The 144,179-nt window shown below is 46.8% G+C and overlaps 1 long non-coding RNA gene across 2 annotated transcripts; it reads right to left on the bottom strand.

Moving 5' to 3' along the window:
* Nucleotides 1–39,356: 39,356 nt before the first annotated feature.
* LOC147121486 (uncharacterized) lies at nucleotides 39,357–138,585 on the bottom strand. Of its 2 annotated transcripts, none has more exons than XR_015077559.1 (2): nucleotides 138,346–138,585; nucleotides 39,357–39,715 (listed from the first exon to the last, which is right to left on the bottom strand). It is a non-coding gene; the product is annotated as an uncharacterized LOC147121486 (long non-coding RNA). The 2 variants fall into 2 exon arrangements; XR_015077558.1 differs by having other exon boundaries at nucleotides 39,357–39,710.
* Between the last annotated feature and the right edge of the window lie 5,594 nt (nucleotides 138,586–144,179).

The raw sequence follows: 144,179 nt of genomic DNA, 5'->3' as shown, positions 1-144,179 counted from the left end.
TAAAGGGGGTGGTGACCTGGTGTAATCTCCACCCCTTTTCTCTTCCATAAGCACCTGGTGTTATGGAAAGGATCATCAGGGCTGGAATCTGTTCGGCTGTTTACATAGCCAGAGAGTACTGGTTCCTCATTGGACTGAGAGTTGCTCTGTAGTAGAAGCAGGCAGATACTGAAACATGGCTGTTTAGCAAACACTACAGCAAAGGGTTCCAGTGATGTTTTTAGTTCCTAAAGCAATACAGACATTGCCCATGAAACCACACACCAGCAAGTGAGGGGAGAAATTGAGAAAGAATCTGAAACTCAAACCACAACAAATATGAGGCATGATTCTCTCTCTCCTCCTTTAAGATGCTCCTTAAAACCTACCTCTTTGACCAAACTTTTGGTCTCCTGTCCTAATATCCCCTTATGTAGTTCAAATTCTGTTTGACAACACTCCTGTGAAGCACCTTGGGATGTTTTAGTACATTAAAGACGCATTATAATTGCAAGTTGTTGTTGTTGTCACCTGGCGCTCCCAGCAGAGAGCGGCACTTACAGAATGTGCATCTTGGGAAATCACTGGCATACATAAGAACATAAGAAATAGGAGCAGGAGTAGGCCATTCGGCCCCTCGAGCCTGCTCCGCTATTTAATAAGATCATGACTGATCTTTTACCTTAACTCCACTTTCCTGCACTATCCCCATATCCCTTGATTCCCTTAATATCCAAAAATCTATCGATCTCTGTCTTGAATATATTCAACGACTGAGCCTCCACAGCCCTCTGGGGTAGAGAATTCCAAAGATTCACCACCCTCAGAGTGAAGAAATTTCTCCTCATCTAAATGACCAATCCCTTATTCTAAGACTGTGACCCCTGGTTCTAGACTCCCCAGCCAGGGGAAACATCCTCCCTGCATTTACCCTGTCAAGCCCTGTAACAATTTTGTATGTTTCAATGAGATCACCTCTCATTCTTCTAAACTCTAGAGAATATAGGCCTAGTCTACTCAATCTCTCCTCAGAGGACAATCCCCCCCCACCCCCCCCAACCCAGGAACCAGTCTGGTGAACTTTTGATGCACTCCATCGATGGCAACTATATCCTTCCTTAGGTAAGGAGACCAAAACTGTACATAATGCTCCAAGTGTGGCCTCACCAGGGCCCTATATAATTGCAGTAAGATGTCTTTACTCTTATACTCAAATCCTCTTGTAATAAAGGCCAACATACCATTTGCTTTCCTAATTGCTTGCTGTACCTTCATGTTAACTTTCAGTGATTTGTGTACAAGGACACCCAGGTCCCTCTGAACACCAACATTTCCCAATCTCTCACCATTTAAAAAATACTCTGCTTTTCTATTTTTCCGACCAAAGTGGATAACTTCACATTTCTCCACATTATATTCTATTTGCCAAGTTCTTGCCCACTCACTTAGCCTGTCTATCTCCCCTTGAAGCCTCTTTGCATCCTCCTCACAACTTACATTTCCACCTAGCTTTTTATCATCAACAAACTTGGATATATTACATTTGGTCCCCTGATCCAAATCATTGATATTGATTGTGAATAGCTGAGGCCCAAGCACTGATCCTTGCGGTACCTCACTAATTACAGCCTGCCAACCCGAAAATGACCCGTTTATTCCTACTCTCTGTTTTCTTTCCATTAACCAATCCTTAATCCATGCTAACATATTACCACCAATCCCATGAGCCCTAATTTTGTTTAATAACCTCTTGTGTGGCACCTTATCGAATGCCTTCTGAAAATCCAAATACACCACATCCATTGGTTCCCCCTTATCCATTCTGCTAGTAACAACCTCAAAAAACTCTTAACAGATTCATCAAACATGATTTCCCTTTCATAAATCCATGTCGACTCTGCCCAATCCTATTATTATTTTCTAAGTGCCCTGTTACCACGTCCTTAATAATAGATTCTAGCCTGCAATTTTCTGGGATACACTTCCTCTGAGCACCGCTCCTCACTGGGAATAATCCCTATTGTGTCAGTAACTAATTGGTTTTGATGATGTCACCCAAACTACAGTCCAGTGGTACTGTACAAAAATTGGTGGAATTGCTGAGGTAAGAGAAAGAAAGAAGAGCTTTCAATCATACAGCACCTTTCATGTCCTCAAGACATCCCAAAGCACGTCATAGCCAATTCGTTACTTTTTGAAGTGTAGTCACTGTTGTTTTATAGGCAAATGCAAGGACCAATTGGGGGTGATTTTCGTGCGCATGTTGTAAATGGGCGGGCGGGGTGCACATGGCGGCCACTCAGAGGAGTCAGCGTGGGACCTGATCGATTTTCATGGTTGGCCCCCATTACAATACACAAAACATGCTCCCCATAGGTAGATCGTCAATATGGAGGTGAGAAATCGGTCAGTGCTTCCGCTTGTCAAGAGTCTGCAGCTTAAAGGGGAGGTATATTTAGCATTGGGAAAGAAGCAACACTGTGGAGCAGCAGGCAACACGAGTGCCGAATCTACAGCAGCAACTGCGCAATCTTTCAGATCGGTTAAGGTGGAAAATCCACAAGCGACTGCCAGATAAAGGTCTCCAAAACCTCCATGCAGCTTTACCCGTCAGCAGCTGATGATCCCTTCAGCTATCGTTCCAAGTGGAGCAGTCCCCTGACCTGTACTGCCCTTAGTGGGCAGGAAAAGGAACTGGCATTGGTTAGGCGGGCAGGGACGAAAGTGGTCACTTGACCTCTATTTGCATTTATGCAGAAGGCTCCCACTCGGTTCAGGCGGGAGCTCTGGCCACCAGGGTGCTGGTCCACCTGAAAACCGTAACGAATGTCAATGCAACGGTCAGTCGGCGCAACTAGCCGCTTGATTTTGGTTCCACTACTGCCCAAGATGGTAGTGAGACAAAAATTGCTCCCAGTGTGTGCACAGCGAGGTCCCACAAACAAATAATGAAATTAATGATCAATTAATCTGGTTTGATGTTGTTAGTTGGGGGACGACTGTTGGCATTGAATTTCCTTTGGATTTCTTCCGCTGTACCTTTGGCAGAAGTTACGGCAGCAGAGTGGGAGAAGTCCGGAGGTAATTCATCCCCTATGTGCTCAAGTCTCTGGAGTTGGTGCTTGAACCCACAACCTTCTGACTCAGAGGTGGGAGTGCTACCAACTGAGCTGTCCCAAGCTGGCACTTTGGCTCATGGAATGTAACAAATAAATCATGTTTATATTTTCTTTTAATATACACTGGTTACCGGCATAATGTGACAACTATTATGTTTGAAATTCACTTTTACATCATTTTCTCCCAGAAGAATGTTCCTTTAATATGTGTCTAAAATTCATAGTTACTATTTCCAGGAAAAAATAATAGAAAAAGAAGTTCGATTGACACATTTTTTGAACCATTTGATTTGGAATTACTAATACTTGCAAGCACCATCTTGCTGTCCAGATAGTAGCAATGAAAGGAATATCTGCAAAGCAAATATAAAATCAGAATACATTTACATTTTACTGTTCTTTTTGCCCTTTCAATTTTCTTTTCCCCCCCCCCTGAAAGCGCTGACTAATGATGAAGGTGCAGTTCAGTGTGCACAGTGACGCTCCAGTGTCCCACGTGAGCCTAGGCAATGAGAATAGTCAGGCAAGTTGACTGCGGGAGCATCACGGTAATCCTCACCTGTACTTTCCAGTGAGTCACTGGATAGTGATCGGGTTTGGGAACGCTAATTGATCTAATGGGCATTAAGGCCAATTGTAGTGCCCTTTGTGATGCCTTGGTTGAGATCACCTAACTCAGTCCACACCGGGGACCTTCCTGGTGTGTATGACTCAGTTCCACACTAGGCAGGAAATGCAGCAGCTGAGCCATCGGAGAGGCCATATTTGTGTCTAATAGGCCTCCATAGTCTTCATTTGGAAATTCTTCATCATGAGTTAATCATTTCTGCCCAATCAAAATGTACTTAAAAATGTTTGGTTTATAAATGTAGGAAGCTAACCCCTTACAAAGTACAAACTAATATATACTTAATTAGAACATATAGTTTGTTTCTTCCAAGAGCTCTATTCATTAACTTACATTAAAATTCTGAATAACAGCTATGCCAGTTATAAAGAAAAGAAAACTGACTGTATCCTTTGGAAAGGAGATTTAACATGTCAATATAGCTAACATTGTAAGTAAGGTCATGAGACTTTTTTTTAATGAGAAATATTCACGCTGACATTTTCTGTGCTGGCCTTTTATATTTCTGTCTTATTGTATTATAATGGAAGGTAGAAAGCGCAGTTTTGTTACTTTGACGAGATTTATCAGTGCTATGGGATTTGGCCTGTGTTACTTACCCTTGGATTCCAAGGCCTATGGTGGCCTGATTGGGCCTGTGAAAGCATAACAGAATGCCTCAGCACAGTAAGGGGGACTTTGTGATGCAGAGCCCCTGGGATCAGGAACGTACCTTCACAGACTCCTGCGGACGTGATTGCTTCTATTCAACGCAAAAGTTTTCCTAATTAAGGTAGTCGATCTAATTATGCACAGTTTTATCAAATATTTCTCCAACTGCTTGCGGTGCGGCCTGGTGCAGTTGATCAAAGCCACTGTGCACTGTGATTAGGGATGCTGGGCTTGATAGGCCTGACAGCCATTTCATCTCGCCTGGGTGCATCTGTCTCAGAGTGCTGCACAGCGTTCCCGCTCTCATTTACTCTGCTGCTCGTATCAAACACAGAACATAATTACTAAAGTTAAGAAAACATCTCAATAATTAGCAAGGCAACTGTGAGCACAAGAAATGGAAATTAGTCACAGTATAATAAATTAGCTTGTGCATACATTAAATGCAACGAACACCCTGGAGGACTTATATTAGTAGCCTTAGCTTTGCACTCCCATGTATCTCAATAAACCATTCATCCCATGGTGATTATGTTCTACTGAAAGGAATTTCACTGAATTACAAATCCTGTAATTCACTTGTACACATAATTTGGTTAAAGGCTGAGGCTTATTGAATGCATCAGTTCTGATATTGTGTAACAGCAGTCTCTTCTTCCCTCCAAATACTGTTTTCCTGCAGGCAATTAAAATATTGTTAATCCAGGGTTCTAGGTGCGGGAATTATTTTTTTTATAAACAAAACTGTTTAATTAATTATAATCAGTAGTTTTCATTTGGACCTGTGATTTGTAGCAATTAGTTTCAGAGGGATAAAAGATAATTTAGGCGCCTCTCTTTTATTGCGCGGTAAAGGATAGGATGTGGGAGGAAAACAAACACAGTGTAACAACATTTGCATTGAAATAATACCACAGGCAGGGGAGATCAACGCCAGAGTACTGGGAAGAAAGCTGTGGAATACAAATGAAAAGGAGTAATGTAAATTGTCTTTTGTCATTAAGCTTCAATGACCATTTAAACCAAGCACAATGCATCACGGTACTGTGGTTTTTGATGAGCATCATCCAGTTTGATTATTCGCACTTCTGTGTACGCTTGAATTAAAGCAGAAGTACTAGAGCCTGTTAGAGTAAAATACTTAAATTGCCAGTGAACTCTCACCTTTTACTCGCATCCATTTACTTTTCAAATGAATAGAAAATACAGTCAGTACATCTCATAATGGCCCTTTTTGTAGAGAGCGCGGTCATTACACACTAATTTTACACTGAACCTCTGCCGCAGAAATGCTGAATGCTGAACAGTAACCAACTTAGCCAGATCACAGAGAACCCAGTAAAGTGTGCTCCCGGATAAGATGCATTCAAGGGCAAGAGTTTACTCTTTTGGCAACACTTGAGGCAAATCAGTGTGTTGAATAGCAGTGCCAAAAGCCTAGTTAAGTTCAGAGAAAAGGTACGTGTTTTTGATTTTCGTAAAGAATGTTTCTGAATAATGTCGTGGGTATTGTAGTTTATTGTTGGAAGGTATACAAATGATGCTGCCCTGGATAGAACTCATTGGTTTACTTCTGTCCCGTGGAGTGGTAGCATGGGAGGTTATTCTTGGGATTCTCCATCTGGCGAGTCCTTGATCTCCATGTACCACTGGGAGAAGCACTGAGTGGAGGCCAAGGATTTCTCCACAGGGTGGAAGGGGAAAATCAGTGGGAGTCATCCAGGACTGCCATCATGCACCTCCTGGAAATTAGTTATTGGAAGTGGCATCAGACCAACTTGCCTGCTTTCACTCTTTGCTGGGTGTGTGTTACAATGGTCTTTGTTGAGTCAGCCAGTGCTATCTCTCTTGCCTCTGAGTCCAAAGGTTGTGGATTCAAACCCTGCTCCAGAGACTTGAGCACAAAATCTAGGCTGACACTCCCGTGCAACACTGATGGCGTGCTACGCTGCTGGAGGTGTCATCTTTCAGATGAGACATTAAACCGAGGCCCCGTCTATCCTCTCAGGGTTATTTTGAAGAAGAGAAGGGGAGTTCTCCCCAGTGGCTTGACCAATATTTATCCCTCAACCAACATCACTAAACAGATTATCTGGTCATTTTCTCAGTGCTGTTTGTGGGACCTTGCTGTGCGCAAATTGGCTGCCGTGTTTCCTACATTACAACAGTGACTGCACTTCAAAATTATTTAATTGGCTGTAAAGCACATTGGACATCATGAGGTTGTGAAATGCGCCATATAAATGCAAATCTTTCTTTTTTTAATTCCATAAAAGAATAATGGAGGGAACTTAAAATAACTGAAACAGCTTTATGCTACATCGAAAAATTGGCTCCATAGTGCCTGGTTTTTCGGCGCTACAGGTGCGGTTTTGTGCCCAAGATGGCACCCGTGCGCACACGCGCACACTTCTGGTGCAGGCCATGCCAGACGCCATTATGATGAGGTCCCTAGCACGGACGCTGGGAGCGTGCATCTGAAGTATGCAGAGTAAGCAGGTCGTATCGCCAATCAGCGTGCAATGCTGATTTGATGCCACTGCTGCCATTTTCGATGAATACGCAGAGCTGAACTTGCGTTCAGCAGCAGGAAGGACCCCCATCAGTGCTATCTAAAGGGATCATCAACTACTTACAGGTAGTTGCTGATTGATTCCTACTGGCTCTTGGTGAATTTGTAGAAGTGTTTGGTGGTTTGTTATCTTATTTGAAGTTGCTGAAGTGCCCAGGGAGGATGTGGCAGGTCACTTCAAGGCTTCTGCTCAGACCAGTTGCTCCCAGACATGGGTGCAGTAGTTTGTAATCCTCTTGGCCTGCAGCATGACAGGGAGATGGAGCAGAGGTGACACAGAGGAGGACAAGCTGCTCGAAGAGAGAGGAGGAGGAGGGGGAGAAGGGCTCTCAGCAGGAGGCCATATCCACCCAGGGTCTTCAGGGAGCAATTCTCCAACCTCAGCCTCAGCGAGGAACAGTGTATGCGTCGACTATGTTTTAATAAGGAGTTGCTCACTGAAATCTGTCACCTGTTGCAGGCAGAATTGCAGCTTTAGAGCAAGGCGAGGACAGCATTGCCAGTGGTGTGAAGGTAAGTGTGTCCTTGAATTTTTATGTGTCAGGCTCCTTCCAGGCTGGAGCAGGAGACATTTGCAATATCTCACAGTTCGCAGTTCGCCGTTCATCATTGCATAAGGGAAGTCACTGAGGCTCTGTATGCAAAGTGAGGTGAATATGTTTCATTCTCTCTTGCCAGAGAGAAGCAGGCAGAGCGAGCATGTGGCTTCGCCAGGAATGCAGGCTTGGCCATGGTGCAGGGTGCCATTGACTGTACACACGTTGCTTTGCAGGTGCTGCATGTGACCTCGGAGGTGTACCGCAACCAGAAGGGATTCCACTCCCTCAATGTTCAGCTGGCGTGCGACCATACTCAGTGCATCATGCAAGCCAATGCTCATTATCCTGGCAGCAGCTATGATGCTTTCATTCTGTAGCATTCCACTGTATCATCCGCTTTTCAGCCACCACGACAAACCAGAGCGTGGCTACTGGGCAACATATGCTATCCGCTGACCACCAGGCTCATGACGCTGGTGCGCAACCCAACCACGTGTGGGCAGCTTAATGACAACCATGGTGCCACATGGAATTTGATCGAGCAGACCATTGGGGTCCTTAAACAACACTTCCACTGCCTGGACCGCACCCGAGGAGCTCTGCAGTACTCACCAGCGCGCGTCTCAAGATTCGTCGTGGTCTGCTGCATGCTGCACAACCTGGCCATCATGAGGGCACAGCCCTTGACACCAGGTATATGGCGAAGAGCGGAGGAGGAGGAGGAGGAGGAGGAGAAGGAAGAGGAGGAGGAGAAAAAGGAGGAGGAGGAGGAGGAAGGGAGAAGGCAACCAACACAGTTCCTTGCTGCCCGTGATCAACTGCTCCAATTGTGGTACCAGTGAACGCAACCCCAATTCCCCGCTCACCCACAGTCTCACATTTACCTTCCCTCTGTTACTGACCATCACAGCGTCCTCTTGGCCACAATGCTACAATAAAAGCCACGACAAAACAAACATTCCAAACCAACTTTGTACATCAATCCGTCCAATATTACATAACAAAATCAACTAATCACCCTTGTGCATTCCCTTAGTGCCTATCTTCCGTGTCCCTTTGCCTGTCCTAGTGCTCCTACGCAGTGCTCCCCCAGTGGCTGCAGCATGGCTGGTGGAAGGCTGCTGACTTTCAATGGGGGAGACTGCAATTGGCCTTGCAGGATGACCTTGAGCAGCTCTGGGCCTAGAAGGCCCGGCTTTAAACTGCACCCACCTCGGCATGGGCGGCAGCAGTATGGACTGGCTGGCAGGCTGACAGGCAACAGCAAGGGCACTGGCAGAGTGGCAGTGGTGGGAGGACGAAAGCTTCCTACTGAGAGATGACAGCAGGTTCATGCTTCATGGAGCCACTGTCGGTCCCCCGGGGCGGCACCTCAGCAATCCTAGTAATCTGTTGGAGATTGCTGGACTGCTGTGACACCCTTTCAACACTAGCAACCACAGCCATGATGGTAGCAAGCTGTACTTGCATGGCAACAAGCTGAGCTTGCATGACTTCAGTCTGAGCTTCCACTGCAGCACTCAGTCATTGGGTGGCTTCTGTTTGTACTGCAATGGAAGCTGAGACATCGGTCATCAGGTGTTGCGTCATGGTTGGGTTCACAAGTGTGCTAACGTAGTTGCCCATCACTCCCATGCTGGAAAGGTTGGGCTCCAAGCTCTGTACAAAGACCTGTGCAAGTTTGGTGCCGGACTCCTCCATGCTGCTTGACATTGCACTCAGGCTGTCTGGCAGGCCTCCCAATGCACCAAGCATTTCATTTTGCATACCCATCAGCCTTCTTCTGTAGGTCACCTCATTGAAGTCCTCATCTGAGCCCTGTGCAGCAGAACTTGTGTGGACCTCGTCCTCCGGCGAGCTGGCACCTACATTACCCTTTCCCCCTGCCCTGGCTGCAGGCCATGCATGCCTGGTGTCTCACAATGTGCAGATCCCGCATCTAAACTATCCTCTAAAATATACGGAGTGTCAGTATCTGAGCTGGTGGTTGTGAGTGTCAGATAGAGTGACGGTTTATTTTCTGCATCACTTCCTTCTTCTTCTTGCACTTCCTGCTCCTCCACCACTGCCTGGTTAGGTAGCAGTTCTTGGATATCTGAAAGGAGAAAGGCACAAGGATAGGATTGTGGTGAGGGGAGGGGGGAAAAGCAAGAGGTGCATGCTTACACCATTTGCAACTTGTAAATCAGAAGAGATTGCGGGATGAGAGGGACTGGGATGTGAGAAGGAGGATTACGTATGAGGATACCATCATCTTGGATTGTTTCAACCCCATAGCCAGCCACGGGCTCAGCGATGGCCGCTCCAATTATCTCTAGCACCGTCTCCTCCATGGGGTTAGGTTATGCGGGTGCGCCTGTCTACCTGTGGGTACACCCTGCTGCCTCCGGCTATGAGCCACCTTGTCCGGCAAGAGAAAGGGAAATGCGTCAGTGAGTGTGGTGTAATGTGTTTGGGTGATGTGGCTGTCATGATTGAATAGCTGGCAGTGTGTGCAAGCTGAGATGTGGGTGTGAGGCTTGCAGCAGTGGTAAGTGTGCGAGGGTGAGGTGAAGCTATGAATGTGATGTATGAATTTTGTTTGGATTGAAGGCCGATAAATCCCCAGGGCCTGATAATCTACATCCTAGGGTACTTAAGGAAGTGGCCCTAGAAATAGTAGATGCATTGCTGGTCATCTTCCAAAATTCTATAGACTCTGGAATAGTTCCCATGGATTGGAGGGTAGCTAATGTAATCCCACTATTCAAAAAAGGTGGTAGAGAAAAAATGGGGAATTACAGACCGGTAAGCCTGACATTGGTAGTGGGGAAAATGCTAGAGTCCATTGTAAAAGATGTAATAGCAGAGCACTTGGTAAACAGTGACAGGATCGGACAAAGCCAACATGGATTTACAAAAGGTAAATCATGCTTGACTAATCTACTGGAATTTTTTGAGGATGTAACTGGTAGAATAGATAAGGGAGAACCAGTGGATGTGGTGTATTTGGACTTTCAGAAGGCTTTCGATAAGGTCCCGCATAAGAGATTAGTGTGTAAAGTTAAGGCACATGGGATTGGGGGTAAGGTACTGACTTGGATAGAGAACTGGTTGGCAGACAGGAAGCAAAGAGTTGGAATAAACGGGTCTCTTTCCGAGTGGCAGGCAGTGACTAGTGGGGTACTGCAGGGATCGGTGCTAGGACCCCAGCTATTCACAATATATATTAATGATCTAGACGAGGGAACTAGATGTAATATTTCCAAGTTTGCAGACGACACAAAGCTGGGTGGGCATGTGTGCTGTGAGGAGGATGCCGAGAAACTCCATTATGATTTGGACAGGTTGAGTGATTGGGCAGATGCATGGCAGATGCAGTATAATGTGGATAAATGCGAGGTTATCCACTTTGGTGGCAAAAACAGGAAGGCAGATTATTATCTGAACGGCAATAGGTTGGGAGAAGGGGAAGTGCAACGAGACCTGGGTGTCCTTGTGCACCAGTCGCTGAAGGTAAGCATGCAGGTACAGCAGGTGGTTAAGAAGGCAAATGGTATGTTGGCCTTCATAGCGAGAGGATTCGAGTACAGGAGCAAGGATGTCTTGCTGCAGTTGTACAGGGCCTTGGTGAGACCACACCTTGAGTATTGTGTGCAGTTTTGGTCGCCTTATCTGAGGAAGGATGTTCTTGCCATGGAGGGAGTGCAGCGAAGATTCACCAGACTGATACCTGGGATGGCAGGAATGACGTATGAGGAGAGATTGGGTCGATTGGGCTTATATTCGCTGGAGTTTAGAAGAATGAGAGGGGATCTCATTGAAACTTATAAAATTCTAACAGGACTAGACAGACTAGATGCAGGAAGGATGTTCCCAATGGCGGGGAGTCCAGAACCAGGGGTCACAGTCTAAAGATAAGGGGTAAGCCATTTAGGACAGAGATGAGGAGGAATTTCTTCACCCAGAGAGTGGTGAACCTGTGGAATTCTCTACCACAGAAGGCAGTTGAGGCCAATTCATTAAATATATTCAAGAAGGAGTTAGATATATTTCTTAAGGCAAAAGCAGGGACAGGGTACTGAATTTGGATGATCAGCCATGATCTCATTAAATGGCGGAGCAGGCTCGAGGGGCCGAATGGCCTACTCCTGCTCCTAACTTCTATGTTTCTATGTTTCTATGAATGCTTAAGGTGGTGGATGGGGTGCCAATCAAGCGGGCTGCTTTGTCCTGGATGGTGTCGAGCTTCTTGAGTGTTGTTGGAGCTGCACTCATCCAGGCAAGTGGAGAGTATTCTATCACACTCCTGACTTGTGCCTTGTGAATGGTGGAAAGGCTTTGGGGAGTCAGGAGGTGAGTCACTCGCCACAGAATACCCAGCCTCTGACCTGCTCTTGTAGCCACAGTATTTATGTGGCTGGTCCAGTTAAGTTTCTGGTCAATGGTGACCCCCCTGGAGGTTGATGGTAGGGGATTTGCCGATGGTAATGCCGTTGAATGTCAAGGTGTGGTGGTTAGATTCTCTCTTGTTGGAGATAGCCATTACCTGGCACTTGTGTGGCACAAATGTTACTTGCCACTTATCAGCCCAAGCCTGAATGTCGTCCAGGTCTTTCTGCATGTGGGCATGGACTGCTTCATTATCTGGGGAGTTGCGAATGGAACTGAACACTGTGCGATCATCAGTGAACATCCCCACTTCTGAACTTATTATGGAGGGAAGGTCATTGATGAAGCAGCTGAAGATAGTTGGGCCTAGGACACTGCCCTGAGGAACTCCTGCTGTGATGTCCTGGGACTGAAATGATTGACCTCCAACAGCCACAACCATCTTCCTTTGTGATGGTATGACTCCAGCCAGTGGCGAGTTTTCCCCCCTGCTTCCTATTGACTTCAATTTTACGAGGGCTCCTTGATGCCACACTCAGTCAAATGCTGCCTTGATATCAAGGGCAGTCACTCTCACCTCACCTCTGGAATTCAGCTCTTTTGTCCATGTTTGGACCAAGGCTGTACTGAGGTCTGGAGCTGCGTGGTCCTGGTGGAACCCAAACTGAGCATAGGTAAACAGGTTGTTGATGAATAAGTGCTGCTTGATAGCACTGTCGATGACATCTTCCATCACTTTGCTGATGATTGAGAGTAGACTGATGGGACTTTTTTTTTTAATTCATTGATGGGATGTGGGCGCCGCTGGCTAGGCCTGCATTTAGTGCCCATCCCTAATTGCCCTTGAGAAGATGGTGGTGAGCTGCCTTCTTGAACCGCTGCAGTCCATATGGTGTAGGTACACCCACAATGCTGTTAGGAAGGGAGTTCCAGGATTTTGGCCCAGCGACAGTGAAGGAACGGCAATACAGGTCCAAGTCAGGATGATGTGTGGCTTGGAGGGGACCTTGTAAGTGGTGATGTTCCCATGCGTCTGCTGCCCTTGTCCTTCTAAATGGTAGAGGTCGCGGGTTTGGAAGGTGCTGTTGAAGGAGCTTTGGCGAGTTGCTGCAGTGCATCTTGTAGATGGCACACACTGCAGCCACAGTGCGCCGGTGGTGGAGGGAGTGAATGTTGAAGGTGGTGGATGGAGTGCCAATCAAGCGGGCTGCTTTATCCTGAATGGTGTCGAGCTTCTTGAGTGTTGTTGGAGCTGCACTCATCCAGGCAAGTGGAGAGTATTCCATCACACTCCTGACTTGTGCCTTGTAGATGGTGGAAAGGCTTTGGGGAGTCAGGAGGTGAGACACTCGCCGCAGAATTCCCAACCTCTGGCCTGCTCTTGTAGCCACAGTATTTATATGGCTGGTCCAGTTCAGTTTCTGATCAATGGTAACCCCCAGGATGTTGATAGTGGGGGATTCAGCGATGGTAATGCCATTAAATGTCAAGGGGAGATGGTTAGAGTCCTGCGTGGATTTGCCCTGCTTTTTTTTAAACAGGACATACCTGGGCAGGTAGATGCCAGTGTTGTAGCTGTACTGGAACAGCTTGGCTAGAGGCACAGCTAGTTCTGGAGCCCAAGTCTTCAGTACGACAGCTGGGATGTTGTCGGGGCCAATAGCCTTTGCTGTATCCAGTGCACTCAGCCTTTTCCTGATACCACTTGGAGTTAATTGAATTGACTGAAGACTGGCTTCTGTGATGTTGGGGACCTCAGGGGTAGGCCGATATGGATCATCCACTCAGCACTTCTGGCTGAAGATGAAACACTTCAGCCTTGTCTTTTGCACTCACATGCTGGGCTCCGCCATCATTGAGGATGGGGATATTCATGGAGCCTCCTCCTCCCATTAGTTGTTTAATTGTTCACCACCATTCACATCTAGATGTGGCAGGACTGCAATGTTTTGAACGGCAATAGATTGGGAGAAGGGGAAGTGCAACGAGACCTGGGTGTCCTTGTGCAACAGTTGCTGAAGGTAAGCATGCAGGTGCAGCAGGTGGTTAAGAAGGCTGCAGTTGTACAGGGCCTTGGTGAGACCACACCTTGAGTATTGTGTGCAGTTTTGGTTGCCTTACCTGAGGAAGGATGTTCTTGCCATGGGGGGAGTGCAGCGAAGATTCACCAGACTGATACCTGGGATGGCAGGAATGATGTATGAGGAAAGATTGGGTCGATTGGGCTTATATTCACTGGAGTTTAGAAGAATGAGAGGGGATCTCATTGAAACTTATAAAATCCTAACAGGACTAGACAGACTAGATGCAGGAAGGATGTTCCCGATGGTCGGGGAAGTCCAGAACCAGGGGTCACAGTCTAAAGATAAGGGGTAAGCCATTTAGGACAGAGATGAGGAGGAATTTCTTCACCCAGAGAGTGGTGAACCTGTGGAATTCTCTACCACAAAAGGCAGTTGAGGCCAATTCATTATAGTATTCAAGAAGGAGTTAGATATATTTCTTAAGGCTAAAGGGATCAAGGGATATGTGGAGAAAGCAGGGACAGGGTACTGAATTAGTATGATCAGCCATGATCTCATTAAATGGCAGAGCAGGCTCGAGGGGCCGAATGGCCTACTCCTGCTCCTATCTTCTATGTTTCTATGATCCGTTGATTGTGAGATTGCTTAGCTACGTTCATAGCAAGCTGCTTTCGCTGTTTAGCATGCATGTAGTCCTTTGCTGTAGCTTCCACAGTTTGGCACCTCATTTTTAGGTATACGTGGTGCTGCTCCTGGCATGCTCTTATGCACTCCTCATTGAACCAGGGTTGGTTCCCAGGTTTGATGGTAATGGTAGAGTGAGTGATATGCCGGCCATGAGGTTACAGGTTGTGGTGGAGTACAATTCTGCTGCTGCTGACGACCCACAGCGCCTCATGGATGCCTAGTTTTGAGCTGCTAGATCTGTTCTGAATCTATCCTATTTAGCACGGTGGTAGTGCCACAGAACACAATGGAGGTTGTGAGGATGGGTCTTCGTCTCTACAAGGACTGTATGGTGGTCACTGCTACCAAGTCTGTCATGGATAGATGCATCTGTGACAGGTAGATTGGTGAGGACGAGGTCAAGTAGGTTTTTCCCTCATTTTGGTTCTCTCACCACCTGCCGCAGGCCCAATCTGGCAGCTATGTCCTTCAGGACTCTGCGAGCTTGGTCAGTAGTGGTGCTACTGAGCCACTCTTAGTGATGGATGATGTAAGAAAAAGGAGGCTTACCATCAAGTAACTTTAAAGTAAGCTTTAAGTAACTTATAAACACACTATATACAAGAGAGGTCTTTACCATGCCTCTGGTAGAAGCCTCTTACAATACTGAACAGACCAGTATTTATACCAGTCCAACAGGAAGTGACACATGACAGGAAGTGAGGTATGTACACAGTTCATAGTTCATAGTTCACAGTTCACAGGAAGTGATGACATAACTTCCCGGAAGTTATTATTTTTATCACATTCTTCCCTCCTGCAGGTTTAGGAGGCTGTGGTCTACCTTTTGGTCCGCAGCCGCCGAACAAGGAAGAGTCGCACCCGTTTGGATTCCCGTCGTAGAGGGTCGCTGGTCCGCTTACATGCGGTTGGCCATTGGCCAGAGTCCGTGTGGCCTGGATTGCCCTGTGAAGGGTCGGGGAGATCATGGCTTCGAGTACGAGCCCCAATAGGTTCAAAGTCAGACTGCCTCTGTTCAGAGGGAGGTGCAGAGCTGGTCTGTGGCAGACCAGTACTTTCATGCGTGGTACTGGGAGGGTCGCAACCTTGAGCACGGGGTTCTACCGGCACCAAGCTAGTTGGTGTCCGATCAGGATCCTGGAGAGGGGTACCCGATAGGTCCCAAGAGTTTCCTGGTGAAATGCCATCACCCGATGTCCCACTAGGTCCTGGTGGGCAGGGAGCCAGATCCCGTAATGATACGGTAGATTCTCGGCCGTCGGAATATCGTATGTTTGCATAGGTGGGGTTGGCATCGGTTAGTTCGACCTCGTCTACAAGAGGGTCATTTTTAGACGTCCGAACATATCTTCGGAGTAATACAGGTCCAGGAGTAGTTAGCCATGACGGGAGTGATGTCCCATGAGATGAGCGACACTGGAATCCAAAGAACCGCTCATGAGGTGTAGTATTTGTGGCTGTAGAAAGCAGGGACCGTATAGAGTGCAATGCATCCGGAAGCACTGTTTCCCATTGCTGGTCTGGTAGGCCCCGAGATCTTAAAGCGAGACGTACGGAATTCCAGATGATACCGTTATACCTCTCTACCTGCCCATTTCCGATGGGATGGTATGGTGTTGTTTTGCTTGTAGCAATTCCCCGTTCTGAGAGGTAGTCCTTGAGTTCCCTCGACATAAAGGATGGACCCCGATCTGAGTGAATATAAGCCGGCATGCCACAGAGAGAAAATACCTGCTCAAGGCAGCAGATTACTGTGGACGCCAGCATATTGGAGCAGGGGAAGGCAAATGGAAAACGTGAATATTCGTCGATCATGGCGAGCAAATATGTGTTCCGAGTTGAAGAGGGCACTGGGCCCTTAAAATCGATGCTAAGTCGTTGCATCGGTTGGGTTGCATGTATGAGTATACCATCTGAGGGGCGGAAGAACTGAGGTTTTAATTCCGCACAAAGCCGGCATTCTGAGCATATTTTCTTTACATCTCCAGTGGAAAAAGGGAGATTCCGTGATCGTACGAAATGTAGCATGTGCGTAACGCCAGGATGGCACAAACCATTGTGGACATCCATGAGGGTGGAGGATGACATAGTGGAGCAGAATGCCCGTGTGAGGGTGTCCGGGGCCACATTCTCCTTGCCAGGCCGATAGAAAATGGTATAACCAAAAGAGGCCAGTTCCATCCTCCAAAGTTGTATTTTATTATTCTTAATTTTGGTTCGTTTTCGATTATCGAGCATGAAGGCGACTGATCGTTGGTCCGTGATCAATGTAAAGTGCTGGCGAGCTAGAAAATGGTTCCACTTCCGTACTGCCTCTATGATGGCTGTGGCTTCTTTCTCAACCGGAGGATAATGTAGCTCGGCACCTTGTAAGGTCCTGGACATAAATGCTACAGGACGACCTTCCTGATTCAGAGTAGCCGAGATCGCCACCTCCGAGGCATCACATTCAACCACGAAAGGGAGATTCTCATCAATGGAGTGAAGAGCCGCTTTCTCCAACTGTTTTTTGAGAAGGTTAAAGGCTGCAACAGCCGCTGTTCCCAGTGGAAATGATCTAGCATGCAGCAAGGGTTGGATTTTGTCCGAAAAATGAGGAATCCATTTAGCGTAGTATGCAAACAGACCGAGAGCCCGATGTAAAGAAGCCGGATTCTTAGGTGACGGGAGCTCTTGGAGCGGGTGAAGTCTTTCTGGGTCTGGCTTAATGATACCATTGCCTACGCAGTAGCCAAGGATGTTGATGGTCGGTTGCGACTCAACAGATTTGGATTCATTCAGGGTCAAATTACGGCGATGGAGGGCATCCCGAAATTTTTGGAGGTTGGAGTCGTGTTCCTGTTGATCGTGACCTGCAATGGTAATGTTATCAAGATAGGGAAAAGTGTCCCTTAGGTTTTCCTGCTTAACCAGGCCATCCATTGCCCGTTGAAAGACAGCCACTCCATTAGTAACCCCGAATGGGAGGCGACGAAATTGGTACAGCCGTCCATTAGCCTCAAAGGCTGTGTACTGCTTATCTGAGACCTTCAAGGGTAACTGATGATAGGCACTTTTTAAATCGTAAGTTGAGAACACTTTGTATTCGGCCAGTTTATTAACCATATCATCAATGCGTGGCAATGGGTAGGCGTCCAAGTCGGTATATTGATTGATGGTTTGCGAATAATCGATGCATAGTCGCTGTTTGTGAGGTTTTAGAGGGTTCTTGACAATGACGACTTGAGCCCGCCAGGGCGACGAACATGGTTCAATGATATCCTCTGCTAGAAGTCGAGAGATTTCAGCCGCAATAAAAGATTGGTCTTCCTGATTAAAGCGCCGCGATTTCGTTATTATCGGTTGGCATTGAGGCGGAATACTGGCAAATAATGAGGGTTCATCAAGTGAAGCTGCTGATAATGCACAAAATGGTAATTTAGACGGTATATTAGAAATAGTAAGTCCGGGTTTGGATCCACCAAACTCAATGGTGAGTTTCTTATGCTGTTTTTGGAAGTCCAGTCCTAAGAGGAGATCACTACATAAGTCCTTGAGCACCGAAAGTCGGGTGGAGGGATACATACGACCATGAAGTGTCATATCAACAACACAAAAGCCGGAGATTCTGGTATTAAGCGATGACTGGGCCATCGCAATTGCCTGGTCCGATGGGAAGACATGTAGTTTCAATTTCGCAACAATCTGTTCCTTAATGAAACTATCAGTACTTCCTGAGTCAATTAAGGCATCTAAGGTATGCCCTTTAATTGAAATTTTTGTGGCAGCATGAGACAGGTTCTGTGGGCAAGCAGCTGTAATTGGTGTCGTTGCACAGAGAGTGGCTAAAACTCTTGGTGTGCTTCTTCGGGAGAGAGCTCGAGAGGAAGCTTGATAGGTCCTAGCTGGAGCATCTTGATAGGCCCTAATTGGGGCAGTTCGGTAGGCCTTAGCTGGATTGGCCCTCGTAGAGGCCCTTGATAGGCAAACTTTAGCAAAGTGTCCTTTTTTCCCGCAATAACTGCAGATTGCATTGCGAGCAGGGCAGGTTTTCCTAGGGTGAAAAGCATCTCCACAAAAGAAGCATTCCTTCCTAGATTGCCAAGAGGCTGCTAAAGTGGGGTCGTCCTCCTCTTCTTCATCAGAATTATCAGAATTAGATTCCCCCATGATAGGGTTCACCTGAGACCGCTTGAATTGTCTGGTTGCAGCTACAGCAGCAGATCGAGATCTGGGCAGCTGATAGAGGTCTGCATTTCTCTTTGCCAAATCCAGTGAACAAGCTAGGTCAAAAGCTTTTTGTAGCTCAAGTGTTTTACTTTCTAGTAGACGCTGGCGTATAAATGGAGAGGCAATCCCGCAGATGAAAGCATCACGAATCATTTCTTGGCGGTACAGCTCAGCTGAGGCTGCCTGAAAGTTACAATCTACGCTGAGCCTGCGAAGTTCTTGCAGGAATTCGTCAATTGATTCCCCTGGCCCTTGTCGGGCTGTGGCCAGTAGATGTCTAGCATAGACCTCATTTGGGGTCTTGGCATACAGTTTCTTAAGTGCCCGAATCACCTCATCGTAATTATCCCATTCATCAACATATTCGAACACTTTTGGGGTCACATAATTGATAAGTATCTTCAATCTAGCAGGAGCATCCGCTTCACATTCATCCAGAAAATTCTCAAAAGTACGGTACCAATGCTTCCATACCCTGCCAGCTGCTGGTGCATTCGGGTCCAAGTCCAGACGAATAGGTCTAAGGATTTTCTCCATGATGGGTGGTTCCCTGGATCCTTAATTCCGAGTTTGTCCGAAGGTCTAGTATTCGTGAGTGTAAATACTAAGTTACTTAAATTGATGTAAGAAAAAGGAGGCTTACCATCAAGTAACTTTAAAGTAAGCTTTAAGTAACTTATAAACACACTATATACAAGAGAGGTCTTTACCATGCCTCTGGTAGAAGCCTCTTACAATACTGAACAGACCAGTATTTATACCAGTCCAACAGGAAGTGACACATGACAGGAAGTGAGGTTTGTACACAGTTCATAGTTCATAGTTCACAGTTCACAGTTCACAGGAAGTGATGACATAACTTCCCGGAAGTTATTATTTTTATCACAATGGACATGGAAGTTCCTGACCCAGGGTACATTCTGTGCCCTTGATACCCTCAGTGATTCTTCCAAGTGGTGTTCAACATGGAGGATTACTGATTCATCAGCTGAGGGAGGGCGGTAGGTGGTAATCAGCCGAAGGTTTCTTTGCCCATGCTTGACCGGAAGCCATGAGACTTCATGGGGCCTGGAGTCAATGTTGAGGACTCCCAGGGCCGCTCCCTCCCAACTGTACCACCACTGGTGGGACAGGACAGACCCAGGGATGGTGATGGAGGAGTCTGGGACATTGGCTGAAAGGTATGATTCTGTTGGTATGATTATGTCAGGCTGTTGCTTGACTAGTCTGTATGACAGCTCTCCCAATTTTGACACAAGTCCCCAGATGCTAGTGAGGAGGACTTTGCAGTGTTGACTGGGCTGGGTGTGCCGTTGCCATGTTCAAAGCCGATGCCGGGTGGTCCATCCAGTTTTATTCTTATTATTGTTTTCTTTAGCGGTTTGTTACAACTGAGTGGCTTGCTAGGCTATTTCGCTTTTCCTGTAGGTCACACACTCCTCTAGAATTACTTCCAGTACCTGGTGCAGCCAGAATGCACCTCCTCTTTAAGAGGTGCAGGCTGGCTTTAAGAAGTGCAGGGTAGCTTTAATTGATGCGAACCTCGCACAAACTTGGGCCCCCCTGCTAAGGCATGCAGCCACTCAGCAGCACGTTTAGCGCTGGGCTAATATCGTTTAAATTAGCAGGCAGCATGAAGTCTGCATGCTGACTGCATCAGAAGGAACGGGCGTGGGGTAGTCGCGCATCGCAATACCCGGGCTTGTTTTTGGGCCTTATTCAATTTCTAGGCCCTTGATTTCCCCCCCCCCCACTTTATTCTCACCACTGGTATAGTATTAACCTATATTTCGTATAGACCGAAAATGCTGCCATTCATCATATATAAACATATTCTTATGCCTGTCAAATGCTGTCAAAATATAATAAAGTCCAACCACCTGAGTGGAAACCACTGGATAGTCTCTGTGAGACTCATCAAGTAAAATGTTGAGTCATGTAGTAAGTGGGATCATTTTTTTGAGGGGGGGGGGGGGGTTTCAAACACAATACATTTCAAAAAATTACCCACCAGTAAAATCCCCTGCAAAGTGTTTGGAATCGCATTTTATGGTCTTGAGGAGAAACCTATTACATTTTTTCTGCAACAGAGAGATGTCAATGCTTTTCCTTCCTGCAGTATGGACATATTGCGCTGGCCATCTCATGGGTTGCTACCTGTTGTGTATTGTGAATGTGTATTAGAATTGTCCCACATGGGATACCGTAGTGGTGATTTGCAATGCACTATGGGAAATGTAGTGCATTGAGTGAAGAAGCACATTGTAAATAAAATGGCCATTAACTAAACTCTCCACCCCGGAGTCCTTCTTAATTGTTATATAGGTAAGGGTATAAAACCCCTTGAGACACAACAAAACTGGCGACGAGGACGATGGACTTGCGCATCACTTTGCACTGGAATCGGCGATGTTTAAAGTAAGAAGTTCCTGTCTTTTCTTAATGGCGCGCCCGCAGTTTAGTGCTGATGCAATCGCCTCGTAAAGGTGGTGGTTCGTGTGTTACACAAATAAGAAGGGGGAGAGTAACGATATAGTGAAACGAAGTGGAGGAAAAGGACTGTAAAAATAAAATAAAAAGTGGAGGAAAAGGACTGTAAAGATTTTTTAAAAAAGGAAAACAAAATGGCTATGCTAACCGGAGCATTTGGACCATTTGATGAAACGGCGGAGCAATGGAGTGCTTATACAGAGCGTTTCGGATTTTTCATGACTGCAAATGGCATTAAAGATGACGTGAAAGTGGTGACGTTCCTCAGTGTGATCGGAGCAAAAACATTTGACTTGTTACGGAGTTTGATGCACCCGGATAAGCCCGGCGCTAAGACATATGATCAGATTGTGGAAGTTTTGGAAACACATTTCGCACCCAAGCCGCTGCTGATTGCCGAGAAGTTCAGGTTTCACAAACAAAACCAAGGGGAGGGTGAGTCCATAGCCGAATATGTTGCAGTGCTAAAGAAGCTAACTGAGCATTGTGAGTTTGGTGAAACTCTAAATGGCACTGTCCGTGATAGGTTTGTGTGTGGATTAAGATGTGAAGCAACACAGAAGCGCTTGCTCACGACTGACAAACTGATGCTTAAATCAGCAGTGGAGCTCGCTGTGTCTATGGAGTTAGCAGCTAAAGATGCACAGCTGTTGGGGGCTGCAACAAGAGTGCACAGGGTAGCAGCTACACCGGATAAGCATGTAAGGGGCGCCAGAGAGTGTTATAGATGTGGAAGGTCAGGTCATCAGCCATCTGACTGCTGGTGTAAAGACCTGACCTGTCGGAAATGTGAAAAGAAAGGACACATTGAACGTGTGTGTAAAGGGCAAAGCAAACAATCCTACACAGAGACACACAAAAACAAACAAGGAAACACATCCAACTGGCGTTCTAAAAAGAAAAACCTACACATGGTGAAACAAGAACAGGAAGACAGTGACACAGACTCTGATGGGGAGCTGAATCTCCATGTGTTACTGGTGAATGGAGGCTCATCAGGCTATGGAGTCACTCCACTACTAGAGGGAATACCGGTCAAAATGGAGCTGGATACGGGAGCCGCGGTCTCCTTGATTTCAGAGAAGCTATTCAAAGAAAAACTGAACCATCTATCACTGACGCTGGCCAAGCTCATCTTAAAGACCTACACTGGGGAAACAGTCCCAATGCTGGGTAAGACGGAGGTCAAGGTGGAGCTTAATGGACAAACCGTGATGCTGCCAGTTTACGTGTCATAGAGTCATAGAGTCATAGAGTTTTACAGCACAGAAAGAGGCCCTTTGGCCCATCGTGTCTGCGCCGCCCATCCATCCCTGTCCAGTCTAATCCCATTTTCCAGCATTTGGTCCATAGCCTTGTATGCAATGGCATTTCAAGTGCTCATCCAAATGCTTCTTGAATGTTGTGAGGGTTCCTGCCTCTACCACCCTTTCAGGCATTGAATTCCACATTCCAACCACCCTCTGGGTGAAAAAGTTCCTCCTCAAATCCCCTCTAAATCTCCTGCCCCTTACCCTGAATCTATGCCCCCTTGTTATTGACCCCCCCACTAAGGGGAAAAGTTCCTCTTTATCTACCCTATCTATGCCCCTCATCATTTTGTACACCTCAATCAGGTCCCCCCTCAGCCTTCTCTGCTCCAAGGAAAACAACCCCAGCCTGTCCAGCCTCTCTTCATAGCTGAGGCGCTCCATCCCAGGTAACATCCTGGTGAATCTTCTCTGCACCCTCTCCAAAGCAATCACATCCTTCCTATAGTGAGGCGACCAGAACTGCACACAGTACTCCAGCTGTGGCCTCACCAGCGTTTTGTACAGCTCCATCATAACCTCCCTGCTCTTATATTCTATGCCTCGGCTAATGAAGGCAAGTATCCCATATGCCTTTTTAACCACCTTATCTACCTGCTCCGCTGCCTTCAGGGATCTATGTACATGTACACCAAGGTCCCTCTGACCCTCTGTACTTCCTAGGGTCCTACCACTCATTGTGTATTCCCTTGCCTTATTTGTCCGTCCAAAATGCATCACCTCGCACTTTTCAGGGTTAAATTCCATTTGCCACTTTTCCGCCCATCTGACCAACCCGTTTATATCGTCCTGTAGCCTGAGGCTTTCCTCCTCGCAATTTACCACCCCACCAATTTTCGTGTCATCTGCGAACTTACTGATCATACCTTTTACATTCTCATCCAAATCATTTATGTAGATCACAAACAACAAGGGACCCAGCACCGATCCCTGAGGTACCCCACTGGACACAGGCTTCCAGTCACAAAAGCAACCTTCGACCATCACCCTCTGCCTCCTGCCACTCAGCCAGTTTAGGATCCAACGCGCCAAGGCACCCTGGATCCCATGGGCTCTTACCTTCTTGACCAGTCTCCTATGCGGGACTTTGTCAAAAGCTTTACTGAAGTCCATGTAAACCACATCCACAGCATTTCCCTCATCCACCCCCGTAGTCACCCCCTCGAAAAATTCAATCAGATTTGTCAGACATGATTTACCCTTGACAAAGCCATGCTGACTATCCCCGATTAATCCTTGCCTCTCCAAGTGGAGATTAATTTTGTCCCTCAGAATTTTTTCCAATAATTTCCCCACCACAGATGTTAGACTCACTGGCCTGTAATTCCCTGGTTTATCCCTGCTACCCTTCTTGAATAATGGTACTACGTTAGCTGTTCTCCAGTCCTCTGGTACATCCCCTGTGGCCAGAGAGGTTCTGAAAATTTGTGTCAGAGCCCCTGCAATCTCCTCCTTTGCCTCCCACAGCAGCCTGGGATACATCTCGTCCGGGCCTGGGGATTTATCCACTTTTTGGCCTGCTAAAACCGCTAGCACCTCCTCCCTCTCGATGCTAATATGTTCAAGTATGTCACAGTCCCCTTGCCCGATTTCTATGTCTGCATCGTCTTTCTCCATAGTGAACACAGATGCAAAAAATTCATTTAAAACCCCGCCTACATCCTCTGGCTCTACACACAGATTGCCACTTTGGTCCCTAATGGGCCCTACCCTTTCCCTGGCTATCCTCTTGCCCTTAATATACTTATAAAACATCTTAGGATTTTCCTTTATTTTGCTCGCCAGTGTTATTTCATGGCCCCTCCTCACCCTCCTAATTTCTTTTTTAAGTATGCCCCTGCACTTTTTATACTCCTCTAGGGCTTCTTCCGTCTTTAGTCTTTTGTAACTGCCAAAAGCCCCCCTTTTATTTCTAATGCATTTTTGTATATCCCTTGTCATCCAAGGTTCCCTTTGCTTGTTGGTCCCACCCTTGACCTTTACAGGAACATGTTGGCGTTGTACTCTCTCTATTTCCCTTCTGAAAGTCTCCCACTGTTTTGATGTGGATTTTCCTATAAGCAGCTGCTCCCAGTCCACTTTGGCCAGATCCTGCCTTATCATATTAAAATCGGCCTTCCCCCAATTTAGAACCCTTATTTCCGGGCCGTCTTTGTCTTTTTCCATGACCACCTTAAATCTCACCGAATTATGGTCACTGTCGCCAAAATGCTCTCCTACTGACACTTCCACCACTTGCCCGGCTACATTCCCCAGAATTAGGTCCAGTACCGCCCCCTCTCTTGTAGGACTTTCTACATGTTGGCTCAAAAAGCTCTCCTGGATGCACTTTAAGAATTCTGCACCCTCTAAGCCTTTCACACTCTGACTGTCCCAATTTATATTGGGGAAGTTGAAATCCCCCACTATTATTACCCTATTATTTTTGCACTTTTCTGAGATTTGCCTACATATCTGTTCCTCTATCTCCCCCTGACTATTTGGGGGCCTATAGTACACTCCCAGCAAAGTGCTTGCCCCCTTTTTGTTTTTAAGTTCTACCCATATGGCCTCATTAGAGGAACCCGCTAATATATCATCCCTCCTTACAGCAGTAATTGACTCCTTAATTAATATTGCAACACCCCCTCCCCTTTTACACCCCCCTCTGTCTCGCCTGAAGATTCTATACCCCGGAATATTGAGCTGCCAGTCCTGACCCTCCCTCAACCATGTCTCCGTGATAGCAACAATATCGTACTCCCATGTGTTCAACAACAACTTCAGTTCATCCACCTTATTTGCAAGACTCCTTGCATTAAAATAAATGCCTTCCAGCCCTGCCATATTCTCTTTTGCCTTCACATATTTGCTCTGCCTTCCCAGCTGACTTGTTTTTCCCTCTGTATTTGGCTGTAAATCACCCCCTACTATAGCTCCACTCTGTACCCCAACCCCCTGCCAAGTTAGTTTAAACCCTCCCCAGCAGTGCTAGCAAACCTCCCCGCAAGGATATTGGTTCCCCTCTGGTTCAGGTGTAAACCGTCTGACTTGTACAAGTCCCACCTTTCCCAGAAGCAGACCCAGTGATCCAGGAAACTAAAGCCCTCCCCCCTGCACCATCCCTTTAGCCACGCATTCATCTGTTCTATCTTCCTATTCCTATACTTACTAGCACGTGGCACCGGGAGTAATCCAGAGATTACAACCTTTGAGGTCCTGCTCTTTAATCCTTCACCTAGCTCCCTAAATTCTTGCTGCAGGACCTCATCCCTCTTTTTAAGAGGTCAAGGGTGACTATCCATCCCTGATGGGCAGGCCATGGTTGGAGAAAATTCATCTGGATTGGAAAAAAGTGAATGCGGTGTCAGTCGAAGAGGCGGGGCTAGCGGCAGTGTTGACAAAGCATGCAGCTGTCTTTGACGGAGAATTGGGGAGTATGAAGGGGATTACGGTCAAACTCAAGGTGAAACCTGACAGCCAGCCACGATTCCTGAAGGCCAGGAATGTTCCCTACGCCCTCAGACCAAAGGTGGAGGCTGACCTGGAGCGTCTGGTCAAGATAGGGGTCCTGGTGCTGATTTCGCACAGTGAGTGGGCCACGCTCGTGGTACCAGTGATGAAGAGTGACGGTGCGGTTCGCTTATGTGGAGATTTCAAAGTAACAGTGAATCCTGTGCTCTCAGCTGAACAGTACCCCCTCCCCATCATTGAAGATCTTTTCGCGGGTCTAACAGGCGGTCAGTAGTTTAGCAAGATTGATCTATGCCAAGCCTACTTGCAGATGCATGTAGAAGAGGACTCACAGAAGTACCTCACCATCACCACCCACAAGGGCCTCTACAGGTACTGCCACCTACCCTTTGGTATAATGTCAGCACCAGCATTGTTTCAGCGAGCTATGGACCAGATCTTAAGCGGCATTCCAGGGGTACAATGTTATCTTGACGATATCCTTGTCGCAGGAAAGGACGACAACGAGCATCTGCAGAACCTGACGAAGACACTGGGAAGACTTGAAGAATATGGCTTACGCGTTCGCAAGGACAAATGCGAATTTTTCAAGCCATCAGTGGAGTACCTAGGCCATGTCGTCGACGCGGACGGCCTACACACAGCACCGTTGAAAGTGAAAGCCATTGCCAACGCTCCTGCACCTACAAATGTCGGCCAGCTGCGGTCATTCTTAGGTCTCCTGAACTATTACGGAAAGTTTATTCCACAGCTGGCATCATTGTTGAAGCCATCACATGAGTTGCTGTGTCAGGGCAAGGCCTGGGCGTGGATGAAGGAGCGCGAAGCTGCATTCAAGAAAGCCAAAGCAGCTTTGACTGACCCCAGAGTGTTGACGCACTTTGACCCGTCATTGCAGATTCAGCTGGCCTGTGACGCGTCGCCTTATGGTGTCAGCGCGGTCGTGTCCCACATCTTTCCCTCAGGCGAAGAGAAGCCGATTGCATTCGCGTCAAGGTCCCTGAGCAAGGCGGAGGTGAAATACCCGCAGATCGAGAAAGAGGCTTTGGGCATCATCTTTGGAATCAAAAGGTTCCATCACTACTTGTTCGGAAGGAAATTCACCTTGCTGACGGATCATCGTCCTCTGACATCGATCTTTGATCCACACACAGGAATACCCTCCCTGGCAGCGTGCAGGATGCAGCGCTGGGCGCTGATGTTAAGCGCTCACAATTACAACATCAAATACCGGAGGTCAGCAGCACATGGCAATGCGGACGGATTGTCAAGACTTCCGCTGCCTGTGCCCTCTGAAGGCTGTGAGCAGAAGATTTTCTACTTTGACATGGTGAGCAATGCCCCTGTCACGGCCCGGCAGGTCAAGAAAGAGACCAGAGTGGACCCTACGCTATCCAAGGTGCTGGATCGGGTGATGCGAGGAGACGGATCACGGGTGTCAGACGCACCACCTGAGCTCCTACCTTACCTGTCAAGAGGGAAGGAGTTGTCTGTCACGTCAGGATGCCTCCTTTGGGACATGCGAGTGATCATACCACCAAAGCTGCGGAAACATGTCCTCAACGAGCTGCACTCAGGACATTGTGGTATTGTCCAGATGAAGGAGCTGGCATGAAGCTACTTCTGGTGGCCCGGTCTGGATCATGAAATTGAAGTTGAAGCGAAATCATGCCCATCATGCGAGACAACCAGAGATACGCCAAGAGCAGCGCCACTGCATCCATGGGAATGGCCGGCGACACCGTGGCAACGGATCCATCTGGACTTCGTGGGACCAGTGGAAGGAGCGATGTTCCTGGTCGTGGTGGACTCCCATTCCAAATGGCCGGAGGTTGCAGTAATGTCCACTACCACTACGGAGAAAACCATCGAGACTCTGAGAGAGATGTTCGGGCGATTTGGTCTGCCGGAGCAGATCGTAACCAACAATGGAACACAGTTCACATCCCAGGAGATGGAGGAGTTCCTCAAGAGCAATGGAATCCAGCACATGTTCTCCGCGCCTTATCATCCATCCACGAATGGATTGGCGGAGAGATTTGTCAGAACGCTGAAACGCGCTTTGAAGGCGGCAAGAAGTGATGCTCCTCTAAAGCAGCGCCTGAATGCTTTCTTGCTGAAATACCGAAACACGCCTCATGCTACGACTGGAGCATCTCCTGCTTACCTACTCATGGGAAGGCAGCTACGGACACGCCTTGACCTGCTGAGGCCAACGTCCACAAAAGCAGTGGTGCATGCCAATCAGCAGGATCAAGTCAGCAGACGAGCTCAGAAGTCCAAAGAACGACACTTTGTGGTGGGGGGCAAAGTCCTCGCGCGTAACTGCACCACCCCGGAGTGGTGGGTCCCGGCTACGGTCATTCAAAAGATGGGCCCCATTTCATACCGAGTCCGCACCGGAGACGACTGAACATGGAGACGGCATGTAGACCAGTTACTGCCAAGACAGTCGCCACAGGTAACCCAAGAAACAGAGGATCAAGGACCTGCTGGGGGCTCCAGCAGGGACTGGTCGTCCGACCCTGAGACGGTGGCACCATCCACTCTTGTGCCATCGAGGGAGGAAGCCACGCCTGCAGGGTCAGGGGAGAGCCAGCCAGAGCCTGCTCCTGAGACTAGGCGTTACCCCCAAAGAGAAAGGCAGCCTCCAGAGCGCCTTAGTTACAGTTAGTGCTAACCGGTGTGCATGGGGCAGAATAATCCCCAGGGTTAGCAGAATGTAGAGGCAGTCTACCCTCTCTTCCAAATTTATAGTCATTTTCAGTTATTCTGTTTTGTGGACATTCTATTTTAAGGGGTAGGAAATATGTTGTGTATTGTGAATGTGTATTAGAATTGTCCCACATGGGATACCGTAGTGGTGATTTGCATTATGGGAAATGTAGTGCATTGAGTGAAGAAGCACATTGTAAATAAAATGGCCGTTAACTAAACTCTCCACCCCGGAGTCCTTCTTAATTGTTATATAGGTAAGGGTATAAAACCCCTTGAGACACAACACTACCTGTTCTGTTTTACAATACACTGAAGTTTTTGCTGATACAGGAAGATTGAATCATTGGTTGCAACAATGTTGAAACATGATATATCACCGCTACAAAGCACAATTCACAGTGTCAAGATCCATAATTCAATCCAGGAAGTAGTAGGGTAGGTGACTAACTCCCTAGCTGTGAAAAAATGCTATGTTGCATGTTGGGTTTCCTGACAACAGGGTAATATGGTCCAGAGCACTTGGCAGAAGATTGACCTGATGACTTATTGAGATGTTAGTGCTCTAAAACAGGGCATAGTTTTGCATTAATTGCCTTTGGGTTGAGCACAGTATTACATTCAAAGAACCTTTTATACAAAAAAAACACTCACTGAACTACAAGATTTACAATTTAGCCAGTAATGGGGAGAAAGGCCTGATAGAGAAAAGTCAATCAGCATTAAATCGATCTCTCGTCCTTTTCATTATGCCGAGAAAATTTTTAATGTCCTCCAAGTTTGTGTCATCGGTGTTGGAGAGTTGAAGGAGCAGAAATGCTGCCAACTTCATCAAAACGCTGGCAGGCTGCCAAATGCTGTCTACACTAGCCTAGATTTCAAATAAAATGATCGGAAAATCAAGGCTACTGTGTTTGTGGCACCACACTAACGTCTGCGAATCAGGTCCTTTTGTTCTGCTCTGCGGATCCCTGGATTTTGAATAATTCTTCCTTTATTCTGTAACGTTTGTTTCTGAGGTCAAAGCAGAATTGCTTTGGCTGCAGAATAAAAATTGTTTGACCTCTGGTCTTGTGCTGAGTTAACTGGGGATAGTGATGGAAACACTACGGTTTACTGAGTATGCCTGTACTAGAGAGAGGAGAAAACAGGGTAGAAATTGGGCCTCATTGCCCCCCAAGGATGCCTGAAAGATGTTTGACTAGAAATTGGATCAGACAATTTTTCGGGCACCCCCGGCGGCCAACTAAAACAAGCGTTAGGCCGATTATGTACATAAATAAGGGGCCTAATGCCTGTTGAACACCTCTCAGGAAATTGGTGTACTGAGGAGCAGCGCAGGCACCGGGGCCTGCTCTGCTCAGCTTCATTTGCCGTGGATGCAGCCTAGGAAATGGCTGCCACCGGAAAGGTGAGTTGATTTTAAATTTGTGTGGAGTTAGGAGGAGCAGGAACTCTCCACCTGACTCCACAGCGCCCCTGATGGCCACTGCCAGCTGTGTTTGGCCCCCTCACCTGCTGTCCTCCCACCCCGGCACTCACCTGAGGCTGCTGCTACTGAAGCAGACAGCTCAAAATTCACATAGAAGACCAAACTCCCTGTCGATGAAAGACAGCCAAATTATTTTGACAGGGTCCAAGGCCTAATTTTGGGCCGACCTCAGGCCTTTCAATTCGGGCGTAGGTCATACTCTGGTGAATTTCTATCCCAATGTTTCTGACTTTCTGCTCCTGATCACTGTCTAGTGGCCTTTGCTAGAAAATCCATGCAAGTAACGTCAGCTGAGGGTAGGATTTGGTTTGCTGGTGATAAGCTCATGGTTGTAGAGCCTGCTGGTATTGTCTAGGCTCATACATGAAGAATGACTTCTTAAGCGAGATACTAGACAGCTTCTGCTACTTGTGGAATAACTCCTCACTATGAGAAGAAGCAAGAAATGGGGAAGACATCAAAAAAATAATTCTATTATATCTTAGAGGAGTTTTTCCTGGTCTTCCACCTGTGCACATTGAATCTCCTGAGCGTAGCAGAAAAAGGAAAACTGGGCTAGTTGAAATGCAAGAGACCCTGCCTAATTTTCCATCCAATAATTGAAATGGATGGAATATCAGGTTGGCTCCTTCATGGGCCATCACTCCAACCTGCCTGTTTTTCCGATATTCACTGCTCCCATTCCATTCATTATACACAGGTGCATGGCTAAGAAAATCTTCTCTCTTGTGTTCACACATACTAACAAACAATAAGGTGTGGCAAAGCCACCAAGGGACTCCTGTATATGACTATATAACTGCCTTTAACAGAGTGCTACAGCACCTATGTTTGTTTACTGTTTGTAAATAACCCGTTCTCGGTAAGTTCCAGAACCAGCGCGATGACGTCATCACGTTGGTCACGTGACGTCCTGAACGGCGGGAAACGTGATGACGTGATGACGTCAGGCTGGGAGGTTCCCAGGTTAGACCTTGTGAAGCCAGCCTTAAGAAAAGACCTGTTGATTGTTTCTCCTGCATTCCATTGTTTGTTCTTTAGTTTACATTAAACTTCGTTTAATTATCGGACTGACTCGACCTCAGTATTTCAGCTAGGGATCTGACGATTCCTACAGTGGTGACCCCGAAGCTTCGCGGACGATTTTCGTGGAGGAAGCGCGACGCAGCACGATGGATGTTAATGCAGTGACCTTGAAGCTCCCTCAATTTTGGGAACAACAGGCGGCCTCCTGGTTCGTCCAAGCGGAGGCTCAGTTCCAACTTCAGAACATCGTGCTGGATCAGACCCGTTATCTTTATGTGGTCTCCGCACTGGACAGCTCGACGGCTTCGAGGATCATCAGCCTGCTAGAAAACCCGCCCATGGATAACAAGTATGATACGCTTAAGGCACGACTAACGCAGGTTTTTGGCCTCACAAAAGCGGAGCGCGCGCGACGTTTACTCACACTGCCCGGGTTAGGCGACGCCAAGCCGTCTGAGTTGATGAGCCAGATGCTCACGCTCCTTGGTTCTGAGCCGCAGTGTTTTCTGTTCCGGGAACTGTTCCTGAGCCAGCTCCCCGAGCAGGTGCAAGCAGCCCTCGCCAGGTCGAAGGCTATGGACGGTGTAGCGCTCGCAGCCGAAGCCGACACTATTTATGCGGTGATGCAGCAGTACTGCGCCACCTCGAAGCGTCCCGCCCCGAAGAACCTCACCTTGGCGCCTCCACCATCCGGTCTCTGTTACTATCGCGCCTGTTCCGGCCCAAAAGCCAGATGCTGCCGTCCTCCCTGTAGTTTCGTGCCTAATGCAACGAGAAAGCAACAGCACCGACTGCGTGAACAAAGAATGACCCCGAGGTCGGTTTCGCATCTACGATGGCGGTTGTAGATTCTGGGAAGGTACTTTATATCACCGACTCCATTTCGGGCCGGCGGTTTTTGTGACATGGGCACCCAGTGCAGCATCCTCCCCGCTTCGCTCCTCGACGTCAGGGCCGGGAGGCGCGGTTCTCCACTCCAGGCCGCCAACGGCAGTGCTATTTGTACATTCGGGAAGCAGCGGATCCAGGTGTGTTTCGGCGGGCAACGTTTCCTATGGGAGTTTATCACCGTCCAAATCGCACAGGCAATCCTCGGCGCTGACTTCTTCTGTGCCAATGACCTATTGGTTGATTTACGAAATCGCCGTCTGATTCACGCCGCCACGTTTGCCTCCATCCCGTGCTTTCGGGGCTTAGGCGCGACTCACACGGTTTCCTGCACCATGCCAGCACCTGACGACTTCGCCCGCCTTCTCAGGGAATTTCCGGATCTAACTCGGCCCACCTTCTCGGCAACGACCGCTAAACATGGTGTGGAACACCACATCGCGATGGCCGGCCCTCCGGTCTATGCCCGGGCTCGGCGGCTGGAACCCAGTAAACTCGAGGCTGCAAAGGCGGAGTTCTCCACCATGGAGCGGCTGGGGATTGTTCGGCGGTCGGATAGTCCCTGGTCTTCGCCACTTCATATCGTCCCTAAGCCCGGCGGTGGTTGGCGGCCCTGCGGCGATTATCGGCGCCTCAATGAGGTCACGACGCCCGACCGGTACCCAATACCATGCATCCAAGATTTCTCCGCACATTTGGCGGGCAATTCGTTTTTTTCCAAAATCGACCTTGTCCGGGGGTTACCATCAGGTGCCCGTCCACCCCCAGGGCATCCAGAAGATGGCGGTCATTACCCCGTCCGGGGGTTACCATCAGGTGCCCGTCCACCCCCAGGGCATCCAGAAGATGGCGGTCATTACCCCGTCCGGGGGTTACCATCAGGTGCCCGTCCACCCCCAGGACATCCAGAAGATGGCGGTCATTACCCCGTCCGGGGGTTACCATCAGGTGCCCGTCCACCCCCAGGACATCCAGAAGATGGCGGTCATTACCCCGTTCGGACTTTTTGAATTCCTCCGAATGCCGTTCGGGCCAAGAATGCGGCGCAGGCGTTCCAGCGCCTTATGGATTCAGTGCTGCGGGATCTTAAGTTCCTGTTTGTGTATCTCGATGACATCCTGGTCGCCAGTACTTCGAAAGAGGAACATCTCAGCCACCTGCGCCTCCTTTTTCGCCGCCTCCATCAGCATGGCCTTATAATTAACCCGGCCAAATGCCAATTCGGGCTGCGACAGATCGACTTTTAGGGCCACCGCATCACTGCGGAAGGAGCAGTGCCACTTCGGTCGAAGGTGGAGGCGATTGCTGCTTTTCCACGCCCGCAATCCGTTAAAGCGCTCCAGGAGTTCCTTGGTATGGTAAATTTTTACCATCAGTTTGTTCCCCGGGCCGCGCAGCTTATGCGGCCACTCTACAAGGCACTCAGAGGGAAGCCGGGGAAGGAACCTGTGGTCTGGACACCAGAGATGGATTGCGCTTTTGTGGACACGAAAGATGCTCTCGCAAACGCAACGATGTTGGTGTACCTGCTGCCTGGCACCGCCATCGCGCTTACAACTGACGCTTTGGGCTACGCCATAGGCACTGTGCAGGAGCAATGGGTCGACGGGACGTGGCAACCGCTGGCGTTTTTTAGTCACCAATTACGTCGTAACGAACGCAGCTACAGCACGTTCGACAAGGAGTTGCTGGCGTTGTTTCTGGCCATCCGCCATTTTCGTTTTCTGTTGGAGGGATGCCAATTCACCGCGTTTGTGGATCACAAGCCGCTGACGTTTGCCATGGCCAAGACGGCTGAGCCGTGGTCGGCTCGACAGGAGCAAGAGCTCACCTTTATTTCTGAGTTCACCACCGACATCCGGCACGTGGCCAGCAAGGACAACGTGGTCGCTGATTGCCTCTCACGTGCGACGGTCCAGGCCGTCCAGCTGGGACTCGATTATTCACTCATGGCTGCTGACCAAGCGGCTGATCTGGAAACGCAAGCTTTCCGTACCGACTCCTCCTGCCTTCAGCCAGTGGATGTGCTTTTCCACTCGGCCGGCACCTCCTTGCTCTGCGACATCTTCTTGGGGGACCCCCGCCCGATCGTTCTGCTATCCTGGCGTAGGAACATTTTCGATGCCATCCACGGGCTTGCGCACCCTGGCGTGAGGGCTTCACAAAAACTACTGGCGTCCAAGTTCGTCTGGAGAGGGATGCGCAAGGATGTCCGCGACTGGGCCAACACCTGCGTCGTGTGCCAGCGGGCTAAAGTGCAGCAGCACGTCAAAGCTCCCGTAGCTGTTTTCGAAGTACCGGAGCGGCGTTTCGATCACCTCCATGTCGACCTCGTTGGCCCACTACCGCCATCACAGGGTTTCACACATCTCTTGACTATTGTCGACCGTACCACCAGGTGGCCGGAGGCCATTCCTTTGACGTCCACCACCTCCGCGGATGTCGCCCGGGCTTTTCTTTCCTCCTGGGTTGCACGTTTCGGCGTTCCGTCTGATATTTCGTCGGACCGTGGGCCGCAATTCTCGTCTGCACTGTGGAACGCCGTAGCCTTGGGTTTGGGCACCAAGCTCCATCGGACCACGGCTTACCATCTGCAGGCAAATGGACTGTGTGAGCGCTTTCATCGGTCCTTGAAGGCGTCGCTGCGGGCCAGCCTCCAGGGGGCCGCATGGATAGACAGGCTGCCTTGGGTGATGCTCGGGTTACGCACAGTGCCCAAAGAGGACCTGCAGGCATCGGCCGCCGAGCTGGTTTATGGACAGCCACTCCGGGTGCCAGGCGAGTTTCTTCAGTCACCAACGCGACTTTGGTCGGCAGCCGAACAACTGGAGGCCCACCGGGATGCAGCTCAATCTTTTAGGTCAATTCCGACGTCACATCACGGTTTGCCCGCGTCACACGTTCCGCCGGAGCTTATGCAGGCTAAATTCGTTTTTGTCAGGCATGACGCCCACCATAGTCCTCTCACATCTCCATATACAGGCCCTTTCCAGGTACTGCAGGCGGGTGCCAAGAGTTTTTTAGTGGACGTCGGGGGCAAGCCTGACCACATTTCCGTGGACCGCCTCAAGGCCGCACACCTGGACCTTGAGCGACTGGTCGAGGCAGCGCAGCCACCGCGTCGTGGGTGGCCGCCCGCTGCCGCCACACCTGACCGGACTGTTCCGCAGGCCAGCTCATCGTCCGCCCAGCCCATTCCTCTCCAGGAATATCGGAGTCGTTCGAACAGGCTTGTCCGACCTCCTCTGCGATTGACTTTTGTGGTTAAAGACACTTCTGCGGGGGGCACATGTGGCAAAGCCACCAAGGGAGTCCTGTATGACTATATAACTGCCTTTAACAGAGTGCTACAGCACCTATGTTTGTTTACTGTTTGTAAATAACCCGTTCTCGGTAAGTTCCAGAACCAGCGCGATGACGTCATCACGTTGGTCATGTGACGTCCCGAACGGCGGGAAACGTGATGACGTCATGACGTCAGGCTGGGAGGTTCCCAGGTTAGACCTCTTGAAGCCAACCTTAAGAAAAGACCTGTTGATTGTTTCTCCTGCATTCCATTGTTTGTTCTTTAGTTTACATTAAACTTCATTTAATTATCGGACTGACTCGACCTCAGTATTTCAGCTAGGGATCTGACGATTCCTACAAAGGATTTGAGAAGGAGGGAGAACTGCATTTTGCCTCCGATAGGTGGAGTTTAGTTTGTGTGCCTTAAGCTCCATTGTCGGCAGAGGGAGCAGGAAGTACAAATGTGAGGGCCAACGTCAGTGCTTCATCTAATAGTTAGAGTTGGTTGATTTATTTTCATTGTTTGCACTCCCCTGTCCTTCCCTCTGTTCTCTAAAGACTATACAAAGTAAAATGTTTCATGGAAACAGTGTCTGAAAATGTTCTCTTGTTACACAAGCACAAAATAACCTTGCTGTCCCAGAGAGAGGTTTCACAACCATCAGACTCTTGAACTGGGGGAGTGTATATTGTTTCCCAAAGAGGCTCCAGTACAGCCTAGGTTGCTGAGCAACACTGATGCCCACCAGGTACAGCATATGTTTCTGACATTACCTTGTTTACATCAGCATATTTAACTATTAAAATTGCCATGTATAGGCAGTCATCAATCATCGGAGCTGTCCTGCTGCGAGAATGGAAACTAAATGGGGCAGCTCTAATCTTTCTCAGCCCTCGAACCTTGTGTGAGCTGTGGCATATTCACTCCAGGTGCTGTGCAAATTGGGCTTTGGACACCATATATTACATCATAGGTTGGGACCTACTGACCTTATGGTACGACCGAATTTCATTGACTGCATATTTCATCAATCAATTGTAATTGTGCAGCATACACACAATGTGCGGTATGCTCCCCACCCCTCCCCGCCATTGACTGCATATTTCATCAATCAATTGTAATTGTGCAGCATACACACAATGTGCGGTATGCTCCCCACCCCTCCCCACCATTGACTGCATATTTCATCAATCAATTGTAATTGTGCAGCATACACACAATGTGCTGTATGCCCCCCCGCCCCACACTAGTGATGGATGTGATGTTTCCAGCTCTGTGCAAAGAAGAGGGGACAGTGTTAATGTGGTGCACGGAATGTGTCAGCATTTAAAAAATGTTCTTCCTTTTGCTCCTGCTGGTGATATACTGTCACTGACACTGACTTCTTCATGGGTTAAGTCCAGATAGTGAGTGTTCAAAGGCTATTTAGCTGAAAGAGTGATAGGGCTCAAAGCTGCGCCTAATACTGTCTTCATGGGACAGGTCACTCACCCGCTCACATACACTTTAGGAGTCACTGGATAGTTGTAGTGATCAATAACATGTCATTCTGTGGTGGACACTAGGTGGAGCAGTAGAGCTGTATATAGCTGCATGTATAAAACTACACTACCCAGCTATACATACATTAAGACTACATTACCCATGAGGCTAGGCTACCCACAAGGCAACAGTCAAGATGGCAGCCTGCACACAGGAGCACACATGCAGCATCTCCACAGATACTGTACCTAGAGAATGTGTACTGAATAAATGACTAGCTAGAAGCTAGCTGTGTTCATAATAAGAATGTCTAGTTATTAATGAACATAACATGGTACCAGGAGTGGGGTTTCAGTGTTTCCTTCACTCTTCATGCCATAACTTTCAATGTAGTCAATGCACTCTCGAAAAACTGCTGGCAGCTGGATCCCATCATACAGCATAGTCCTCTCAGTAGCCTCGGCTAATGGAACACCAAAGATTGGCCTGAGGAAAGAAGGAGTATCCACCGGAACTGCTTCCTGCTCTGGTGCAGGCTTCTTCTTTTTCTTTTTCCCTTTCCACTGCTTAACAACATCTGCTGTGGTTATATCTTTGGACTTTTTCTCCTTGTGTTTTTCCTCTTTGTGCTTTCTTCCTTTGGCTTCTCTTTGACCTTAAAGTCTTTTTCTTTCTTCTTGGAGAAACTAGGCTTTTTGAAGACATGGATACCCTTTGGCCTTTTCATCCTTGATGGGCTCTCTGCTTCATCACCTGAGTCATCTGGTCTGCTTATGGCACAGTTTATACGGTAAACTCTTTTGACCAGTTCTAAGTCCTCACAAGCTTTGTCACCCAGTAGTGAATCAAGCCTTTCAGCCACAACAGAAAACATGAGATGATGCACTTTGTCTTTGACTGTCACTTTAAGTCTGCATACACCTAAGCTATCTATTTTCTGTCCATTATAGTTCTTCAGTAGTACTGACTTTTTCTGTATTTTGGGCTTTTCTTTCATATTGTTAATGTCACTCATACTGATTAAGTTTGCTTTTGCCCCAGTGTCCAGTTTCAATGTAACTAATGCTCCATTTATCTGCAGTGGGATCATCCATTTGTCCTCTTTTACTGCATTAACTTTATGTTCAGCATTGTCTATTTCTGAGGGCTGCACATTTTCTGTATCTTTTTTGATATCGTCACATGGCACCATTCCTACAAAAAATGTCTCACTTAAATCAGTGTCCTCAATCACATTAACTCGTTGCCCTTTCATCGTTTTTACTTTTGAAAAGCGTTGTTTGGCAAAGTGATTCTTTCCATTACACTTTGTGCACATTTTTCCAAACGCTGGGCATTGTCTTAACTGGTGTTTGTAACCACAGCATTTACAATTAAAAATTTCATCCTCCGATTGCTTTTCATTTCTGTTCTGCCCACGTTTCTTCCCCTTGTAGGACACAGCACCGACAGCAGCATTATCACTCATTACATTCGCATCATTATTGATTTCACTGAAAGTCTTCGCGTGATTTCGAGCTAGCTCGCTGGCTTTGCATATTGTCACAGCATTTTCCAATGTTAGTTCGGTTTCTCTCAACAGACGTTCCCTGACTTTTTTATCATGAATACCAAACACAATCTGGTCACGAATCATGGATGCTTTGAGCTCAGAGAAATTACATGTCTGTGACAATATGCAAAGCCAGCGAGCTAGCTCGAAATCACACTCAAAGCTGCGCCTAATACTGTCTTCATGGGACAGGTCACTCACCCGCTCACACACACTTTAGGAGTCACTGGATAGTGATCAGGAGCAGGAAAGTTGGTCTATTCTCTCACGAGCCCAGAGATGCTGAGACCGTTTGGCTATCTTGTGCCCAATCTGAGATGCAATTAGGGTGGGTGAAGCTAAAAGCCAGCCAGAAATCCATGTAAATTGGAATACACTTGTTAACATGGAGGTGGGAAGTGTTGTTTCATGTAGATTCCTTGGCATGATACATTGGCACTGGTACTAATGTACAAGAGGATGGTAAAATTCAGCTAAGGTCACTTCCTCACTTTCCAAAGTCCTGCAGATCAATCCACCGCCTTTCTGAAGCGCTTCGGTGTTGTTGCACTGAATTAAAGGCGCAAGAGGGTTATTATTGTTAATGCTGACTCTGGTGCTGGGAATTTCCGCAGGCTCCTCCTGCTCCAGCAGCGTAACTTCGGCGTAAGTTCAGTGGAAAGCCCTTTTATGTGTAGAAACAAGGTTGCTGCCAAAGTTACAGCACGCAGGGTGGGAGAAGGCCTGGGGAAATGCCTGGCTTGGGTGTCCAAAGCGGGGAAGTATTCCGTTTCTCAGAGCAGAGTTTCTTCACTTTGATGAGAACAAAAGTTCACCAAAATAAAAAATGCTGAGTAGCCTTGTGAACTTTAAATTAGACAAAGAAGTAAATGAATTGTAGTTCAATTAAAGAGATACATTTAATCAAGCAAAACGCTCTTTAGGCATTTAAAATCTTTACATTCAAAGGACTTAAATGACATCACATTACATTAATGTATCTTGTACTGATTGTTTGTCAAGGTATTTCCAAGGCCTGAAGGGGACAGTTCACTCAATCACCAAAATGTACTGGGAATCATTGACACGAGCGGCATTTTGATCATATTTGGAGGACGTTGAGTCTGATGGGTCTCTTATGTACTGTCATTGTTGTTGACGTTTTCACTGGTGTTGATTGGAGAATTCTTCCACAGTCTTCATCACGCTCCGTTATCACAGCCACGATATTTAAACATCAACAAATTAGATAAACCTAAACTTAAGCAAATCTCAACAAAATTAGAATGCTTTACACCAGATAACATCAAAGCATCAACCAACACCACCAAAAGCAGACTCATTCAAAAACAGGTCATTCATTTGCTGCTTATGAAATTTTGCAGTTTATAATATATTTTGATGCATTTTGGAGGAAAGAATGAGGAGACACAATATAAGCTAAAGGGTACAATTTTAAAAGGGGTACAGGAACAGGGAAACATGGGGGTTCTCATACACAGATCTTTGAAGGTGGCAGGACAAGCTGAGAGGGCTGTTAAAAAAGCATATGGGTTCCTGGGCTTCATAAATAGAGGCATGGGGGGAATTTTAACATTTTGACGTGCTGGGAGCAGTGGCGAGGGGGTGGGCAGGGTGTGGGTGGGGGCGGTAGCTCGCGGGAAACCCTGAAATCTGGGTTTCCCCACATGCTGTGGAGATTTAACTTCACAGCGAGTGTCTTTCATTACTGACAGTTTCCCTGTTAGGGGGATTAAATACGTGGGGTTACGGGGATCGGGTGGGATATGTGTCGGTGCAGGCTCGATGGGCTGAAATGGCCTCTATCTGCACTGTGGGGTTTCTGTGATTCTGTGAAGTCAGCCTGATTGACAGGCTTGGCTTCCAGTCGGGTGGGGAACACTGGCGAAGAGGCTGGGGGGGGGGGGTCCAATTCCTGGCCCAAAAAGGGGAAGATGGGATCTAATCCCGGGCAGTCTGATCCCGGGGGAAGGGTTGTATGGGGGGGTCCTGATGGTGGGGGAGCTTGGGGGGCTGGGAGGAAGCACTCCTGCTCCTCCTGGCCCACAAGGAGTGCTCTCCGAGTCTGTCCTTGCTTTGCTGCAGCTGCCAGGTTTCCTGAGGCCCGGAAAACCCGGCCCACCATAGGTAAACTTTCAAAGCAGGTTAAATCCGAGGCTTTCATCCTCATTAACATATTTTAAATGCCAATCTGCCTTCTGGGAGCAGTTTGGCTGTCCGTCCCTTGACCTGCCTGAGTAAAAGTCTATAGGTTTGTGACTAAAGCACCAATAATTTCCCAATTAATGTACTTTTTAAATTATGTTCTTAATCGTATTTGTAGATGGCTTCATATTACTTAATGATAATATTATTTAAATATTCCTTTGCCACTCATATATAACTTATTTATTGTTGTACAGTAAAGATTCAACACCCATTATGTTAGATTAAACTTAAAATTTAATGTGGCCATGGCCCCTTTAAGGATCCCGGCTGAAAACGCGTCATGAATGATGTCACCAGACACACTCCATCACATTGGGCCGGGTAACGCGCTGGGCGGGCTTAATAGGCCCCATTAAGGTAAGTTCATTTTCTACAGCGGGATGGAGCCAGCAGTGGGGTCTCGACCCGCCACGGACACGGCCGCACCAGACCCGCCAAGGTAAAGAACACTCCGGCCTTATACTCCCACTGGTGTCACGCTGACTAGAGAAAGTAATCAGTACCCTCCAGGATCAATTACTTTATGCTAGTGAGGGTTTGAGGCCTTTAGAAGGTTTCAAAGTGACTCATGCCAGGTCTCAACTGGCATGGGTTCCACTGTGACCTTTCAATGGCATAAAGGTAAGAATTTCCCAGGATAGCCCAGGAACTCCCCTGACACGGCCCCTTGACACTGGGGTGGGTGGGTAGAAGATCCATCCATGGTCTTCCCACCCTGGTATAAACAACAACAACAACTTGTATATATATAGTAGTAAAACGTCCCAAGGCGCTTCACAGGAGCTCTATCAGACAAAATTTGACACCGAGCCACATAAGGAGATATTAGGGCAGATGACCAAAAGCTTGGTCAAAAAGGCAGGTTTTAAGGAGCATCTTAAAGGAGGAAAGCGAGGTAGAGAGGCTGAGAGGTTTAGGAAGGGAATTCCAGAGCTTAGGGCCTTGGCAGCTGAAGGCACGGCCGGCAATGGTGGAGCAATTAAAATCGGGGATGCACAAGAGGCCAAAATTGGAGGAGCGCAGAGATCTCGGAGGTTTGTGGGCTTGGAGAAGGTTATAGAAATAGGGAGGGGCGAGGCCATGGAGGGATTTGAAAACAAGGATTAGAACTTTAAAATCAATTGTTGCTTAACCGGGAGCCAATGTAGGTCAGTCAGGATAGGGGTGATGGGTGAATGGGACTTGGTACGCGTTAGGACACAGGCAGCAGAGTTTTGGATGACCTCAAGTTCAAGGACGATAGAAGATGGGAGGCCGGCCAGGAGTGCGTTGGAATAGTCAAATCTAGAGGTAACAAAGGCATAGATGAGGGTTTCAGCAGCAGATAAGCTGTGGGTTATGAATGTTTCAGCCACAGAAATTTTGGGCCATTAATTTTAAGGAACGTAGGTGAAGAATCAGGTCCCATAGTACAGGACACCACCAAGATTGTAAAGGAGCAAAAGACAAGGTAAATCCTTCATAGAAGAGATTAAAGAATGCCCCAGTTATATTTTAGTAAACAAAACTGTTCTGAATTTAACTGAAATCTGATTCCAAAAATGCAGTATCATGATTTTGGTTTGTTTCCTGATCTGTCCAGTTTGGCTAGGATTTGGCTACAGTATAACTTCAATCCATGTTAGCTCCTGAATTTGCATAGTGCTTTCTGGGAAATACTGCAAAAGAAAAGCTTTTTATTGGCTTTACAAACTCATCTGTTTCTGGGAAGTTATTCTTGTTTGTGGATATTACAATGATAGAAATCATTTTATTTACTCTCAGATTTCCCCTTCTTAACGTTTAGTCCACTGGGCCAAACAGACCAACAAGGGTCCTCGGTTCAACCCTGGATTTGTGCTGAGTTTGCTGGACTCCACTGGGAGCACTGCAATTAGCCTTGGCATCCCTGTGCTAGGAAGGAGAAAGCAAAAATAAATATCACTGAAGGCACCTACTCCAGATTGCCATTCAGTGACCATGTATGTGTGGTCAATGAGCAAGGATGGGATTGAGCCCACCTATGTTACTCTCCATGCTGTATCAGTCTGCCAATAGTCATTATGCCTTTTTATATTGGTGTTCATGGGGTTTTTGTGTCACTGTTACCTGACGTGTGGGATACACATAGTCGGATACAATCCCAATTGTAAACCTGCTGGATTTGCTAAATTTAACTAATAGAAAGGTCTACTTTTTACCTGGGCCTTCCCAGCTGGCTAATCAACCTAAATGAATTTTTTTTGTTTTCCCCTCCATAGCCCATGGATGCGAAGACCTATGCTGGGGGACCAGATACACATGCACCCCATTAACACCAATCTATAAAGAGCACTGAAATAACAACAGAAAATGCTGGAAACACTCAGCAGGTCAGGCAACATCGTGGAGAGAAAAACAGAGTTAAAGTTTCAGGTCAATTACCTTTTGTCAGAACTGGAAAAGGTTAGAGAAGTAACAAATTTTTAAGCAAGTGTGGGGCAGGGGCAGGGAGGAGGGGAGGAAAGAACAAAAGGGAAGGTCTGTGATAGGATGGAAGGCAGGAGAGATTAAGAGACAAAAGGGATGATGGTGCAAGGCAAAAGGAGATGGTAATGGGACAAGTTAAGAAAGAAAAGATGACTCTAGATGAAGTGTAAATGGCAATGGCAGAATCATCAACAGCTGCCATGTGAGAGAAAAAAGGGAAAAAAATATAGGGGCCGAGGTTATAGTCTGAAATTGTTGAATTCGATGTTGAGTCCAGAAGGCTGTAAGGTGCCTAATTGTAAGATGAGGTGCTGTTCCTCGAGCTTATGTTGAGCTTCGTTGGTATTGTATAAAGAGCACTGTTTGACTTGCACATGAAGTAGGACCACTTGGCAAAGCACAGGAGAGCTGCGGATCCATATCCCAAGCATCAGTGCATTGGCACCCTCCTCAAACAGAAACCAGGCATACAAGCAGCCCAGTCCAGTGACTAGGTGACCACAATTAATTACATAGTGAGGGCACAGACAAAGGGAAGTACTGATTGGAGGTGCGATGCTGACACGTGGAGAGATAGCGAGAGGTGATTAGAAAATAAAAGACATGTATTTCTACAATGTCTTTCACAACCACCAGACACCCCAAAGCGCTTGACAGCCAATGAAGTACTTTTTGAATTGTAGTCACTGTTGTCATGTAGGAAACGTGGCAGCCAATTTGCACACAGCAAGCTCCCACAGGCAGCAATGTGATAATGACCAGATAATCTGTTTTTTTAGTGATGTTGATTGAGGGATAAATATTGGCCAGGACACCGGGGATAACTCCCCTGCTCTTCTTCGAAATAGTGCCACAGGAACTTTTACGTCCACCTGAGAGGGCCTTGGTTTAACGTCTCATCTGAAAGACGGATTATATGATACACTTTTATAGTTTCAGAGCAGCACTGACAGAAGCCTGGGCCAAAAACCTCTCAAACAAAGAATAGTGCAGTCAGGGTAACCTAAAAGATGGGCGAAAAGGTATTGTAAAAAGAAAAACAAAAATCCCAATAATTTATTATTACAGCTTATTTTAAAAACATCTACTACTCAAAACTCAGATACATAGAAACATAGAAGATAGGAGCAGGAGTAGGCCATCGGTCCCTCGAGCCTGCTCCGCCATTCAATGTGATCATGGCTGATCATCCAAATTCAGTACCCTGTCCCTGCTTTCTCCCCATCCCCCTTGATCCCTTTAGCCTTAAGAAATATATCCAACTCCTTCTTGAATATATTCAATGAATTGGCCTCTATTGCCTTCTGTGGTAGAGAATTCCACAGGTTCACCACTCTATGGGTGAAGAAATTCCTCCTCATCTCTGTCCTAAATGGCTTACCCCTTATCCTTAGACTGTGACCCCTGGTTCTGGACTACCCCGACCATCGGGAACATCCTTCCTGCATCTAGTCTGTCCAGTCCTGTCAGAATTTTATAAGTTTCAATGAGATCCCCTCTCATTCTTCTAAACTCCAGCGAGTATAAACCCAATCGACCCATTCCTGCCATCCCAGGTATCAGCCTGGTGAATCTTCGCTGAACTCCTTCCACGGCAAGAACATCCTTCCTCAGATAAGGCGACCAAAACTGCACACAATACTCAAGATGTGGTCTCACCAAGGCCCTGTACAACTGCAGCAAGACATCCTTGTTCCTGTACTCAAACCCTCTCGCTACGAAGGCCAACATACCATTTGCCTTCTTAACTGCCTGCTGCACCTGTATGCTTACCTTCAGCGACTGGTGCACAAGGACACCCAGGTCTCGTTGCACTTCCCCTTCTCCCAATCTATTGCCATTCAGATAATAATCTGCCTTCCCGTTTTTGACACCAAAGTGGATAACCTCGCATTTATCCACATAGAGTGGCAGGGCTATAGTAATAGGGGATTCGATTGTAAGGGGAATAGATAGGGGTTTCTGTGGTCGCGACCGAGACTCCAGGATGGTATGTTGCCTCCCTGGTGCAAGGGTCAAGGATGTCTCGGCGCGGGTGCAGAACATTCTGGAGGGGGAGGGGGAACAGCCAGTTGTCGTGATACATGTTGGTACCAACGACGTAGCTAAAAAAAGGGAAGAGGTCCTACAAGTAGAATTTCGGGAGTTAGGAGCCAAGCTAAAAAGTAGGACCTCGAAGGTAGTAATCTCTGGATTACTACCAGTGCCACGTGCTAGTAAGAGTACAGAGAACAGGATAGTTAGGCTAAATACGTGGCTTGAGCAGTGGTGTAAGAGGGAGGGTTTTAAATTTTTGAGGCATTGGAACCAGTTTTGTGGTAGGTGTGACCTATACAAAAGGGACGGTCTACACCTGTGCAGAGATGGAACTGATGTTCTCGGGGTAATTTTTGATAAAGCAGTTCGGGAGCATTTAAACTAGTATGGCAGGGGGCTAGAAACCTATGTAGTGAAATAGAGGAAAGTGAAAGGCAGACAGAAATAAATGATAAAAGGGTGAGGAACAAAAAACAAAGGGCCAAACTAATTCATAAAAAATGTGAGCATAAAAAAAGCCTGAGGGTTTTATACCTTAATGCGAGAAGCATCAGGAACAAGGTAGATGAATTAGCTGTGGAAATAGAGGTTAATAATTATGACCTAATTGGGATTACGGAAACATGGTTGCAGGGTGAGCAGGGCTGGGAGCTTAACATACAGGGGTATTCAGTATTTAGGAAGGATCGACAAAAAAGAAAGGGAGGAGGGGTAGCATTGCTAGTAAAAGAGGGGATAAATGCAATTGAAAGGAAGGATATTAACTCAGTTAATACAGAATCTATATGGGTGGAGCTAAGAAATAGCGAGGGGCGAAAAACATTAATAGGAGTGGTATATAGGCCTCCAAATAGTAAAATAGAGGTTAGGGAGGGCATCACGAGGGAAATTAGAGAAGCGTGCAATAAGAGCACAGCTGTCATCATAGGTGACTTTAACTTACATATAGATTGGACTAGCCTAATCAGTAAAAATAATGAGGAGGAGGAATTCCTTGAGTGTTTGAGGGATGGTTATCTGGATCAATATGTCGAGGAACCAACTCGGGAACAGGCTATATTGGACTGGGTACTGTGCAATGAGAAGGGACTAATCAGTAATCTTGTTGTACGGGGACCCTTGGGTCAGAGCGATCATAACATGATCGATTTCTCACTCGAAATGGAGAGCGAAGAAATTGACTCAGAGACTAAGGTCCTGAATTTAAACAAGGGGAATTATGATGCCATGAGACGGGAACTGAGTAGGTCTGATTGGACAACGTTCCTGGGAGGACTGGAGGTAGATAAACAATGGCAAACATTTAAAGATAGAATGACAAAATTGCAAAAATTGTTTATACCAATCTGGCATAAAAGGAAATCTAAAAAGGTGACTCAACCGTGGATAACAGGGGAAATTAGAGACAGCATAAAATCCAAAGATAGGGCGTATAAAATAGCCAAAAAAAGCGCCAGAGCGGAAGATTGGGAACAGTTTAAGATAGAGCAAAGGAGGGCAAAGGGCATAATCAAGAGGGGCAAAATAGCTTACGAAAACAAGCTGGCGGAAAATATAAAATCTAACTCCAAAAGCTTTTATAAGTATATCAAAAGGAAAAGACTGGTGAAAACCAAAGTTGGTCCATTGCAGTCAGATACGGGGGAATATATAATGGGAAATAAGGAAATGGCAGATCAACTAAATGCATACTTTGGGTCAGTCTTTACGAAGGAAGACACAAAAAACCTCCCTGGGATATCGGGAAAAATAGGGACATTGGCAAAGGAGGAACTGACGCAAATCAATATCTCTAAGGATATGGTGTTAAGGAAGCTAAAGGGATTGAAGGTGGACAAATCCCCAGGGCCTGATAACATGCATCCTAGGGTACTGAAGGAGGTGGCCCTAGAGATAGCGGATGCACTAAGGATGATTTTTCAGAATTCATTAGACTCGGGAACAGTGCCGATGGATTGGAGGGTAGCTAACGTTACCCCACTATTCAAAAAGGGGGGTAGGGAAAAAGCAGGTAATTACAGACCTGTAAGCCTTACATCAGTTGTGGGCAAAATGCTGGAGTCCATCATTAAGGATGAAATAGCGGAGCACTTAGCAAATGGGGACAGGATAGGACAGAGTCAACATGGATTTACAAAGGGTAAATCGTGCTTGACTAATCTATTGGAATTTTTTGAGGGAGTAACTGGTAGAATAGATGGGGGAGAGCCAGTAGATGTGGTGTACCTGGACTTCCAAAAGGCCTTCGATAAGGTCCCACATAAAAGATTAGCATGGAAAATTGAGGCTCATGGGATAAAGGGGAAAGTTTTGGCGTGGATAGGGAACTGGCTGTCAGATAGAAAACAGAGAGTTGGAATAAACGGCTCATTTTCTGAATGGCAGGCAGTAACAAGTGGGGTACCACAGGGATCTGTCCTGGGCCCCCAGCTGTTCACAATTTACATTAATGACCTGGATCAGGGAGTCGGATGCAGCATTTCCAAATTTGCAGACGACACTAAACTAGGAGGGGGGGTGGGCTCAGAGGAAGAGACCAGGAAGCTCCAGAGCGATTTGGACAGACTGGGCGATTGGGCGGATAAATGGCAGATGCACTATAATGTGGACAAGTGCGAAGTTATCCACCTTGGGTGCAGGAACGGGAGGGCAAATTATTATTTAAATGGCAATAGATTGGGAGAGGGGGAAGTACAGAGAGACCTGGGTGTTCTTGTACACCAGTCACTGAAGGCGAGCATGCAGGTGCAACAGGCGGTCAAGAAGGCAAACGGTATGCTGGCCTTCATAGCAAAAGGGTTAGAATACAGGAACAGGGATACCTTGCTGCAGCTGTACAGGGCACTGGTGAGACCACACCTCGAGTACTGTGTACAGTTTTGGTCGCCTCATCTGAGGAAGGATGTTCTTGCCATGGAGGGGGTGCAGCGGCGATTCACCAGGCTGATACCAGGAATGGCGGGAATGACCTATGAGGAGAGACTATGTAGTTTAGGGATGTACACACTGGAGTTTAGAAGATTGAGAGGGGACCTCATAGAAGTGTATAAAATTCTGACAGGTCTAGACAGACTGGATGCAGAAGGAATGTTTCCCTTGGCGGGTGAGAACAGAACTAGAGGACATAATTTAAGGATAAGGGCTAAACCATTTAGGACAGAGATGAGGGGGAATTTCTTCACTCAGAGAGTGGTGAACCTGTGGAACTCATTGCCACAGAGGGCAGTGTACGCCAGCTCATTAAATATATTTAAGAGGGAATTAGATATATTTCTACGGGCAAAAGGGGTTAAGGGTTACGGAGAGAAGGCGGGGACGGGATACTGAATTAAAGGATCAGCCATGATCTCATCGAATGGCGGAGCAGGCACGAAGGGCCGAATGGCCTACTCCTGCTCCTATCTTCTATGTATCTATGTATCTTGCATTTGCCATGCTTCTGCCCAATCACCCAACCTGTCCAAATCATCCTGAAGTTTCGCGGCATCCTACTCACAGCACACATGCCCACCCAGCTTTGTGTTGTCTGCAAACTTGGAGATATTACATCTCGTTCCCTTGTCTAGATCATTTATATTGTGAATAGCTGGGGTCCAAGGACCGATCCCTGCGGTACCCCACTAGTCACTGCCTGCCACTCAGAAAAAGAGCCGTTTATTCCAACTCTTTGCTTTCTGTCTGCCAACCAGTTCTCTATCCAAGTCAATACCTTGCCCCCAATCCCATGTGCCTTAACTTTACACGCTAATCTCTTATGCGGGACCTTATCGAAAGCCTTTTGAAAACTTCAGCTTTAATGGTATTAGACTGATGATTAGTTTGAATGTGGTATCTTCCTACGCAGTTGCTAAACTGTTTTCTTATTCCTCTCCTGTTTTCTCCTCTCACTTCCTGAAGGCTGGTCTCGCGATATGGCTTTATGGCTGCCAGGCACCCTGTGATACCCCACTCAAGTGGCCATTCCTCATGTGTAGGCCTCGGTAGTGAATGTTGGCTGGCTAATTCACCATGGGGTGAAGGGCAGATCTTATCCTCATCCGGTGTCCATGCACACACACCTTTCTGTACAGCAGTCTGTGGGCTTCAATCACAAGCAAGAACCCTGCCGAACACAGGGACTTTGAGACCAGTTGTAGGTCCCAGGTGAGAAGCTAACTCATCACAAAGCAGGGATCAAACCTGGCTTTGTATAGCTCAATTCCACACTCGGCAGCGCACTTACTAACTGAGCCCTTAGAGAGCTTGCTTAAAATACTTGCTAACTTCCTTTTCCACTTCCACGGATAACTTTTTTGTGTCGTTAAGAGGCATGTCGACACAATGTTGTGGCTGCTCAGTCAGTTTGTAACGGCATTAGCAGTTGTTGAGAGTGAGCTGGAGCGCTGGAGATGCTGTGAAGTTAGCTGCTTAATCTCCCACTTGCAGGCCATGGATTTAATTTCTCTCCACAGCAAAGTAAAGCAATCTGTGGCCGTGCAAACAGCCCGGCATTGCTTAATCTATGTTCCAACTTCAGAGTGCACTGCAATGAACTAGGCTGCCTAATGCTATTCATGAGTCCCTTCTATTCCACACGGCTCACAGGATATTCATTCCATCATCAGCGGCAGATATTCCAGCAGTCTTTTTCTATTTGTTCCATGCAGTACTTTCAGATGTGTATCCAGCACCATCCCTTTTATAGCTATCTGCAGCATTCCATTGCCACAAATCCACAAGCCATGCCTTATGTGCTGGTTCATACAGGACTGCGTTTGCATCTGTTATATTGCAAGTCATTAATTCATATTATTATGGTGACAATGTTTTGTTTAGTTCCTGAAATTACTGAAAAACACTGAGATTTGGCAAACATTAATTTCCCTCTATTCCAATGTGCCAATAGTATAAAGTTTTACCTGAGCAAAGTAACTAATTATGGACCTTGTTTTAAACCACCCTTTGTCGTAAGCTGCATGTTGTAGTGAAGCCACCCATTGATGTTCATCATCTTACAGGTGAAATACACAGACAGAGCTGCTTCTCATTTGCTTTCTCGATACCCCCTGTCCTAGATCTGTAGACTGACTGGTGCCTTCATTAAATGTGTTAAAGTGACTGACATGAATCTCCTTCCAAGTGATTGAGTGACTTGACAAGTGATTGCTAATGAAGGATGGGGAGGCAGCTTCACAGCCATGGGGGCTCTGGAAATACAAAAACCTCAATCCTTGATGAGGAGACTGAATTCCCCTGAAGGATCTAGATACAGAACAATAGAATGACATAGCTTTTAGAAAACAAGGAGTTTACAGAAAGGACCTGAGACAAAACATGAACACATTACAAAATGTCATTGTGGGCATTCAGCTATCACACCAAATGATAACCAGTTTGAAAAGGGCTCTGAAAACTTTGAAGATGGTAGGTGCAATTTTAAATTGACAAAATTAATTAGTTCTTTTGCAGGGGTGTTAGCTAGAACTGAATAATGAGGGTCATCGCAGGCTTTCATTCTTCTGAAGGGGAGACCTTGGCTGCCGAGAGCCCATGTCGGAACTTCCAGTATGCTGCAAATGATCTTCTGACTATGATGGAAAACATTGCCGAGCATGCACCAAAATTTCCGATATGCGTCCACAGCAGGTGAAGCTCCCGACTAGGAGTGGTAAATTGGAAACTTACCCCTGAGAGAAAAAAGAAAGAGCTTGCATTTATATAGCGTCTTTGACAACCTCACAACGACCCAAAGTGCTTTACAGACAATTAAGTATTATCACTGTTATAGTCAACTTATTGTTTGAAAATGTAATATCTGGGGACATCAGGCTTCTTCCCAAACCCGAACCCCAGCCCCACCCCCACCTACTCCTATGTTCCTCTCCTTTGCTAAAGGTGACAACTCATGGTGGACACCAATTTCACAGGTGCCAGCGGTCCTCTGGTAGCTTGCCCAAGTGGTCATTCTTTACTGAGACAGTGAATATCAACAAGATTGTTGACTGGCAGGGCCTCAGAACTGAACCTGATCCAGTCCTCACTCAACCTCCAGCAAGCGGGAATCGCGGGCTGAGCGGCTGTATAAAGGCTCCAGAGCCCAGGTAAGGCCTCAGTGCGAGAATCGGCAGGAATCGCGGGCTGAGCGGCTGTATAAAGGCTCCAGAGCCCAGGTAAGGCCTCAGTGCGAGAATCGGTGGGAATCGCGGGCTGAGCGGCTGTATAAAGGCTCCAGAGCCCAGGTAAGGCCTCAGTGCGAGAATCGGCAGGAATCGCGGGCTGAGCGGCTGTATAAAGGCTCCAGAGCCCAGGTAAGGCCTCAGTGTGAGAATCGGCAGGAATCGCGGGCTGAGCGGCTGTACAAAGCTTCAGAGACCCAGGTAAGGCCTCAGTGTGAGAATCGGCAGGAATCGCGGGCTGAGCGGCTGTATAAAGGCTCCAGAGCCCAGGTAAGGCCTCAGTGCGAGAACCGGCGGGAATCGCGGGCTGAGTGGCTGTATAAAGGCTCCCGAGACCCAGGTAAGGCCTCAGTGCGAGAACCGGCGGGAATCGCGGGCTGAGCGGCTGTATAAAGGCCCCAGAGCCCAGGTAAGGCCTCAGTGTGAGAATCGGCAGGAATCGCGGGCTGAGCGGCTGTATAAAGGCTCCAGAGCCCAGGTAAGGCCTCAGTGCGAGAATCGGCAGGAATCGTGGGCTGAGCGGCCGTATAAAGGCTGCAGAGCCCAGGTAAGGCCTCAGTGCGAGAATCGGTGGGAATCGCGGGCTGAGCGGCTGTACAAAGTCCCAGAGATCCAGGTAAGGCCTCAGTGCGAGAATCGGTGGGAATCACGGGCTGAGCGGCTGTATAAAGGCCCCAGAGCCCAGGTAAGGCCTCAGTGCGAGAATCGGCGGGAATCACGGGCTGAGCGGCTGTATAAAGGCTCCAGAGCCCAGGTAAGGCCTCAGTGCGAGAATCGGTGGGAATCGCGGGCTGAGCGGCTGTATAAAGGCTCCAGAGCCCAGGTAAGGCCTCAGTGCGAGAATCGGCGGGAATCGCGGGCTGAGCGGCTGTATAAAGGCTCCAGAGCCCCAGGTAAGGCCTCAGTGCGAGAATCGGCGGGAATCGCGGGCTGAGCGGCTGTATAAAGGCTCCAGAGCCCCAGGTAAGGCCTCAGTGCGAGAATCGGCGGGAATCGCGGGCTGAGCGGCTGTACAAAGTCCCAGAGACCAGGTAAGGCCTCAGTGCGAGAATCGGCGGGAATCGCGGGCTGAGCGGCTGTACAAAGTCCCAGAGACCAGGTAAGGCCTCAGTGCGAGAATCGGCGGGAATCGCGGGCTGAGCGGCTGTACAAAGTCCCAGAGACCAGGTAAGGTTTACCAATCGCCAGTCTTGGAACTCGGAGGGAAGGAGAGAGGTAAAAAGTAATCCAAGTGTGACATCACCAGAAAGCGGGTAAGTGATTGGTTGGTGAGTATTTCTCCCTTTTTAAGCTTAAATCTCTTTGGTTTATAGTTTCTAAGGTGTGATATTCACCATCTAGAATCGGGGCAGAGGGTATTTAAGAATAATATTAATAAATTTAATTAATTACATAGAATGGGAGATCAGGTGATGTGTTACTGCTGCAATATGTGGGAGCTGGTGGACACCATTGATGCTCATGGTGATCACATTTGCAGTAAGTGTTGGCTGCTCGAGGAACTCTGGCTCCGTGTTGAAGAGCTGGAGTCCGAGCTTCAAACACTGAGACACATCAGGGAGGGGGAGAGTTACCTGGACTCTGTATCACGAGGTAGTCACACCAATTAGATTAATTAATTCAGATGTAGTCCGTGGCCAGGGTCAGGATGGTGTGACTAGAAGTGAGGCAGGTACAGGGATCCAGGAGGTAGTGTTGGAGGAGCCGTAGCCCTTGCACTTGTCCAACAGGTTCGAGGCTCTTACTCCATGTGAGGATGGGAACAGGGACTGCGGGGAGGATGAGCAACCTGGCCACAGCACCGTGGAGCGGGGGGCCATTCAAGTGGGGGGAGTTAAAAGAAATATTGTAGTGGTAGGGGATAGTATCGTTAGGGGGATAGATAGAGTTCTTTGCAGCCGAGAGCGAGAGTCCCGAAGGCTGTGTTGCCTGCCCGGTGCCAGGGTTAAGGACATCTCCTCTGGACTGGAGAGAAACTTGGAGTGGGAGGGGGAGGATCCAGTTGTTGTGGTCCATGTTGGTACCAACGACACAGATAGGACAAGGAAGGAGGTTCTGCTGAGGGAGTTTGAGCAGCTAGGGGTCAAATTAAAAAGCAGAACCACAAGGGTAATAATCTCTGAATTATTACCTGAGCCACGAGCGAATTTGGCTAGGACAAATAAAATTAGAGAGTTAAATGCGTGCCTCAAAGATTGGTGTGGGAGAAATGGGTTTTGCTTCCTGGGACACTGGCACCAGTACTGGGGCAGGAGGGAGCTGTTCCGTTGGGACGGGCTTCACTTGGCCAGTGCTGGGACTAGAGTCCTGGCGGATCATATAACTAGGGCTGTAGAGAGGGCTTTAAACTAACTAGTGGGGGGGGAGGTTCCTGGAGAGCAAATAATAAAAATGACAACAGAAAAGGTCATAGACTTAGGTAGCAGTGGGGAAATTAAAAACCAGAGCGTGTCAGGAAGGGGCAGAAGGTATGGAGTAAAAGGTAAAGTAATAAAAAGGGCAAAAGCAGGAACTAAGTGTCACAAAACATCTTTGAAAGTTCTCTATCTGAATGCACGTAGCATTCGTAACAAAATAGACGAGTTAATGGCACAAATAACTACATATGGGTATGATCTTGTGGCCATTACAGAAACATGGCTGCAGGGTGACAATGCCTGGGAATTAAACATACCAGGTTATTTAACGATCAGGAAGGACAGGCAGGAAGGAAGGGGAGGTGGGGTGGCTATGTTAATAAAGGAAGGAATCACTGTAATACAGAAAAATGATATTGGGTCAAAAGCTCAGGATAATGAAACAGTTTGGGTGGAGGTAAGGAATAATAAGGGGGAAAAAACACTAGTGGGCATAGTCTATAGGCCTCCGAACAGTTGCAACTCTGTTGGACGGAGTATCAATCAGGAAATAGTTAAGGCTTGTAATAAGGGAACATCTATAATTATGGGGGATTTTAACTATCATATTAATTGGACAAATCAAATTGGGCAGGGCTGCCTTGAGGATGAGTTCATTGAGTGTATTAGGGATGGGTTTCTTGAGCAGTATGTAACTGAACCAACCAGGGGGCAAGCAACCTTAGATCTGGTCCTGTGTAACGAGACAGGATTAATTAAAAATGTCCTAGTAAAGGATCCCCTTGGAATGAGTGACCATAACATGGTTGAATTCCATATTCAATTAGAGGGTGAGAAGGTTGGATCTCAAACAAGCATGCTAAGCTTGAATAAAGGAGACTATGAAGGTATGAGAGCGGAATTGAGTAGAGTGGACTGGGAAAATAGATTAAAGGGTAAGACGATACATGATCAGTGGTGTACATTTAAGGAGTTATTTTACAACTTCCAAAAAATATATATTCCACTGAGAAGAAAAGGGTGTAAAAGAAAAGACAGCCATCCGTGGCTAAGTAAAGAAATTAAGGATAGTATTCGACTAAAAACAAGGGCATATAAGGTAGCCAAATCTAGTGGGAGGATAGAGGATTGGGAAAACTTTAAAAGACAGCAAAAAATAACAAAAAGATTGATTAAGAAAGGTAAGATAGATTATGAAAGTAAATTAGCAAAAAATATAAAAACAGATAGTAAGAGTTTTTATAGTTATATAAAAAGAAAAAGGGTGGCTAAAGTAAATGTTGGTCCCTTAGAGGATGAGACCGGGAAATTAATGGTGGGAAATATGGAGATGGCAAAAACACTGAATATTTTGTATCAGTCTTTACAGTAGAAGACACTAAGAATATCCCAACACTGCACAAACAGGGGGCTAAAGGGGGGGAGGAGCTAAACACTATCAAAATCACTAAGGAAGTGGTACTCGGTAAAATAATGGGACTCAAGGCGGATAAATCACCTGGACCTGATGGCTTACATCCTAGGGTCTTGAGGGAAGTGGCGGTAGGGATTGTGGATGCATTGGTAATAATTTTCCAAAACTCCCTGGACTCGGCAAAGGTCCCGGCAGACTGGAAAACTGCTAATGTAACACCCTTATTTAAAAAGGGCAGTAGACAGAAGGCTGGAAACTATAGATCGGTTAGCCTAACATCTGTGGTAGGTAAAATTTTGGAGTCCATTATTAAGGAGACAGTAACAGGACATTTGGAAAATCATAATTTAATAGGACAAAGTCAGCATGGTTTTATGAAGGGGAAGTCATGTTTGACAAATTTGCTGGAGTTCTTTGAGGAAGTAACATATAGGGTGGATAAAGGGGAACCAGTGAACGTAGTGGCCTAGAAATTGGGTTTTGGCTTAGCCAGGGCTTTAGCGCCGGAAATTAGTGCCGGCGCTAAGTCCCCTGCGCGCGCCAAAAATTCAGTGGCGCCGCGCCCAAACGGCTGCCGGCGCTACTGAAGGGTCTTAGCGCCTGGAAAAGGGCGCTAACTGCCGTTTCGCGCCGCAATTCCGGCGCTGCGGCACCCGATGCTGTGCGGCAGGCTGGGGAAGTGCAGGCCTCCTCCTTCCGTTAAGGAGGAGCTGCCTGCACCCGGCCGCGGCCCGCGCAAATCTCCTCAAAAATGAGCCCGGCACCTCGGACAAGTGCCGGGCTTGCATCTGTTCCGGGGGGGGGGTGGGGAGAAGTCCGGGGAGGGAGCTGCGGGCAGGCGGCCGGCGGGAAAGCGGCCGGCCGCCGCGCCTCCTTAAAGCGCCGGCGCAGACTCCGGCAGCACTCGTTTGCCGGAGTCTTAGTTGCGGCTGCCACTGGCGAGGCGGCCGCAACTGAATTTCAGCTTGGGGCCGGGTTACCACGGCAACCGGGACGCTGCGCACACCGATGACGTCATCGGTGCCGGCGCAGCGCTACCGGTCTACCGCCGCGGAAGGGCCCCAGGCAATTTAGGAACCGGCGCCAATTGCAGCGCTAGGCCCTCTAGCGCCGCAAAACCGGTGCTAAGGGCACTGAATTTCTAGGCCAGTGTATTTAGACTTCCAAAAGGCATTTGACAAGGTGCCACACAAAAGATTATTGCTTAAGATAAAAAATCACGGGATTGGGGGTAATATTCTGGCATGGATAGAGGATTGGCTATCTAACAGAAAGCAGAGAGTTGGGATAAATGGTTCATTCTCAGACTGGCAATCAGTAACTAATGGTGTTCCGCAGGGGTCAGTGCTGGGTCCCCAACTCTTTACAATCTATATTAACGATTTGGAGGAGGGGACCGAGTGTAACATATCAAAGTTTGCAGATGATACTAAGATGGGGGGGAAAGTAGTGAGTGAGGAGGACATAAAAAACCTGCAAGGGGACATAGACAGGCTAAGTAAGTGGGCAGAGATTTGGCAAATGGAATACAATACTGGAAAGTGTGAGGTTATGCACTTTGGCAGGAAAAATCGTAGAGCAAGTTATTATCTTAATGGCAAGAAACTGGAAAGTACTGAAGTACAAAGGGATCTGGGGGTCCTGGTGCACGAAACTCAAAAGGTTAGTATGCAGCTGCAGCAAGTGATTAAGAAGGCCAATGGAATGTTGGCTTTCATTGCTAGGGGGATAGAATATAAAAATAGGGAGGTATTGCTACAGTTGTACAAGGTATTGGTGAGACCGCACCTGGAATATTGCGTACAGTTTTGGTGTCCATACTTAAGAAAGGACATACTTGCTCTCGAGTCAGTACAAAGAAGGTTCACTCGGTTAATCCCGGGGATGAGGGGATGGACATATGAGGAGAGGTTGAGTAGATTGGGACTCTACTCATTGGAGTTCAGAAGAATGAGAGGCGATCTTATTGAAACATATAAGATTGTGAAGGGGTTGGATCGGGTGGATGCGGGGAAGATGTTCCCGATGATGGGTGAAACTAGAACTAGGGGGCATAGTCTTAGAATAAGGGGCTGCTCTTTCAAAACTGGGATGAGGAGGAACTACTTCACTCAGAGGGTGGTAGGTCCATGGAATATGCTGCCCCAAAAAGCTGTAGAAGCTACATCATTACATAAATTTAAAACAGAAATAGACAGTTTCCTAGAAGTAAAGGGAATTAAGGGTTACGGGGAGCGGGCAGGAATTTGGACATGAGTCTAGGTTCGGATCGGTCATGGCCCTGTGGGTAGCGGAGCGGGCCCAGGGGCCGTGTAGCCTGATCCTGCTCCTATTTCGTGTGTCTAATTCTGTTAGATTCAGGAGATGGTTCTGTGATAGTAGATTGGCGGTTAGGATCAGATCAGCCATGATCTTATTGAATGGCGGAGCAGGCTCGAGGGGCCGATTGGCCTACTCCTGCTCCTATTTCTTATGTTCTTATGATCTTAAGTGTCAATAGATTGTGATCAGGAACGGATAACCTGGCTGATTTTTCCCTACCCTAGCCCGAGAATAAGGAGGTCAACTGCCATGCCCCTATTTGCACTCCAGCTCAGATGAACCAGCTCAGCACAGACCAGGGATATGATCTAGAATTGCCATGTCTGCATGCCTCAGCACCACATGGCTTAGAGATCAAATTGTGCCTGAAGTGAGGCACATTCTGGGTGCAGCGTGCACTGTATGTGCCTAAAGGGGCTGGCAGCAGGGCCATGGCAAATTGGGCCACCGGCTTCATATGTCGGTTACCGATGAGCTGTGGGCACCAGTCGTGGCCCCAGAGGTAGCTCACTGAACACGGGGGAGGGGTGGTGGGAGGGGGAGTGAGATGCCGTCTGGCGGCCTAAGGTGAGTCTGGGAAGGTGGGGGATGGGAGGCAGTCGGAAGGCGGCAAAACCATGGGGCGGCAGTGACCCGCAGTTTTAATGTGCAACCAGGGGGGGAGCCCTCCTGCTCCTCCTGGCTCCACATTCAGATAAGTAAAAAAATGTCAACTTACCTTTTTGGTGGCAGCCTCCAGTGGTCCCTTTAAAGACTGCTGGTTTGGCTGCTGTGCACCTGAGAGAACTGACTGCAGTATGCATGGCACATGCTGTGGTCAGTCGCAAGCCATTTTGACAAAGGGGCCTGAAACAGGTTGGACTCTTGATTTTAGTAAGCAATGGGCCTAACACCAGTATCCGGTGGGTGCCCTGGATAACTATAGGGTGCCATAACTAATATGCTGTGCGGCAGAATTCCAGTGCAGATTGAGCGTGTGTACACCACACGCCATATTGGGCCTTGTAATGCCTGTTTTCATCTGAGAAACAGGCGCTGCGCTAATGAATTTCTAGGCATACGTGCTTCATTTACTCACTAAGCCTTTGGGGCAGTCTCAGGCATTAGGGTAAATTTAAGCACCACTTTCTGCCACAACACTGAAGCTACTTTAATCAAAGACAAAGATGGCATCCTCTGTGACTGGACCGTGCTGCATTTTTGTTCCTCGTCCTCCTCGACCTCTGCAGTCTGTGACACATTCGACTGCACCATCCTCCTCCAATGTCTCTTCTCCGCTGTGCCGCTCGGTGCAGTTGCCCACGTTTGTATCCACTCTAACCTTTCCAATAATAGCCAGTTTCTTCGTTTCTTCGTGCCCATGCATCATTACCTCTGGAGTCCCCCCAAGGATCTATCCCTGGTCTCTTCTTTTCCTCATCTACATGCTGCCCCTTGGCGGCACCATCCAAAGCGGGTCACTGCAGCCCCATGGATTTCCCGCCTTCCGACTGCCTCCCATCCCCCACCTTCCCAGACTCACCTTAGGCCGCCAGACGGCATCTCACTCCCCCTCCCACCACCCCTCCCCCGTGTTCAGTGTACACTGATGACACCCAGCTTTACCTTTCCACAGCCTCCCTCGACCCTTCCACTGCCTCTATGCTATTAGACTTCTTGTCAAAAGACAGACAGAAATCTCTTGCTTTGGCTAAAAACAGAGTAATCGTTGCTGTACAGCTTTACACCTAAAATAAAAGGTCGGGTGCCTTTTCAGACTACAACAAATCTTCTGTAATGATACTGGTAAAGGCTTCATTGAGCTCCAAACGCAGCTGGTAGAGCACTTTTTTTATGCAAAACTAATTTGTCACAAATAGTGTGTCAGAGGCAAAACAGTCCACATTCATGCACTGTTCCAATTTACATGTTGATTACATGTTCTCCTCTGCCCCCCCCCCCCTCCACCCCCCCCCGGCCACCAATTCAAGCAGGAAATATGTTGGTCTTACGCAGGAGACACGTGTTCACCCATTTTGTCATTGGTTCTGAGGAAGGGCTAATTGAGGCCGTGTATGAACTATTTGGGTGTAATAAAGAAACCCGGTTGCCGGAGCCTTTTGAGCTGTGCTGGTTGTAATCTCATAACTAACAGAAGGAGCTTGTTCACAGTCTGTATGGGCACAAATCAAATGTTTTTGTTGGTTAGATTGCAGATTTTATTTGTATGGTGCCATAGTATTGCTAGTGTCAGCACCCTACCTGCTTCTTTTTCCAATCTTAAAAGACCATTGTATTATTGGAAGGACAAGCTAACACAGTGTAATACTTGACATTTCAATTTTGTCAAGGGAACAATTTATTAGATGCAATGATGTGTTCTGTGCTTGTATCTGGTCTATGCGGTGATTTCAGTTCCAGCTTGCTGAGACACTTAAAGTGGCAAAGGTTTACTCTTTCCTGCAGTATTTTAAGTTGGGGAAGGTGATTATAAATTGTCTTCAAAGAGAAGAAGGGTAAGGCTACTGAATGGAAAACTTTTCCACTTTTAGCTCCCACAGGATTTATAAAGTTCACTCCCAGGCCAAGTATAACATGGTTAGATACAGAGTAAAGTTCTCTCTACTCTGCTTCAATAAACACGCCTCAGGTCCAACTATAGAGGAGCACTGACCCATACATCAATGAATTTATCTATTTTCCAAATCAGCTGTTATTATGACACTCTGATTGAGTGCAATTCCTGCTAAAAAAGAGCAGAGCTGTGTTGTGGAATTGTGTCCACCAGGGACTAGATTGAGAACATCCAAACTCATTTCACTTAGAACCATTACAGCTGTGAAAACAACTTGCACTTATATCTGTAACAAAATGTCCTAGTGGGAGCAGGACGTATGAGAGAAGTTAGAGGAGGTGATCAAAGGCACAAAGAGGCAAGTTTTGAGGAGGCTTCTGAAGGAGGGAACAAGGCGGTTGAGGCAATAGAGGCTTAGGGAGAGAATTCTAGAGTCGGGGTGCATGGTGGCTGATGGCCACACCACTCTTCTTCTTTAATATGGCAGTTGCAAAGCAAATAAAATGTCAATATCTAAGTTGGATATCCAGGCTGAAGCTTCCGGTGTAACAGCGTGGATATCTTGTAGGCTGCCTGTGAATTTCCTCTGAGGGCAGTGCTCAATGATGTGCTCCAGGGTCTGATTAGGAGCTCCATAGTCGCATGATGGGGATGCGATGGAGAAGGTGGCACCATCTACCATGACTGGTTCTGAGGCGGTTGATGGTTGTCCACTGTTTGCGAGGAAGGTTTGATCCTTCAGGTGGGGTCCTCTATAAGGAATCCATTCCGTATGTCACAGTTCTTCCAAGCATTTCGCCACACCACTGATGATGGAGCTGGGCCAGGGTGGGAAGGGGAAATGCAGTAGACTAGAGTTGTACAAGTAAGTGCGGAATATAGAGCTGCGGAGGATCGTAGAGGAAGAATAGAGTGAGGTACGTTGAGGATGAGGATTATAGGTGATAAACTTGTGAGCAGTGGGTGTTAGCAAGGACGGGGTAATGGGTGCTTAGGATAAGATTTGGGGCACAATTGAACATTTCTGTAAGCTAGAGCTGGTCTACAAGAAGAGCTGTGAATAAATTCAGCCTTGAGTTCACGCTGGCATGGGGCATGGATAAGGTTTCAATGGCAGAGGTTGTGAGGTAGGGTGTAGACAATGTGCTGGATCTTAAGGAGGAAGGCAGGTTGGTAGGGGGTGCGGGGGAGGGGGGGCTCTGAGGTGGTCAGGAAACCTGGGAGGCCAAGTTTCCTGCAGGCTCTGCTGACTTTAACGGCACCATCAGATTTGCATGCGAGGCCTCGGTTTCCCACCCGCAGCCAGCCTGATGGAGAGGCTGGCTGCGGGTGGGTAGGCCTGCGGCACTAGGCCGTACAGAGGAGGGAGGGAGGGAGGGATCGTGTAGGGGCTGGTGCCGGCCTTCGGAGGATGGGGGGTGGGGGGGGGGGTGAAGATCAAGGCGGGGAAAGATCATGGTCTCGTGGTACCGTGGGCGGGGGGAGGGAAGATCACTTCGGGGCTGGCCACCAGAGGATCGTGGCCGGCCTCATGCTGATGGGGGATGGGGAAGGAAGGTCGGGGCCAGCCACCGGAGGTTTGTGGCTGGCCTGAGGATGATCAGTGGTTAGAGGGTGGGGGAGGGGGGAGTCCAGGAAGGTGATTGGAGGCCTCATGAAGGGGTCTCCGATCGCAGGGGGTGGGTTAGGTAATGACCTTGGATCCAGGGGTAGGGGTAAAGGCACCTACCTCCTGGATGCAGCAGTCCCCGCCTTGCTGTAACTGCCGGGTGTTACGAAGTGTGTAAAACCTGACCAGCTGCAGTTAAAAACAAAATGGAGGTTAAAGGAGCCACAGCTGACAGAGAGATAGAGTTGGGCATCATTGGTGTGCATATGGAAACTGACCTCATGATTATGAATGGCATTACATCGAGGGCTACATATAGAAAGAAGTCTTCTTGGTTGCCGCCAGTCTCACGTGCTGCCATGTCACAATGTTTGCATTGCCTCCACACGAACATTTCCATTACCTCAGTCGTGACTTTATGACACAATGGCCCCGATATTAATCTGAAGGTGGCATCTGTGCGGGGGTGGGGGGGTGGAATTGCGTGGGGGAAACCCGGAGCAGGTTGGAATCTCCGATCTCAACTCAATTAAGCAATTAATTTTGTTGTCCGGGTTTTGCGTCTCCAAGCTGCACAGCGGACCTGATGCGCACTCACATGACGCGATTTCAGTTGCATTTAAAGGGACAGTGCAGAAATGGAGATTGGAGGTGTTCAGGATAAATGGTGGACATAGAGCAAGGGCAGCACCCAGTATAATGATGCCTCACTGGAAGTCAGGAGGAGGAAGGACATACTATTTCCCAGGAATGAAAGGAAGAACCCTGCTGCTCTTACCAAGGAGATGTGGTTGGGGGTAGCAGAGGAGCTGAGCAGCAGGAGCAGGAGCCCAGGTCATGGATGCAATGTAGAAAATGATTTAATGTCCTAATCAGGTCAGGAAACGTGAGAGCATTTGCTGATTCAACTACATCCTGTGCTTTAAGCCCCCTTTCACCTGTCTTGCTAAGTGTTCTCCATCACATCACTCCTCACACCCACTCAACTTTCAGCAATGTCTGGCCTTCACTTTCTATGCACTTCATCACCTCCCTATTTATCCATCCACCATTGACACTCACCCCAATCCTGATGAAATGTGATGCATGTGTCTCATAGCCACCTTCACTGAATGCACTGCATCCATCGGGTGAAGACCACACTTTCAGTCACTCACAGGTCTGTTTTTCACTCCTTGTAGGAGAAGAGAGCGCAAAATGTAAAGGAGAGGGACATAGAAACATAGAAACATAGAAGATAGGAGCAGGAGTAGGCCATTCGGCCCTTCGAGCCTGCTCCGCCATTCAATGAGATCATGGCTGATCATCCAAACCCTAGCACCCGGTCCCTACACCGACAGCCATCCCACCCAAGCCCTATCCCCGTAACCCCACGTATTTAATCCCCCCTAACACTAAGGGTCAATTTTTATCATGGCCAATCAACCTAACCCGCACATCTTTGGACTGTGGGAGGAAACCGGAGCACCTGGAGAAAACCCACACAAACACGGGGAGAATGTGCAAACTCCACACAGACAGTCACCCGAGGCCGGATTTGAACCCGGGTCCCTGGCGCTGTGAGGCAACAGTGCTAACCACTATGCCATGGACAGGACTGGAGGTGGGCCAACACAAATAGTACAGCTCACAGATGCAGAGAAGGATGCCCTGGAGATAAGTGGCACATCTGCGTCCCTCTCAGTCGGAGATGGCAAGACAGGGAGCTCGCAGATAGCTGGTGACAGAGTTACAGATATCTCTGACACACATATGCTGACTTAGTCTTCTCATAGTTCAGTCATTGATGAAATTGAGTATGGTAATTGTAAAGATTGTGACTGCCATGACTAAATCATATCCCTTTCTTTTGTCCTCCAGGACCTTCACGCGCACAGCAAGTGTCGCAAGACATCCATGAGGAAAATTCCTCAGAGGACCCCATTCCTTCTGAGGGTGCACCATCACAGGGCCTACAGCCATGCACCAACAGAGGTACTCACACTTCGGGTCCACTTAGAGAGTTAGTTGGATTTTCACCTGATGATTCACACCTTACAAGTGCACACGGCCAGACACTGGTGGCAGGGACAGCTGTAGAGAGTCTGCGTTTGGGGGGGGGGGGGGCGCAATCCTCTCCAATCTCTACTCAACTGGGCATAAATGCTGAACCCCGAGGGCTATCATTGAGAAGGAGAATGCTAGAGGTGCATCAGCAACTTTGCCAGGTACTGACAGACATTCCATGCACACTCTCCACAATAGCGGAAAGGATGGAGGAGTCCAACTCAATCGCTAGTGGATTGGTGACGCAAGGAATTGCGAGAATGTCTGCCATGGAGAGCGAGTCCGCCTCCATGTAGCTTCAAACAAGGCTCTCAAATGAGTCCATGCAGGCCATGACCACGGCCATGCAGACTTTGGATGCCAACATGTCTGCCGCCTTAAACAGCATGACAGATACCTTATCCGTGGCCTTGCAACATGTCACTGATCTTTAGCAGAGTGGTAGGAGTGATGTGGCGCTGGCCCAGGATAGGGATGATGGTGAAAATTAATATGGAAGCGAGAACTCTACTCAAAGCGCTCCCACTTCTCACCCACTGCTCCCCAGCAGCACCCCCCCCCCACCCCCGCTCCCCCAGCCAGTACCCGACATGTTGCCTCGTCTCTCAATGGCCGAGTATGCCCCTCGTGTGCAGGTGGACAGCCCCTCAGGGGCTTCAAAACCCAAAGGTTGTAGGCCAAAAGCACTTCAGCAGTCAGGGCAGGGATCTGAGCAGCCTGCCTCTACCTCTGCTGAATCCACAGGGGATGCACCATGTGGCAGCGGTAGGAAGCGCAAGTTGAAGAAATGGTAATTCACCTAGGGTATGCACTGGCTGTTTGATAACATGTTATGTTGTTAAGTTTCTTTTTTTCTAATGCCACATAACATTTACTGATTTGGACCACTTCCACTTCTTGCCCATTATTGCATCCCGAGGGCCAACTTGCCCTTTCACTTGTTTCATGATGAATGTCAATACATGCCGGGACCCATTGGGCAGATGTGCAATGGGTGGATGAGTGATTGAAGGATTGCTTAGTGCAAAGAGAGGGGGCTCTGGTGCTGGGTGTGGGGCGAGCCGTGGGATATAATTTGTTATGTTTCACACTAGATAAACCCTTGCGACATTAGGGCATCCATGGCATCCCTGGCAACAATGTAAGTGGCTGGTTTGGCGATGGCTGCCCCATCTTTATCCTTCTGTTCCTCCTCCTCTATGTTCTCCTCATTCGAAGATGAGTGATGAGCCCTTTTGCCTTCCTCCACCTGCAAACCTCTCTCCTGTGCATGAGCTGCTCCCACCACAGCACATCATCGCTGCCGTGGATGGTGCTGGTCTTCCTCTTCTGATGCGCTGTCAAACATATCCAAGGCACCTCCCATCCTGATCTTGTCAATTTGAAATGCTCCAAGGTTGAAAAAAGCTTTATCCACACAAGCACTCTCTGCCAAACATTTGCCAGAGGGAACTGAGGCAGCAGCTGCATTAAATGAAGTTTTATTCGGATGAGGCAAGTTTAAATACACACCTGAACTGATGCTCAAATATGCCTGTTTCCCTTGTCAGTTTCCCGAATCCCGGGAAACCCGCTCTGCTCAAGTAAAATTTGGAGCCAAGTTAAAAACAATTTAAAAATACCTCATTAACGGTAATTGCACCAATAAGTACCTGCCCGCATCCAATTAGGAAATCCCCGACTTCGGCAAGTAGGTTTCTCGCCACCATCCAAACGCGCCTCCGTTAAACCTGGAAGTGGCCGCATTGGAGCCAGGTTGTGCTTCCACTCTAAAAATCAATTCTTACCCCCCACCCACTTCTAACCCACCTGTTGCTGGGGGTTAAAATTCCCCCAGTGGGTAGATTTAACTTGCACTGTGGGCAGTAAAATTTGCATTACGGATCGGACGCCTGTTATACACCCCGCCAACTCTCTCTCTAAGCTGTGTGGGCAAGCAGCTCTCTGCCGGTCACACACAGCCCGGGACCGGCTTTCTCAATGTTAAATTTTGCACATGCGCGAAACTATGAATGGGCTGCGCAGCCCCTTAAAGGGGCCACGCACCCAAAAATAAAATTAAGGAGAACATTGCACCCCGCCTGATTTTCCATTCCATTGACTCCATTGGAAAGGCGGGGTGTATAACGGGTGGCCGAACTGTAACACCAATTTTACCGCCTGGCGGTGAAAGTTAAAATCTACCTTGATGTCACAAGGTCATTACTTCCTGCAGGCCAAAGTGTCACAGTCATCCTACATATGCACATAGTGTTGGGCCCCATAGTGCGACTAATTGACAGGAAGACTGGCTACACAGTATAAAACTAAATGTGGGAGAGTGACTCCGTTTAGCTCACTCTCCTGATACCTGGCTGCAACGTAAAAGTAACTTAAAGCCTTGTGTTTAATCTCAAGAACTGATGTGCATAGTAACAATTAAATATGTCTGAAGTCTCCAGTTCAACACTTGTTGCTTGGTTCAAATCATTTAATTCAACTTGTTATTCTAGTGAATGGTTTTTGTCTCACTTTGTGAATATTTACCTACTTCAATCAAACTTGTAACCTGTTTTAAGATCTCCTTGCTGGAGCAATGTCTCATTGACAGAATGCACCATTTGTCTGTGGGTTATTAGAGATTGCCAATCTCTTATCACTCCTGTTCCTCTGTTCCCAAAGCTGTGCCTTTCACATAGGCACTTTCCACTGCTGACACAGATAGCAATTGCCCTGCTGCTTTATATGGAGCTAAGAAGTGTGAACAGATGTTGCTTGTAATCACTAAACATTGCCTGTTGTTTTTCTAGTATTCACAGGCTGTTGTAAGTGGCATATGTCACAAAGCATGCATTATCTTCCTCAGTCTTTGTCAAAATGCTTCTACAGGTATACTCCATGTGACAGCCTATTTGTTCACCTTCAGCATCAGTGCTTTTGAGCAATTAAATTCCTAAGTGCTGTATTTAGAACAGAATATGGTGCAGAGCCAGAGATATCAGGGAGGAACCTAGTTTGATCTCTGTTCTGTGCTCAGTTAGTTGATCTCAGACCTTATGCAGACAAAACTGTTCTAGGGCTATGCACATTTTCCAAATGTTACTTGATATTTTTGTCAACAGCCTGAGCATATTTTCCAAAGTGCCTATATATGTTGTGAAAACAGCTCTTCATATTTTATAAATAGGTATGACTGGAAGGTCCTCTTTCCTCTGTGCACTGCTTATAAAACATCTGCTATTACAGAATCTCATTACTGGATCAGTTTTTATTAAACTTTAACTTGCCTTATCTGAAGAGTGTGACTGACCTGCTGCAATTCAGAAAGGCAGCAGAATGTGACCATAAAACAGTTAGAGAGCTATTGAAGAGAATATACCAGAGTTACAAAAGGAATTTGTTTAATTAATGCATATAAATTGATAAAGAGAACTAACATATGCTGTTTGTCATAATTAATTCAGAAAAACATTTGTTTTAGGCCAGGAACAGCAGATAGCAGGACAAAGTATCTATAATTGTACTGGTCAACTTGAATTAAGAGTTCTGTAGCTGCAGAATGTGTATCCTTGAAATACATTGAACCAGTTGTACTTGTATTGTAAAGAATAGCAAATACATAGGAGTTTGTTTTAAGCTAGTGACACATCTTAAGTTTCAAATGCTGTTTATAAACTACTTGAGCTTCATTGTCATGGTTTGACATTATTTGAACATTATTTCTTTATAGTCATGCCAGTTAACCTTGTAGTTAAGAGACCTTGCCATGGTGGCATTTAAAATGAACTTTTCTCATAGAGGTCTTAAAGAATTCTTTTACGTTAATAATTATATTCATAATTGTAAGTGATTTGCTATTACTGTCTTCAGATTTTTGTTTCTCAGCTTCTCTCCTAGGTTTTACAGACACAAGCTATTCAGTTGGTTTCCTTAAGAGATTATGTCCAGATGACAGCTTGGAGTGTAATGCTTCTCTTTGTCATTGTGATCGAAGTGTGTTTTTTATAAAGTTGGCTCTCTGGTTATATTTGGACTGTTGCCTTGCCCTTGCTCATTTATATACATGTTTTCTTTCAGTTTCAGTACGGCTCTGTGGTTGCCCTCTTGTACCCTGCCCAAGTGATTATTCTTCATGTGGGAGCCTTGGCAGTGAATGTTGGCAGGATTCTCAAGTGGGGGGAGGGGAGCGTCACAACCAAATGCAATCTTATCCTCATTCAACATCCAGACATTGCATTTTCCACTTTGGTCACTGGATAGCAATTGCGAGTAGCTGGTATTAGAATCATAGAATGGTTACAGCATGGCCCGTCGAGCCCGTGCTGACTCTCTACAAGAGCACTTCAGCTAGTCCCACTCCCCCGCCCTTACCCCGTGGCCCTGCAAATTGTTTTTCCTTCAGTTACTTATCCAATTCCTTTTTGAAAGCCACGATTGAGTCTGCCTCCACCACCCTTTCAGGCAGTGCATTCCAGATCCTAACCACTTGCTGACTAAAAAAGTTTTTCCTCATCTTGCCTTTGTTTCTTCTGCCAATCACCTTAAATCTGTGTCCTCTGGTTCTCGACCCTTCTGCCAATGGGAACAGTTTCTCTCTATCTACTCTGTCTAGACCCCTCATGATTTTGAACTGAGGCCAATTTCAACACCCTTACTGCCTCTCTAATGATCAGCTAATGAAGCACAGACCAGGAGGTATTGAATCTGGGAGCATTTTGATTCTATGGCTCAGTATCACACTGTTTTTAATATGTGAGTTATCAGCAGAGCTCACTTTAATGTCCTTTATGCAGAGGAGAGGAGGGGTCACATTCATGTGATAGAACCACTCTTTGTAATTCCCCTTAGACTTTATACATAAACGTGCAAGAAGGTAAAGACCAAGGAAGACAAACATTTAGGTTTTCACGCATATGATCTACTTTTCCAGCTTGTACCAGTTCTACATCCAGTAAGGTATTTCTGTCTCAGGAAGCATTGAATCAAATGTTGGAGATGTAGTTGCTACTCCAGATGGTAGGAGGAGGTTGAAAATGTTTTCAGTACTGATCTTCTGCCCATATGTTACATTCATATTCTCCATCATTACACTTGAACACAATTAAACTTGCATGCATTTTCAGTGCTTTCATACTGTTGTGCTAAAGCGCACTCATGTTTTTGGGAATTCTCAAGAGTGTTCTGTAAGTGTTATGAAATCCCACAAAGAATTTCTATGTTGTGGTTGCCTGCAGAGATGATGATTTTGGTAAAATTACACTGTTCCTTCTATCTGTACTAATACCTCCCACAGTGTTGTATCTTGAAATCTAACGTCTATGCTGATGGCAGTAGCCCGGAGGTGGTATCTGGTTGCTTAGTAGTTTTGGGGATGTTGGTGTTAGGTGGAGAGGAGTGGTGGTTGGTTGCAGCATGGTATTGGGATTGTCTGCAAAGGAATGGGTTGATGATGGTGTATTTTGAATATGGTCGAATGGGTTTAGGCGGTGATGTTGGTGGTTCTGGGCGTGTTAAAGTTAAATGGGGGAGTGATGGAATGGGTTAGTGGGTATGGTGATGGTGATGGAGGCGCTGGGTTAGATAGAGCAAAGAGAATGGTGGTAATGAGGATGTTGGGTTTGTTTGGAATGGTACAGTTTGTTGGTGTGATGTTGTAGTTGGATGAGGAATATTAGTGTATGTTCTATTGCTAGCAACCCAGATTACAGCACTGAAACTCTTTACTGGCAATGTGTGATGAATAGATTCAGCTGGTATCATTCAGAAATTGTGCCAATGTAGATTTTGTTATGTTCCTTAACTGGCAGGAGCTAATGTCTGAAAATCCTGTTTTTTAAGTGTTTGTACAGCATGTGCATGTTGTAGGTTTCAGTCTCCCCAAGAAAAATACAATGTACTGAAGGAAATTACAGTGTTACAATATTATGATTATTATGATAATTTGGAGTAAGTCTGGTTATGGTTTATGTACTAGTGTAGGAACTGGGGTTCCTAGCCGAAGAATTGAGATCGACTCAGAAAATCAAAAACAATAACATTTAATGAACAAACGAAGCTGTACAGAAAACTGTAGGATACAATTCAAATAGGTCTGGTCTGCTTGAAAGCCTCTCTGGAAACTGCTAGCAGGTTCCGAGCTCAACTGCTAGCAGGTACCGAGCTCAACTGCTAGAAGGTTCTGAGCTCTACTGCTAGAAGGTTCCGAGCTCTGACGTCATCACGTCATCACGTTCTTCCCGCCGTCGAGAGATCACGTGACGGACGGCATGACGTCATCACGCGGAGTACAGGAAAGAAGCCCTAGTACAGTTAACAGATACATTAAAGGTGCAGCCTCCAGCTGTACTACATTGCTGTAAAAGGAATTATATACAATTGTCCGTAATCCTCTGGTGGTTCCGCCACATGCGCCCCCCCAGAATTGCTTTTAACAGAGAAGGTAAGGCGAGAAGGGGGTCTGACGAGTCTATCCGACCGACTGCGATACCCCAGCAGCTGGAACAGAGCGCTAGAAGACGAACTGGCCATTGCCTGTGGTTGGGATGACGCCGCAGGCGGAGGAGAAGAAGAGGCCAGCTGTGGTCGACCTGGTGAGGCGGGCACTGGCGACTCGGCGGATGACTGTGGCTGTACTGGACCGGCAGTCAATGGTGGACGAGCACGACGAGGCGGCTGAGCGGTGACGACTGGTTCACTCAAATCCAGATGCGCTGGTTTCAACCGGTCGATGGAGATGTGGTCAGGCTTACCACCGACGTCAACTGTGAAGGACTTGTCACCTGACGAGATGACGCGGGACGGACCTGTGTAAGGCGGTTTGAGCGGGTTTTTGCGAGCATCCTGCCGAATGAACACGTATTCTGCGCTCTTATGATCCACCGGGACATGGGAGCGCTGCAGGTCATGATGCGACGTAGGCACTGGGATGAAATTCCTAGCCGCTTCCTGGTGGCTGACGAGCTGCTGAGCTGGGGACCAGGGTTCCGTGTGAGGAGGAAGAAAATCGCCAGGCACTCTGAGTGGTTGGCCATAAACCAGCTCTGCTGAAGAAGAATGCAGGTCGTCCTTAGGCGCCGTGCGAAAACCTAGCAGCACCCAAGGGAGCCTGTCCACCCAACTAGGCCCACGGAGACTAGCACGCAGTGCGGCTTTAAGGGACCTGTGGAATCTTTCACACAGACCATTCGCCTGTGGATGGTAGGTGGTGGTACGATGAAGCTTGGTGCCCAAACCTTGAGCTACGGCGTTCCAAAGCTCAGAGGTAAATTGAGGCCCCCGGTCGGAGGAGATGTCAGCCGGTACCCCGAACCGAGCCACCCACGATGAGATGAAGGCTCTGGAGACGTCTGCCGCTGTGGTGGCAACCAAAGGAATTGCCTCTGGCCACCTGGTGGTGCGGTCTACCACGGTGAGGAGGTGAGTGTACCCATGAGAGGAAGGGAGAGGACCAACCAGGTCCATGTGCACATGGTCGAATCAACGCTCCGGAACCGGAAAAGTGGCGACTGGGGCCTTAACATGGTGTTGTATCTTGGACTTCTGGCAACTCACGCAGGTATTGGTCCAGTCACGGACGTCGAGATGCATGCCCTTCCAGATGAATTTCTTTGCCATGAGTCGTTGTGACGCTCTCATGCCAGGGTGTGACAACCCGTGGATAGTGTTGAAAATTCTCCTGCGCCATTCGACTGGAACGATTGGACGTGGGACGCCCATCGAGATGTCACACAGGAGTGTGGTCCCTGCGGCCTGGAAACTGACATCAGTAACTTGTAAGCTGGAAGGTGCGGTCCGGTATGCCTGCACTTCAGGGTCTGCCTTCTGTTCTTTTGCCAAACCAACATAGTCGACTCCCAGGTGTACTGCGTGGAGCTGGGCGCGGGAGAGACAATCCGCCACCAGGTTGTCTTTGCCCGAGACATGTTGTATGTCGGTTGTAAATTCAGATATGTACGTAAGATGACGTTGTTGCCGTGCCGACCATGGTTCCGCTGTCTTGGCCATCGCAAAAGTAAGTGGCTTGTGGTCTACAAAAGCCATGAATGGGCGTCCTTCCAGTAGGAAGCGAAAATGGCGGATGGCCAGGAACAATGCCAACAACTCCCTATCAAAAGTACTATACTTGCGTTCGTTCTTCCGCAATTGGCGGCTGAAGAAAGCCAGTGGTTGGCATGTGCCGTCGACCCACTGCTCCTGTACTGCCCCGATGGCATAATCAGATGCGTCAGTGGTAAGGGCAATGGTTGCGCCCGGAAGGGGATGTGCCAACATGGTCACAGCAGCCAAAGCGTTCTTAGTGTCGAGGAAAGCCTGGTCCATCTGGGGTGTCCAATCGATCGGGTCTTTGCCCGATTTACCTCTGAGGGCCTCGTACAAAGGTTGCATCAACAATGCCGCCTTGGGGACGAACCGATGATAAAAATTGACCATTCCCAGAAATTCCTGGAGGGCCCTGACGGTCTGAGGAAGAGGGAACGAGGTGACTGCTTGCACCTTCGTGGCCAGCGGGACGGCGCCTTCTGAGGTGATTCTATGTCCCAGGAAATCAATGCTGTGCAACCCAAACTGGCACTTGGCCGGGTTGATAATAAGGCCATGTTGGCTGAGACGAGAAAAAAGGGTACGCAAGTGCGTAATGTGTTCTTTCGTGCTGTTACTGGCAATAAGGATGTCATCTAGGGAGACGAAGATGAACGGCAGATCGCGCAACACGGAATCCATGAGACGTTGGAAGGCTTGTGCTGCATTCTTCAGCCCAAACGGCATATGAAGGAACTCAAAGAGCCCAAAAGGTGTGATGACGGCAGTTTTGGGGACATCCTGAGGATGCATGGGCACTTGATGATAGCCTCAGACGAGGTCTACTTTGGAAAAGATGGAATTCCCTGCCAGATGGGCCGAAAAATCCTGAATGTGAGGAATTGGGTACCGATCCGGTGTGGTAGCCTCATTCAGGCATCTGTAGTCGCCGCATGGTCGCCATCCGCCGCCTGGCTTAGGAACAATGTGTAATGGCGAGGACCAAGGTCTATTCGAACGTCGAATAATACCCAGGCGTTCCATTATATGGAACTTCGCCTTGGCGGCCGCGAGTTTACCGGGTTCCAGCCTTCGAGCTCTCGCATAAACGGGGGATCTTGTCGTGGTAATGTGGTGCGCCACACCGTGCCTCGCGACTGAAGAAGAAAATGTGGGCCTGGTGAGCTCAGGGAACTCACTGAGAAGACGAGAGAACTCATTTGGAGATGGGACTGCACAGGCAACTGACCAAGACATCGCGGTGCTTCAGTGGCAGGGGACCGAGTGAAAAGTGGAGGCACTGATTAGCCAGCAGTGTCGGACGTCGACGAGAAACCCGTTTGCGCAGAAGAAATCTGCACCCAGGATGGCCTGTAAGACTTTCGCCGTGATGAACTCCCAAACAAAACATTGGCCGCCAAAACTCAACTGGACCCTACGCTTTCCGAACGTGCGAATGGCCGCACCATTGGCTGCCTCGAGGGGGGGACCTTGACTGCCGGATTGAAGATCTAGCTTCAACGCTGGTAGGATACTGCACTGGGAGCCAGTATCACAGGGAGTATGTAATGTATAGGAGTTTCCCTGCGGACCCGACGGCCATCGCAACTCTGGCGCGTCCCTTAGGTCTTATTGATCTTCTCAGAAACCGATGGTTTGAGGTAGGTTTTCTTTTGGTGAGAAACTGCAGGGCGGACAGCAATTTCTGGCCTTCGCGCCGAAACGAGCGTGGTATGCACACCAGCCTGCAGGAGGAGGAGTCGGGTTCACTCTTGTGGGGGATGGGCGCCTCATGGCTGCACAAGATTGTTGTGAGACGGTGAATATTTTATCCGCTTCCGCGGCGAGTTCAGCACAATCCATGATCGCGGAATTGGCCAAGGCCATCTGTACTGGCTCTGGTAGTTGACAGAGAAACAGCTCGCGGAACAGAAAACATTGCGATTCCGAGCCCAAAAGCATGAGCATTTGGCTCATGAGCTCTGAGGGTTTTGAGTCCCCGAGGCCGGGCATGGAGATAAGTCTGCGAGCGCGCTCCGACTTGGACAGACTGAAAATCTGCAGTAAACGTGCTTTTAAAGCTTCGTACTTGCCATCGTTCGGTGGACTCTCGAGGAGGCTGACGACCCGCGAGGCCATGACGCTGTCGAGGGCGGAGACCACGTAGTAATAACGGGTTGAATCCGCTGCTATTCCCCGGATTGCAAATTGGGCTTCCGCCTGGAAAAACCACGCGGCCGGTTGTTGCTCCCAAAATTGCGGCAGTTTGAGGGTGACGGCGTTCGTGTCCATGATGTAACTTCAACGAAAATTGTTCGAAGAAATCGGGGTCACCAATGTAGGAACTGGGGTTCCTAGCCAAAGAATTGAGATCGACTCAGAAAATCAAAAACAATAAAATTTAATGAACAAACGAAGCTGTACAGAAAACTGTAGGATACAATGCAAATAGGTCTGGTCTGCTTGAAAGCCTCTCTGGAAACTGCTAGAAGGTTCCGAGCTCAACTGCTAGCAGGTTCCGAGCTCAACTGCTAGAAGGTTCCGAGCTCTACTGCTAGAAGGTTCCGAGCTCTGACGTCATGACGTCATCACGTTCTTCCCGCTGTTGAGAGATCACGTGATGGACGGCATGACGTCATCACGCGGAGTACAGGAAAGATGCCCTAGTACAGTTAACAGATACATTAAAGGTACAGCCCCCAGCTGTACTACACTGCGGTAAAAGGAATTATATACAATTGTCCGTAATCCTCTGGTGGTTCCGCCACACTAGGCCCCATGGGGTATTGGAACTGAACCTGTTACCATTTAACTTCTTTTCAACTTTTCAGAACATTTCTTATTATATGATGTCTTCCAAGGTGATACAGAAATGCTAAAATAATTACTTAAGATAAAATATAGAAACTGGAACAATTTTATGTTACTCTCAGAAAAAAGGAAACTTTAGGATATTTAGGGTCTACTGCAAAAAACTTGCTGGTAAATTTCACACCTTTTGAAAATATTAAATCTCTGCTCCCACTCCTTTACCAATTCATAAGCGTGTGTTCAAGTTGATTGAATTGGCTAGACAGTATAAAAAAATTGGTTTGAGAATAGAAAAGGTGCCATACAAATACTGTAATGTGCAACTGCCAATTACTTCTTTTACAATATCAAGAAAATACTTGGAACATTCTGAAGCGACTGGGTCTTGTTAAAGGGCAATTTTGTGTATTACAGTTTTTATAGCTTCAAAATTGGCCTATGTAGGTCAACAAAGGAGAATTCAACAGCTGACATACCAGAAAATCTCAAGGTACAGTACTATTTAGACACCTCCTTAGCACTGGAGAATTAGAAGATATTGACCTTCAAATCAGCTTTAAGTCTGAGTTGATAAAAGAGATAAGGTGGACCAATCTGTCAGCTTCTCACACTCATCTTCACTGATGGACTGACACTAAGTCATTTAAGCTTTGACTACAGTTGGGTCAAACAGAAAATATGATACATTACTTATTTCCGTGCAGCAGCAAATGGTGAAAGACCTAGCTATAAAGAATTAAACTGCCTTGAATGAAGTAACTATTATTGATTGTAACACTGCAGATGTGAATATTGTCACTGGAGCAAGCTACATTCATTCAGCTTTGGGTACTTACTGGCTTACCAAAAATGACAAGTCAAGGTTGTTACAGAATAACAAAGGAAAAGCAACATATTTCTGTTTTCTTTTCAATCAGTATAGATTTATAGATGGCGGAGAGTAAATTAAAAGGTTGTGTGCTAGTTGAAAAGTTGAGATGGAATCCCAGCAATGCAGCAGAACTCGAGCACCATGGAAGGGAAAAGTCAGTGTAAGTATAAAACAGCATTTATACTTACATTTGGGGAACGGTAGCATAGTGGCACTGGGCTAGTAATCCAGAGGCCTGGACTATTGAGTTCAAATCCCACAACGGCAGTTGGGGAATTCAAATTCAGTTAATTAAATAAATCTGGAATAAAAAGCTATTATCAGTAATGGTAACCATGAAACTATCAGATTATCGTAAAAACCCAACTGGTTCACTGATGTCCTTTAGGGAAGGAAATCTGCCGTCCTTACCTGGTCTGGCCTATAAGTGACTCCAGACCCACAGCAATGTGGTTGACTCTTAACTGCCCTCTGAAATGGCTCAGCAAGCCACTCAGTTGTAACAAACCGCTACGAAACACAATAATAAGAATGAAACCGGATGGACCACCCAGCATCGACCTCGGTACCGGCTACGGACACGACAATGGCACACCCAGCCCAGTCGACCCTGCAAAGTCCTTCTCACCAACATCTGGGGACCTGTGCCAAAATTGGGAGAGGTGTCCCACAGACTAGTCAAGCAACAGCCTGACATATTCATACTCACAGAATCAGACCTTTCAGCCAATGTCCCAAACTCCTCCATCACCGGCAGGACAGACCCACCAGGCGTGGCGATACAGTCGGGAAGGAGTGGCCCTGGGAGTCCTCAACATTGACTCCGGACCCCATGAAGTCTCATGGCTTCAGGTCAAGCATGGGTAAGGAAACCTCCTGCTGATTACCACCTACCGCCCTCCCTCAGCTGATGAATCAGTACTCCTCCACGTTGAACACCACTTGGAAGAAGCACTGAGAGTAGCAAGGGCACAGAATGTACTCTGGGTGGGGACCTCAATGTCCATCACCAGGAGTGGCTCGGTAGCACCACTACTGACCGAGCTGGCTGAGTCCTAAAGGACATAGCTGCCAGTCTGGGCCTGCGACAGGGGTGAGAGAACCAACATGAGGGAAAAACCTACTTGACCTCGTCCTCACCAATCTACCTGTCACAGATGCATCTGTCCATGACAGCATTGGTAGCAGTGACCACCGCACAGTCATTGTGGAGACGAAGTCCCATCTTCACACTGAGGACACCCTCCATCGTGTTGTGTGGCACTACCACCATGCTAAATGGGATCGATTCAGAACTGATCTAGCAGCTCAAAACTGAGGTGCTGTGGGCCACCAGCAGCAGCAGAATTTTATTCCACCACAATCTGTAACCTCATGGCCCAGCTTATCCCTCACTCTACCATTACCATCAAGCCAGGGGAGCAACCCTGGTTCAATAAGGAGTGTAGAAGAACATGCCAGGAGTATCACCAGGCGTACCTAAAAATGAGGTGCCAACGTGAGGAAGCTGCAACACAGGACTACATGCATGCTAAAAAGTGGAAACAGCATGCTAGAGACAGGGCTAAGCAATCCCACAATCAACAGATCAGATCAAAGCTCTGCAGTCCTGTCACATCCAGTCATGAATGGTGGTGGACCATTAAACAACTAACGGGAGGAGGCGGCTCCATGAATATCCCCATCCTCAATGATGATGGAACCCAACATGTGAGTGCAAAAGACAAGGCTGAAGCGTTTGCAATCATCTTCAGCCAGAAGTGCTGAGTGGTTGATCCATATCGGCCTACAACTGAGGTCCCCACCATCACAGAAGCCAGTCTTCAGCCAATTTGATTCACTTCACATGATATCAAGAAACGGCTGAGCGCACTGAATACAGCAAAGGCTATGGGCCCCGACAACATCCCAGCTATCGTGCTGAAGACTTGTGCTCCAGAACTAGGCGTGCCTCTAGCCAAGCTGTTCCAGTACAGCTATGACACTGGCATCTATCCGACAATGTGGAAAACAGCCCAGGTATGTCCTGTCCACAAAAAGCAGGACAAATCCAATCCGGCCAATTACCGCACCTTGGCCTAGAAATTCATTATAGCCACTTTTGGGGCGGTAAAGTCGGGCGGCCGCTAAAGTTTGCGCCCGGCGCAAATTCGAGGCCACTTCGCCGATATTCATTAGCTTCGCCCTAAGAGTTTGCTCGAGCGCTAAAACTGGCGATGCACGGCTCTCTTTAGGCGCTAAGCCGGCGGCCCGGGCGCTAACACCGGAAGGTGGGCGCAGGGCAGGTGCGGCGAGCTGCTAATTGACGGCAGACACTCTGGCTCCGGTGAGCTCTTAAAGGGGGAGGGTGGATTTGTTTTTTTGAAAGGCCGAGACTGCTGTATTTGTGTTGTTGGGGAGGGCTTCTCTCCATCAGTTTGTTATGTGGTACCGGCACACCACCACCACCACCACCTCCACCTCCACCACCTCCTCCTCCTCCTCCATCATCACCATCTTTGTCTCTCACAAAGTGTTGCAAAACGGCTGCCTTTTCTACTGCAGGAGTGCCCTTTAATTTGCGCTCCCCGCGGCCCGCCTCGGCTGTGTACCGTTCCACTTCACAGTCGTTCGGGCCGCCAGGCGCACAATGGGGCGGCGCGAGTGAAGTTCCGGTTCCGGGCGCACAAGGGACGTTGCATGATGAAATGACGTCATGATCTGCGCGCGCAGCTGAGCGCGCGCAAAGACTTTGCGCCGGCGCTAAATGTCTACTGAAGTTGGGGCGAGGCGCAGATCGCGCTGCGCCCGGGCGCTAAGCGACTAGCGCTCGAGATCTGCTCCTCCTAAGGCGTTAATGGCTGGCGCAGCCAACTGAATTTCTAGGCCCATGAGTCTACTCTCAATCATCAGCAAAGTGATGGAAGGTGTCATCAACAGTGCAACAAGCGGCACTTACTCACCAATAACCTGCTCACTGATGCCCAGTTTGGATCCGCCAAGACACTCGGGTCCCGACCTCATTACAGCCTTGGTCCAAACATGGACAAAAGAGCTGAATTCCAGAGGCGAGGTGAGAGTGACTGCCCTTGACATCAAGTCAGCAGTTGACCGAGTCTGGCATCAAGGAGCCCTATTAAAATTCAAGTCAATGGGAATCAGGGGGAAAATTCTCCACTGGCTGGAGTCATACCTAGCACAAAGCAAGATGGTTATGGCGGTTGAAGGTCAATCATCACAGCCCCAGGACATCATTGCAGGAGTTCCTCAGGGCAGTGTCCTGGGCCCAACCATCTTCAGCTGCTTCATCAATGACCTTCCCTCCAACATAAGGTCAGAAATGGGAATGTTTGCTAATGACTGCACAGTGTTCAGTCCCATTCATAACTCCTCAGATAATGAAGCAGTCCATGCCCGCATGCAACAAGACCTGGACGACGTTCAGGCTTGGGCTGATAAGTGGCAGGTAACATTCGTGCTACAGAAGTGCCAGGCAATGACTATCTCCAACAAGCGAGAGTCCCCTTGACATTCAATGGCATTACCATCACCGAATCCCCAACTGAGTGCGAGTCATCAAAGAGTGCTGTGAGTTTGGGTAAGTGTGAGAGTTCTTTAATTGTTATTTCTCTTTAAATCATTCTTGATAAGATTACTTAAGCAGTTTAAGTAAAGGGGAAAAGTTAAATATTTGGGATTCTGTTGGTTTAAGAAGAGTAAAACAAGGTTACACTGCAGTAGGAGTAAATTGGCACAGCAGGCAGTGGAAACCAGTTTTCTAACCAATCAGCAGGGGTGACTCATTTGGCTGTAAACAAACAAACAGTATAAAAAGACCAGTCCTAGTACGAGCAAGCACTGAGTGCGAGTCATCAAAGAGTGCTGTGAGTTTGGGTAAGTGTGAGAGTTCTTTAATTGTTATTTCTCTTTAAATCATTCTTGATAAGATTACTTAAGCAGTTTAAGTAAAGGGGAAAAGTTAAATATTTGGGATTCTGTTGGTTTAAGAAGAGTAAAACAAGATAACACTGCAGTCGGAGTAAATTGGCACAGCAGGCAGTGGAAACCAGTTCTCTAACCAATCAGCAGGGGCGACTCATTTGGCTGTAAACAAACAAACAGTATAAAAAGACCAGTCCTAGTGCGAGTCTTCAAAGAGTGCTGTGAGTTTGGGTAAGTGTGAGTTAGGGTAAGTGGGGTGTTAGGTGCTCTTTTCAAACTTTAACTCTGTGGGTTGTGGTTAATAAGGCCTTTCTGGTGCAGAGTGACTGTTGGTAAACCATTTAACTGGTGTAACTAGAGGGATTGATTTAATTTAAATCCAATTAATTAAAGGGGATACTAGCATCTAAAATCGGGCAGAGGGTGTCCATAACTAACTATAAAAAATTTAATTAATTACATAGAATGGAGCAGGTGATGTGTTACTGTTGCGAGATGTGGGAGCCGGTGAGCCCCATTGAGGCTCATGGTGATTATGTCTGTGACAAGTGTCTGCTGCTACAGGAACTCCAGCTCCGTGTTGATGAGCTGGAGTCTGAGCTTCAGACACTGCGACACATCAGGGAGGGGGAGAAGTACCTGGACTCTGTGTATCAGGAGGTGGTCACACCTGTGAAGTTAATTAATTCAGATGTAGCCCATGGTCAGGGACAGGACGGTGTGACTACGAGTGAGGCAGGTACGGGGATCCAGGAGGTAGAGCTGGAGGAGCCGCAGCCCTTGCTCTTGTCCAACAGGTTCGAGGTTCTTACTCCTTCTGGGGACAGGAGCAGGGACTGCAGGGAGGATGAGCAACCTGGCCACAGCACCGTGGAACGGGGGGCCATTCAAGAGGGGGGAGTAAATAGAAATGTTGTAGTGGTAGGGGATAGTATTATTAGGGGCATAGATTGCGTTCTCTGCAGCCGAGAGCGAGAGTCCCGAAGGCTGTGTTGCCTACCCGGTGCCAGGGTTAAGGACATCTGCTCTGGGCTGGAAAGAAACTTGCAGTGGGAGGGGGTGGATCCAGTTGTCGTGGTCCATGTTGGTACAAACGACGTAGATAGGACTAGGAAGCCGGTTCTGTTAAAGGAGTATGAGCAGCTAGGGGTCAAATTAAAAAACAGAACCTCAAGGGTAATAATCTCTGGATTATTACCTGAGCCACAAGCGAATTTGGCTAGGACAAATAAAATTAGAGAGTTAAATGCGTGGCTCAAAGACTGCTGTGGGAGAAATGGGTTTTGCTTCCTGGGACACTGGCACCAGTACTGGGGCAGGAGGGAGCTGTTCCGTTGGGACGGGCTTCACTTGGCCAGTGCTGGGACTAGAGTCCTGGCGGATCATATAACTAGGGCTGTAGAGAGGGCTTTAAACTAACTAGTGGGGGGGAGGTTCCTAGAGAGCAAATAATAAAAATGACAACAGAGAAGGTCATAGACTTAGGTAGCAGTGGGGAAATTAAAAACCAGAGCGTGTCAGGAAGGGGCAGAAGGTATGGAGTAAAAGGTAAAGTAATAAAAAGGGCAAAAGCAGGAACTAAGTGTCACAAAACATATTTGAAAGTTCTCTATCTGAATGCACGTAGCATTCATAACAAAATAGACGAGTTAATGGCACAAATAACTACATATGGGTATGAACTTGTGGCCATTACAGAAACATGGCTGCAGGGTGACAATGCCTGGGAATTAAACATACCAGGTTATTTAACAATCAGGAAGGACAGGCAGGAAGGAAGGGGAGGTGGGGTGGCTATGTTAATAAAGGAAGGAATCGCTGTAATACAGAGAAATGATATTGGGTCAAAAGATCAAGATAATGAAACAGTTTGGGTGGAGGTAAGGAATAATAAGGGGAAAAAACACTAGTGGGCGTAGTCTATAGGCCTCCAAACAGTTGCAACTCTGTTGGATGGAGCATCAATCAGGAAATAGTTGAGGCTTGTAATAAGGGAACATCTATAATTATGGGGGATTTTAACTATCATATTAATTGGACAAATCAAATTGGGCAGGGCAGCCTTGAGGATGAGTTAATTGAGTGTATTAGGGATGGGTTTCTTGAGCAATATGTAACTGAACCGACCAGGGGGCAAGCAACCTTAGATCTGGTCCTGTGTAACGAGACAGGATTAATTAAAAATGTCCTAGTAAAGGATCCCCTTGGAATGAGTGACCATAACATGGTTGAATTCCATATTCAATTAGAGAGTGAGAAGGTTGGATCTCAAACAAGCGTGCTAAGCTTGAATAAAGGAAACTATGAAGGTATGAGAGCGGAATTGAGTAGAGTGGATTGGGAAAATAGATTAAAGGGTAAGACGATACATGATCAGTGGTGTACATTTAAGGAGTTATTTTACAACTTCCAAAAAAAATATATTCCACTGAGAAGAAAAGGGTGTAAAAGAAGACAGCCATCCGTGGCTAAGTAAAGAAATTAAGGATCGTATTCGACTAAAAACAAGGGCATATAAGGTAGCCAAATCTAGTGGGAGGATAGAGGATTGGGAAAACTTTAAAATACAGCAAAAAATAACAAAAAGATTGATTAAGAAAGGGAAGATAGATTATGAAAGTAAATTAGCAAAAAATATAAAAACAGATAGTAAGAGTTTTTATAGTTATATAAAAAGAAAAAGGGTGGCTAAAGTAAATGTTGGTCCCTTAGAGGATGAGACCGGGAAATTAATGGTGGGAAATATGGAGATGGCAAAAACACTGAACGAATATTTTGTATCAGTCTTTACAGTAGAGGACACTAAGAATATCCCAACACTGGACAAACGGGGCTAAAGGGGGGGAGGAGCTAAACACGATCAAAATCACGAAGGAAGTGGTACTCGGTAAAATAATGGGACTCAAGGCGGATAAATCACCTGGACCTGATGGCTTACATCCTCGGGTCTTGAGGGAAGTGGCGGTAGGGATTGTGGATGCATTGGTAATAATTTTCCAAAACTCCCTGGACTCGGCAAAGGTCCCGGCAGACTGGAAAACTGCTAATGTAACACCCTTATTTAAAAAGGGCAGTAGACAGAAGGCTGGAAACTATAGACCGGTTAGCCTAACATCTGTGGTAGGTAAAATTTTGGAGTCCATTATTAAGGAGACAGTAACAGGACATTTGGAAAATCATAATTTAATAGGACAAAGTCAGCATGGTTTTATGAAGGGGAAGTCATGCTTGACAAATTTGTTGGAGTTCTTTGAGGAAGTAACATATAGGGTGGATAAAGGGGAACCAGTGGACGTTGTGTATTTAGACTTCCAAAAGGCATTTGACAAGGTGCCACACAAAAGATTATTGTTTAAGATAAAAAATCACGGGATTGGGGGTAATATTCTGGCATGGATAGAGGATTGGCTATCTAACAGAAGGCAGAGAGTTGGGATAAATGGTTCATTCTCAGACTGGCAATCAGTAACTAGTGGTGTTCCGCAGGGGTCAGTGCTGGGTCCCCAACTCTTTACAATCTATATTAACGATTTGGAGGAGGGGACCGAGTGTAACATATCAAAGTTTGCAGATGATACTAAGATGGGAGGGAAAGCAGTGAGTGAGGAGGACATAAAAAAACCTGCAAGGGGACATAGACAGGCTAAGTAAGTGGGCAGAGATTTGGCAGATGGAATACAATACTGGAAAGTGTGAGGTTATGCACTTTGGCAGGAAAAATCGTAGAGCAAGTTATTGGGCCAGAAATTCGTGTCCAAATGCGTGAGTACGGTCTGGGTACTCACGCATCTGGCCGATGGAAATGCCGGCGTTCAGCATGCACAGCGCATGCGGGGAACGCCGGCATTTCCAGTCCTCTGAACGAAGGGGTTCAGAGGCACAGCGCGTGCGACTGCACAGGCAGCGCTTGCGCAGTGAACTTCGTAGATTTCATTCATGGATTCAGTGAGGGTAAGTCCTTACAAGTTACACTTGAAAAAAGCAGGTGTAAAGTTGTTCCAAGGCTGCGGAGGAAGATATATTTTATCGTGGAGCTTCTGAAAGGCAATATTTTTGTTTGGGAAAGGGAGGGAAGTTATTTTAAGTACGTTTTAAAGTTTAAATTTTTTTTTTTTAAACGGGTTTTCAGAACGGTAGGTAGAAGGAGCAATTGTGGCTGTGTGAATGGAATGTGAAAATGAGTGTTCTAAAATGAGTAATGTAACATTTCCAGCACTTTTAAGAAAGAAACTTTTCATCAGTAATAAGTAATTATGTATGTATGTCCGCATATATTCCTTTACGTATATGTATGTATGTTTTATATTCCTTTACTTATGTGTATGAATGTATGTTTTTAATTATGATTTTCCAATAAGTTACTTTCTCTGAAAGTCATAATTAAATAATACATTCATACACATAAGTAAAGGAATATATACATAACACGCAAAGGAATATATACAGACATACATACTTTCAGAAGCTCCACGATAAGAAATATCTTCCTCCGCAGCCTCTGGAGCAACTGTACCCATGCTTTTTTCATGTGTAAGTTGTAAGGACTTGACCTCACTGAAAGCATGAATGAAAGCGGCGAATTTTACTGCGCACGCGCTGCCTGTGCAGTCGCACGCGTTCTGCCTCTGAACCCCTTCGTTCAGAGGACAGGAAATGCCGGTTTTCCCCACATGCACTGTGCATGCTGAAAACCGGCATTTCCTCCGGCCAGACGCGTAAGTACCCCGATCGTACTCGCGCATTTGGAAGGGAATTACTGGGCCAACATTTTACATGTCAATAAAATGAAAAATTTAACAATTGCACGATTTGCCCCCTCGCATCTGCGACTGAGGGTCCAAGGAGGTGCATTGCGCAAGAGGTCATCGTCGTACGTATCCTCACACTGTTCCCTTTCGGGAACTGTATGAAGTGGTGGAAGGATTTATGGCCGTGATTAACGCTCATTCCGTGACCGTAACCATCTTTGAACCAGCCATTAGGGTGGTTAGTCCTATGGCGTGAGGGTTTTACGGGCTCCCACAACCCATCTGAGGGGGGGGCCACCCACACCCACGGACGCAAGTATCCCGCTGGATGTCCACCCAGAATTTATAGTTGGAGCTCCGACTCCACTTGCCGGGACTGTCTGGAGTGGGGTTCGAAACCCTACTCCTTCTGGCCCAGCGGCAGGGATGCTTACTGCTACGCAAAAGGCCCACTCCGCACAAAAGGTGACACCCATACGTTTCCTGCGCCTTTTCCCTCCCCGTGACTGGAGCCCTATGCTGCCACTTGAAAGACCAAGCTATCATCTGCCCTTTTTGCGGCGCCTTTGACTTCTCATTACCAATGATGAGCAGGCGCTGCGCCTCCACCTCCTTGAGGAGATTGCTGAGGTCATCATCAGTTCAATTGTGAGTTCTTTTAATGCCGTGAATTGTGCTCATTCCAGCCATTTCACTTTGCTAATCGGATTGGGCCTTTGGCATAGCGGTAGGATCCCCGCCGCTGGGCCAGATCAGGGTAGGGTTTCGAACCCCGCTCCAGACAGTCCCGGCAAGTGGAGTCGGAGCTCCGGCTCTAAATTCTGGGTTGACATCCAGTGGGATATTTGCGTCCGTGGGTGTGGGTGGCCCCCCCTCCTTGTATAGCTTGTGGGAGCCCATAAAACCCTCCCGCCATAGGACTAACCGCCCTAATGGCTGGTTCAAAGATGGTTATGGTCACGGAATGAGCGTTAATCATGGCCATAAATCCTTCCACCACTTCATACAGATCCCCAAAGGGAACAGTGTGAAGCCACGTATGACGACGACATTGCTAAATAAATAAATGGAACTAAAAAAATTCTTTTAGGGCTTTTAAAAGTCTTTAAATTGCTTTAATTCTGTTTAAAACTACTTCAGATTCTTCAAAATAATGTAAACGTTTTTAAAAGTTTATAAAAGTTACCAAAATCTTCAAAAAACTTCCAAAAACCTATTTAAACTGCTGCTTTGCATGTAAAAATGCTTAGCAGCTTGGCAGAAACATTGGGGGCGTGTCCTGTTAAACTGAGACCTCAAGGGGCGTGTCTCAGTTGCACAGCGCGCTACAGGCTTCGCGCTGGCTGCACTCCTGGGCGGCGTGACGTCAAACGCTGCCCGGGATTCTTCAGATTCAAAATGGAATTCCAGGCGTCCCTGGAGGTCAACGGCCAGCGCGTCGGGTAAGTGCATATCAGGGGCTTGCACGCGCGGCAAGCCCCCGATCTGAATTTCTGGCCCATTACCTTAATGGCAATAAACTGGAAAGTACTGAAGTACAAAGGGTTCTGGGGGTCCTGGTGCACGAAACTCAAAAAGTTAGTATGCAGGTGCAGCAAGTGATTAAGAAGGCCAATGGAATGTTGGCTTTCATTGCTAGGGGGATAGAATATAAAAATAGGGAGGTATTGCTTCAGTTGTACAAGGTATTGGTGAGACCGCACCTGGAATACTGCATACAGTTTTGGTGTCCATACTTAAGAAAAGACATACTTGCTCTTGAGTCAGTACAAAGAAGGTTCACTCGGTTAATCCCGGGGATGAGGGGATGGACATATGAGGAGAGGTTGAGTAGATTGGGACTCTACTCATTGGAGTTCAGAAGAATGAGAGGCGATCTTATTGAAACATATAAGATTGTGAAGGGGTTGGATCGGGTGGATGCAGGGAGGATGTTCCTGATGATGGGTAAAACTAGAACTCGGGGGCATAGTCCTAGAATAAGGGGCTGTTCTTTCAAAACTGAGATGAGGAGGAACTACTTCACTCAGAGGGTGGTAGGTCCATGGAATATGCTGCCCCAAAAAGCTGTAGAAGCTACATCATTACATAAATTTAAAACAGAAATAGACAGTTTCCTAGAAGTAAAGGGAATTAAGGGTTACGGGGAGCGGGCAGGAATTTGGACATGAGTCTAGGTTCGGATCGGACTTGGCCCTGTGGGTAGCGGAGCGGGCCCAGGGGCCATGTAGCCTGATCCTGCTCCTATTTCGTGTGTCTAATTCTGTTAGATTCAGGAGATGGTTCTGTGATTGTAGATTGGCGGTTAGGATCAGATCAGTCATGACCTTATTGAATGGCGGAGCAGGCTCGAGGGGCCGATTGGCCTACTCCTGCTCCTATTTCTTATGTTCTTACATCAACATCCTGGGTGTCACCATTGACCAGAAACTTAACTGGACCAGCCAGATAAATACTGTGGCAACAAGAGCAGGTCAGAGGCTAGGTATTCTGTGGCAAGTGTCTCATCTCCTGACTCCCCAAAGCCTTTCCACCATCTACAAGGCACAAGTAAGGAGTGTGATGGAATACTCTCCACTTGCCTGGATGAGTGCAGCTCTAACAACACTCAAGAAGCTCGACACCATCCAGGACAAAGCAGCCCGCTTGATTGGCACCCTATCCACCACCTTAAACATTTACTCCCTCCATCACTGGAGCACCCAGTGTGTACAATCTACAAGATGCACTGCAGCAACTCGCCAAAACTTCTTCCACAGCAGCTCCCAAACCCGCGACCTCTTCCACCTAGAAGGATAAGGGCAGCAGGCGCATGGGAACACCACCACCTCCAAGTTCCCCTCCAAGTCACACACCATCCTGACTTGAAAGTATATCGCCGATCCTTCATCATTGCTAGGTCAAAATCCTAGAACTCCCTCCCTAACAGCACTGTGTGAGTACCTTCACTACACGGACTGCAGCGGTTCAAGAAGGCAGCTCACCACCACCTTCTCAAGGGCAACTAGGGATGGGCAATAAATGTTGCCCTTGCCAGCGACGCCCATATCCCATGAACGAATAATAAAAAAAAATTCCCCAATTTATACTCGTTCTGACTTTTTCACTAAAATTTGTGAATTCTCCCCCCCCCAACATAACCGTAAGGTTACAGCTTTTACTTCGTCCTGGGGTATCTCATATTTATTATGATATATATGTATGTACTGAACTTACTTTTACAATTAACTTTTTGGCCATTTTTTAACGTTAATTTCACAACATTTTTGGATTCTTACACACTATACTGTCCCTGGGCTGATATCAGAGTCAGGTGGTCTGTTGCCAATACCAATTTTGAACCAGCTGCAGGCAGTATGGGAGAGCAACGTGAAGTTACTTGCTATGTGACTTTATCTCTCACATTGTGGGAATGTAGTTGGCCTCTGGTGTCTCCCTCTGAAAGACAGTTTGTAGTGTATGTAACGTTCCACCTTTAAGAGAACTATTTTAAGGGTTGCACTGCTTTATCTTGGCTACTGTATACTGTAATACCGGTGGTGACCACACCGGTATATAAGTGCTGTGTAAGGATTTATTGGGCAGATTCGCCCTGACCTTCGAATAGTAAAGTCCTGTTAAAGTTACTCTTGTAGTCTGTGTATTAATTCACCATATAACACACAGACTTTACAGTGGCGACGAGTTCGATCTTACCCTGCGGCAGCGATACATCCGAAGCAGTTAACGAGCGTCGAGAAGAGGCATCCGCCCTCGTCATTCTGCTGAGAGAAGACTCGAGTCTGCAGAGCAAGGAAGAAGGAAGAATTCAGACACGAAGCCTTCCATCAGCAAGAGGCAGTGATCGTCCCTTCTGTCACGGTGGTGAGTGAGCCGATCAGCCACGAGAAGCAAGTCGGCCACGTTGACTGTGAGTAGGGGGGAAATAAAAAGAAACGGAGGATAAGGGCGGTGAACTCAACCACGGTCGGGGGAAAGGAGCCGGACAGAAGTCGGGGCCAGAGACGCTGAGACTGGGGCAGCGTAGGGCACGGAAGCCGCGGTACAAGCGGGAACGCAGCCGGTGTGAGAGACCGGGCTACAAGCGGGAACGCAGCCGGTGTGAGAGACCGGGCTACAAGCGGGCTGGGAGACGCAACAGCGTCGGGAGACAGCTCGACCGCGACCGGCGAAAAAGGCCGGGCAGCTACCGAGGCCCTGCGACCAGGATCGTAAGGCGCGGGAAGAAATAAATAAATAAAACCGCGGAGAACTCAGCCGCAGCCGGGGGAGGAAAGGACCGGACTGCGAGAGGGCTGGGGAGGCGCGATTGAAAGCCGCTGAGGGAGAGACAGAGCCCGAGCGAGCGGGAGAGCTTCAGAATAAACTGAAGCCGGCGCGCAGGCTGCGAAACCCGAAAGCCAGCAGTCGTCGCCCGAGGGCAAAGCTTACCCCCCCCCCCGCCAGAGGAAGACAAGCGCGGGAAACCGCCATCCTCGGAGGCGGGGAAGAAGATAAGCGCGGGAAACCGCCATTTTTGGAAAAAAAAAGTTAAAAAGTAAAGAAAAATTTCGTTGTTGTTCTCAGAAAGATTGTGAAGATGCCTAAGCGTGGTAACATCAACGATTTCGATTCCGATGTGGAAGATTGGGCCACGTATGTAGAACGCATCGAGATATATTGTAAGGTCAATAAGATAGCAAATTATGATAAAGCTCTAACCTTACTAAACTCAATGGGTGCGAAGACATACGGGCTATTGAAGCATCTTCTATCACCAGCTAAACCGGCGGATCAGTCTTTCGCTAATATTGTTGCTGTCCTGAAGGATCATTTGAACCCCACACCGCTGATGTTAGCGGAACGATCTAAATTTTACGTGAGAACGCAACTAAAAGAGGAAAGCAACGCGGAGTACTTGGTTGAACTGCGTAGGCTAGCAAAATACTGTCAGTTTGGGGAAAATCTGACAGAGGCACTGAGAGACAAGTTCGTGTGTGGGATGTCGAAGGAAGAAACACAAAAGCGACTGCTCGAAGAGAACGATCTTACACTTGATAAGGCTGTCCTTATTGCAGCATCGCACGAAGCCGCAGCGAGAGGCACGGCGGAGATGCAGCTGAAGACAGCGGTACTCAGCGTGGATCAAATGACTTCGGGTACAACGAAATGTTATCGTTGTGGGAAGACAACACACGACCAGAACCAATGCTGGTTTAAAAACCAGGAATGTAGAAAATGTGGCAAGCTTGGTCACATAGCTAAAGTATGCCGGTCAGGAAAGAAGACCAGCAACAATAAGTCACCGCAGAAGAAGTACAGAAAGGTACATAAGGTGACTGGGAAGAGTTCAGATGAACAGAATTCGGATTCAGACTCCAACAGCAAGGAACTGGGTAGTCTGAGGATTCACAATGTGAGTAAGGAAACTGACCGACAAACTATCTGGGTCACACTACAGATTGCAAAAGTCCAAGTGAAGATGGAAGTGGACACCGGATCGGCGTTGACGGTCATGAATAAGCAAGATTACAAAAAGTTATTCAAACATATTCCCCTACGGGATACGGGGATAGTATTGCAGACATACACGGGGCATAAAGTATACCCCATCGGAAAGATAAAAGTCAAGGTGAGACACAAGGGCAAAGAACACCAAGGAATGGACATATATGTACTACCCGAGGGAGGTCCACCACTTCTGGGGCGGGAGTGGATCAGGAAAATAAAGATAGACTGGCACTCCCTAAACACAATGACAGTAGATTCCGGAAAGAAAGATGTCAAACCTGAACGATTGTCCAGAATATTGGACGAGGCTAAAGAGGTATTCCAGCAGGGACTGGGAATACTGAGAGGAATTAAGGCAAAAATCAAGATTGCAGAACAAGCAAGCCCAAAATTTTTCAAAGCCAGACCGGTACCTTACGCGATACGACCTGCTGTGGAGGCAGAACTGGAAGAGCTTGAACGTTCAGGGGTACTGTCTAAGGTGGACTGGAGTGAGTGGGCCATGCCCATTGTTCCCGTCATGAAGCCTTCGTCGAGTGACAAGCCAGGGGGACCGGGAAAGGTCCGCATCTGCGGAGACTTCAAGATCACAGTTAATCCGGTGCTTCACACGGTACAATACCCGCTTCCGCGGATTGAGGATATCTTTGCTTCATTGTCTGGCGGGAAACACTTCACCAAGATAGACCTGGCGCAAGCATACTTACAGATGGAAGTCGAGGAAGAGTCGCGCCAGTATCTCACAATCAACACACACAGAGGCTTGTATCGATATAATAGACTGGTTTTTGGAGTGGCTTCGGCTCCAGCAATTTGGCAGAGGGCCATGGAGCAGGTCTTACAGGGTATTCCAAGCACTCAGTGTTACTTGGACGATATCCTGATTACGGGAGAGGACGAGGAGGAACACCTCACAAATTTGAAACTGGTGCTCACCAGGTTGAAGGAATATGGCCTTCGAGCTAACCGCCAGAAATGTGAGTTCTTCCAGAAACAGATCTCGTACTGTGTTCATGTCATTGACCAAGAGGGCCTGCACAAGTCACCTGAAAAGATCGAAGCTGTCGTGAAGGCCCCCGCTCCGGAAAATGTATCACAGTTGAGGTCGTTTCTGGGGTTGATTAACTATTACCATAAGTTTCTGCCAAATCTATCCACGGTGCTGCACCCGCTGAATGCTCTGTTGCGGAAAGAAGTACCATGGAAGTGGAGCGAGGACTGTAAGAAGGCCTTTCGCAAAAGCAAGGCATTGATCACCTCTGAGGAAGTGTTGGCTCACTTCAATCCAACGCTACCTCTTCGTCTAGCTTGTGATGCTTCCCCTTATGGTATTGGAGCAGTACTCTCACACAAGTTGCCAAATGGCTCGGAAAGGCCAGTCGCATTTGCATCCCGATCATTGACCTCCGCTGAGCGCAATTATGCTCAGATAGATAGGGAGGCTCTCAGCCTTGTGTGGGGAGTAAAGAAATTCAATCATTACCTGCAGGGCAAGAAGTTTACATTGCTGACAGACCACCAGCCGTTGGTATCCATATTCAACCCTAACAAGGCCGTTTCCACTATGACAGCGCAAAGGCTACAGAGGTGGTCCGTGTTACTAGGGGCACACCAATATGACATCGAATACAAAAGGTCCAAACAGCATGGAAATGCTGATGGGTTATCGCGCCTACCGTTGCCAGTGGTAGAAGAGGCGACTACAGTGGACCCAGTGGAGATGTTCCACTCAACCATAGTGGAATGTCTACCAGTAACAAATTCTATGATCGAAAAGGAAACAAGAAATGACCCGACTCTCTCACGAGTCTACGATTTAACGGTGGAGGGATGGCCAGCACATGGCGAACCAATGTTGCCAGCATTTTCGCAAAGAAGAGAACAGCTGTCAGTGTGTCGAGGAACCTTGATGTGTGGATCTAGAGTGGTGATTCCACCCAAACTCCAGCATAAAGTGCTAAAGGAGCTTCACGAGGGGCATCTGGGTGGAGTGAAAATGAAGAACCTAGCCAGAGCGTTTGTGTGGTGGCCAGGTATTGATGGAGACATCGAAGAAATAACCAAGAGCTGTCTAGGATGCCAGAAGGTCCAAAACGCCCCACCACAAGCTCCTCTGCATCCATGGGAGTGGCCTTCATCTCCATGGCAAAGGGTACATATCGACTTTGCTGGTCCATTTATGGACTCAATGTTTTTAATCGCGGTGGATGCACACTCCAAGTGGCCGGAGGTAATAAAGATGTCCTCCACCACCACGGAAAAAACCATCACAGTATTAAGGACCATATTTGCCAGGAATGGGCTGCCGGAACAGATCTGTTCTGATAATGGACCGCAATTTGTGTCCGAAGAATTCAGGAAGTTCTTAAAAAGCAATGGGGTTAAGCACTACACGTCCGCCCCATACCATCCCGCCACCAATGGATTAGCTGAAAGGTTTGTCCAGACCTTCAAGAAGGCCATAAAGGCCATGGGTAATGAAGACATAAATCTACAACATAAGGTAGATAACTTCTTGTTGGCGTACAGGAATGCAACACATGCGGTCACAAACCAAACTCCCGCCATGATGTTTTTCAATAGAAGACTAAGATGCCGGCTGGATTTGATTAAGCCAAACGTCAGAAGGGACGTAGAGAACCGGCAATTTCAAGGCATGAATGAAAGGCCAACTAGAACCTTCCAGATAGGTCAACAAGTTTTGGCCCGGGACTACCGTACCGAGAAATGGCAGCCTGGAACTATTGGAAAAAGGCTAGGACCGCTGATGTATACCGTGGACATTGGTGAAAGCATAATAAGGCGCCATGTTGACCAGATCATAGAGTCATCCACAAAGGGCCAACCTACTCCACAACTCTATACGCCTAATGTTGAAGCAGAGATACCCAGAGCATTTACCTCCGATCCGGTAATACTGGAATCAGATGAACCTGACACTGTCCTTCAAGCAGAATCGACCTTGCCAGAAGAACCTACTACACCACCGAAAACTACTACACCACCGAGGCGTTATCCGGACAGAGTCAGGAAGCCTCCAGAGAGACTGAATCTGTGAACTGTTTTACATAAAGCTGTATATATGTTATGATGTTATATTAATGGGAATATATATATACTGTTAACCTAAAAAGGGAGGATTGTAGTGTATGTAATGTGCCACCTTTAAGAGAACTATTTTAAGGGTTGCACTACTTTATCTTGGCTACTGTATACTGTAATACCGGTGGTGACCACACCGGTATATAAGTGCTGTGTAAGGATTTATTGGGCAGATTCGCCCTGACCTTCGAATAGTAAAGTCCTGTTAAAGTTACTCTTGTAGTCTGTGTATTAATTCGCCATATAACACACAGACTTTACACAGTTGAGATTAGAAACTCGTTCTGTAGTGCACTATGTTGGTTTCATCGCACATTAGCGTCCTATGGAACAAAGCATGTTGCTACATGAATGTCTTATACCACTGCACTGACTGAGAGAAAAAGGCAGTTTAAATGTGGGATAAAAAAATTCGAGGTTAAGAAAAAAGGTAATGCCATTTTTTACTATATTTCATATCTTACACAGTTGTGCAGTAAGGGAACTTGTTATTGAAATGAAAGAATTTGTGATTAAGAGTCATGAAGCCTGTGTAGCAAAGTGATGCAAATGTAGTGTAGTTTATGTGATCATATTCTATATTTGAGTAAAGTCATTGTGGTGTTGTGTGTGTGCTATATCAGACAGTCCATGTGCTCTACGCAATGTATAGCTTACATGAACTATGTGTAGATCATGATTACATTTTCTGAGACCTTGCGCTACTAGAAGGGTCTTGGATATGGTGGGTGGCTTATCAGCAGATTGCTAGCGCACTGTCCGTGATTTTCCATCCATTAATTAGTTGGCAACTGTATGCAAAGCCCTGCCAGTAGCTGGGTTCTCGAAAAATTTAGCACTTGGTTTTTGTAATTGACACAAGAGATATCTGTTATTCCAAAAGCAATCTGATTTCAAAGTGTGTTTAAGATGACAAGTGCACCTTTTTTTTCATCAAATGGGTGTTAACAGCTAGGGTGCTGTGTGCCATTACCCACTTAGGTGAAAAATTGGGGATACAAATGTAATAGGTAGCCAAACTGTACTGTATACAAATTTCCTGTTGGCTTTATGCTTGTACAATGCAAGCTACATCATTCAAGTTCCAATTAACTAACTTCCCAACTATTCACCAAAACTTTCATGGGACAAAGCATTGTGTGAGATGTTTCACTGCACAACCCACTGACAGCATTCTCCTCCCATTGGTCATAGATCAACTCCACTTCCAAGAAAGATGAAGTTCAGTTTATGCCCTTGTATTGTACTTATATTCATTTCCGTGCCTGGAACTGTTTTCGCTGGAGCAGAGAAAGCTAAGAGAAGGTGTAGTACAGGTTTTTAAAATTATGAGGCATTTTGACAAATGGTGAATAGGGAGAGATCAGTTCCTCTGGTTTGGGAGTCAGTAACAAGGGGTCATCAGTTATCATTAAGAAAGTGAGGAGAAAGGTTAAGAGTTTTTTTAAGCAGTGAGTTAATTGAACGTGGAATGCTTTGCCACAGGAAATAATTGAGGCAGAGACCATTGCAACTGATAAAGATAGGAGAGAATGAATCAGTGGAGAGAGCAGGGCAGTGGGACTAGTTTGGATTACTCTAGCAAACATCTAGCACAGTCAAAATGGGACAAATGACCTCCTTCTGTGCTGTAAACTTCTATGGTTCTATTCCCAATTATTAACATTATAAGATATTTCTTTGCTCCATCTTCCTTGGTAAATTTACAGTATTTGTTGAAGGTGGAGGCACTTTATTTGTTTATCCTCCCCTCCTCTCCCCAAAACCTTTGCGTGTTTTCTCCGTTACTTGTTGGATTATAAAGAATATTTTTCTCTCCTTCCTATGGTTGATTTGTGGTTCCTGCTGAAGCTGTTGTTGGTAATGCACTGCCATAGAGTCATAGCGGCACAGAAGGAGGCCATTTGGCCCATCGAGTCTGTGTCGGCTCTCTACAGAACAATCCAGTCAGTCCCATTCCCCCGCTCTATCCCCGTAGCCCTGCAAGTTTATTTCCCTCAAGTGCCTATCTAGTCTCCCCTTGAAAACATTGAGTGTGTCCGCTTCCACCACTTCCGTCAGCAATGAGTTCCAGGTCCTCACCATTCGCTGCATAAAAAGTTTTTCCTCATGTCTTAAATCCTTAAATCTGTGGCCCCAAGTCCTTGTACCATCAGCTAGTGGGAACAGCCTTTCCCCGTCTAGCCTATCCAAACCCGTCGTAATCTTGTACACCTCTATCAAATCGCCTCTCAACCTCCTTTGCTCTAATGAAAACAAATCCAGCTTCTCCAACCTGTCCTTGTAGCTAAGATCCCCCATCCCCAGAACCATTCTGGTAAATCTTCTCTGCACACACTCAAGGGCCTTCACATCCTTCCTAAAATGTGGTGACCAGAACTGGACGCAATACTCCAGTTGTGGCCTAACCTGCACTTTATAAAGGTTCAGCATAAATGTCCAGGGAGGTTTCTTGCACTCTCCACTGTTGTGTATGTACCTTTAAGAGAATAACTGGTCTCAGACTGCAGTACCGGCAGTGACCACCCCTGTATAAAAGGCGCTAGAGAGCCTCTGTTGGTTAGTTTCGTTTATGCCTTTCACCAGTAAAGACTTGTTTGTTTCTCTCCTGCTAGCCCGTGTCTCAATCATTCACGGACTTAACACTGGCGACGAGTTAGAAACGAACTTACCTGCAACTCAGCAGCAGCTCCGACGACGTGTTGCAGGTCGGAGCCAGAAGAAAAAAAAACAAATAGGCCATTGAAACTCGAGAAACGGGCGTCGACCGTCAATCATCGATTTCAAAACTTGCAGGAGAGACTGTCCAGAGCCAGGCTGGGTTCCTCGGTCCGTGGTTTCCCAGCTAATCGGGCTGGTGGCAGGTAGTGCTCTGATCCTTCCTGGGCTGCAACGGGGCCAGGCAGCGAGTCGGGAAGCAAGGAGAGAGAGAGAGGGTGGAGCATACAGGGCGCGGCCGGTGTTTCGAAGCTGGGCAGCGTTCGGACCTCAGAAGAGGGAGGGAAGTGTTCCAGAGGGTCCGCTCCACGACGGGAAAATAATAAAAGAAAAAGAATATGCGCAAGAAACCGTGGAAAGCAGCGCTAACAACAGCGGGGAAGAAGGAAAAGCGCGGGAGGCGCCATTTTGTTCAATCGGAGAAGAAGGCAAAGCGCGGGAGGCGCCATTTTGTTAAATCGGAGAAGAAGGCAAAGCGCGGGAGGCGCCATTTTAGATTTGCAAGATGCCGAAGACTGGCTGTATCACTGCTTTTGATAATACATTAGAGGACTGGACCACGTATGTGGAAAGAGTCGAGGTATATTTTGAGGCAAATGAAATAGCGGAGGGGAAAAAGGCATCAATATTGCTAAACGTAATGGGCGCTAGAACGTACGGCCTATTGCGGGATCTGATTACTCCAGCCAAACGGAAGGTGAAGAGTTTTAACAAAATTGTTGCTGTTCTACAGGAGCACTTAAACCCTGCACCGCTGTTGATAGCAGAAAGATTTAAATTCCACAGGAGAACTCAGCACAAAGATGAGAGCAATGCTGAGTATCTTACGGAACTACGCAAGCTATCAAATCACTGCCAGTTCGGAGCAGGACTGGCAGATACCCTACGGGACAAATTTGTCTGTGGACTCCTGAGTGAAAGAACACAGAAGAAGTTACTCGCAGAAAAAGAGCTGACGCTAGATAAGGCTTTCAGCATGGCAGTATCCAGGGGAGCTGCAGAAATTCAACAAAAACCACAGGAATACGGCACCCACGAAATGACACGGGGATTTGCAAAATGTTATCGCTGCGGCAGAACTAACCATGACCCGAAGGACTGCTGGTCCAAAGACAAAATATGCAGACAATGCGGGAAGATTGGACACATTGCACGAGTTTGTAGGTCTGGGAAGAAGACCAGCAACAACAAAAAGGCTACTAAGGAACCGTACAAGAAAGTACAAAAGATGAGCGATAGTGAATCCGAGAACAGGAGATTAAGCTGTCTCAAACTTCACAATGTAATCACAAAAGAGGATCACCGAACCATTTGGGTCACCCTCACGATAGCAGGGTCCCAAGTTAAAATGGAATTGGATGCAGGATCAGCGCTAACCGTCATGAATCGACGAGACTATGAGCGGCTATTTTCACACATACCCTTGAGAGAGACATCCATCGTCTTGACGACGTATACGGGGCAAAAAGTATACCCCAGAGGAAAAATAAGGGTGCCTGTCGAATACAATGGCAAGAAAATACAGAAATTGTATCTCTACATACTGCCAAATGGTGGACCACCATTATTGGGACGGGAATGGATCAGGAAGATAAACTTAGATTGGCATTCCATTCATGCAATGACGGTGGACGGTAAAAAAGATGAAGACGTCACTCCTGGACGATTGTCAACAATCTTAGCTAACGCCAAAGAGGTATTTCAACAAGAACTGGGCACGCTTAAAGGCGTAACCGCCTCGTTAAAAATAGAAGAGAATGCAGTTCCCAAGTTTTTCAAAGCGAGACCGGTACCATATGCAATTCGTCCAGCCGTCGAGGCAGAGCTGGAGAATCTGGAGAAGGCGGGCGTGTTGTCTAAGGTCGACTGGAGCGAGTGGGCAACACCCATCGTTCCTGTCATGAAGAAAATGTTAAGCAATAAGTCCGGAGAGCCAAGGAAGATTCGCATCTGTGGGGATTTCAAGGTGACGGTGAACCCTGTCCTTCACACAGTACAATATCCTCTTCCAAAGATAGAAGACATCTTCGCCTCATTGTCTGGAGGGAAGCGTTTTACAAAAATTGACCTAGCACAAGCATATTTGCAGATGGAGGTTGAAGAGTCCTCCAGAAAGTATCTCACGATAAACACTCACAAAGGTCTTTACCAGTATCATCGATTGGTATTCGGAGTAGCATCGGCTCCGGCGATATGGCAAAGAGCGATGGAACAAGTCCTGCAAGGGATTCCGGGGACTCAGTGTTACTTGGACGACATCCTTGTAACAGGTGAAGATGACAGTGAACACCTTAACAACCTAGAACAGGTGCTCACTAGACTACGGGAACATGGGCTGCGAGCCAACCGCCCCAAGTGCGAATTTTTAAAGAAACAGATATCGTATTGTGGCCACGTGATTGATGAAGAGGGGTTACATAAGTCCCCTGACAAAATTGAAGCGGTTGTTAAGGCCCCAGCGCCTGAAAATGTGTCGCAACTGAGGTCATTCCTCGGGTTGGTGAATTACTATCATAAGTTTTTGCCGAATTTGTTGACAATTCTGCATCCACTGAACGCCCTGCTACGAACGGGGGTAGCATGGAAATGGAGCGATGATTGTAAACGTGCTTTTCAGAAGAGTAAGGACTTAATCACTTCGAAGGAAGTATTGGCTCACTACAACCCAGCACTGCCAATCAGGCTGGCGTGTGATGCGTCTCCCTACGGCATTGGGGCGGTACTGTCACATAAATTCCATGATGGTTTGGAGAGGCCGATAGCTTTTGCGTCATGCTCGTTAACTTCTGCCGAGCGTAACTACGCCCAGATTGACAGAGAGGCCCTCAGCCTAGTGTGGGGGGTGAAGAAGTTCAATCACTATCTGCACGGTCAAAAATTTACTCTACTAACCGATCATCAACCTCTTGTCTCCATTTTCAACCCTCAGAAGGGCGTACCGATAATGACAGCACAACGGCTGCAGAGATGGTCCCTTTTCCTAGGGGCACACCAATATGACATCGAGTACAGGGGAACTAAACAGCATGGAAATGCTGATGGATTGTCACGTCTACCGTTGCCGACGGTGGAAGAAGAAGACCTTGCAGTGGATCCAATGGAGTTATTCCACTCGACCATAGTCAAATGTCTCCCTGTGACGAATGCAAACATAGAAAAGGAAACACGGAATGACCCGACACTATCACGGGTCTATGATTTAATGGTGAAGGGATGGCCAGCACATGGCGAACCACTGCTGCCAGCATTTTCGCCAAGAAGAGAACAGCTGTCAGTGTGCAGAGGAACCTTGATGTGTGGATCCAGAGTAGTAATTCCACCTAAGTTGACGGATAGAGTGCTCAATGAGCTTCATGAGGGTCATCTGGGTGGGGTAAAAATGAAGAGCTTAGCCAGAGCGTTTGTGTGGTGGCCGGGAATCGATAGAGAAATCGAAGAGATGACCAAGAGCTGTGCAGGATGCCAGAAGGTCCAAAACGCCCCACCACAAGCTCCTCTGCATCCATGGGAGTGGCCCTCATCTCCATGGCAAAGGGTGCACATTGATTTTGCTGGTCCCTTCATGGACTCGATGTTTTTAATTGCGGTGGATGCACATTCAAAGTGGCCAGAGGTAATAAAAATGTCCTCAACCACCACGGAAAAAACTATCGCAGTTTTACGAACCATATTCGCCAGGAATGGGCTGCCTGAACAGATTTGCTCTGACAATGGACCACAGTTTGTGTCTGAAGAGTTCCGGAGGTTCTTAAAGAACAATGGTGTTAAGCATTACACATCTGCCCCATATCATCCAGCCACTAATGGATTGGCCGAGAGGTTTGTCCAAACATTCAAGAAGGCTATCAAGGCAATGTGTAATGACGATATACCCCTACAACACAAGGTGGACAACTTCTTGTTTGTCTACCGGAATGCGACACATGCGGTTACCAACCAAACTCCAGCCATGATGTTCTTCAATCGAAGACTACGATGCCACTTGGATTTGGTTAAGCCAAACGTCCGAAGAGATGTAGAGAACAGGCAGTTTCAGAATATGAATGAAAGGCCGACCAGGAGTTTTAAGATAGGTCAACCAGTTTTGGCCCGGGACTACCGCACTGAGAAATGGCAGCCAGGAACGATTTGTACACGACAAGGACCTCTCATGTATACCGTGGACGTTGGGGAGAGCATTGTAAGACGCCATGCTAACCAGATTCTAGAGTCACTGGAAAACGTCAACTCCACACCACGATCTGATACACCTGGTAATGAAATCGACGTTCCAATTGCAGCTACCGCAGAACCGGTAATATTGGAAGCAGGTGAACCAAACAACGACATTGATTCCGACTCAACATTGCCAGAAGAACCTGATACTCCAAAGAGGCGTTATCCAGACAGAATCAGGAAGCCTCCTCAAAGACTGAACTTATAATTGCTTAAACTTAACCAATGTATCTAGCAACAGTAATTGTGATTGTAATTCGTTATCATTAGTTGTTAAATGAATGTTATGTACTGTTTATCTAAAAGGGGAGGAATTGTTGTGTATGTACCTTTAAGAGAATAACTGGTCTCAGACTGCAGTACCGGCAGTGACCACCCCTGTATAAAAGGCGCTAGAGAGCCTCTGTTGGTTAGTTTCGTTTATGCCTTTCACCAGTAAAGACTTGTTTGTTTCTCTCCTGCTAGTCCGTGTCTCAATCATTCACGGACTTAACATCCACCACCTGAACAGATGACAATTTGCTATGGCCCAGGTTGGCTAACTGACTGGCTCCAACTGCAAAGTCTGAGGTCAGCATCAAAGCCCCTCATAAACATCACCCTCTGGCCCTGATGCAAATATCACTCCCCCGAATTGAGATCAAAAAGAAAAACCTTATCCTAAGCGCAACACTGAATTTTCATTTAATGGCTAAAACAATGGAAAAAATAAAATGCTTACTTTTGAAGATTTTTTCTACCACTCACAGTTGTTATTTGTAAATATCTTTTGCCTGATTATCGGGTGATGTGGGTTACTGTGGCGCAAACTGGGTATTGTAATTCCACAGGGGCAGCTTGAAAATTACAATGCCCTCAATGCATCTGTCTCACACATATACGCAATTTACCCACGGCAAACCGGAAATCCCCAGCACAGGTGAAATGTTCCAAAAAAAAGCCCCAGGCTCCAGATAGAATGTGGGTAAAACTTCTTGCAGGCAATTTAAACATTAAATAACCAATTTTATGGGTAAATTTAGTGATTGTTTTTCAGAATTCTGTAGTTTTATATGTTTATGTTATGTTCTTTCTAGCTGTACACACTGGTCTGAGTGAGGAAGGAACGTGGCAGCTGAAACCACGAGAAGAAATGATTTTGAGCATTTGATCAATTGGTGTTTGATGGCTCACAAGTGGCTATTTCAAAAGAAAAAGGGAGGGATTGTACTTTTGCTGATTTCTGAGTCCCCTTTGGCACTTGTTGCTACATTTCATCCATTCACATTTAGCCAATTGATAACATAGAAAATGATTATGAGTCAATAATGATTTGCCCTATGGATGAGTGACAGTGAGGCCACACTTTAATTTGTGACACCTTTGAAAGGTGTGATGCAACGCATGCACGCTACATGGAAGATTTTTAATGGTACCAATATAATTCAGTCTCAACACTTGTATAAAATATTTAATTTTAAAAAATGATGTCCAGTATCTGATATGCAGTTTGGATCCTATGCAGTTATTCCACATCTGTTTAAAGTAAAGCATGATGTCAACCATATTGTCCCATCGGCATATTTTATAATGGTTGGCCACTTTGCCCAAGTGCATGAAGATAGTGTAGATCCAAAAAACAAGAATAGGTGTCTTTTGGCAAATTGTGGATACCCTTGCTCATTCTTGAACACTATAGAACACATTGCCATTGTCTAATACCTCCTCCAAGCATTAACAGTAAAACAGCCAACACTGTTTTGGTTGATTTAGCCAATGCAAATTTACTCGCAGTGCTAACAACTCAACTTGCAGTTGTGAGGATTCAATTCACACATTAATTTGTGACCCCTTATTGTAGTATGGGAATTACATCTTATACGATTCTAATTTTTTACATTATAGTGGTTTGAAATGGCCTTTCTACATTGAAAATTTTCAACTTACCAGGCATGAATGAATGAAAGTGGGTTCTACCATACACAGAATTGTTCATCTCATGACTGAATACCCAAATTATTCAGGATTTTGCATCTATTGATGCTTGGATTCCTCTCCCAATGGTGCCCTTTTATATTTCTTACATGTACAAAGTAGTACAAAGCTTAAAAAAATTATATACATTTTTTTAAACTGTCATCTGGGAGCAATGGGTCCCACATCAATGTCACAAAAGAGCATTATCTCCATATGAAAAAATATATCAATAGCACCTTTAGACATATGAAATATCATCCAGTATGACTGGGGTATTATAATTGCAGTACATTAATAGATACAAAAATGGAGTTGCCAAAGAGCAAGACATAATTAAAAATAAAATCAAAGTAAACCATTAAATTAAAGAATAAATGGTCAAGGTGAGCAATAATGGCTGCAGCTGACTAGGAAGAGTGCTGGCTTTATATTGTGTGGTGTGTGATTTACCAGGAGTTTGACACCATCTCAATATTCTAACCTGCAGCATTATGTAAAACATCTGAATATGATAGACAGAATTCAATTAACTGAGCTGATAAAATGAAATAATCTGTAAAAAAATATCAATCAATGGCAAGGTTTTGCCATTTTCAAAAAGAAAAAAATTCCATCGTTGTTATCTAATGACACAGAAGTCTATTTCTTAAAAATGAATCACTGGTTTGGTGATTCTTGATCTCCAAATGGGGCATGGAACGCTGTTGCTAAGCAATTAGGATTTTTTATAGTGCTGCTGATTCCCTCATTTCCTTGTTCATTGATGATCATTACAAAACAAATGTACAGTATCGTCCTTGGCTAATCAAGGCTTTTAATTTAATGATTTATATTTCAACTCCCATGAAGGCAACATCGTGAAGTAGAACAGAGATTTGTTTTTCAGTTGCAGTAACATAACTGCTACAGATACCATTGTAGCACAATTTAAAAAACAGTCAAGTTGTCTGGAAAGGCGATTTACTGACTAAATAGAATTCAAGCCATTTCAGCTCATAAGAGGCTCCATTTTTAGATATGAATTACATTTTCTAAGAAGGTAATACAATCACTCACACTGCTGTCCTAATTGTTGTTTAGTTTCTTGGTTATTAATTTATTATGTTAAAAGAATTAAAAATAAACTGCAATTTAGAAACCAATATCATATAGCATTTTGGATGAAATATAATTCTTGCAATTCGAACAGGCAATTGACTTCTAATAAACATCAAGTTTTCATCTTCACTGCATGGTTGATAATCTGGCAGATTGGATAATCTGCCCATTGTAGAACCCATCCAATTTGCATTCCATTCAAATCAATGCAATAAAAATCGGGTGGGTTCAATAATGGCCGGGTGATTGACACCACCAGATTACTACCCATATGGTGAAGATCATAGTTTAGCCCAATGTTTTTGCTTCCTGTTACATACCTATAGGTTCGTTAAATACAGAAATACAGGTGCTTGCTGTGACTCACTGCCCTTGCTGCTAGTTGCTTTATCAGCTGCACTGGCTTGAAGTAAAAGGGGGTAATTTATACCTAACTCGCTGGCGACAAACTGATCATATCAGATCGGCCACCCATTTTACACCCCACCTGATTTTACTTTCCATTGAAGTTAATTGAGAGTAAATTCAAACTTCTGATCAGATCAGGTCAGTTACTGCCGGGCGAGAGTCTGATCCGATCAGGTCAGTTACTGCCGGGCGAGAGTCTGATCCGATCAGGTCAGTTACTGCCGGGCGGGAGTCTGATCCGATCAGGTCAGTTACTGCCGGGCGAGAGTCTGATCCGATCAGGTCAGTTACTGGCGGGCGAGAGTCTGATCCGATCAGGTCAGTTACTGGCGGGCGAGAGTCTGATCCGATCAGGTCAGTTACTGGTGGGCGAGAGTCTGATCCGATCAGGTCAGTTACTGGCGGGCGAGAGTCTGATCCGATCAGGTCAGTTACTGCCGGGCGAGAGTCTGATCCGATCAGGTCAGTTACTGCCGGGCGAGAGTCTGATCCGATCAGGTCAGTTACTGGCGGGCGAGAGTCTGATCCGATCAGGTCAGTTACTGGCGGGCGAGAGTCTGATCCGATCAGGTCAGTTACTGCCGGGCGAGAGTCTGATCCGATCAGGTCAGTTACTGGCGAGCGAGAGTCTGATCCGATTAGGTCAGTTACTGCCGGGCGAGAGTCTGATCCGATCAGGTCAGTTACTGGCGGGCGAGAGTCTGATCCGATCAGGTCAGTTACTGCCGGGCGAGAGTCTGATCCGATCAGGTCAGTTACTGGCGGGCGAGAGTCTGATCCGATCAGGTCAGTTACTGCCGGGCGAGAGTCTGATCCGATCAGGTCAGTTACTGGCGGGCGAGAGTCTGATCCGATCAGGTCAGTTACTGGTGGGCGAGAGGCTGATCCGATCAGGTCAGTTACTGCCGGGCGAGAGTCTGATCCGATCAGGTCAGTTACTGGCGGGCGAGAGTCTGATCCGATCAGGTCAGTTACTGGCGGGCGAGAGTCTGATCCGATCAGGTCAGTTACTGCCGGGCGAGAGTCTGATCCGATCAGGTCAGTTACTGCCGGGCGAGAGTCTGATCCGATCAGGTCAGTTACTGGCGGGCGAGAGTCTGATCCGATCAGGTCAGTTACTGGCGGGCGAGAGTCTGATCCGATCAGGTCAGTTACTGGCGGGCGAGAGTCTGATCCGATCAGGTCAGTTACTGCCGGGCGAGAGTCTGATCCGATCAGGTCAGTTACTGCCGGGCGAGAGTCTGATCCGATCAGGTCAGTTACTGGCGGGCGAGAGTCTGATCCGATCAGGTCAGTTACTGCCGGGCGAGAGTCTGATCCGATCAGGTCAGTTACTGCCGGGCGAGAGTCTGATCCGATCAGGTCAGTTACTGCCGGGCGAGAGTCTGATCCGATCAGGTCAGTTACTGGCGGGCGAGAGTCTGATCCGATCAGGTCAGTTACTGCCGGGCGAGAGTCTGATCCGATCAGGTCAGTTACTGGCGGGCGAGAGTCTGATCCGATCAGGTCAGTTACTGGCGGGCGAGAGTCTGATCCGATCAGGTCAGTTACTGGCGGGCGAGAGTCTGATCCGATCAGGTCAGTTACTGCCGGGCGAGAGTCTGATCCGATCAGGTCAGTTACTGGCGGGCGAGAGTCTGATCCGATCAGGTCAGTTACTGCCGGGCGAGAGTCTGATCCGATCAGGTCAGTTACTGGCGGGCGAGAGTCTGATCCGATCAGGTCAGTTACTGGTGGGCGAGAGTCTGATCCGATCAGGTCAGTTACTGGCGGGCGAGAGTCTGATCCGATCAGGTCAGTTACTGGCGGGTGAGAGTCTGATCCGGTCAGGTCAGTTACTGGCGGGCGAGAGTCTGATCCGATCAGGTCAGTTACTGCCGGGCGAGAGTCTGATCCGATCAGGTCAGTTACTGGCGGGTGAGAGTCTGATCCGATCAGGTCAGTTACTGCCGGGCGAGAGTCTGATCCGATCAGGTCAGTTACTGGCGGGCGAGAGTCTGATCCGATCAGGTCAGTTACTGCCGGGCGAGAGTCTGATCCGATCAGGTCAGTTACTGGCGGGCGAGAGTCTGATCCGATCAGGTCAGTTACTGGCGGGCGAGAGTCTGATCCGATCAGGTCAGTTACTGGCGGGCGAGAGTCTGATCCGATCAGGTCAGTTACTGCCGGGCGAGAGTCTGATCCGATCAGGTCAGTTACTGGCGGGCGAGAGTCTGATCCGATCAGGTCAGTTACTGCCGGGCGAGAGTCTGATCCGATCAGGTCAGTTACTGCCGGGCGAGAGTCTGATCCGATCAGGTCAGTTACTGGCGGGCGAGAGTCTGATCCGATCAGGTCAGTTACTGGCGGGCGAGAGTCTGATCCGATCAGGTCAGTTACTGGCGGGCGAGAGTCTGATCCGATCAGGTCAGTTACTGGCGGGCGAGAGTCTGATCCGATCAGGTCAGTTACTGGTGGGCGAGAGTCTGATCCGATCAGGTCAGTTACTGGCGGGCGAGAGTCTGATCCGATCAGGTCAGTTACTGGCGGGCGAGAGTCTGATCCGATCAGGTCAGTTACTGCCGGGCGAGAGTCTGATCCGATCAGGTCAGTTACTGGCGGGCGAGAGTCTGATCCGATCAGGTCAGTTACTGTCGGGCAGGTTAGGTTAAAATTATCCCCAAAGTTAAATACTGAACAGTTGTAAAGCAAATTGAATAGATAGCATTTTTGTCCAAATGTAAATCCTGGGACTCTCATGATGGCTCAACAAATTTATTCAATGAGCAACTGAGCCCTCCAGATTGGGAAGGTCTGCAGTTCTTGCCTGGTCTGTGCCGAGTTTGCTGGTCTCACTAAGGGCACTTTAATTACCTTCTACACTCCTGGATTAAGCATTCCAGATTCTAATCACCATGCAGTGACCCCACTATTGGAAATGCATGGCTGTGAAAGGTGGGTGAGAACCAACAAGACTGTCAAAAAGCCTGCTGACACTGTTGAGGTTCACACGTGAATAATGGTCACCTGGGTGAGGTACAGAGTTGAATCAGCATTTGTAAAATTATACCCCAACAAGCAGTCAATGCCTTCAGGACAAAAAGGAAAATTGGTGAGAAAAAAGAATGTAGAACATTATGCCATATGCAGGCCAGTCTTAAAAAAAATATATTTTCCATTCTTAATTAGCATTACAATTCCTGTACAATATTTCAGAAACTATTCACAGCAATGTCCAGCTGAGGGCACACTTCTACAACCTTAGGAATTTGTTCGGGGTGCTGAAGAGGCTTATCGACAGTAAATGAGACTTCCCTTATTTAGAAGATATATTTAGGCTTAAGTGAATTTTCTTCCAGTTGCAGCACTAACTTTCAAATGTGGTAACATTGTAAGGAATACTGTAGGTCTTACAGATGCAGTAACAAATCATATTAATTGTAATACTTGTCAAAAATGATTGATGGGATAATTTTCCGGACAAATGAAAACAGATGTTAAAACTGAGCTAACAAATAGTGAAAGTGGTAAGAAATTTAAGCGTCTTCATTAGGTTTGAAGTGTTAATTTTGTGTGAATTAATTTACTGTTTTCCTCAGTTTTCTTTCAAAGTTGGAATATTAATATATAAATATTTCAAATGACAGTTTTCACAATTAGAAAGGTAACTGCACAGAAATAGTGGTGAGGTGGAATGCAGCGGCGTCACTCGGGAGTCGGGTCTTAATCGGATATCCGAAGGCCACGGAAGCCAAGAGGTGAACCACCTCTGCTATTGAACCAAGGATGCCACGTATAATGTGGTCAGGCTGATTGGACTCCAGCTGACCCTGTTTGTATGATTGATGTGACAGACTCATGATCGATTCTGTCCTTCCAGGTAATCTGGAGGGAGGGAGTACCCAACTGTTTCAGGTTACACTAGTCCACTATTGAGACAAAGTCAACATTTTCACAGGACTTGGGAAGGAGGAAGGATACAAGGGGCTCGATACTGCATATATATTTATATATGATGCTCAATTTCCATCTGTTCTTACAACAGAAAAATTGAGTTACTTATTCCATCTTATGAAAGAAAGATAGCTGATACTGGGCCATACAACTTATGATGAATTATTCAGATTCAGTCTCCAGTCTGTACTAAGCTAGTTGATCTCAGACGGAGCAGTGGCAGGAGGTTCTCCGGGCAAGAGAGAGAGAGAGAGAGGGAGGATGAGACCAGGAGGAGACTCAACTGTGATGATGTGATGGCCCCCATTGTCAGATAGTCGACCAGTACTCACTGTTTTGGCTTTCATGTACCAGGGGGCCACTGCTGTTTCTGAACTGCATTCCAGCAGGAGTTTTCTTCTTCCGGAGAGAAAGGAAGGGAAGGGATTGAACAACTATAAATGCCGCTTTAGTGAAATCTCTTATAGATAAATAAGTTTTATAATTAATGCATGTGCTAAAACTTGGATTGCCAGCAATTTCAAAAAAAATTGTGTCAGCTGAGCCAGCCACTTGTTTTTATGAAGCTAAAAGAAACCTTAATGTCACAGCAATAAAACTACTGAGATGTCAGGAGTGCTTTATTGCTGCAATATTAATCTTATACCACATGAGGCTCCTTTTAAGATGCAACTGGGTAATTCAGGACTCCGCATTAGTTGTGATCTTGGGTTGGCCACTGATTTCTTCCATCTGATAAAAGAAGATTGGATGGGGGCATCAAATTAAGCAGGTTATAGACCACAACCATCCAAAACTATACATTCACACTTTTAGAGGTGTTCTGTACTGAAATATATATTTTAACAATATTAAATTTAAAGTTATAAAATATTCACTTCTTCTCTGCCTGTCTATATTTACAACTTACAGGTTTATCTTACATTATTTATTGCTTAAATATTATCATTTTAACTTTCATATTTAAGTAATTTCTCTACATGATTTGCTATACCTCCTGTATTCCTCTGTTATAGAACTGACTGAGCTGCATAAACACTTCTGACTGCCTATAATTCAGCTCTAAAGGCTGGTGCTTAGGCCAAGTATTAGACTAAACATTGGCCTAGATTTTGCTGTCAAAATAACAGTGAGGTTAATGGCGCTCGCCATTATTTAAGCGTAAATGGTACAGCAACTTCAGGCGAGGGGTACAGGTGCAGTTAAATGCCAATAGCTAAACATTTCTGTCCAAATTGCGCCACTCCACCATTAGCTTTGCGAAAATGGCATTTCGCTGTGTCTGTCTCACCATTGAAATGCATTGAATGGCATGAAGTTGCTGTATTTGTGCGGTAGATACGAACTAAAGTCGCCACAGAGAGTTAAGTCTCGTTATTACAAGAGCAAGTACCCTTTTAACAATGTGATAACTGTTAATTACTACCAATCAACCTCCCTGGCACTGAAAATTAACTATTAAAAGTGTGGAGTCTCATTCCTTCAGGCATTAATTGTTGTTGGAATTCTTTTTAATGTCTTTTTTTTAAATTAAAAAATGTACTTTTCCTTTCTGTCTCTTTTTTGCTCTCTCACATTATGCAATGTTTCTTTCTATCTCTTTAATTTTCTTTCTGTACCTGATTTGATATTGCATTCGCCCACGCTAATTTACACTTCTTTCTCCGTTGTTCCTCTGATTATTTCTCAATCCTTCAATCTGATTGGTTAAGGAGATACACATTTGCTTACCCTGTTCACTCAGGTCCCAGATATCCTCCTTCTCTCGCTGCGACGTTATTAACTCGCACTTTCAGCAACTTGCCACGCAAAAAATTTTAAATGTGCAATTGTAAGTCTAACTAACAGCAGGTGCCGTTCGATGCCCTGCTACAGCAAAATCTGGACTATAAATGTGACATGGTTGCATTACTAAAGCAACTGGACCAAACTACGACAATAAAACTGAACAGGCACCCAGTAGCCTGAATCAGCCTGAATACCCAACTAGATAACTCTTGGCTGCACCGGCATTGCTTGAACATTGCTGAAACTAGTTATCTCATTGGTGGAGCAAGGGGGTTAAATGTAGGCAAAAAAAAACATTCAACTCACCCTTCCAATGGAACATTGACAGTACACTATCTTGGAGATGGCTATGTAAAGTTTGGGTTCAGATGCAATTATCCAAAAGTGAATATGAAATCTCTTTTTTAACATCTCCTTATCCAAAATGCGATGTAGTTCTCAAGTACTCAGTTCACAGCAACTGAACTGCACCTAATAATCTGAATTAATAACAGGAATAAATCACACTTAAAATGTGAGATGGTGGCTACAGGTAAGCTTCAGGGACTTTTGGATCCCCTTTAAGTCCAATGATGTAACTTTACTAGATGGTCTTTTATCCCCATTTTACATTTTTGGTGTATGTTGCGCTTCTCAAGGTGAGGCATGGCAGTTTTATGAAACAGAGCACTTTTTGGTACAAAGTATCAATATCAAGCACTCCCAAGTCAAATAAACTTTCTCTGTCTTCCATAAAAATGTTTCTTAAGTATAGCCTTAGTAGAACAGCCAACAACACCTCTGTTAATTTTCCAATTTCCTACCACAGAGTAGGAATTTCACTCTCCACCTGACCATACCCCTGTCCCATGCCTCCTCGGATAAAAAGAGAAACCTCACAAATAAACCAGCATCCTCTCTTGTTCCTGCACCATTATTCTTCATTGTTTTCCCCATTCCTCCACCTACTGCTTGGCATAACTGTGATGCCCTCTTAACAACTCCTTTCAAGGTGGATTGCAGGAGGCCTGGACTCATAGTCGGGTGCTGCTACCATGACATAACAGCACAAGCTTATTCACAAAGGACAGCACCTTTAAGTAAACGTGAAGACCACCAACATTCAAGTCATGTGGCCCAGAAATTCCCTACCTTACCACCATGAGTTAGCACTGCAATCGTGGCAAAAAATGGCGGCCGCTACTCTAACGCCCTTCTCTGGCACGAGATTCATCGGCCGCCATTTTGATGGGGACCTTAGCAGCACTGGCCCTGGAGATGCAAATATAGAGAGCGTGATGTCGGTCGGTGTGCAATGCCGACTTAACTCCACGCTCTGGAAACCTGAACCTTCGCACTGAGTTTAACGCTGGGTCCTAAGCTCACTCTGAAAAGCGAGCGTGCAGCAGATTAACAGAGACACTTCTCAGCACTTCTTAAAAGGGACACACACATCTTTCAGGTAATTTTGCATTAAGCTTTTGGATTGGATATTTTTAATTTTATTGAAGTAATGGCTTGGTGCAATACATGTTAAAGGTTTTTGAAGTGTTCAGGGAGTGCTGATGGATGCTTACAAGGTCTCGGATGGTAAAGGAAGGCCTCTGAGAAGACAGAAAATGCTGGAAATACTCAACAGGTCAGAAAGCATCCGCGGAGAGAGAAACAGAGTTCACGTCTCAGGTCGAGATGTTGCCTGACCTGTTGAGTATTTCCAGCATTTTCTGCTTTTATTTCAGATTTACAACATCCATCGCAGAGAGAAGAGGAAGACGCAGAAGAGGAAGATGCAGAAGAGGAGGAAGCAGAAGGGGAGGAAGCAGAAGGAAGGATTCAACCCAGACATCCCCTTTCTGGCCGGGATATCCAGGATGGAATCATCCGTCTGCAGTACCAGTGACCACAACCCCAATTCCCCTTTCAAGATGTGCCCCACACCTTACCGTCCCTCTCTTACTGACCATCACAGCATCCTCTGAATGCTGAAATAAAAGCCACCACAAAGCAAACTTTCCAGTCCAACTTTATACATCAATCCATTCAATATGACATCAAGAAATCAACTAAGCACCCTTAAGCATTCCCTTAGTGACTGTTTTGTGTGTGCCTTTGCCTATTCTACTGATGTCACGCAGTGCTACCCCAGTGGCTGCAGCACAGCTGGTGGAAGGCTGTTGACGTTCAGTGGGGGACACTGCAAATGACCTTGCTGGTCGACCTTGAGGAGCTGGTGGCTGGGAGTGTCAAATTGAGTGACGGTGTTTCTTCTTTTTCTTCTTCTTCTTCTTCATCACTCTCCTCTCCTTCTTGGTCAACCACTGGCTGGGCAGGCTGCATTTTTTGGGTGTGTGAAATGATGAAGGCACAAGGGTGGAGTTATGGTGAGGGGAGGGCGGGAAAGCAAGAGGTGCATGTGAGAAGGAGGATAACGTATGAGGATACCAGCATCTTGTATCTTTTCAGCCCCACTGCTGGCCAAGGGCTCAGCCATGCCCCTGCCAAGAATGGCCAGCACTGTCTCCTCCAAGGGGGTGAGGTGAAGCTAGGAATGGGAGGTGTGCCTCGTGTTTGGTGCAGATTGTTGGTTGGTGTGTGATTGGGGGGTGGGGGGAGTCATGCTTTGAGAAGTGTGTGAGGCTAGTGGTGCAGTTGGTAGGAGACGTCTTTTGAAGATGCATTCGCTGACCTTGACCAGTGGTCTGAGGTCATGAAGCTTCTTTGGGCACTGAAACCAGATCGTGCAGGCAGTGACGGCCTCGGTGATCTGGTCCCACATCCTTCTTTCTGGAGGGCCTCCTGGCCCCTGTGGGTTGAGAACCTCTCTTGCAGTGTTGACCCCCTGCACAAAGCTGGAGTGCTGTGTGCGAGACCCTGGGGGCCCCTTCCCTGGCTTGCTGAGTCATTTGTGTTGGTGCTGGAGCACTTTGCCCAATTTTTTTGGTGTGGAAGGTGTAGTGTCCGTGTGTAGATAAAGACACTGAAGACAGGAGTTGGTTCATAGGTATTTACTAAGCAAGTCTGGGGGGGGGGGGGGGGGGTTTCTAAAGGATATACACAATACACAGGCTTATATAGCCCAAGTGGCAATTACCGGCATTATGCACACCTGGGGCTCTTTAAGAGCAATTATGGTGTATGTGCCTTAGGCACATACACCACAATTCCTCCCCTTCTAGCTAACTAGTACATCATATTTTAAGTAATTATTAATTACATGTTATATGCAAAATAATATACATTGCTGTATTAATTAATTATAAGTTAGTCTCTCAGGAGGCTTCCTGACTCGGTCCGGATAACGCCTCGGGGGTGTAGTAGTTTCTGGTGGTGTAGTAGGTTCTTCTGGCAAGGCTGATTTGGCTTGAAGGCCAGTGTCGGGTTCATCGGGCTCCAGTATCACCGGATCGGAGGTAGATATGGGTATCTCTACTTCATCGTTAGATGTATAGAGTGGTGGTGTAGGTTGTCCCTTTTCGGATGACTTGATGATTTGGTCAGCATGGCGCCTTATTATGCTGTCTCCGATGTCCACGGTATACATCAGTGGTCCTAATCGTGTGCAGATAGTTCCAGGCTGCCATTTCTCGGTACGGTAGTCCCGGGCCAAAACCGGTTGGCCTATCTGGAAGGCCTAGTTGGCCTTTCATTCATGCCCTGAAACTGCCGGTTCTCCACGTCCCTTCGGATGCTGGGCTTGACCAAATCCAGCCGGCATCTTAGGTTTCTATTGTAGAACATCATGGCGGGAGTTTGGTTAGTAACCATATGCGTTGCATTCCAATATGCAAATAAGAAGTTATCCACCTTGTGCTGAAGTTTTATGTCTTCATTACCCATGGCCTTGATGGCCTTCTTGAAGGTCTGGACAAACCTTTCAGCCAATCCATTGGTGGCGGGATGGTATGGGGCGGACGTGTAGTGCTTTACCCCATTGTTCTTTAAGAACTTTCTGAATTCTTCGGACATAAATTGCGGTCCATTATCAGAACATATCTGCTCCGGCAGCCCATTCCTGGCAAATATGGTCCTTAATACTGTGATGGTTTTTTCCGTGGTGGTGGAGGACATCTTTATTACCTCCGGCCACTTGGAGTGTGCATCAACTGCGATTAAGAACATTGAGTCCATAAATGGACCAGCAAAGTCGACGTGCACCCTTTGCCAGGGAGATGAGGGCCACTCCCATGGATGTAGAGGGGCCTGTGGTGGAGCATTTTGGACCTTCTGGCATCCTAGGCAGCTCTTGGTCATGTCTTCGATGTCTCCATCGATACCTGGCCACCATACAAACGCCCTAGCTAGGTTCTTCATTTTCACTCCACCCAGATGCCCCTCGTGAAGCTCCTTTAGCACTTTATCCTGGAGTTTGGGTGGAATCACCACTCTGGATCCACACATCAAGGTTCCTCAGCACACTGACAGCTGTTCTCTTCTTTGCGAGAATGCTGGCAACAGTGGTTCGCCATGTGCTGGCCATCCCTTCACTGTTAAATCGTAGACCCGTGAGAGAGTAGGGTCATTTCTTGTCTCCCTTTCAATGGCAGAATTTGTCACCGGTAGACATTCCACTATGGTAGAGTGGAATATCTCTACTGGGTCTACTGTAGGTGCCTCTTCTATCGTTGGCAATGGTAGGCGTGATAAGCCGTCAGCATTTCCATGCTGTTTTGACCCTTTGTATTCAATGTTGTATTGGTGTGCCCCTAGAAAAAGGGACCACCTCTGTAGTCTTTGTGCCGTCATAATGGGGACACCTTTTTTAGGGTTGAATATGGAGATGAGGGGTTGATGGTCAGTCAGCAAGGTACATTTTTGTCCGTGTAGGTAATGGTTGAATTTCTTCACTCCCCATACCAGGCTGAGTGCTTCCCTGTCTATCTGGGCATAGTTACGCTCAGCTGAGTTCAATGAGCGTGACGCAAAAGCTATCGGCCGTTCCGAGCCATCAGGGAATCTATGGGACAATACCGCTCCTATGCCGTAAGGGGATGCATCGCACGCCAGTCTGATTGGTAGTGATGGGTTGTAATGAGCCAAAATTTTCTCGGATGTGATTAAGTCTTTACATTTATGGAAGGCACGTTTACAGTCTACGTTCCATTTCCAAATCACTCCTGTCTGTAGAAGATCATTAAGAGGGTGTAGAATAGTTGATAAGTTCGGTAAAAATTTATGATAGTAATTTATTAATCCCAGGAATGACCTTAATTGTGAAACATTTTCAGGTGCTGGGGCTTTTATAACTGCTTCAATTTTTTCAGGTGACTTATGCAACCCTTCCTTATTAATTATGTGGCCACAATATGATATCTGATTTTGGAAAAATTCGCACTTGGGGCGATTTGCTCGTAGGCCCCGTTCTTTCAGCCTAGTGAGCACCTGCTCCAAATTGGCAAGGTGCTCGTTGTCGTTTTCTCCTGTTATAAGGATGTCGTCTAGGTAACATTGAGTCCCCGGAATCCCTTGCAGGACTTGCTCCATAGCTCTTTGCCAAATAGCTGGAGCTGATGCTATTCCAAAAACCAGTCGATTGTACTGGTACAGGCCTTTGTGTGTGTTTATTGTGAGATACTTTTTAGAGGTCTCCTCAACCTCCATCTGTAGATATGCCTGTGCCAAATCAATTTTTGTGAAACGTTTCCCTCCGGATAGTGAGGCGAAAATATCTTCTATCCTCGGAAGAGGATACTGTACCGTGTGAAGGACCGGGTTTACAGTCACCTTAAAGTCTCCACAGATGCGAATTTTTTTCTGTTCCTCAGAGTTATTTTTCAATGTTTTTTTCATGACTGGAACGATGGGTGTTGCCCATTCGCTCCAATCTATTTTGGATAATACGCCTGCCTTTTCCAAATTCTTCAGCTCTGCCTCGACTGCCAGACGTATTGCGTATGGCACCGGTCTTGCCTTAAAAAATTTTGGAATTGCTGTATCTTCCACTTTTATTGAGGCGATGATACCTTTCAAGGTTCCTAGTTTCTCTTGAAACACTTCTTTGGCGTTGGCCAAGATGTCTTTTAATCGTTCAGGTATGATGTCATCATTGTTTTTTTCCTTACTGGTCACCGTCAGTGCCTGAATGGAGTGCCAGTCTAAACGTATCTTCCTTATCCATTCACATCCCAACAACGGTGGACCACCATCTTGTAGAATGTATAAATACAACTTTTGTATTTCTTTGCCGTTGTATACCACAGGCACCCTTATTTTTCCTTTGGGGTAGACTTTCTGCCCCGTATATGTTTTTAAGATAATGGATGTGTCTTTTAGAGGTATATGCGAAAATAGCCTCTTGTAATCTCGTCGATTTATTACGGTTAGAGCTGATCCTGTATCTAGCTCCATTTTAACTGGGGACCCTGCTATTGTGAGGGTAACCCAAATGGTTTGGTAATCCTCTTTGGCAAGTACATTATGTAATTTGAGACAGCTTAGTCTCTTGTTTCCGGAGTCGCTATCGCTATTCTGGTCTTCGGAGCTATTGTCCGTCATCATTTGTACCTTCCTGTACTTTTCTTTATTGATTTTTTGTTTTCTGTCAGTGGATTTATTTTGTCCAGATTGGCATACCCGTGCAATGTGTCCAATCTTACCACATTGCCTGCATGCTTTGCCCTTGAACCAGCAGTCCCTCTGGTTATGGGTGGATCTGCCGCAGCGATAACATCTTCCGAACTCCTGTGTCATTTTATGGGTGCCGAAGTCCTGTGTCTCTTGTTGTATCTCTGCAGCTCCTTTTGCTGCTGCTTCGTATGATACAGCCATACTGAAAGCTTTGTCCAATGTTAAATCTTTTTCAGAAAGCAGTCTTTTTTGTGTTCCTTCACTTAAGAGACCGCAAACAAATTTGTCTCGAAGATAATCCGATAGTCCTGCTCCGAATTGGCAGTATCACACAGAATCACAGAAACCCCACAGTGCAGATAGAGGCCATTTCGGCCCATCGAGCCTGCACCGACACATATCCCCCACCCTATTCCCGTAACCCCACGTATTTAATCCCCCTAACACTAAGGGTCAATTTATCATAGCCAATCAACCTAACCTGCACATCTTTGGACTGTGGGAGGAAACCGGAGCACCCGGAGGAAACCCACGCAAACACGGGGAGAATATGCAAACTCCACACAGACAATCACCCGAGGCCGGATTCGAACCCGGGTCCCTGGCGCTGTGAGGCAACAGTGCTAACCACTATGCCACCGTGCCAGTACTTTGATAGCTTTCTTAATTCGGTTAGGTAATCAGCGTTACTTTCATTCTTGTGTTGATTTCTCTTGAAGAACTTGAATCGTTCCGCTATCAGCAGCGGTGTTGGGTTTAAATGCTCCTGCAGGGTATCAACAATTTCTTTAAAAGTCTTGTCCTTTGGTTTGGCTGGAGTGATTAAATTTCGTAACAGCCCGTATGTCTTCGCACCCATTAAGTTCAGAAGTACTGAAGCTTTTTTTTCATCTGTTATTCCATTTGCAGTGCACGTATGTGGTCCAATCTTCTATTTCGCCATCAAAAGCCTCAATATTACCAGATTTAGGCATTTCAGAAAAGATATGGCGCTTCCCGCGCTTTTTGTTTTTTCTCTCTGTAGCAACGATATGGCGCTTCCCGCGCTTTCCCGCCGCTGCTACCGATAACAACGCTGTTTTACTGTGGTTTCAGTTTATTCACTGTTGGAGACTCATTCCCGATGGAGGTCTAAACGCTGACCTGCTTGCCGCGCCGGCCGTCTCTCGAGTGCACCCTCCCAGTCCGTTATTGCTTGCCTCCGATTTCGCTGCCTGTCTCAGCTGTAGAGCCCGCCGCTGGAGCTCCAGCCTGACGCCCAGGAAGGATTAGCGCAGTACCTGTCACCAGCTTGGCCAGCTGGTGAAACCACAGTTTCTCTTACTTCCTTGAGTCTTCTGGACGCTGGAGGAATCGATGTCCTTGAGGTGCTGCCGAATTGCAGGTAAGTCCGTTTCCACTTCGTCGCCACTGTAGTGTCCGTGTGTAGATAAAGACACTGAAGACAGGAGTTGGTTCATAGGTATTTACTAAGCAAGTCTGGGGGGGGGGTTTCTCAAGGATATACACAATACACAGGCTTATATAGCCCAAGTGGCAATTACCGGCATTACGCACACCTGGGGCTCTTAAAGGCACATACACCATAATTGCTCTTAAAGGCACATACACCACAGAAAGTAATTCAGCTTTAAGAGCTGAAGACTCCCATTTGAGAACTCTTTTTACTGTTCATTTTAAATTGGCAGTTGCATTGCAAGGGCTAAAAAACTGCCTATTTTTACATGATTTTTACTTTTTTCATTTTAGAAGGCAGTTACCCTTTAAGGGACCGAACCGCTTTCTGAAATTACAGCCTTGCTTTTAGAGAGGCTGTTCTTGCTGCAATGATGCTACAGCCACATTGGGGCCTCCTCCCGGGACTAATGCCACCAAAATGGCCTTGCACAGTGAGTTCAGCACTGGGTTAATGTTAATTAGCAACCAGCGCCAATTTACTGGTCCTGCCAGCGCCATCGTTTTTGGCGGCCGTTAACATCAGCACCGGCAGGTTTTTAGTGATGTCGAATTTCTAGAACACAGTTCCAGTAGGCACAAATGGATTTTGAAAACTTATCAGCTGTTATCAGAAGCTGTCCATATTCAAATCCTGCTCCCATTACCTGTTAAATTCCAGGTCATTGGGGATCTCTCGTGGAGCTTCCATATGAGCTGCCACTTTAAGATTGCTGCTGCCTTTCAGGCACAGGCTGTGACTCGACCTCCTTTTGGTTGCTCCAATTGAGTGCCCCCCAGAAGAGCTCCATCCCTGCCCATGGTATTGAAATCAGACCTGACAAGAAGAGCGCTAAGCTCAAATTGTTCCCAGACAGCGCCGGGAGAGGAACATCAGCATTGGTACCTTTAAGAAAATATGGAAAAAGAAAAAAGCATTCAACTCACCCTTCCAATGGAACATTGACAATTTGCACTGATATAGCTTCTTCCCAATGTACTTAATCTAATGGACAGGAAGAACCACAGATAAAACTTTCAAGATGATAGAACTCATCGCATGTTCTTCCAGTCCCCTAAAGGTAATTGAGGGAAAATGCCATGGTATCAACTGAACATTCCGTTCTCCATTTACCAATCCCAACTGGTTTTCTGCTGATTGGATATGATGACATTTGCAGCGTTTGATAACTGCTATTTTTAAAGACACATGTTGTAGCAGACCAATCAGGTGTGTTCTGTGAATGACGTGAAAGTAACAGACTTAATAGAATGGGAGGCAAAATATATCCTTTTTGTCGCTGTGCCAAATCTAGTGAGCCACTGGACAACAAATTCTTGGGGAAATATAAACATAATGGAAGTCAGCGAGAGACACTGCAAGCATCAATAATGGTCAGAGCTGCCACTTGTTGGGTTTAGGATAATCCTTATTCTTTATTTTAATACAGTCCCGTAGACTCAAGAGATAGATAAATGTCTGATTAATAATCAATATAAACCCAGTACTTGCAGTACTTATGAGATTGATGTCAATTATCCTCACAAGCAACAAACTCATCGGGTCTTGTAAACCGTGTTCTCTGACCACTCACAGTATCTCATCAAAACTATTTGAGTCCCTAAAGTGCATGGGTGTGCTGTACCTTTATATGGTTAATTATGTACGGTAAGTGCAGTGTTAGTACATAAGCGAATCCATAGTACATATAGTTACAGCATCTCATCTTTTGATTTAGTACTTTACAACCTTTTGGACTCAACATTGAGTTCAACAATTTCAGATTATAACCACTGCTCCCATTTTTTCGGACAGCAGATACTAATGGTTCTGCTGTTGTCATTTACACCTCCTCTAGACACATCTTTTATTTCTTTACTTATCCCATTACCATCCCCTTTTGCCTCGCACCATCATCCCTTTTGTCATTTAATCTCTCCTGCCTTCCTCCCTAGCACAGACCTTCCCCTTTGTTCTTTCCTCCCCTCCCCCTGCCCCTGTCTCTGTACTTGCTTAAAACCTGGTATATCTCTATACTTTTTCAGTTCTGGCGAAAGGTCATCGACCTGAAATGTTAACTCTGTTTCTCTCTCCACAGATGCTACCTGACATTAGCAATATTATCTATTTATTATTGTCTGGACATTTTACATGCATAATTAGCCAAAGCTGGCCTTCAGAATCCACGCTTCCTTATCTTTTTAGATATCTATTACACCAAGGCTTTTCTCCATTCACACTCCCAACACCTCCACCAGACATCTGGACATTTGTCCAACAATTAACATTCCATTCTCAGGCCATTCTACACTTAACTTCTCGGTCTTGTGTCTTTGCATTGTCCAGAATGTGATTTAATCAAATTTGGCTCTTACCTCTATCACAACCTGGCCTAACCATATGCTGTGGACTTATTCACCCTAGCTTACTGATACTTACACCACTGTTCTAATAGGAAGGTAATCACTTTGTTTTCTAAATTAGTTACACATACTAAAGTAATTAAAAGCACTTGGATTGATTGTAATTGTGTTCTGTTACAGATTTTGAATAGGACTTAAAAATCAGACTCTCTGTATTTAAAAGGGATAAACTGCACAATTATTACCATACTTAAATATGGTTTCATGCATTTCCTAGTACCCATTCTCCCTTGCAAACTCCAGTTTAATCTACTTCTTTACAGAAGAGCACAGAACCTCATCAAATCACAAAAGCTCTAAAATATACATGTATTTTATAAGAGCAATAAAGTTTTATATGCATTCAGAAAAGTAGGGCTATTTTCTGTGGTGCTGAGTGAGAGCTAGGATATGATCCTAGTAAATAAGCTTACATTCTGCCTGTTGACTGAAAAGAGGTTTTAGAGCTTCTGCGATAATCGTTCAGTTGATCCCATTTAATTGCAAAGGGCTTGATTTTCAAAGCCTTGTCAGAAAGATGCGACAGAAGCATAATTATAAATCAGATCAAATATATTTGTTTAATTACACTAATAAGTGTACCTGATTTGGAAAACAGAGCAAGGCATAAATGATTATCTTCACACGCAGAACAGTGATATCTCTGAACATAATTAATATTTGCCACGTCTCTCATTGATTTCCATTACGTTTATGTTTCTCACAAGACCAAATTGACCAGTAGGTTACTGCGTTTGGCATCAGGACAGAAATGGTGCACTTCGTCTCCCATTGCAGCAAAGATGCAATGCTTATGAAGATCAAGCCTGTTTTGGTAGGTCAAGTAATAGCGATTAACTCCCAGACGGGAATTCATGAGTTTGAGTCTGAGGTTGGCTTGAAACGTGCACCTCCCTGCTCCTGTTGGATGAGTTTAGTCTGTTCTTACTCTTGCAGAAATAAGTCATGGGTTCAATTTTGCCTTTTGGGCTCCTGACTGGAGGAGCGCACTGGCTGGTCACCTGTACCCACCTATTCCAATTCTGGTCTCTTGCGTATTCCTGATTTCCTTCACCTGGCAACCGTGCCTTCAGTTGCCTAGGCCCTAAACATCTCAGTGTCTCTATCTTTCTCTCCTCCTTTAAGATGCTCCTTAAAACCTACCTTTTTGGTCTCCTGTCCTAATATCTCCTTATGTGGCTCGGTGTCAAAATTTGGTTTGATAATGCTCCTGTGAAGCCCCTTGGGACATTTTACTATGTTAAAGGTGCTATAAATACAAGTTCCTGTTGTTGAAGATGTTGTGTATGTACCTTTAAGGGAATAACTGGTCTTAGACTGCAGTACCGGCAGTGACCACCCCTGTATAAAAGGCCCTAGCAGGCTTCTGTAGTTTCAGTTTCAAGCTGCCTCTTGTTCAGTAAAGTACCTGTTAAACTGTTCTCCCGAAGTCCGTGTATTATTGAGGCGCGGACTTTACAGTGGCGACGAGTAAGTTCGAACTCACCTGCAGTGTGGCATCATCTCACGGGGATCTCGCCTGAAAGGAAGATCCTGGAAGGTCGTAGTCTGAGCAACGGGCGTCGACCGAGGGCAACCGCCCAAAGACTCCATCAGTGTTTGGAGAATTGCGGGAGAGACTGTGGTTCCAGCGAATCGTGCTGGTAGCAGGTAGCGTGCTGACCCTTCCGGACTGCGGCGGGCTCAAGCTCGATCGAGTGGCTCTACAAATCGGGCCACGCAGCGTTGCCGGGAAAAGAAAACAAGAGAGAGAGGGTGGCGCGCACAGGGCGCGGTCGGTGCTCGAGAACAGGACAGTGGAGAGAAACTAAATGGGGGGGAAGGAAAGCGAGGCGCGCCGTAGCTGCGGGTCGCCGCCATTACCCCGTAGAACGCTAGGAGCAGCGTGGCAGTAAGGGGAAGAAGCAAAAGCGCGGGAGGCGCCATTTTATCCCGGTGGGGAAGAAGCTAAAGCGCGGGAGGCACCATTTTAAATTGCCCAAGATGCCGAAAAGTGGCAGTATCACTGCTTTCGACAACGAGGTAGAAGACTGGACCACGTATGTGGAACGAATTGAAGTGTACTGCAAGGCAAATGAGGTGGCTGATGGAAAGAGGGCGTCGGTATTATTAAATCTGATGGGTGCGAGTACGTACGGCCTATTGCGGAATTTAATTACCCCAGCTAAACCAATGGAGAAAAGTTTTGAGGAGATTGTTCATATCTTACAGGAACACCTAAGCCCTACACCACTGCTAATAGCAGAAAGATTCAAGTTCCAAAGAAGAAACCAGCACAAAGATGAGAGCAATGCTGACTATCTTACGGAACTACGCAAGTTATCGAAGCACTGCCAGTTCGGAGCAGGACTGGCAGACACCTTACGGGATAAGTTTGTCTGTGGGCTCCAGAGTGAAGGAACCCAGAAACGACTACTTTCAAAAAAGGACCTGACGCTAGAACAGGCTTTCAGCGTGGCAGTATCCTACGAAGCAGCAGCACGGGGAGCTGCGGAAATACAACAGAAACCACAAGAATACAGCGCTAACGAAATGGCGTATGGAGCCGAAAAGTGCTATCGCTGCAGCAGAACAACCCATGAGCAGAAGGACTGCTGGTTTAAAGACAAAATATGCAGGCAACGCGGGAAAATGGGACATATAGCAAGAGTCTGCAGGTCGGGAAAGAAGACCAACATGACAAGAACTACTAAGGAACAGTACAAGAAAGTAAAGAAACTGACAGATAGTAGTTCAGAAGATCAGGAGAGTGATAAGGACTCCGGGAGCAGGCGACTAAGTTGTTTAAAGTTACACAACGTGATCGCAAAAGAAGATCACCGAACCATTTGGGTCACTCTCATGATAGCAGTGAAGATGAAATTGGACACAGGATCAGCCCTAACTGTCATGAATCGACGAGACTATGAGTGGCTATTCTCACACATACCCTTAAAGGACACGTCCATTGTATCGAAGACATACACGGGGCAAAAGGTCTACCCCAGAGGAAAAATAAGGGTGCCAGTTGAATATAACGGAAAGGAAACACAGAAACTATACATGTATATACTACGAGATGGAGGACCACCATTATTGGGACGTGAATGGATCCGAAGACTACAATTGAATTGGCATTCCATTCTGGCACTAACTGTGACTGACAAAAAAGATGATGACGTCGCACCTGGACGTCTGTCACAAATTCTATCTGACGCGGAAGAGGTGTTCCAACAAGGACTTGGGACTCTAAAAGGAGTAAAGGCAACCATAAAGATTGAGGATAACGCAACCCCAAAATTTTTCAAGGCCAGACCGGTGCCATAAGCGATACGCCCAGCTGTGGAAGCTGAACTGGAGAGTCTGGAGCATTCGGGGGTGCTGTCTAAGGTGGACTGGAGCGAGTGGGCCACACCCATCGTTCCTGTAATGAAGAAAGCATTGAGCAGCACGCCTGGGGAGCCAAGGAAGGTTTGCATCTGTGGGGACTTCAAGGTGACTGTGAACACAGTCCTGCACACAGTACAGTATCCGCTTCCGCGGATAGAAGATATTTTCGCCTCACTATCTGGAGGGAAACGTTTTACAAAGATTGACCTGGCTCAAGCGTATCTACAAATGGAGGTGGAAGAAGCATCTAGGAAATACCTCACAATAAACACTCACAAAGGCCTTTACCAGTACAATCGACTGGTATTTGGGGTAGCATCGGCCCCGGCTATGTGGCAGAGGGCAATGGAACAAGTCCTGCAAGTGATACTGGGGACCTAGTGTTATTTGGACGACATCCTGGTTACGGGCGAAAATGACAATGAACACCTTGCCAACCTGGAACAGGTGCTCACGAGATTGCAGGAATATGGGCTACGAGCCAACCGTCCCAAATGCGAGTTCTTCAGGAGACAAATCTCGTATTGTGGCCACATGATTGATGAGGAAGGGTTGCATAAGTCGCTGGACAAGATTGAGGCTGTAGTCAAGGCTCCAGCACCAGAAAATGTGTCGCAACTGAGGTCGTTCCTCGGGTTGGTGAACTACTACCATAAGTTCTTGCCGAATTTATCTACAATTCTGCACCCACTGAATGCCCTCCTTCAAACTGGTGTAACATGGAAATGGAGTGATGAGTGTAAGCGTGCCTTTCAGGAATGTAAATGCCAAATCACTTAAAAAGAAGTATTGGCCCACTACAACCCAACACTACCGATTCGGTTGGCATGTGATGCGTCACCTTACGGCATTGGAGCGGTGCTGTCACACAAATTCCGTGACGGTTCAGAGAGGCCAATAGCCTTTGCGTCGCGCTCGCTAACCTCAGCCGAGCGTAACTACACCCAGATTGACAGGGAGGCCCTCAGCCTGGTGTGGGGGGTGAAGAAGTTCAATCACTATCTGCACGGGCAGAAATTCACCCTACTGACTGATCATCAACCCCTGGTCTCAACTTTTAACCCAAAGAAGGGCGTTCCGGTGATGACGGCGCAACGGCTGCAAAGATGGTCACTTTTTCTAGGGGCACATCAGTATGACATAGAGTACAAAGGTACGAAACAACATGGAAACGCTGATGGGCTGTCGCGCCTACCGTTGCCTACGGCGGAAGAAGCACCTGCAGTGGACCCTGTGGAGATATTCCATGCGACCATAGTCGAATGTTTGCCTGTTACAAACGCAAGTATTGAGAAGGAAACCCGAAATGACCCGACACTCTCTCGGGTCTATGATTTGACGGTGAAGGGATGGCCAGCATATGGCGACTCACTGTTGCCAGCATTCTCGCCAAGGAGGGAACAGCTGTCAGTGTGCCGGGGAACCTTGATGTGTGGATCCCGAGTGGTAATTCCACCCAAGTTGAGAGATAGAGTACTCAATGAGCTTCACGAGGGTCACCTGGGAGGGGTAAAAATGAAGAGCCTAGCCAGGGCGTTTGTGTGGTGGCCGGGAATCGATAAAGAAATTGAGGATATGACCAAGAGATGCACAGGATGCCAGAAGGTCCAAAACGCTCCACCACAGGCCCCGCTATATCCATGGGAGTGGCCCTCATCTCCATGATTTCGCTGGTCCATTTATGGACTCAATGTTTCTAATCGCTGTGGATGCCCATTCGAAATGGCCAGAGGTCATTAAAATGTCCTCCACCACCACGGAGAAAACTATTGCAGGCCTAAGGACCATCTTCGCCAGGAATGGGTTGCCAGAACAGATCTGTTCTGACAATGGCCCACAGTTTGTGTCTGAGGATTTCCGGAGGTTCCTGAAGAATAATGGGGTGAAACATTACACATCTGCCCCATATCATCCAGCCACAAATGGATTGGCTGAGAGGTTTGTTCAGACCTTTAAAAAGGCCATAAAGGCAATGTATAATGACGACATACCACTGCAACACAAGGTGGATAACTTCCTGCTTGCTTACCGGAATGCGACACATGCAGTAACCAACCAAACTCCAGCCGTACTGTTTTTCAACCGGAGACTAAGATGTCGCTTGGATTTGCTCAAACCAAACATAAGACAAGATGTTGAGGATAAGCAGTTCCAGCACATAAATGAGAAGCCAACCAGGAGCTTCAAGATAGGGCAACCAGTCTTGGCCCACGACTACCGAACAGAAAAATGGCAGCCAGGCACGATATGCACACAGCAGGGACCACTAATGTACACAGTGGACATTGGAGAGAGCATCGTGAGACGCCATGCTGACCAGATTCTAGAGTCACAGGAACAAGCCAAACCTGTACCACAAGCATGTGCACCTGGTAATGAGCCCGAAGTACAGATTGCGTCTACCTCAGAAGCAGGGGTATTGGAAGCTGACGAACCAACCAATGACAATGAGCCAGAATTGACTCCACCACCAGAACAGGATACTCGAGAAAGGCACTATCCAGTCCGGATCAGGAAGCCTCCTCAAAGACTGAACTTATAAATGACTATTCCAGTTGATGTATATATTACTGAGAAAATTGTAATTGTAATTAGTTATTATTTAGTTGTTAAATGAATGGTATGTACTGTTTATCTAAAAGGGGAGGAATTGTTGTGTATGTACCTTTAAGGGAATAACTGGTCTTAGACTGCAGTACCGGCAGTGACCACCCCTGTATAAAAGGCCCTAGCAGGCTTCTGTAGTTTCAGTTTCAAGCTGCCTCTTGTTCAGTAAAGTACCTGTTAAACTGTTCTCCCGAAGTCCGTGTATTATTGAGGCGCGGACTTTACAGAAGAGGCCCCTGCCATTTTGAGGCCTGGGTCTCATTTGAATCGGGCCGCGAGCTGCAAATGCCAAACGGTGTTCTGAGGCAGAGTGTCAGCTTTTGCCCACAGGAATGTTGGCCAGATGAGTTGCCGACCACAGCTGCAGGTAGGTCCTTGGGGGAGGGGGGGGGGCGGGGAAGAGAGAGGTGAGGCCGAGGGGGTGAGTCCAGGCCAGCAGCATCTACCCCACAAAAATAATTTCAAATTGACTTTTTTCAGAGCTTCTTCCTTTTCACCCGTGGGACTGATCGAAGCGTTCACAATGCACGTTCCGCCCAGTTCAATCCCAACATGGCAATCAAGGTTCTATGTACTTCAGAGGACCCCAATTTGCATATTAAAAGGGACCTATTGCCTGAAACAGGCAGGCATTTTGGACACCCGACGGTAGGCTCCTGTGAAAGTCGTAACAGGCCGATTGTCGGCTTTAACAAGGCGGTAAGGCTACCAACCCCAATTTAAGGTTGTTACCACCCCAAGTAAAAAATTGGTCCAATCTGCATTTGCTAGTTTACCCTCCTCTGAACTTATCTCTTGCCATACAATCAGATAGTGGCTATACCTTGCAGTACAGCGCTGCCATTTTTTCTGACCATTGACTGTCTGAACTCTCAGCTTGCCTCTATGGACTAGGAATGCATTTTGCCACTTGCTAGCCCTTCAGCCGACATTGAGGAAGTGTAGAAGCCACAAAATAAAGTTATGAATCATGACTTTCCAAGAACAGCATGTAAAATGCAATTCTATGGTGGGTCTTATTCTTTCAATGGCAGCACTCATTTACTTTACAGCACTGTCACTGAAGTTTCCAGTTGCCGTTCCCATGGTTTTTATCTTTAGAGTAATGTCTCTTAGGTGGGCTGCAACCAAGGCTAAAGAGTCCCACCTACCCTTTGAAGGTAAGCATGCAGGTGCAGCAGGTGGTTAAGAAGGCAAATGGTATGTTGGCCTTCGTAGCGAGAGGGTTTGAGTACAGGAACAAGGATGTCTTGCTGCAGTTGTACAGGGCCTTGGTGAGACCACATCTTGAGTATTGTGTGCAGTTTTGGTCGCCTTATCTGAGGAAGGATGTTCTTGCCATGGAAGGAGTTCAGCGAAGATTCACCAGGCTGATACCTGGAATGGCAGGAATGACGTGTGAAGAGAGATTGGGTCGATTGGGCTTGTACTCGCTGGAGTTTAGAAGAATGAAAGGGGATCTCATTGAAACTTATAAAATTCTGACAGGACTGGACAGACTAGATGCAGGAAGGATGTTCCCGATGGTTGGGAAGTCCAGAACCAGGGGTCACAGTCTAAGGATAAGGGGTAGGCCATTTAGGACAGAAATGAGGAGGAATTTCTTCACCCAGAGAGTGGTGAACCTGTGGAATTCTCTACCACAGAAGGCAGTAGAGGCCAATTCATTAAATATATTCAAGAAGGAGTTGGATATATTTCTTAAGGCTAAAGGGATCAAGGGGTATGGGGAGAAAGCAGGGACAGGGTACTGAATTTGGATGATCAGCCATGGTCGCATTGAATGGTGGAGCAGGCTCGAGGGGCTGAATGGCCTACTCCTGCTCCTATCTTCTATGTTTCTATGAAAGGGTGGAGTGCGGGGGAGGCACCAATCACACAAGCACCCCCAGTGGATGTCAATTCAGTATTCAGAGCTAACACTCTGGTCTTTGCTTGCCAGGGCTATCTGGAGTGAAGCCGAAGCCCAACCCTTCTGTCTCAGAGGTAGGAATACTGCCACCAAGCCAGTGGTCTCTCCATCCAGACAGGAGTACCCCACTGGATGTCAACCCAGTACTTAGAGACCATATTCTAGTTTCCACTCACCCGGGCTGTCTGGAGCAGGGCTCGAACCCTTCATCTTCTGACTCAGAGGTCGGAATGCTACCACTGAGCCAAAGGCTTGCTCCTTATATTCAGAGGACAATACCAACAACAAAAACAATTTGAACTTGCATGCAATTGCAGGCTCTGGCCTGCGATTATTCCTGTGGGGCAGTCTAAGATTTTGGAACTTCATTGAGGCAGTTGGTAACCATGTTGTTAAGTGAAGACATTTAGAATTTGCAGTTTATTTTAAATTTCTTGAACCCTTACAGTCTCCTACTCCCACTGTCATCTCATGCCACGGGTCATCAGCCACCATTGACACTGCCAGCACCATGGCCAGCAACCCGGCTGGCTGTTTACCTTGCTTAACTCAGGCTAGATCCTATCGGCCCAGTGAGCCTTTGGTATTCATTCTTCAGTCGCTTCGCCTTCAATTGCGCACTTCCTTTTGCTCAAACTTTTGGCAACTCTTTTAAATTGGCAACTCCATTCTCCCTCCCAACCACAATAAAATGTTAACCCACTCCTCTCCACGCAACATAATTTCAGACCCAACTTTCCCCACTGAGCAAGAATGTCCCTCCCACATTCCCTCTCCAAATTGGAGCACCATTGCCCCGCCCCCCCACTGGTTATCAAGTTATCAAATCAATTGCCTTGCTCCCTCCCCCCCCGTTGAGCAGCCCTTTGCCCACTGATCCCCAATGAGCAGGTAACCCCACCTCCACCCAAGAAGAGTAAATGTCCTTGGTTCCCTGCATTCAGCAAGATAATATTCCCCGTCTGTGGTAAACCACTGTATTGTATATTGCCACCTCTGGGTGGCGCTGTGTATGGAGGCATGCCTCAGCTGACTCCACCCACCACTGTGTGGGTTTCGTTCAGACTTGTTCAGTCACTCACGAAGAAGCATGGTCTCTTCTTAGCTAATAAAAGCCTTATTCATCTCTTCTTTCGACTCATCATCTCTTCTTCGACTCATCACCTTTTATGAAGTAATTGATAAGCGTATCAATTTTATTAGCTAAAAGTTAAATGGCGACACCTGAGGAGCAACAACAGCAACGGATACAGCAGACATTGCTGAGAGCCCTCAGACCACCACGCCTGGACCTCGACCCTCAAGATGTGGGTGCATCAGCCAAGTTTGAACACTGGCTGAGCTGCTTTGAATCCTTCCTCGCAATCTCACAGGTTACAGAGGAGGATCACAAACTGAAAATTTTGACCGCCCAGGTGAGCCATCAAGTATATATGCTAATCCGGGACTCTAATACGTACGTGGCGGCCCTCGAGCTACTAAAAGGGCAATATACGCGCCCAGTGAACACAATTTACGCCCGACACCTCTTGGGATCCCGCAGGCAGCAACCGGGAGAATCGGTAGGGGCATTTGCACGGGCGCTACTGGCACTCTGCAGAGACTGCGATTGTAAAGCGGTAACGGCTGTGGAGCACGCGCAGGGACTCGCCTGTGATGCCTTCGTCAGGGGCCTCCAGTCAGACCACACCCGGCAGAGACTGCTAGAAAGCAAGGAACCCGACCTGAAGACGGCCATTGCCCTTGCGCTCTCGTTAGAGGAGGCCCACCGAAACCTCGAGGCATACCCCCGTAACGGCGCCGAGACATGGCAATCGAAACCGTGGGACACGGGACCGCCGCCCCCGGCACCAACCGCTGCAGCGACCCAACCGAGACAGCAGCCTCCGGTAAGAACTGCTTCGATGCCCAGTAACCAGGCCCAAAAATGCTATTTCTGTGGCCAGTTAAAACATCCCAGAGCGCACTGCCCAGCTAAGACAGCTACCTGCTCGGGCTGCGGGAAGAAAGGCCATTACGCTAACGCCTGCAAGGGGAAGCCAGCCAGCAGCGCAGCGTGCGGGCCGTGGGAGCAGCCATCTTATCCGCCATTTTGTGTACCCCCGGCCGCATGGCATCCGCCGCCATCGTATCCAACGCACTCAACCGCCATTTCGTCACCGGAACCGACCACCGTCTCGGCGGATGACTATAGTGACTCACTAAGCCACATACTGGCCTCCGTGACGCTGGATCAAGGCCACCCTCACCATCTATCCAGCTCCATGATGGATATCGCGGTAAACGGCCGCGCCACCAGTTGCCTGATCGACAGCGGGAGCACAGAGAGTTTCGTCCACCCCGACACGGTACGTAGCCACTCCCTCACGATTCTGCCAACGCACCATCGCATTTCTATGGCGTCCAAGTCCCAGTCAATGGACATCAGCGGCTACTGTGTGGTGACCCTGTCAGTAGGGGGCACTGAATATCAAAAATTTAAACTGCTAGTCCTGCCCCGTCTTTGCGCTGCCGTCCTGCTAGGGTTGGATTTTCAGTGCCACCTTAAGAGTGTCACACTAGCATACGGTGGACCCCTCCCCCCACTCACAGTCTGCAACCAACAACTTTTAAATCGCCCGCTGCAAACCACCTGCAGCCTTTCCACATTAAAAGTCCCCCCCCCTCCCCTGTTCGCTAACCTCACCCGCGACTGTAAACCCATCGCTACCAAAAGCAGGCGGTACAGTGCCGGGGACAGAGCTTTTATCAGCTCTGAGGTGGAGCGGCTCTTGAAGGAGGGCATTATCGAAGGTAGCACTAGCCCCTGGCGAGCCCAGGTTGTAGTCGTTAAAACCACTGCAAAACGCCGCATGGTAATCGACTACAGCCAAACCATAAACCGGTACACCCAGCTGGACGCGTACCCCCTCCCTCGCATATCTGATATGGTCAATCAGATTGCGCAATACAAAGTATTCTCCACCATCGACCTTAAGTCAGCGTACCACCAGCTGCCCATCCGCCATGAGGACCGCCAGTATACTGCCTTCGAGGCAAACGGCCGCCTCTACCACTTCCTTAGGGTCCCCTTCGGCGTCACCAACGGGGTTTCGGTCTTCCAAAGGGAGATGGACCGAATGGTTGACCAGAACGCGCTGCGGGCAACCTTCCCCTATTTGGATAACGTCACCATCTGCGGCCACGACCAGCAGGACCACGACGTTAATCTAGCAAATTTCCTCCGTACGGCCCAACGGCTGAACCTAACGTACAATAAGGAAAAATGTATGTTTCACACCAAGCGCCTGGCCATCCTCGGCTGCGTGGTGGAGAACGGAGTCATCGGGCCCGACCCCGACAGAATGTGCCCCCTAATGGAGCTACCCCTTCCCCACTGCCAAAAAGCACTGAAGAGATGCCTGGGGTTTTTCTCCTACTACGCCCAGTGGGTGCCCCTCTATGCAGACAAAGCCAGGCCCCTCATCAAAGCCACCTCCTTCCCCCTGACACCAGAGGCGTGTGCAGCCTTCACTCTTATCAAGAACGATATCGCGAAGGCCGCAATGCACGCGGTGGATGAGTCCATCCCCTTCCAAGTGGAGAGCGATGCCTCCGACTTCGCCCTAGCCGCGACCCTTAACCAGGCGGGCAGACCCGTGGCCTTTTTCTCAAGGACCCTCCAGGGCCCCGAGACGAGACACTCCTCCGTCGAAAAGGAGGCCCAGGCTATTGTAGAAGCGGTGCGTCACTGGAGGCATTACCTGGCCGGGAAACGATTTACCCTGCTCACTGACCAGCGTTCAGTAGCTTTTATGTTTAATAATAAGCAGAGGGGTAAAATCAAGAACGACAAGATCTTGAGGTGGAGAATCGAACTCTCCACCTACAATTATGATATCTTGTATCGGCCAGGGAAACTCAATGAGCCCCCAGATGCCCTATCACGTGGTACATGCGCCAACGCGCAGAGTGATAGGCTGCAGTCCCTCCACAATGACCTCTGCCACCCGGGGGTCACCAGGTTTTTCCATTTTATCAAATCCCGTAACCTGCCCTACTCCATCGAGGAGGTCAGGACCATGACCAAGAGCTGCCAAATCTGCGCCGAGTGCAAACCGCACTTCTATAGGCCGGACAGAGCAAGCCTGATCAAGGCCACCCGCCCCTTCGAACGCCTGAGCGTCGATTTTAAAGGGCCCCTCCCCTCCGCTGACCGCAATGTGTACTTCCTCAACATAGTTGATGAGTACTCCCGTTTCCCCTTTGCCATCCCTTGCCCAGACATGACCAGTACCATGGTCATCAAGTGTCTGAATGACATCTTCGCTCTGTTCGGGTTCCCCAGCTATATACATAGCGACAGGGGCTCATCGTTCATGAGCGACGAACTTCGGCAGTACCTGCTAACAAGAGGTATCGCCACGAGCAGGACCACCAGTTACAACCCCCGGGGGAACGGCCAGGTGGAAAGGGAGAACGCGACGGTTTGGAAGGCAGTCCTCTTAGCACTAAAATCTAAGGGCCTTCCGACCTCCCGCTGGCAGGAGGTCCTCCCTGCAGCGCTTCACTCCATTCGGTCACTGCTTTGTACTGCCACTAATGCGACCCCTCATGAGAAAATGTTCGTTTTCCCCCGGAAGTCTACATCGGGAACCTCGCTACCGGCATGGTTGACTTCTCCTGGGCCCGTCCTACTGCGGAGGCACGTGAGGACGCATAAAACGGACCCCCTGGTCGAGCGGGTGCACCTCCTACACGCCAACCCCCAGTATGCCTGGGTGACATACCCAGACGGGCGGGAGGACACGGTCTCCATACGAGATCTCGCACCCTCGGGTACCCCTGAATTACCACCGTTATCCCCCTTACCACCGTTATCCCCCTTACCACTGTTATCCCCCACCACCCCTCCCAACCCAACCCCTGCAGACGGCATGCCAAAGCCCCAGGAATCTTCGCCAACCACCCAGACACCAGACCCGACGTCGGATGCTGCAACACCACCGCCGCCACCACGACGATCAGGACGTCAGACAAGGCCTCCTGATAGACTTAACTTGTAGTACCCTTCACCCCGCCGGACTTCACATTAAACAAGGGGTGAATGTGGTAAACCACTGTATTGTATATTGCCACCTCTGGGTGGCGCTGTGTATGGAGGCATGCCTCAGCTGACTCCACCCACCACTGTGTGGGTTTCGTTCAGACTTGTTCAGTCACTCACGAAGAAGCATGGTCTCTTCTTAGCTAATAAAAGCCTTATTCATCTCTTCTTTCGACTCATCATCTCTTCTTCGACTCATCACCTTTTATGAAGTAATTGATAAGCGTATCACCGTCCCTCTGCCTCCCCCCTCCACAGAGCATCCAAATGAGCCTGGGAAACTGTTCCCCTAACAACTAACCCTCCATACCTTCGCCTTTCTTCTCCCACTTCTTCTTTCTTCCTCTCCCCTCACCTTTGCCCTCCCTTTCTCTCCCTCAAATTCTCCACTGCACTGCTCCCCTCTCCTTCCCCCCCTTTTCTACCCCTCCAACTTTCTCTCCTTGCCCCTTTTCCTTATCTCTCCCGTCACTGCCCATCTGCTGCTGAAACCCTTATCCATGCTTTTGTTACCTCCTGGTAGGCCTCCCATCTTCCACCCTTTGTAAACTTTCGCTTATCCAACGCTCTGCTGCCCATGTCCTGACTCATACCAAGTCCTGTTCACCCAGCACCTCCTGTGCTCACTTACCTACATTGGCTCTTGGTCCAGCAATGCCTCAAATTTAAAATTCTCATCCTCATTCAAATCCCTCCATGGCCTTGCCCCTCCATAGCTCTGTAACCTCCGTAACCTCCTCTAGCTCTACAACCCTCCAAAAACTCTGATGCTCCACTCTGTCCCTCTGTATTAGTGGACAGGGTCCCATCTTATTCTAGTCAGTTTAGCTCATAATGCAAATCTCATTAGAATGATTCTGGCCTCTTGCGCATCCCCGATTTTAATCGCTCCACTAGTGGCGGCTGTGCCTTCAGCTGTGTAAGACCCAAGCTCTGAAATTCCCTCCATAACTATTCTGTAAGACAAGGCAGTAGGGCAAGTTTTACCTTGATGCTGTATGTATGCGCGCATGTGTATGAGAGAGAGAGAGAGACAATTGTTTTCCGATGTTGAAAAACAATAGGCTCAGACTGCATCAGTCAGTAAGGAGGGGAGTCCATCCTGAGTTTACCAATCCTAGGGCTAGCTGCTATTAGGCTGCCTGAAGATAATCGTCCTAATGAGATTTGCATTACAAGCTAAACTGACCAGAACGAGATGGGGCCCTGTTCACTATTACAGAGGGCGAGGAGGAGAGAATGACACCAAAAATGGAGCATCAGTGTGTCAACCATCCTGTGAGTAATCACGCTGCACAACGAATCAGTGCCAATGTACTACCTAGGTTCATTTGCATTCGTTATCAAACATAATGATAAGGTATCCACCATATAGTACTCCTGCTTGTGGTGAGCTGGCTCTGTATTTGCTTTGGGTGATCTTGCAAATTTAAAATTTGAACCTAATGGTGATTTTTTTTTTAAATAAGGTAAATGTGTGTCAGCTATACAACATAGCAGAATTTAAATAATATGAGCTTGTCTTTTCATTCAAAGGCCATTAAAGTTCTTGTTCAATTATTTTATTCAATTTAACCCTTTGGTTCCATCAACCATCTTTGAGTTCTTTCTTGAGAAATTTGCTGATAATCAATAAATTTAATAGACTGATGTTTTTAATCAGTGTCTTAGGAGAACTGTGGGTAAATGCATTGTCGCATATAAATTGGAAAGGTGCTAGCTTCAATGCCTGGTCTATGCTGACCTCAGCCAGTGAGGGTGCAAGAACTACCTTCCTGTCTCAGAGCTGGAGTGAGGACTGAAAATCAACCAGGAATGCAGAGTGATCGCTGGCAGAAAATGCATGCACTGTCAGTCGAGGATCAGTTTAACTGCAATAATGCCCCAACAATCATCGTCTAGGCTCACACATGAGGAATGAACAGTTGGTTGAGGAAAGACATACACGTGGAAGGGCATAGCATGGAGAGGAGAGAGAAAAGAGGGGAAAAACTGGAAAAAGAATGCTGACTTTGTACACAAATGAACCAATAATGTGTATTAGACTGAGGCAGCACTTTGAGATACATGCATTTTTTCTTTAAGACATTAAGGGAGTGAAATTAACACAAAATGGGAGAAGGCCTTTTAATTACCAACCTGTGACTGAAATTGTGGGAATGGCATCTTTGAAATGTATGATTTCAAAAATTGCAATTATTTTTTTAGGAGAAGGTGTCCGCTTCTCCTCTGGTGTGGACACGTCAACCGCCACCCTGAGTCTGACCCTGCCAGAACATTCACCACCAAACCACCAGCAACACGGAAGAGGCCATGGGGAAGACCCAGAACAAGATGAGATGACAACACCAAAGTGTCCCTTACCCGCATAGGCCTTACTGCTGGTGAGGCACAAGAGAGAGCCCTGGACTGTAACAGTTGGACGAAGCTGGTAGTAGCAATATACGCTTATGGATAAGCCCCTAGACGTTGACAGATTTTTTTTATTGTACTAAGGGAATGAGCTTCAATGGGACAAACCATATTTTCTTGTCATTGACTCTTCGTATGTTTGTCTGTAGCCTAGATAATATCCTTAAAGTCCATATTGAAATTGTACTTTTACCTGCCTGTAACTTTTTTTTAATGGGACCAAAATATAAATCAGTGATGTTTTTATAGGATGCACTGCTGATTGTGATGGCATTGTTCTGAAAGGAGTAATGCTGATCAAAAAGTTTGTTCATCCTTGTGAAGGAGTGAATGGATCAGAGCTGAGCCATCTACACTTCATCTGAACTGCCCTTGACAGCCATTGACAATTGAACAAGGATTCTAATTAACTGATCAGGCCCATCAATACACAGAAACGATGTGGGTTGAGAATATAAGCAAACAGCCTTAATAGGAGTGGATATCATATCCAGAGAGCATGCTCTTGTTCTGTAGTTAAGTGTTTCTTACTTGATCCACTCATTATTACAATAAATCAAACTCCCATTAGACTGTTCAATATTTCTACTTTCAAATATGTTATACTAACTAATTAGACTTACCTTTTCAGAGAAAACCCATTGCAGGTAATTTGCACTCTGATACACTGAGAATGCAGCTAGCATTGTGAGGCTGCTAGTGCTTTTTAAAACCCAGTCGGAGTGCATACAGTCGTAATTAGCATATTTAGGATTAAGTAGGTTTGCCATCCGCTAATCATTCTCTAATTCAGTAAGAACCATCTCTCTTCAATACTGGACATTAATCACAGTCGCGAGAGCATGAATATTACATAATAACTAATTACATTCTGCAGAATTAACAGACCCTCATCAGTATGAAATGCAAATGGTCAATGTGTCATCGGGCTGTTCTCGCTGAAGAGAAACATAAATATACTGCATAATTTTCTGATTGTATTAGCATAGAGAAGGGCACAGTTAGCGATGTTTTTAATCATTAAGTGGTTTAATGCACAGAATGGATAGAACCAAAGACATTCTATCGCTTTAGTTCTGGCTAATGTTCAGACAAGAAGATGAATTTACATGTAAAAAAAGCATAAACTCTTAATTTAGAACTAAAACGAATCATCTTCTGCTTTTAAAACTAGAATTTTTCATATACTTAAAGATAGAATACTGCAAATTATATCTTGCTCTTTGCATAATCAAGATGCAAGGATCAAAGGAACATGAGCTGGATAAATATTTAATCGGTATTTCCAAGGCTTGGAAATTAAGGCTACAGGACCGCAAAATGAGCAGATGAAAAAGTCACTGGTCTGCAGCAAAACAATCACCTCCAGTAATTCAAAACAAAAAGACAATTTTGTGGATTTAGAATGTTACCGTATGTAAGATTGTAACATTTTGCTTGAGAATGTGAAAAGCCATTTTAAGCAAGTAACCACTGTTTTAGGTGTATGAGGAATGGAGGCAACTGAATAGGAAAAATATATGAAGGAAAGGAGCATCTGTTTTTTAAGACAGAGTATTTTTGTGCAATAGCTAAGATGGTTTTGAATGTATAATATGTATTAAACATCCTTGGTGACCCTCTGGATGAAAATAAAATGAAAATGCTGCTCTTTGCTCTCAATGCAGTGAAATCAATAGGAGACAACATTCTTCATGAAACCACTAGCTACGTCTTAATCGGATATCACTATGACGCTCAATACCTTCCAGTTATATAGTCATTCCTATTAACCAATTGATGTAGAATGTGTGAGGAAGGATGTGGTAATGGAGCAAATATTGCCATTAAACAGGATATCCACTAGATCCATCCATCTACAAAAATACACTTGCATATTTATTAAATGTCTTGTGTATAGTGTATACTTCATATAAACATCACCCTTACTTCCCATTACACTTTGTTGATTAATTCAAAGTAAAACAAAACAGTATCAAACTAGAATTGAAAAGGTAGGGAACATTAAATTCAAAAGCAAGGAAAATAGCCATAGATAACAGTGGCTCTGATGGTACATTATACCTTACATGGCATAACACCCCTACAGCAATATCACAGGGGATCTGCTAGAACTATTTAAAAACACTCCAGCCATCACATTTTGTTCTTCTGTTGTCCTGGCCAACATTCATCCCTCAACCAACAGCAGCTAAGAAATTATCTGGTCATTTATGTAATTTGCTGTTTTCAGGACCATGCTGAATGCTGCATTTGCCGAAATCGCAAAAGTGACTGCACTTCAAAAGTCATTCATTAGCTGTAGAGCACTTTGGCACGTCCTGAGGACTCGCAAGGCACTATATAAACGCTAGTCCTTTCTCTTTTCCGTTGCTGTAGATGTAAATCAGTTTCTGAATTCTGGGGGCTTCTGAGCTGCAGCTGCAGCTTCAACCAACAAGCATGTTCCAATCTGCAAAGTTCCCTAACCTGACAACTAAACTCTAAGTCAACTTAGGATGTCTTTACTTACAGCAATTAGACATTCTGCCCGTAAAGGGACAGAGCTCCACTTTAGCAGCAGAATAATACATTGTGCATCACATGATCCGCGTGGCTGGTAACACCGCAGGATATATATAAAAATAAAGGTGCAGCTGCATGCGATTTCTCTGTCACACTCCAGACATGGCACTTTGTTACAGATGCAAAGCAGTCTTTGAAAGAAAGAGAAAGTCAGTTAATGCTAGCAGCTCTGACCAGGAGCAAGGAACTGACAAGCATTTTCCAAGCTCCACAGTTCCCTCACCAAACAACAAATAAAATGAGACTAAGGGGGCGATTTTAACCGCACCCTGCCCAGCGGAAAAGGGGTGGACACGCAGTTACAATCACCTCTGAAAATCATATGGACCGGTCTTGACCGCTGCCACCATAAGTGGTCCCTTTTTCTTGGCAGCTGAGACACTCGGCTGACTCCGGCAAAGGTCTGGTTAATAGGTTACATCAAGGGCCCTATGATCTCATTAGGACCCCGGTGACATTTTAACTACCTACTAAGCAGGATGCACGACGCAGTGCCTTCGCTCAGCAAAATCTGTCGGGAAAGAATCAGAGGCCCTAAAAATTAAGGTTTAAACTTATCTTGTGGGGCCCGGATGAACACAAGTGATCCTCTGGCTCTCACGAGCAAAGTCTGGGCTTCTGCTGCTCCAGGCTCTCATGCCTGTTGTGGTGCAGTTTGGCCAGTGGCTACTTTTGCTGGCCCAAAATATTTTCAAAGTTACTTTTTACATTTTTTGCAATGAATCACCCTGAGCTTAATTAAATAGGCTGCAGCATTCCCTATTAAATTTTGATTCCTGCCATTGCCACAGGAACACTGGATCCTAGGAACACAAAGTTGTTCCTAGTGCCCAGCATTGTTAAGATGCAAATAATGGGAAGTAAGCCAGTTATCTCTCTCATTTGGATATCATTACAAAATGCCGACTCATATTTGGCCAGACTTATTGCAGGTCCCACATCACTCATGACAGAAAATCCCGGAACTGGCAGAGGACAGTAAAAAGCCAGCAGAGTAGCTCCCAAGGAATTTCCCACTGCACAGTCTGCTCAAGTTATGTCAGGAGGCCACAATAAGGTACATAGGATAAATGACGGACAGGAAAAGATGTACTGGTCCATCCAGCCTATCCCGTACAGTTGTGATGCCTATACACGCACTTCCCACCCCACCCAGGAGCCAAGTAATCTCCTGGGTGAAGCGAAAATCCAGATAGAAACCCAGGCCAATTAGGGAAAAAAATCTGGAAAATTCCTGTCCGACCCCCTTAGGGTATCAAAGCTAGTCCAGGAGACCACACTGGCCCTGATTAACATTACCAGGCACCTACCTCATGTTTGAGGTGATCTCCGTCCCAGCAGAATCAGGTCCAGTTCTCGCTTGAAGGAATTCAGCAAATCACATTCACCACACAAGTCGGCAGCCTATTGCACAGGTCCACTCTTCTCTGGGAAAAGAACCTTCTAACATCTAACCTAGTTCTGGCCCTATATAACTTGAGAATGTGACCCTCTGGTCATCCCTAATCTATTTAGTTGAAACAATTTGTATAGTATACACAAACATAATGTAATCCCTTCATCGTCCTATAAACCTCAATCAAATCACCCCTAAGTCTACCCTTCCCTGAGCCTATCTGGGTAACTAAGAGGCTTTAGACTGGGACTTAATCTGTGGCACTCCTCTGAACCTTTTCCAAAGCCTCAATATCACCCACCATGTGAGGAGACCAAAACCAGACACACTAAAGGGAGCAGACTGCAGTTCCAGGCTTATGTTTATATCTACAGTTTCCAGGGATTTTTTAAAGGATTGAAAGCAAGTCTTGTCATTACCAGTATGAGTATAGGTATCACCTATCCATCATTTAAGGCTATGTGATCATTCAGAATATACTTCCCCTTAATTATTTACTACACCACAATTAATCTAATGGTTAAGGATTTAGATCTTGCTATCTTTTTGTCAAAGTTATAACTTTATTTATCACGGCTACTGTATTGCACATGATGTCTACACTTTAGACTGTTAATGTTATGAAGTGTAAGATTAAATCAAATTGAAAAAGTATTTACTATACATAAGGACTTTTCAACTAGAATAATTTACTGACAAGGATTTAGCAATGTAGGTATGGGTACAGCAAGGTTTAGGGTTTTAGTTTCAATTCACTCAAGATAACAATATTAATGTTATATAATATTTGTACAGATTTGTGCTCCCTCCAAAGTGATTCAATATTTCAACACAGTCACTCCTTACTTTAACATTTTAATAAGTAAAAGTGGTCTCAGAGGCCTGCACATATTTTTGTAGAATATTAGTCAAGCATCCTTTCATCATTTTCATTTGCATTTTAGTGCTACCTACAAACTGGAATGGATTAAACGCTGAACTACACAAGGGAACTCATTCGATATTAGGAAGTACAGCTGTGCAGACTAAACATGACAGCACAGGGGAACTTTATAAACAGTTTATGTTACAGAAATACCCTCTGCGGATTATAGGCTACAATGATCAAGGTGAGCTGCACTTAATATGAGTTTTCATACAGGATGTACTATTTTGGCACTTTGTGAATCTGAGATGCAAAATTAACCGCTGTGTATCTAAACCTAGCCTAATAGACATATTTGGGTTGAGTGATCATTAGAATTTAAGTATATTTGTTTTGCTCCCCCCTGCAGCCACCCGCCCCACCCCCACCCCCCTCCACCATTACCCACTGCCCACCCAACGCCCTCCAATGTTCTTCTCTCCTCCCTAAGGCAGTGATTTGTGCTGTGGCTCAGTTCTACAGGTGATTCTAGCCCTTTGATATCTTGGCCAAGTGCCAATTCTTGATCCTTGATCATAGACAGTGAATGTTGGCAGGCTATTAAGTCATTAGGGCCATCACGGCCGATGTCTACACACGTGCGCTTTTCAGCACACCTCACAGCTTTGCAATTAAGAATTGGAAACCCTGATTGTTTTCCCCCCCTCCCTTCATAGGGGCACTGTGGCCACTTGTAATGCCTCTGTTGCTCTCACTGGTGAGGCAAGTTAATTGAGCACAGACTCGAGAACTTGCTGGTTTGTAGGACTCAGTATCCCAATAAGTCACTGGCTGTGTTAAGCATGTTATTCAGTGTCAGCCGTGGCTCAGTGGATAGCCCTATTTTCTCTGAGTCAGAAGGTTGTGGGTTCAAGTCCCACTCCAGAGACTTGAGCACAAAAATCTAGGCTGACACTCCAGTGCAGTGCTGAGGGAGTGCTGCACTGTAGGAGGTGCTGTCTTTTGGATGAGATGTTAAACTGAGGCCCTGTCTGCCTCTCAGGTAGACATAAAAGATCCTATGGCACTATTTTGAAGAAGAGCAAGGGAGTTATCCCCTGTGTCCTAGCCAATATTTATCCCTCAATCAACATAATTAAAAACAGGTTGGGCCAGTAATTCAGGTCGGGGGCTTGCTGCGCGTGCAAGCCCCCGATCTGCACTTACCCGACGCGCCGGCCGTTGAGCTTCAGGGACGCCTGGAATTGCTGTTTTAAAATGTTGACTCCCGGGCAGCGTCTGACGTCACGCCGCCCAGGAGTGCAGCCAACGCGAAGCCTGGAGCGCGCAGTGCAAGTGAGACACGCCCCTTGAGGTCTCATTTTAAAAGGACACGCCCCCAATGCTTCTCACAAGCTGCAAAGCATTTTTACATGTAGAGCAGCATTTTCAATAGGTTTTTTGTATTTTTAAGAAGCTTTTGGTAACTTTTATAAACTTTTAAAAACGTTTAAATTATTTTGAAGAATCTGAAGTAGTTTGAAACAGAATTAAAGCGATTTCAGGACTTTTAAAAGCCCTGAAAGCATTTTTTTCATTCCATTTATTTAATTAGCAACGTCGTCGTCGTATGTGTCTTCACACTGTTCCCTTTGGGGAACGGTATGAAGTGGTGGAAGGATTTCTGGCCATGATTAATGCTCCTTCCGTGACCGTAGCCATCTTTGTACCAGCCATTAGGGTGGTTAGACCTATGGCGGGAGGGTTTTACGGGCTCCCACAACCTATACGAGGGGGGGGGGCCACCCACACCCACGGACGCAAATATCCCACTGGATGTCTACCCAGAATTTAGAGCCGGAGCTCCGACTCCACTTGCCGGGACTGTCTGGAGCGGGGTTAGAAACCCTACGCCGTGTGGCCCAGCGGCGGTGATGCTACCGCTACGCCAAAGGCCCACTCAGATTAGCAACGTGAAATGGCTGGAATGAGCACAATTCACGGCATTAAAAGAACTCACAATTGAACTGATGATGACCTCAGCAATCTCCTCAATGAGGTGGAGGTGCAGTGCCTGCTCATCATTGGCAATGAGAAGTCCAAGGCGCCGCAAAAAGGACAGATGATAGCTTGGTCTTTCAAGTGGCAGCATAGGGCTCCAGTCACGGGGAGGGAAAAGGTGCAGGAAACGTAAGGGTGTCATCTTTTGCGCGGAGTGGGCCTTTTGCGTAGCGGTAAGCATCCCCGCCGCTGGGCCAGAAGGAGTAGGGTTTCGAACCCCGCTCCAGCCAGTCCCGGCAAGTGGAGTCGGAGCTCCAACTATAAATTATGGGTGGACATCCAGCGGGATACTTGCGTCCGCGGGTGTGGGTGGCCCCCGCCCCTCGGATGGGTTGTGGGAGCCCGTAAAACCCTCGCGCCATAGGACTAACCACCCTAATGGCTGGTATGAAGATGGTTATGGTCACGGAAGGAGTGTTAACGTGGCCAGAAATCCTTCCACCACTTCATACAGTTCCCGAAAGGGAACAGTGTGAGGATACGTACGACGATGACCTCTTGTGCAATGCACCTCCTTGGACCCTCAGTCGCAGATGCGAGGGGGCAAATCGTGCAATTGTTAAATTTTTCATTTTATTGACATGTAAAATGTTGGCCCAGTAATTCCCTTCCAAACGCGCAAGTACGGTCGGGGTACTCACGCGTCTGGCCGGAGGAAATGCCGGTTTTCAGCATGCACAGCGCATGCGGGGAAAACCGGCATTTCCTGTCCTCTGAACGAAGGGGTTCAGAGGCAGAACGCGTGCGACTGTACAGGCAGCGCGTGCGCAGTAAAATTCGCCGATTTCTTTCATGCTTTCAGTGAGGTTAAGTCCTTACAACTTACACATGAAAAAAGCATGAGTACAGTTGCTCCAGAGGCTGCGGAGGAAGATATTTTTTATCGTGGAGCTTCTGAAAGGCAATATTTTTGTTTGGGAAAGGGAGGAAAGTTATTTTAAGAAATGCTGAGGTAAGTTTTAAAGTTTATTTTTGTTTTTTAAAACGGGTTTTCAGTACTGTAGGTAGAAGGATCAATTGTGGCTATGTGAATTGAATTTGCTGTGTTTATTAAATGTAAAAATGACTCCAACATTTTTAAGAAAGAAACTTTTCATCAGTAATATATTCTTTTAAGTAATTATGTATGTATGTCTGTATATATTCCTTTGCGTGTATGTATATATTCCTTTACTTATGTGTATGAATGTATGTATTTAATTATGACTTTCAGAGAAAGTAACTATTGGAAAATCATAATTAAAAACATACATTCATACACATAAGTAAAGGAATATAAAACATACATACATATACGTAAAGGAATATATGCGGACATACATACATAATTACTTATTACTGATGAAAAGTTTCTTTCTTAAAAGTGTTGGAAATGTTACATTACTCATTTTAGAACACTCATTTTCACATTCAATTCACACAGCCACAATTGCTCCTTCTACCTACAGTACTGAAAACCCGTTTAAAAAAAAAAATTTAAACTTTAAAACTTACCTCAGCATTTCTTAAAATAACTTTCCTCCCTTTCCCAAACAAAAATATTGCCTTTCAGAAGCTCCACGATAAAATATATCTTCCTCCGCAGCCTCTGGAGCAACTTTACACATGCTTTTTTCAAGTGTAACTTGTAAGGACTTAACCTCACTGAATCCATGAATGAAATCGACGAAGTTCACTGCCCAAGCGCTGCCTGTGCAGTCGCACGCGCTGTGCCTCTGAACCCCTTCGTTCAGAGGACTGGAAATGCCGGTTTTCTCCGCATGCGCTGTGCATGCTGAACGCCGGCATTTCCTCCGGCCAGACGCGTGAGTACCCCGACCGTACTCACGCGTTTGGAACGGAATTACTGGGCCAATATCTGGGCATTGTTACATTGCTGTTTGTGGGAGCTTGCTGTGCGCAAATTGGCTGCTGCATTAACTACATTACAACAGTGATTAGACTTCAAAAAGTACTTAATTGGCTGTAAAGCGCTTTGGGACATCCGGTGGTCATGAAAGGTGCTATAGAAATGCAAGTCTTTTTCTTTATTTTTTTTAAACAGGTTTGCAACTGTTTCCCATCTGTGGGCTGAATTTTGCCAGCACTCAGAGGGCAGATTCGGAGGCATCTCCACTGTCAAAATCCAAAAGATTGACAGCGGGGCGGTGTCCCGCTCTAAACCCGCCTCCTTGTGAGTTTCCCTAGTGGCGGGTCATGCAATTGTGCTAGTTAAGAGGGTGTTTAAAGCAATTTAATCACCATTTTATCAGGTACAAAGCATTTTCCCAAGTTTTCCACGAGGTTCCCGTTGCTCGGGGATCACGGCAGGCAAGTATGTCGGGTTCTGAACAACTCTCCATTTCTTTCATTAGGTGACTGCTGCAAAAGTGGTTTAAAACCTACCATTTTACAGCTGGTCACTTTCCAATCTCAGCAACTTCAGCCTTCAGTATTTGGAACCCACTTTAAAGCTTTATGCACTTTAGAAATGTTTGGAGTAATCTCTCTATCCACTGTCACCTCCTTGGAACAACCTATCTCAACATTGACAGGTTACTTCTGCCATCTCAACCTCACCTGCCATCTATTCCATCAGCATCGGTGCCCTTGAAAAAATCTCACCTTGGTCCTCAGAATCCCAACATGATCAGCTCCAACACCAGCATCACCGGGCACACCAGCTGCACCAACATCCACACCAACCTTCTCTGCAATCAACTGATGCTGCACTGGACACCGGGCATCATCACCCATGCACTTTGCTGCACAGGATGCCAGCGATGGCCTCACCATGTCCAGATTTGCTCCACTTAACACTGAACACCCTGGCTGCCACATGATGCACCAGGTTGGCACCACCC

This window comes from Somniosus microcephalus, chromosome 3 (genome assembly GCF_052327205.1).
Source record: "Somniosus microcephalus isolate GS21.2 chromosome 3, FLI_Smic_1.0, whole genome shotgun sequence".
NCBI classification, from domain to species: domain Eukaryota; kingdom Metazoa; phylum Chordata; class Chondrichthyes; order Squaliformes; family Somniosidae; genus Somniosus; species Somniosus microcephalus.
Note: the sequence above shows the minus strand (reverse complement) of the source record. Positions and strands in the feature narration are given on the sequence as shown.